The 144,179-nt window shown below is 46.9% G+C and overlaps 1 protein-coding gene across 1 annotated transcript; it reads left to right on the forward strand.

Moving 5' to 3' along the window:
• The first annotated feature begins 6,344 nt into the window (after positions 1–6,344).
• On the forward strand, positions 6,345–112,099 carry UMODL1 (uromodulin like 1). Its single transcript, XM_063956687.1, has 18 exons — positions 6,345–6,751; positions 56,745–56,987; positions 60,511–60,672; positions 61,188–61,306; positions 61,690–61,876; positions 63,041–63,148; positions 63,654–63,749; positions 68,515–68,772; positions 70,557–70,669; positions 79,541–79,742; positions 85,006–85,146; positions 88,307–88,939; positions 100,049–100,317; positions 100,570–100,715; positions 101,380–101,616; positions 102,213–102,372; positions 108,121–108,208; positions 110,163–112,099. Exons 1-18 carry the CDS (start codon positions 6,748–6,750, stop codon positions 110,348–110,350), a joined length of 3,354 nt encoding a protein of 1,117 aa, XP_063812757.1. The 5' UTR covers positions 6,345–6,747; the 3' UTR covers positions 110,351–112,099.
• Positions 112,100–144,179: the final 32,080 nt, after the last annotated feature.

Raw genomic sequence — 144,179 nt, forward strand, 5'->3', positions numbered from 1 at the left:
TTCCTCTGGTAAGTCTAACTTTGTGTGTTAGCCTCTTTCACAACGGTTGGTGACGCATTCCTTTGTGGGATGTGGTCGTTTTAACCGGTTCGATACAGTCCTTTTTTCTGTTCTGTGTAGTCAGGGGAAGGTGAAAAGGTAAGAGTTCTGCAGCCTTGTTAGGTTCGCAGAAGTGGATGTCGTGTCTGTTTCTCTAACGTCCTAGTGGATGCTGGGGACTCCGTAAGGACCATGGGGAATAGACGGGCTCCGCAGGAGACAGGGCACTCTTAGAAAGAATTAGGACTACTGGTGTGCACTGGCTCCTCCCTCTATGTACCTCCTCCAGACCTCAGAATCTGTGCCCGGACAGAGCTGGGTGCACTTTAGTGAGCTCTCCTGAGCTTGCTAATAAGAAAGTATTTTATTAGGATTTTTTATTTTCAGAGAGATCTGCTGGCAACAGACTCTCTGCTACGTGGGACTGAGGGGAGAGAAGCAAACCTACTAACTGCGGATAGGTCGTGCTTCTTAGGCTACTGGACACCATTAGCTCCAGAGGGATCGAACACAGGAACTCACCCTTGGTCGTCCGATCCCGGAGCCGCGCCGCCGTCCCCCTCGCAGAGTCAGAAAACAGAAGCCGGCGAGAGAAGCAAGAAGACTTCAAAATCGGCGGCAGAAGACTCCTGTCTTCATATGAGGTAGCGCACAGCACTGCAGCTGTGCGCCATTGCTCCCACATTAAACCCGCACACTCCGGTCACTGTAGGGTGCAGGGCGCAGGGGGGGGGGCGCCCTGGGCAGCAATTGAGTACCTCCTGGCGTAATAGAGCATATATACAGCTGGGCACTGTATATATGCATGAGCCCCCGCCATTATTTTACACAAAATCGCGGAACAGAAGCCCGCCGCTGAGGGAGCGGGGCTTCTTCCTCAGCACTCACCAGCGCCATTTTCTCTCCACAGCTCCGCTGAGAGGAAGCTCCCCAGGCTTTTCCCTGCAGAATCACGGTAGAAAGAGGGTAAAAAGAGAGGGGGGGCACATAAATTTAGCGCAAAATCACAAATACAGCAGCTACTGGGTAAACACTAAGTTACTGTGTAATTCCTGGGTTATATAGCGCTGGGGTGTGTGCTGGCATACTCTCTCTCTGTCTCTCCAAAAGGCCTTGTGGGGGTTCTGTCCTTAAATAGTGCATCCCCTGTGTGTGTGGTGTGTCGGTACGATTGTGTCGACATGTTTGACGAGGAAGGCTATGTGGAAGCAGAGCAGGTGCAGATGAATGTGGGGTCACGCCGACGGCGCCGACACCTGATTGGATGGATATGTGGAAGGTGTTAAATGATAATGTAAACTCCTTGCATAAAAGGTTGGATAAAGCTGAAGCCTTGGGACAGTCAGGGTCTCAACCCATGCCTGATCCTACAGCGCAGAGGCCGTCAGGGTCTCAGAAGCGCCCACTATCCCAGATTGTTGACACAGATATCGACACGGATTCTGACCCCAGTGTCGATGGCGATGATGCAAAGTTGCAGCCTAAAATGGCTAAAGCCATCCGCTACATGATTATAGCAATGAAGGATGTATTGCACATTTCAGAGGTAAACCCGGTCCCTGACAAGAGGGTTTATATGTTTGGGGAAAAAAGGCAAGAAGTGACTTTTCCCCCTTCACATGAGTTAAATGAGTTATGTGAAAAAGCTTGGGATTCTCCTGATAGGAAAGTGCAGATTTCCAAACGGTTACTTATGGCGTATCCTTTCCCGCCAACGGACAGGTTACGCTGGGAATCCTCCCCTAGGGTAGACAAAGCTTTGACACGCTAAGAAGGTGGCCCTGCCGTCACAGGATACGGCCTCCCTAAAAGATCCTGCGGATAGGAAGCAGGAAGGTATCCTGAAGTCCGTTTATACACATTCAGGTACCCTACTGAGGCCGGCAATTTGCGTCGGCCTGGATGTGTAGTGCTGTAGCAGCATGGACAGATACTCTGTCTGAGGAACTTGATACCTTGGACAAGGATACTATATTACTGACCCTGGGGCATATAAAAGGGGTGTAGTATGGCTGACCGGCGGTCTCCTGACCGCCGGTCAGCTTACCGATGCAGGAATCCCGGCAGCATACCGACGCCGGGATCCCGGCGGGGAGGGGCGAGTGCAGCAAGCCCCTTGCAGGCTCGCTGCGCTCGCCACGCTGCGGGCTCGGTGGCGACCTGCGGTCGCCACGGGTTCTATTCCCACTCTATGGGTGTCGTGGACACCCACGAGTGGAAATAGTCCCTGTCTGTCGGCATGCCGACCATCGGGAAAGTGAGCCTTTGGGCTCGTGGAGGAGGTCATGTGACTGTCGGTCAGCTGACCGGCGGTCACATGAATACCACCCTATAAAAGACGCTGTCCTATATATGAGGGATGCCCAGAGAGACATTTGCCTACTGGGTTCTAGAATAAATGCAATGTCAATTTCTGCCAGAAGGGTCCTGTGGACTCGGCAATGGACAGGTGATGCCGACTCAAAAAAGCACATGGAGGTTTCACCTTATAAGGGTGAGGAATTGTTTGGGAACGGTCTCTCGGACCTAGTTTGCACAGCTACGGCTGGGAAGTCAAATTTTTTGCCATATATTCCCTCACAACCTAAGAAAGCACCGTATTACCAAATGCAGTCCTTTCGATCGCACAGAGGCAAGAAAGTCCGAGGTGCGTCTTTTCTTGCCAGAGGCAGGGGTAGAGGAAGAAGCTGCACAATACAGCTAGTTCCCAGGAACAGAAGTCCTCCCCGGCTTCCACAAAACCCACCGCATGACGCTGGGGCTCCACAGGTGGAGCCAGGAGCGGTGGGGGCGCGTTTCCGAAATTTCAGCCACCAGTGGGTTCGCTCACAGGTGGATCCCTGGGCTATACAGATTGTGTCTCAGGGATACAAGCTGGAATTCGAAGTGATGCCCCCTCACCGTTACCTCAAATCGGCCCTGCCAGCTTCCCCCATAGAAAGGGAAGTAGTGTTAGCGGCAATTCACAAATTATATCTCCAGCAGGTGGTGGTACAGGTTCCCCTCCCTCAACAGGGAAGGGGTTACTATTCCACAATTTTTGTGGTTCCGAAACCGGACAGTTCGGTCAGACCCATATTGAATTTAAAATCCCTGAACATTTACCTGAAAAGGTTCAAGTTCAAGATGGAATCGCTGAGAGCGGTCATCGCAAGCCTGGAAGAGGGGGATTTTATGGTCTCTCTGGACATAATGGATGCTTATCTGCATGTCCCCATTTATCCACCTCATCAGGAGTACCTCAGATTTGTGGTACAGGACTGTCATTACCAATTCCAGACGTTGCCATTTGGTCTGTCCACGGCACCGAGAATATTTACCAAGGTAATGGCGGAAATGGTGGTGCTCCTGCGAAAGCAAGGAGTCACAATTATCCCATACTTGGACGATCTCCTCATAAAGGCGAGGTCCAGAGAGCAGTTGCTGATCAGCGTAGCACACTCTCGGGAGGTGTTACAACAGCACGGCTGGATTCTGAATATTCCAAAGTCGCAGCTGATTCCTACGACGAGACTGCCCTTCCTGGGCATGATTCTGGACACAGACCAGAAGAAGGTGTTTCTCCCGGAGGAGAAGGCCCAGGAGCTCATGACTCTGGTCAGAGACCTCTTAAAACCAAAACAGGTGTCGGTGCATCAATGCACGCGAGTCCTGGGAAAGTTGGTGGCGTCATACGAAGCCATTCCCTTCGGCAGGTTCCATGCGAGGAACTTTCAGTGGGATCTGTTGGACAAGTGGTCCGGATCGCATCTTCAGATGCATCGGCGGATCACCATATCCCCCAGGGCCAGGGTGTCTCTTCTGTGGTGGCTGCAGAGTGCTTACCTTCTCGAGGGCCGCAGGTTCGGCATACAGGACTGGGTCCTGGTGACCACGGATGCAAGCCTCCGAGGGTGGGGGGCAGTCACTCAGGGAAGAACCTTCCAAGGGCTGTGGTCAAGTCAGGAGGCTTGTCTGCACATCAATATCCTGGAACTAAGGGCCATATACAACGCCCTGAGTCAAGCAGAGCCTCTGCTTCGCAACCAACCGGTGCTGATTCAATCAGACAACATCACCGCAGTGGCTCATGTAAACCGCCAGGGCGGCACAAGAAGCAGGGTGGCGATGGCAGAAGCCACCAAGATTCTTCGTTGGGCGGAGAATCACGTGCAAGCACTGTCAGCAGTGTTCATTCCGGGAGTGGACAACTGGGAAGCAGACTTCCTCAGCAGGCACGACCTCCACCCGGTAGAGTGGGGACTTCATCAAGAAGTCTTCACACAGATTACAAATCGATGGGAACTGCCACAGGTGGACATGATGGCATCCCGCCTCAACAAAAAGCTACAAAAGTATTGCGCCAGGTCAAGAGACCCTCAGGCGATAGCTGTGGACGCACTAGTAACACCGTGGGTGTTCCAGTCGGTCTATGTGTTTCCTCCTCTTCCTCTCATACCCAAGGTGCTGAGAATCGTAAGAAAAAGAGGAGTGAGAACAATACTCATTGTTCCGGATTGGCCAAGAAGGACTTGGTACCCGACTCTGCAATAAATGCTCACAGAGGACCCATGGCCTCTGCCTCTCAGACAGGATCTGTTGCAACAGGGGCCCTGTCTGTTCCAAGACTTACCGCAGCTGCGTTTGATGGCATGGCGGTTGAACGCCGGATCCTAGCGGAAAAAGGCATTCCGGATGAAGTTATTCCTACGCTGATAAAGGCTAGGAAGGACGTGACAGCAACACATTATCACCGTATATGGCGAAAATATGTTGCTTGGTGTGAGGCCAGGAAGGCCCCTACAGAGGAATTCCAGCTGGGCCGGTTCCTTCACTTCCTACAGTCGGGAGTGACTATGGGCTTAAAATTAGGGTCCATAAAGGTCCAGATTTCGGCCCTATCCATTTTCTTTCAAAAGGAACTGGCTTCTCTTCCTGAGGTTCAGACGTTTGTAAAGGGAGTGCTGCATATTCAGCCCCCTTTTGTGCCACCAGTGGCAACTTGGGATCTTAACGTGGTGTTGAGTTTCCTGAAATCTCACTGGTTTGAGCCACTTAAGACCGTGGAGTTAAAATATCTCACGTGGAAAGTGGTCATGCTTTTGGCCTTAGCTTCGGCTAGGCGTGTGTCAGAATTGGCGGCTTTGTCATGTAAAAGCCCCTATCTGGTTTTCCATATGGACAGGGTAGAATTACGGACTCGTCCGCAATTTCTGCCGAAGGTGGTGTCATCTTTTCATTTGAACCAACCTATTGTGGTACCTGCGGCTACTCGTGACTTGGAGGATTCCAAGTTACTAGATGTAGTCAGGGCTTTGAAGATTTATGTAGCCAGAACGGCTGGAGTCAGGAAAACTGACTCGCTGTTTATCCTGTATGCATCCAACAAGCTGGGTGCTCCTGCTTCAAAGCAAACTATTGCTCGCTGGATCTGTAACACGATTCAGCAGGCTCATTCTGCGGCTGGATTGCCGCATCCAAAATCTGTAAAAGCCCATTCCACAAGGAAGATGGGCTCTTCTAGGGCGGCTGCCCGAGGGGTCTCGGCATTACAGCTTTGCCGAGCAGCTACTTGGTCGGGTTCAAACACGTTTGCAAAATTTTACAAGTTTGATACCCTGGCTGAGGAGGACCTTGTGTTTGCTCATTCGGTGCTGCAGAGTCATCCGCACTCTCCCGCCCGTTTGGGAGCTTTGGTATAATCCCCATGGTCCTTACGGAGTCCCCAGCATCCACTAGGACGTTAGAGAAAATAAGATTTTACTTACCGGTAAATCTATTTCTCGTAGTCCGTAGTGGATGCTGGGCGCCCGTCCCAAGTGCGGACTTCTTCTACAATACTTGTATATAGTTATTGCTTAACTAAGGGTTATGTTATGTTTGCGTCAGGTTGTCTGATGCTCTGTTGTTGTTCATACTGTTAACTGGGTAAGTTATCACAAGTTATACGGTGTGATTGGTGTGGCTGGTATGAGTCTTACCCTGGATTCCAAAATCCTTTCCTTGTACTGTCAGCTCTTCCGGGCACAGTTTCCTTAACTGAGGTCTGGAGGAGGGACATAGAGGGAGGAGCCAGTGCACACCAGTAGTCCTAATTCTTTCTTAGAGTGCCCTGTCTCCTGCGGAGCCCGTCTATTGCCCATGGTCCTTACGGAGTCCCCAGCATCCACTACGGACTACGAGAAATAGATTTACCGGTAAGTAAAATCTTATTTTACATATATATATATATATATATATATATATATATAAAATCAGAAATCACGGCGGCACTCAGGAGACTGTTGTACTTGCAGTAATATTTATTGCCAAATGTGCATCCAACACATGTTTATTTTAATAGAAATCGGAAACCAAGAGCAAGATTCACGGATTATGAAGGTTCCAGTACATCTCACAGTGAAACAGAACCCACCACATGTGATTCACCCCTAAGTGGACACCCTTTAGGGGTAAAGATCGCCAAAAAGCCACCAGTAGGAGGACGCGGAGAGGGAGGCAACACGAGAGGGAGACCAAGGAGAACAACACGCAAATGAAGGAACTGGTCTTTAATCTGTCTTCCAAGCCTCTCACTGATATGGAATACTCAATTTTATCAAAGGGACTATCTTTTATTCCAACGGTGAGGCATGATGCATTCCAGTGGAAGGTGGACACCTTTAAATTTAATCGCTCTTTACGACTACAGGAACATTTCGGAGTTGATCCAGGTACATCTGCGACTAAATGTGTAAGTGATGTTCCCACACAGCTAAGAAAACTTCAGCCTAAATCGGGTTTTGACCCGGTGTCAGTGAGTCCGTCTGTTAAGACGTTTTCCAGGTTAATGGAACAAGTGGGTGAGGACTGTGCATCTAAGGGTATGGTACATCATAATTTATCCTCTGATGAATTGCATGCTTTGGATATGTTACAGAAACGTACTGATATTATTATCAGAAAAGCGGATAAGGGTGGGGCAATTGTGGTTCAGGATGTTGGTGATTATGTTCAGGAATGTAATAATCAGTTAGATGATCTGACTGTCTATGAAAAATTGGTGTCTGATCCTACTACAGGTTTTAAGGGTGAGTTAGATTGTTTGCTGTCTCAGGCTGAGACCAATTTGTTGATTTCCCATTATTTGAGAAGAGCATTAAGCACTGACTATCCTGTTACACCAATTTTCTACACCATTCCTAAGTTGCATAAGAACCCGTCACACCCCCCGGGGAGACCAATCATTTCAGCAAGGGGGTCCCTTTATCATCCGGTTTCGACTTATCTAGATGCTCTATTAAACCCTTGTGTACAGCATACCCCCACTTATTTAAAAGACACGACCACATTATTACAACGTTTAAAACAGTTGGGTCCTCTCCCTGAAGGTGTATCTCTCTGCAATGCAGACGTAGCCAGCTTGTATACATGCATTCCCCATCATCTGGGTATTCAGGCTGTAAGAATTTTGTTGAGTGAAAATCCGATCTATCAGGGTCCACCTATAGAGTTTTTTTATTGATTTGTTAACATTGGTTCTCACTAGGAATTACTTTTTCTTTAATGGGAGGTTCTACTTGCAGAAGCAGGGCTGTGCGATGGGGTCCAATGTGGCCCCATCGTACGCTAATGCGTTTATGTGTTGGATTGAGAAACCATTGTTGTTACAGCAACCACAGAGTGAGTTTATCATCTTGTATCTCAGATACATAGATGATTTGCTGATTCTGTGGAAGGGTGAACAGACATCTTTGGCTACCCTGTTGGATAATCATAATGCATCTGACAGCGTGGTAAAACTTACATATAAGATCAGCCCCTCCTGTATACAGTTCCTTGATGTGAATATAGAACTGAGGAACAATGAATTGGTTACATCACTTTATTGTAAATCCACGGACAGAAACACGCTCCTTAAAAATGATAGTTTCCATCCATTTCCATTGCGCCATGGCCTACCATATTCACAGATGCTTAGAGCTAAACGTATAACAAGTGATCCCATTGTGGTTGATCAAGCTCTTGATAGCATGGTTAAGAAATTTGCTGATAGAGGTTATGATAGACGCATGCTGAATAACATCAAACAAAAGGTGAATTTGATTCCTAGAGAGAACTTGTTAAAGCCTAAAGATCTGACTGTAGTACGACCTAAGAAAATACCATGGGTAAATAGGTTTACTGATTCCAGTGATACAACTAAGAAAGAGGTCAAGAAATTGTGGCCTATTATTAGCTCTGATAAAGATCTTCCCTCCCTATATAACACACGGTTGATGCCTGCTTACACTAGGGGCAAGAATTTGAAAGATCGGTTGGTTAAATTGGATGTCACTGAGATGATGAAAATAAAACCAACACCCCATTTTATGACCAGAAAGGCGGGTTGTTATCGGTGTGTAGGGTGTACAACATGCAGATCTCTTCTAGTGGGTAACACTATCAGCCATCCTAGATCAGGAAAGAAGTTTACCATCAACTTTCCACTTACTTGTACATCAAGGTTTGTAGTCTACGTTCTGTCTTGCCCATGTGGGTTATACTACGTGGGCAAGACAGAATGTCAGTTTAAGGAGAGAATGGCTAATCATAGATCTGCTATACGAGCAGAATTAGAAACTGGTAGAAGTGATCAACCTGTAGCCCGTCATTGCATACAAGCGTCACACAGCATAGCTAGTATTCGCTGCAAAATAATTGATCAGGTGCCTGCTTCCAACAGGGGGGGCAATAGGGGTAAAAAGCTCCTCCAGCTTGAAAGCAGATGGATCTATAGGTTGGATACTCTTGCACCCAAGGGATTAAATGAGGTTCTGGGGTTGCACTGTTTCCTGTAATGTTTTTTTTTCAAATGCTTTAATTATTATTGTTTATCCATTTTTTCTTAAGCATGATCTGGTCTTTATTACTTACTAGGTTATTATGTAAAATGCAGAGATTATCTGATGATGCGCAATAGAAAAAATATATGTAAACTGTTCTAATGTAATATCTTTGGGGATATATTTATGATCCAGGTCCTTGTGCTGCTGTTTTTAACTTTTTTATTTTTCATACTTGGTGCAGCTTACGTTGCATGTTTTTTTAAACATGTTGCATGTGTTGGTTACAGTTACTATGGTGACGGGTATGCTGTCCTGTTGTGGGCTGCTGTTGATAACATCACCTGGTCCATACGGCTAATGTCAGAGGCATGGGAGCGCGTCGGCGGCCGTCTGGTGATTATGACTCTCTGTATGCGTCTTTTGGATGAGACAGGAAAAGTCACGAACGGGCGGCGGCTGATGACGTCATCCGCCGTGACACGTGCACGGTAAGGAACAAGGGTGTCTGGATCCAACAGCGGTCACACAGGTGAGCTTGGTTTGTTCATTATTATGTTGATTGGGTGTATGTCTCTGTATGTATTTAAGGCACATTTGTACCATTGCACTTTCATCCCTGACGACGGGCTGTAGCCCGAAACATGTGTTGGATGCACATTTGGCAATAAATATTACTGCAAGTACAACAGTCTCCTGAGTGCCGCCTTGATTTCTGATTATGTGCAGTCATGCTGACTGAGGGAGGGCACCGGAGTAGGTAACGGACTGATTTCTTTGGAGTGCCGGCTGTAACTGTTTGCTATATATATATATATATATATATATATATATAAAATGCTGTCTTTTATATATATATTGTAACACTGTAGGGGTGCAAGGTGCCTTTTCCTGGGGAATATGGCAGCATGCAGCAGCTGAGGAACAACACAAGTCCAGTTTCTGGTACAACTGTCCCCGGCCAGTTTTATTGAAACAGAAAATAAAACAAACCCCAAAATAAAAATACCTTGCCTGTCCGGCACTAACTAAACATAAGATGTTCCTAACTGTCACTAAACAAAACACAGAGTTCTTCAGTACATACTGTATAGCTTACTTGCATCAGAAAGCGTGTCTCTCACACACAGATCCTGCAGCCTTCCCAGGCAGTCTGCCCATACTAATCAGGTTAGAAGCACTATAACACTCTTACACAGCTGAAACCCTGATTAGCCCTCTGTGAGGCCAAAGACCCGAACTGGGCCCAATGTCTAGAACTCGCATTATCTCTCTCTCAGAGCCTTTACCCAGCTTTTACAGCAAACTGAAAAGGTTCAGACAAAACAAAAAAGCATTTTTCCTAGAAGTTAACATTTTCTAAAACATGTAAGACAAGAACCTGGGACAAATATACCTGCCCTCAAACACTATCCCAGTGTTCTTGTCACATATCCCCCTCCCCTGTTTCGACCTAGGGGCCGGAACACTTGTAGCCCCCAAACAGAAGATGCGAGACAATGCATCTGCGTTGGCCAATTGTGTTCCCGGTCTATGTTCGACCGTAAACTTAAAGTCCTGCAACGCTAGAAACCATCTAGTTACACGAGCATTCTTGCCTCTATTTACATACATCCATTTTAAAGGGGCATGGTCTGTCACTAGTCTGAATTGTCTACCCAAGAGGTAATATCTCAAGGTATCTAGTGCCCACTTAATGGCCAAAGCCTCCTTTTCCACAATGGCATACCTTTTTTCATGCTCATTGAGTTTCCTACTCAAATAAATGATAGGGTGTTCGTCCCCATCTCTGGTTTGGGACAGCACAGCACCTATCCCAACCTCTGAGGCATCTGTCTGTACCACAAATTCTTTTGAAAAATCTGGTGTTATCAACACCGGTTGTGAACACAAAGCCACTTTTAACGCTTGGAACGCCTTTTCTGCATCAGGGTTCCATTTCACCACATTTGACTGCTTCCCTTTGGTAAGGTCTGACAACGGCACCGCTGTTGTCGCAAAATTAGGAATAAACCGTCTATAGTACCCAGTAATTCCCAAAAAAGCCCTTACCTGTTTTTTATTCACTGGACGAGGCCAGTTTTGAATAGCATCAACTTTATTCAATTGGGGCCTAATCAGACCTCTGCCTATGGTGAAGCCCAAGTATTTGACCTCCTCCATTGCGAGGCAGCACTTCTTTGGGTTAGCAGTTAACCCTGCCTCTCTGATTGAGTCCAGTACTGCTTGTACTTTAACCAAATGTGACCCCCAGTCTGTACTGTGAATTACCACATCATCCAAATAGGCAGCTGCATATTTTCTATGGGGCCTCAAAATTTTATCCATCGCCCGTTGAAAGGTTGCTGGAGCCCCATGCAACCCAAAGGGTAACATCTTATACTGGTACAGCCCCTCCGGAACCGAAAAGGCTGTTTTTTCTTTGGCGCTATCAGATAAAGGTATTTGCCAGTAACCTTTGGTCAGGTCCAATGTGGTGAGAAACCTGGCTGTTCCCAGCCTTTCTACAAGCTCATCCACACGGGGCATGGGGTATGCGTCAAACTTGGACACCTCATTTAACTTACGAAAGTCATTACAGAAGCGTATGCTACCGTCGGGCTTCGGGATGAGCACTATGGGACTGGACCACTCACTGTTAGACTCCTCTATGACTCCAAGTTCTAACATGGTTTTAACTTCCTTAGAAATAGCTTCTCGCTGAGCTTCAGGAATCCTATATGGCTTTAAATGAACCCTGACCCCTGGTTCTGTGACAATGTCATGTTTTATTATGGTCGTTCGGCCAGGCAGCTCTGAAAATACCTCCCTATTTTGGATGAGAAATTCTTTAACCTGATTGTTCTGATCAGCTGATAATGTCTCTGACACCTTCACTGCGGGAAGCAACCGGGGTGAAGACACCGAAGGGCAAGGCTCCGCTGACAGAGACAACCTATCTTTCCAGGGTTTGATTAAGTTAACATGGTAGATCTGTTCGGGTTTTCTCTTTCCCGGCTGGTATACTTTGTAATTAACCTCATTCACTTTTTCCCTAATCTCAAATGGACCCTGCCATTTAGCTAGGAATTTGCTTTCCACAGTGGGTACCAAAACAAGAACTCTATCTCCAGGAGCAAATTCCCGTATCTTGGCACTCCGGTTATAGACCCTCTGTTGAGCACTTTGGGCCTGTTCCATGTGCTCTCTGACAACAGGTACCACGGCTGCAATCCTATCCTGCATTTGTGTTACATGCTCAATAACGCTTCTATAAGGAGTGGGCTGTCCTTCCCACGTCTCTTTGGCAACATCCAACAGCCCTCTGGGGTGTCTACCATACAACAAATCAAATGGAGAAAACCCCGTAGAGGACTGAGGAACTTCTCTGATGGCCATTAACAAGTAGGGCAACAAACAATCCCAGTTTTTCCCATCTCTCTCAACAACCTTTTTTAACATACTTTTTAATGTTTTATTAAACCTTTCCACCAACCCGTCAGTTTGGGGATGGTAGATGGACGTCCTGAAGTGAGTGACCTTAAATAACTTGCACAATTCTTTCATGATCCTTGACATAAATGGAGTACCTTGGTCAGTCAAAATTTCTTTTGGTATTCCCACTCTACTAAATACCTGCACCAGCTCCCTAGCTATCGCCTTGGTTGTGATAGTGCGTAAAGGGACAGCCTCAGGATATCGAGTGGCATAGTCCATAATTACCAGGATATACTGATGGCCCCGAGCAGACTTTAACAAGGGCCCCACGAGATCCATGGCTATTCTGTCAAACGGGACCTCTATAATAGGCATGGGAACTAGTGGGCTCCTGAAATGGGGTCTAGGGGCATGATACTGGCATTCAGGACAGGAAGAACAATATTCAGACACTTCTTTATAAACCCCTGGCCAAAAGAACCTTTGTAAAACTCTTTCAGTGGTTTTTTCTGCCCCTAAATGTCCTGCGGTAACGTGACTATGAGCTAAATCTAGTACCGTTCTCCGATAAGGCTGGGGAACTACCAGCTGTTCCACCACATCCTCACCCCTTTTGACAATGTGGTACAAGAGCTCATTACAGATGGCCATGTGGGGATACGTAACCCTGTCACCTGGTACCACAGGTTCCCCATTAACAATCTTAACATTCTCTCTAGCCTTTATTAAGGTAGGATCCTTTAACTGTTCAGACGCAAACAGATCCTTCTTTACCTCCAGGTCAGGCACGCTTTCAGTTCTAACTACTATGTCTCTGTTCCCGGCAAGAGGGTCCTCACTGGACTCCCCATCTGTCACTTCCCCAGCCAAACTAGCAAAAGGCAAAGGGCCAGAAAGTTCCGAAGACCCACGTACATCCATAAAATCACCGGTATTATCAACTGGCTTTTTACTTCTCACATCTGTTGATAACCGTGATTCCCACAGTTTCCAAAAATGAGGAAAATCCCTCCCTATTATGGCCTCATGCACCAAGGTAGGGACCAGTCCCACTTTAACCATTGCTGACCCACAACAAGTTTCTATATTCACCTCAGCAGTGGCATAATATTGGGTATCCCCATGTATGCAAGTTACCCCAATAGGTATTTGCTGGACCTTTAAGGGGTTCACTAACCCAGCTTTCACGAGGGTAACTAAACTTCCTGAATCTAGCAAGGCCTCTACCCGGTTACCTTCTAAGAACACATCACACATTTGTTTTTCCAGCTCAGGTGAAGGTACCACAGTACAGGCTAACCTAGCAAAGAAAGACATTCTGCGACATTCAAAGGCAGCATCACATTGCATGGGTTCTTGCGTGACTGGGCAATTGGCAATAACATGACCTGGCATACCACACCTAAAACATTTAACCACACGATTATCAACCCATTTGGGCAGCATAGACCGTTCTAGCCCCATTGGCCTGTTTCCAGGGCCAGTGTTTACAGTCTCTCCAGCCTTGCGTTCTCTTAACCGCCCAGCAACGTTTTCCCACGGAACAGTCTTACCAGTCTTTACTGAAGGGCGCTGTCGAGGATCTATGGGTTGCTGGGTGGTCATCAGTAGTTCCTCTGCTGCCAAATACCTCTCTACCATGTCCACTAATTGGTCAGTAGTACCCGGGTTTCCATGGCTCACCCACTTGCGCAGGACCATGGGCAAAGATCTCAAGTAGCGGTCCATGACGACTCTTTCCACCATCTGGGGACCAGTTAATGTCTCTGGCTGCAGCCATTTTTTTGTTAGCTGAATAAGGTCGTGCATCTGGGAGCGCGGAGGCTTCTCCATGGCGTACAGCCAACGGTGCACCCGTTGTGCTCGTACTGACAGCGTGACTCCCAGGCGGGTCAGGATCTCAGTCTTTAGTTTATCATAGTCCCGAGCCTCAGCAGGGCTTAAATCAAAGTAAGCTTTTTGGGGCTCACCTGACAGGAAAGGTGCCAGCAGACTGGCCCACTGTGCTTTCGGCCAGTTCTCACGCTCGGCAGTCCTTTCAAACGTGGTCAGATAGGCCTCCACATCATCAGCCTCTGTCATTTTCTGCAGGAAGTGACTGGCTCGTATAGAACTAGAGCTGGTTGGAGCACTGACGGCCACATCTCCAACCCGAGCTGCAAGTCTCTGCACCACTTCTGCTAAGGCCTCTCTATCCTGACGCTGTTGCCTGTAAAGTTCATCAACAACTGCCTGCTGTTGTCTCTTATTTTCCTCCATTGCCACCTGCTGCTGTCTGTTGGCCTCCTGCTGTAGTCTCCAATTTTCCTCCATTGCCACCTGCTGTTGTCTCCTATTTTCCTCCATTGCCACCTGCTGCTGTCGGTTGGCCTCCTGCTGAGCCGCTGTAGCTTGCAGCAAGGCTTTAAGCAGATCCTCCATGTCAACAGATTTTTCAGGCGGCTTTGCAGCTGCTTTCACCCAGGACATATATCAAACCCTCAGGGGTGAGTCTCAGTAACTTCACACTGGGCTGTATCTGCATAAACCACCGTTTTCTGCAGACCTCACAAAGCTGCTGCTTTCACTTATGCGCAGAACGGCCTGCTCGCATTCTCCACCAAGTTGTAACACTGTAGGGGTGCAAGGTGCCTTTTCCTGGGGAATATGGCAGCATGCAGCAGCTGAGGAACAACACAAGTCCAGTTTCTGGTACAACTGTCCCCGGCCAGTTTTATTGAAACAGAAAATAAAACAAACCCCAAAATAAAAATACCTTGCCTGTCCGGCACTAACTAAACATAAGATATTCCTAACTGTCACTAAACAAAACACAGAGTTCTTCAGTACATACTGTATAGCTTACTTGCATCAGAAAGCGTGTCTCTCACACACAGATCCTGCAGCCTTCCCAGGCAGTCTGCCCATACTAATCAGGTTAGAAGCACTATAACACTCTTACACAGCTGAAACCCTGATTAGCCCTCTGTGAGGCCAAAGACCCGAACTGGGCCCAATGTCTAGAACTCGCCTTATCTCTCTCTCAGAGCCTTTACCCAGCTTTTACAGCAAACTGAAAAGGTTCAGACAAAACAAAAAAGCATTTTTCCTAGAAGTTAACATTTTCTAAAACATGTAAGACAAGAACCTGGGACAAATATACCTGCCCTCAAACACTATCCCAGTGTTCTTGTCACAATATATATATATATATATATATATATATATATATATATATAAGACATGCCCAAAGAGACATTAGTCTACTGGGTTCTAGAGTCAACGCTATGTCGATTATCTGCTAGACGTGTCCTGTGGAACATGCAATGGACAGGTGATGCCGACTAAAAGAGGCATATGGAGGGTTTACCTTACAAGGCTGAGGAATTGTGTGGAGAAGGGCTCTCGGACCTGGTCTCCACAGCTATAGCTGGTAATTCTGATCTTTTGCCTTATATTCCCTCACAGCCTAAGAAAGCACGACATTATCAAATGCAGTCCTTTCGGTCGCAGAATAACAAGAAAGTACGAGGAGCGTCCTTTCTTACCAGAGGTAAAGGCACAGGGCACAGCTAGTTCCCAGGAACAGAAGTCCTCCCCGGCCTCTACTACATCCACCGCATGACGCTGGAGCTCCGCTAAGGGAGTCCGTTCCAGTGGGAGCACGTCTTCGACTCTTCAGCCACATCTGAGTTCACTCACAGGTGGATCCCGGGGCAATAAAAATTGTTTCTCAGGGTTACAAGCTGGAATTCGAAAGGTGCCTCCTCGCCGGTTTTTCCTTATCGGACCTACCGGCTTCTCCCCCAGAAAGGGAGATAATATTAAATACAATTCACACATTGTATCTCCAACAGGTGGTGCTCAAGGTTCCCCTTTTGCAACAAGAAAGGGGATATGACTCAACCTTGGCTGTAGTCCCAAAACCGTACGGTTCGGTCAGACCTAATTTAAAATTAAAATCTCTGAACCTATACGGGAAAAGGTTCAAATTTAAAGTGGAATCGCTCAGAGCGATCGTCGCCAGTCTGGAAGGGGGGGGGGGGGGGGGTTTGATGGTGTATCTAGACATAAAGGCTGCATACCTTCATGTTCCCATTTATCCACCCCATCAGGCGTACCTGACAATTGCGGTACAGTATTGTCATTACCAATCTCAGGGTAATTGGCGGAAATAATGGTGCTCCTACGCAAGGAGTCACAGTTATCCCATACTTGTACGATCTCCTAATAAGGGCGAGATCAAAAGAGCAGTTGTTGAACAGCGTGTCACTTCCGCTGAAGGTGTCACAGCAACTCGGCTGGATTCTCAATATCCCGAAGTCACAGTTGGTTCCTATGACTCGTCTGCCCTTCTTGGGTATGATTCTGGATACGGACCAGAAATGGGTTTACCTTCAGATAGAGAAGGCCCAGGAACTCATGACTCTAGTCAGGGACCTATTGAAACCAAGGCAGGTGTCAGTGCATCACTGCACTCGAGTCCTGGGAAAAACATTCCCTTCGGCAGGTTCCATGCGAGGACTTCAAATGGGACCTACTGGACAAGTGGTCCGGGTCACATCTACAGATTCATCAGTTGATCACCCTATCCCCCAGGGCCAGGGTATCTCTCCTGTGGTGGCTGCAGAGTGCTCAACTTCTATAGGGCCGCAGGTTCGGCATTCAGGACTGGATCCTGGTGACCACGGACGCGAGCCTCCGATGTTGGGGAGCAGTCACACAGGGAAGAAATTTCCAAGGTTTTTGGTCAAGTCAAGAGACTTGTCTTCACATCAACATCTTGAAACTAAGGGCCATATACAACGCCCTACGTCAAGCGGAGACCTTACTTCGCGACCAACCGGTTCTGATCCAGTCAGACCACGTCACCGCAGTAGCTCATGTAAACCGCCAAGGCGGCACAAGGAGCAGAGTGGCGATGGCGGAAGCCACCAGAATTCTTCGCTGGGCGGAGAATCATGTAAGAGCACTGTCAACAGTGTTCATTCCGGGAGTGGACAACTGGGAAGCAGACTTCCTCAGCAGACACGACCTCCACCCAGGAGAGTGTGGACTTCATCCAGAAGTCTTCGCACAGATTGTGAGTCGGTGGGAACTGCCACAGATAGACATGATGGCGTCCCGCCTCAACAAAAAGCTACAGAGGTATTGCGCCAGGTCAAGAGACCCTCGGGCAGTAGCGGTAGACGCCCTAGTGACACCGTGGGTGTTCCGGTCAGTCTATGTGTTTCCTCCTCTTCCTCTCAGACCAAAGGTGTTGAGGATAATAAGAAGAAAAGGAGTGAGAACAATCCTCATTGTTCCAGATTGGCCAAGACGGACCTGGTATCCAGATCTGCAGGAACTGCTCACAGAAGATCCGTGGCCTCTTCCTCTAAGACAGGACCTGTTGCAACAGGGACCCTGTCTGTTCCAAGACTTACCGCGGCTGCGTTTGACGGCATGGCGGTTGAACGCCGGATCCTAGCAGAAAAAGGCATTCCGGTTGAGGTTATCCCTACGCTGATAAAGGCTAGGAAGCAAGTAACAGCAAAACATTATCACCGTATATGGCGAAAATATGTTTCTTGGAGAGACCAAGAATGCTCCTACGGAAGAATTCCATCTGGGCCGTTTCCTTCACTTCCTACAAACTGGAGTGAATTTGGGCCTAAAATTAGGCTCCATTAAGGTTCAGATTTCGGCCGTATCCATTTTCTTTCAAAAAGAATTGGCTTCTCTCCCAGAAGTTCAGACTTTTGTGAAGGGAGTGCTGCATATTCAGCCTCCTTTTGTACCTCCGGTGGAGCCTTGGGACCTTAACGTGGTGTTAAGTTCCTTAAGTCACACTGGTTTGAACCACTTAAAACGGTGGAGTTGAAATACCTTACTTGGAAAGTGGTCATGTTATTAGCCTTGGCTTCGGCTAGGCGAGTGTCGGAATTAGCGGCTTTGTCACATAAAAGCCCCTATCTGATTTTCCATATGGATAGAGCGGAATTGCGGACCCGTCCTCAATTCCTGCCAAAAGTGGCTTCATCTTTTCATATGAACCAACCTATTGGGGTGCCTGTGGCTACGCGTGACTTGGAGGATTCCGAGTCACTTGATGTGGTCAGGGCTTTGAAAATTTATGTAGCCAGAACGGCTAGAGTCAGAAAAACAGAAGCACTGTTTATCCTGTATGCGACCAACAAGATTGGTGCCCCTGCTTCAAAGCAGACTATTGCTCGCTGGATCTGTAGCACGATCCAGCAAGCACATTCTACGGCTGGATTGCCGTTGCCTAAATCAGTCAAGGCCCATTCCACTAGGAAAGTGGGCTCTTCTTGGGCGGCTGCCCGAGGGGTCTCGGCACTACAGCTGTGCCGAGCTGCTACTTGGTCGGGTTCAAACACCTTTGCAAAGTTCTATAAGTTTGATACCCTGGCTGAGGGGGACCTCCTGTTTGCTCAATCGGTGCTGCAAAGTCATCCGCACTCTCCCGCCCGTTTGGGAGCTTTGGTATAATCCCCATGGTCCTTACGGAGTCCCCAGCATCCTCTAGGACCTTAGAGAAAATAAGATTTTAAACCTACCGGTAAATCTTTTTCTCGTAGTCCGTAGAGGATGCTGGGCGCCCGTCTCAAGTGCGGACTACTTCTGCAATACTTGTATATAGTTATTGCTTGAATAAGGGTTATGTTATAGTTGCATCGGTCTTGAACTGATGCAATGTTGTTTTCATACTGTTAACTGGGTAGTTTATCACAAGTTATACGGTGTGATTGGTGTGGCTGGTAATAATCTTGCCCTTGGATTAACAAAATCCTTTCCTCGTACTGTCCGTCTCCTCTGGGCACAGTTTCTCTAACTGAGGTCTGGAGGAGGGCCATAGAGGGAGGAGCCAGTGCACACCCAGGTCTAAAGACTTTCTTAAAGTGCCCATGTCTCCTGCGGAGCCCGTCTATCCCCATGGTCCTTACGGAGTCCCCAGCATCCTCTACGGACTACGAGAAAAAGATTTACCGGTAGGTTTAAAATCTTATTTTTTCCTTTTCTGTGCAGACAGTGGAAGGTGAAAAAGTAAGAGTTCTGCAGCCTTGTTAGGTTCGCAGTAGCGGATGTCGTTTTCTGTTTCTACCACATCAACCACATGTCGCTGAGTCTATCTGGCTGGAGCCCACTCAGGTGGGAGCTCGTCTACTACTTTTCAGTCAGTCCGAGAATAGACTAGGACTTGTGAGTTAATTATAGAGTCCAAAGGGGAACATTCTGACGTTTACTAATGTTTCCCCTCACTGTTTTTCAAATAGATCTTGCCGTTTCCCCTCTGGAAGGGGAGGTACTACCCGACGCCATACCAGAGGTGTGTCAGGTTCAGGGCATTGTCCTGCTGTCCCTGTTCAAAAAAAAACAAAACAAAAAAACTAAGGGGTTTAAATGCGTTTTTCTCCGCATTCAGCTAACCTGGGTGGATATCCAGGATTGTCTGTGCCATTTCACCGGAGTGATGGCATTAGGATGGTATTCTTTCAATAGTAAGAGCCATTGTTATTCTGTACCGGGACTCTCTCCTGATTAAGGCGAGGTCAAGACACAAGTGGTGCAAATCGTTGTTTTCACTCGGACTGTTCTTCAGCACAGGGGAGAGCTGTTATTCCCACGACGCAGGTGTCAGGGGTGGGTATCAGAAGAGATACGGAACGGTTGAAGTTCTGTGTGTTCCTGTGGAATGAGGTCTGAGAATCTGGAGTCGGATCAGATTTGCAGTGACAATCCGTCAATATGTTCCGTTGATGAAGAAGATCGGTGCGGCCTAAGAGGCCCTTTCGGTGAGCAGGCCAAATGCCTGAGTGGTTTGCACGGGGCCAGTTGGAAATGTGGTCCGGGTCTCACCTGCGCATGCGCCGGAATATAATCCTTATGGCCAGGTTTTCGCTCCTGTGGGGTCGGCTCAGTTCTCACCTCCTAGAGGGACGAAGGTTCGGAATCCAGGATGAGATCCTGGTGTCCATGCATGCAGATCTCCGAGACTGGGGAGCAGTCCTTGCAAGGGGAAGTATTTCCAGAGGAAAAGGTCAAGCTGGGAAGCTTGTCTGCCATAAGCTTTCTTGAATTAAGAGCTATTTTCAATAAACATGTGCTTAGTGATCTGCCTGTGTTAATTTCTGTCGGACGACTTGACAGCAGTGGTGTAAGTAAGCCGCTAGGGCGGAACAAGGAGCAAAGCGGCAATGGCAGATGCCGAAAAAGTTTTCTGCTGGGTGGAAAGACTGGTAAACGCTATATTAGCAGTCTTCGTTCCGGATCAGAAACGACGGAGAAATAGATTCCTCGGCAGACGCGATCTCCATCCGGAAGAAATACAGTCGTCATCGAGAAGTTTCACTGAAGCGACAAGTCTTTGATGAGTCCCTCAATTGGACATGTTGGCGTCTCGCCTCAACGAGAGATCTCAGTGATATTGTTCCAGGTCAGGGGACCCTCAAGCTATAGCAGTGGACGTCCTCGGGACACCTTGGGTGTTTTCAGTCGGTCTACGTGTCACCTCCGTTTTCACTCTTCTGAAGGTGTTAAACGTAAGAAGAACAAAGGCTCAGGTGATCCTCGTTGTTCCGGTCTAAACAAGGAGGGCTTGGTATCCAGTTCTTCAGGATTTACTCATAGGAGATCCCTGGCCTCTTCCTCTACGTGAGGAACTGTTACAACAAGTTCCGGGCGTGTATCAAAACTTACCGCGGCTGGTTTGACGACGTGGCGGTTGAACGCCATATCCTAACCAGTAAGGATATTCCCAGTGAAGTTTTTTCCACACTTCTTCGGGCTAGAAAAGAAATAAAGGCAAAGCCTTACCACCGTGTTGGGAGAAAATGTGTGTCTTGGTGTGCATCCAAGAAGGCTACTACGGAAGAGTTCAGCTGGGTCATTCTTCTCCATTCTTTGCAAGCAGGTGTGGGTGCAGGCCTAAAGTTAGGCTTCATTTTAGTGCGGTTTTGGCCTTATAAATTTTCTTTCAAGAAAGTATTGGCAACCTTTCCGGAAGTTCGGACCTTCGTGGAAGGAGTACTGCACATCCTACCTCCATTTGTGCCCCATTGGCACCGTGGGACCTTGATGTGGTGTTGCGTTTTCTTGTGTCAAAGGTTTGGAGCCTTTATGAAAGGTTGTGTTAAAATTTCTCTCTTGGAGAGTGGTCGTGCTTTTGACTTTGGTGTCCGCAAGGCAGATGTCGGACGTAGCGGCTGGGTCTCACAAGAGCCCCTGTTTGATCTTACAGGTGGATAGAGCGGAATTGAGAACTCGGATAATAGTTCTGCCAGAAGTGGTTTCGGTGTTTCGCAGAAACCAGCCTATTTGATGCCTGTGGTTACTTAAGCATTGGCTGATTCGGGGTCTTTTGATGTAGTCGGGGCTTTGAATATTTATGTCGCCAATTTGGCTCAGTTTGGGGAAACAGAGGCCCTGTTTGTCCGGTATGCCCCCAGCGTTATTGGGGCGCCTGCGTCTCTGCAGTCCGTTACACGCCAGATCTGTGATACTATTTGGCATGCTCGTTCTATGGCTGGATTGCCGTTACCGAAGTCGGTGGTGGCCCATTCTACTAGGTAGTTGGGCTCTTCTTGGGCGGATGCCCGAGGAGTTGCGCCGGTTCAGCTTTGCTGAGCGGATACTTGGTCGGGTTCAAACACTTTTGCTAAGCTCTACAGGTTTGATACCCTGGCTGATGGGGACCTCATGTTTGCTCAATCGGTGCTGCAGAGTCGTCCGCACTCTCCCGCCCGGTCTGGAGCTGTGGTATAAACCCCATGGTCCTTACTGAGTCCCCAGCATCCTCTAGAACGTATGAGAAAATAGGATTTTAATACCTACCGGTAAATCCTTTTCTCTTAGTCCATAGAGGATGCTGGGCGCCCGTCCCAGTGCGTACTGTGTCTGCAGTTATTGGTTATGGTTACACTCTTGTGGTGTTTCTTTTCTGTCAGCTGTTGCTGACGTTGTGCGTGCCATGGCATGCGGTGTCTTATTATTGGTTGTGTTGACAGACTGGTTGTGGTACATATTCTCTCAGCATGTGACTGTGTATTGTTCATGGCTGGTATTCTTTTGAATGCCACGTTCTGTGGTATGTTCGTGGTGTGAGCTGGTATGACACTCACCGTGTTTAAACAATAAATTCTTTCCTCGAAATGTCCGTCTCCTTGGGCACAGTTTTCTAACTGAGGTCTAGAGGAGGGGCATAAAGGAAGGAGCCAGTTCACACCCATTCAAAGTCTTATAGTGTGCCCATGTCTCCTGCGGATCCCGTCTATACCCCATGGTCCTTACGGAGTCCCCAGCATCCTCTACGGACTAAGAGAAAAGGATTTACCGGTAGGTATTAAAATCCTATTTTCGCTTAGTCCGTAGAGGATGCTGGGCGCCCGTCCCTGTGCGGACACTATCTGCAGTACTTGTTTTCTAGTTATTGCTTGTGTTGCACAAAGGTTGTGTTTCAGTTATGGTCAGCCTGTTGCTGGTTTTGTTCATGCCGTTGACTGGACTTTTTTGCTAATGCCATGTTGTACGGCGTGTTTGTGGTGTGAGCTGGTATGTATCTCACCCTTAGTTTAACAATAAATCCTTTTCCTCAAAATGTCCGTCTCCCTGGGCACAGTTCCTATAACTGGAGTCTGGAGGAGGGGCATAGTGGGAGGAACCAGTTCACACCCATTTAAAGTCTTAAAGTGCCCATGTCTCCTGCGGATCCCGTCTATACCCCATGGTTATTGAAGCATCCCCAGTATCCTCTACGGACTAAGAGAAAAGGATTTACCGGTAGGTATTAAAATCCTATTTTTACTAAGGAGTGGCTTCCGTCTGGCCACTCTACCATACAGGCCTGATTGATGGATTGCTGCAGAGATTGTTGTCCTTCTGGAAGGTTCTCCTCTCTCCACAGAGGAATGCTGTAGCTCTGACAGAGTGACTATAGGGTTCTTGGTCACCTCCTGGTCCTGGTGGCTCCGAACATCCATTTATGGATGATGAAGACCACTGTGCTCATTGGGACCTTCAAAGCAGCAGATATTTTTCTGTACCCTTCACCAGATTTGTGCCTCGAGACAATCCTGTTTTGGAGTTCTACGGACAATTCCGTTGACTTCATGCTTGGTTTGTGCTCAGACATTTACTGTCAAGTGTGGGACCTTATATAGACAGGTGTGTGCCTTACCAAGTCAACTGTCTAATCAACTGAATTTACCACAGGTGGACTCTAATTAAGCTGTAGGAACATCTCAAGAATGATCAGTGGAAACAGGATGCACCTGAGCTCAATTTTGAGCTTCATGGCAAAGGCTGTGAATACTTAAGTACATGTGATTTCTTAGTTTTTATTTTTAACACATTTGCAAAAATCACAAAAAAAAACTTTTTCCATGTTGTCATTATGGGGTATTGTGTGTAGAATTTTGAGGGGGAAAAATGAATTTATTCCATTTTGGAATAAGGCTGTAACATAACAAAATGTGGAAAATGTAAAGCGCTGTGAATACTTTCCGGCTGCACTGTAGGACTTATTACCACTGATTCATGGGAGCCGTGCACAGTGAGGGCTTACTTCACCAGCTTTCAAACATATAGCTGCAAATTGGCAGCTGTCTGGTAGGAGGATGCCTAAATACTAAGCGTATGGGCACTTAGCATTGCACTATCAGGAGTATGTGTATCCCAGCCAACCCGAGCACCAGTAGTACAATATATTGTGTGGCTGTACACACTGCATGATCCGGTGTAATGCCGCGCTACATACAGTCACCCGCCGCATTCACCTGCATGCTGTGCAGCACATCAGATGCAGGGCCGTCTTTTCGTATGGGCTCAATGGGCTCTTGCCCAAGGGCCCCAGGAGTATAAAGGCGCTAGGCTGATAGCTGAGGGTCCCCTCTTTCCAAGGGTACCAGAGTTTCGAAATCGGCCTTGCGGAACTAGGGATATCCGACTTGAAAGCAATGGTCCCCATCCAAGCCTGTTAATTGCTCTTCCCAGCCAAATATCTTGGGTTCTGTCTGACTTAGAGTTTTTCTGAGGCTACAGTCGAATAGCTGGGACTCTTCCCTTTCGGTGGCCACTGGCAGCTTGTCTCTACTATGCCCAGACCAAGAGCTTCCAGCAGCTGGTCCCTGCTCCAGCTCCACACGCCTGGTATACAGTTTTATATTTTCATTGGTGGATTGCCCTGGCTCCTAAATTCTGATCACCAAGTCCCCAGTACCTACTGAAAGGTGGGACTCTAGTGTTTTTTTTTTTTTATCCTATTCAAAGCTAAGAAATATATTTTCAGGAACTTGAGATATCTGCAGTCAAGCAAGCTGCCCTCCCACCAGAAAATGATGAATATTAAGCCCACTCCACTATCCACCCCTCCCCTGCGTATTAAGCACCCCTTACCACCCTGGAAGCCTTGTACCAGGGACCTTTCATTCAGCCCAATGCCCCTTCTCCAGTTTAGCCCCATCTGTGCAGTAAAGGAGTAATTAGCAGAAATTACTGCTCCAGGTCCTGCATGCTGAGCGGAAGATAGAACACCCCCTACCGCCTGTGGGACGTCAGAGCAGCCACTGATAGCACCCCCCACCCCTACCACTGGAGGATGGGTACGGGGCATTGCATTGCTGTGCCCAGGGGCCTACACTGCTGTTAAGACGGCCCTGATCAGATGGGCGACCCAGAGGGCTCAATTGCAGGTACACACGGAACTATATAGATGATCGTTCCGATCTGCTTCTAACAATATATCGCCTGATGTGTGCTTGGCTTTACACCCCATTGAGCTGGTTTGGTATGAACAGTACAGAAGGGTGAAAGCAAAGCAGCCCAATACATTAGTGGGAACTTGCAGCAGTGCTGGGAAGAACTTCCTGCACAATATTTGATTATGTATATATAGAGGGTGACTAAATTCTACTTAAAGTGTACCCATCGCTTACTCCGGGCTCAGTTTTGAGCTGGGCCCTATCTATTTGGATTGTCTTGCTCCCATAGTCCAAAAACATTGATGGGTTAATTGGCTGCTGAACAAAATTGACTCTAGTGTATGTGACTGTGCGGCAGGGCCTTTAGAGTGTAAGCTCCCATGGGGCAGTGATGTGAAGAATTATCTGTGCAGCTCTATGTAAATAAACAATAATTATAGACTGAATATTGGTTTAGCCCATTACTGGGATCTGACACAGGTCCAGCTGAATCTGCTGCAATATGCTTAAAGTTCCGATGGTCGGTACTTTGCAGGTCCTCAGTGATCTGAGGACCTGCAAAGTACCGGCCATCGGAACTTTAAGAATATTGCATACAGGAGGCGCCTGCTTATACTAGACGCCCCCTGCTTCATTACCGTATCTCACCATGGCTGCTGGTTCCGCGATGCACCCTCCGTCCACAACCGAATCAGGCCTCTGACTCTTCCATTGTATGTCATTATCAGCTGTAATTAGTAGCAAAGTAAAAGCAATGAGCATGCCAGTATATTGGCCCTCATTCCGAGTTGATCGCTCGGTAAAAATCTTCGCATCGCAGCGATTTTCCGCTTAATGCGCATGCGCAATGTTCGCACTGCGACTGCGCCAAGTAAATTTGCTATGTACTTAGGAATTTTACTCACGGCTTTTTCATCGGTCTGGCGATCGTAATGTGATTGACAGGAAATGGGTGTTACTGGGCGGAAACAGGCCGTTTTATGGGCGTGTGGGAAAAAACGCTACCGTTTCCGGAAAAAACGCAGGAGTGGCCGGAGAAACGGGGGAGTGTCTGGGCGAACGCTGGGTGTGTTTGTGACGTCAAACCAGGAACGACAAGCACTGAACTGATTGCAGATGCCGAGTAAGTCTGGAGCTACTCTGAAACTGCTACGAGGTGTGTAATCGCAATATTGCGAATACATCGTTCGCAATTTTAGGATGCTAAGATTCACTCCCAGTAGGCGGCGGCTTAGCGTGAGCAACTCTGCTAAAATCGCCTTGCGAGCGATCAACTCGGAATGAGGGCCATTGTATGAACGTATTTGTTATGTAAACATCAATGGTGTAATGGTCAGCATTACTGCCTGACAGCACTGAGGTCATAGGTTTTATTCCCACCACGGCCCTAACTGTGTGGAGTTTGTATATTCTCCCCGTACTTGTGTGGGTTTCCTCCAGGTACTCCGGTTTCATCTCACAATCCAAAAATACAACGGTAGGTTAATTGGTTCCACAAAAAAATTAACCCCAGCGTGGATGCTTGTGCGTGTACATGTGGTAGGGAATATAGTGCCTGATTCAGACCAGATCGCTGCTGTGCGTTTTTGCACAGCGAGCGATCAGGTCATAACTGCGTATGCACCGCAATGTGCACGCGCTTCGGATAACAACAACTGGCGTGGCCGGTCAGCGACAGGATGGTGCCAAAATTTCATTCGCACAGGCGTTTGCAAAGTGATTGACAGGAAGAGGCCGTTTGTGGGTGGTAACTGACCGCTCACTGGGAGTGTTCGGAAAAACGCAGGCGTGCCCAAGCGTTATCAGGGAGGGTGTGTGATGTCAGCTCCGGCCCCGATCAGCCTGTTCTCATCGGACTGGAGGAGTAAGTCCTGGGCTGCGCAGAGACTGTACATAGTGGATTTTTGCAGCTCAGCGTACACATAGCATCACACACTTGCACGGCGAATTTAGTCTCTCCAGGGCGGCAACTATCTGAACGCAGGACAGTGACGTTAGCAGCCCAGCGATCAGGTCTGAATCACACCCATAGATTGTAAGCTCCACTGGGGCAGGGACTTATGTGAATAGGCAAATGTTCTTTGTGAAGCGCTGCGGAATATGTGTACGCTATATCCACTTTCGAGTCACATTATTATGACCACCTCCTATTTTATCCGAGTTGCTTATCGGCTTTCGGGCCACGGGTGGCGGTATCTCTGACACAGAGCAGTATATGAACTGTCCGCGTGCTGCTGTGGTGAAGGTGTTTTGTGACCGGACAAATGGCACCATTGCAAATAACCGACATGGGAGCTGCAGAAGCACCACGTGCCATTGATGTGAGAGGTGAACGTCGGCTACGAAGCTGCGTGAGCAGAGGCATCACCGGGTGTGGTGACACCCGGTGCGCACTCAATAATACCGCGTGCGTGCTCCGTAGGAGAGGCTGCTCGGAAAGGGGGCGTGGTCTCGCATGGGTTAACTTCCGTGGTATGTCACTCCAGGGGGAGGTAGCAGTGTCCAGCTGGCTGCCCATGGAGACTGGGCTGTAGGCTGTGTGTAGTGCTGGGATAATATCACTGCAGCACCCGGCTCTTATCACTGCAGAACAGCCGGCACTTTGGTGTCACCCCTTCCGAGGCTGACACCCGGGTATGGGCCACGTCCTTCGCATCCGATTTGTGACACCACCAAAGGCCGCCATCAAGGGGGGACTGCGGGTACAGCAGTCCCGAGCCCAGACAGAATGGGGGTCCCGAGGCCCGCCCAACCATACCCACGGCAATGCTCTGCATACCTGCCGCTCCTGCAGGTATTCAACCTCTCAGCAGTTCAGTACTGGCTGGAGGGGTCAGCTTGCGCTAAGCAGGGTAACAGGTGGAACGAGAGAAGCAGGATTCTGTTGGCAGATCTGGTCTTCCAGCTCCCGCACGTCTGTCCCGGCTCTCCCTCCGCAGTCAGGTCCGGCGCCTTCCAGCTCCTGCACATATGTCCCGCCTCTCCCTCCGCAGTCAGTGTCAGTGCTTTCCAGCTCTCGCACGTGTGTCTCAGCCCTGCCTCCTCAGTCAGGTCCGGCGTCTCCCAGCTCTGGCATGTTTGTCCCGGCTCTCTCTCTCCACAGTCAGCCCCGGTGCCTACAAACTCCCGCATGTGTGTCTCAGCTCTGCCTCCTCAGTCAGCCCCCGGCGCATTCGAGCTCACGCATAGCTCAGACTCTCCCATATTATATATAGTAAGAACCTGCCAGAGAAAGTCAGGGCTGAGGGGGGTCGGTGGGTAGAGTTGAGGTGGATATGGACTGTTACTAGAGCTTATAAAAAAGACTAATAAAAATGATTTGTCCTGCATTTAGTTCAGGCTAAGGTGAAGGGGGGAGGGGGATATTAGGATTTAACTATTAAAGACAAATAATTAGTTGTTATGTGACATAATAGTTGAATTCTAATGTGTGTCCCCCACCACTTCCCCCCCTCTACCTAAGCCTGACCTAGCTGCAGGACAAGTGATTTTTATTATCAATGAGGTGCAAAATTTGTATAAGGTGTACTACTGACTGGCATATTGTGTAAAATGGGTACTACTGTGTGGCATACTGTGTATAAGGGGGTACTACTGTGTGGCTTACTGTGTATAAGGGGTACAACTGTGTGGCGTAACATGTGTAAGGGGTGCTACTGTGTGGCATAACATGTCTAAAGCGTACTGCTGTAGCATAATTTGAATTAGAGGTATTATCGTGTGACCATGCCCCTTCCACGAGAGACCATGCCCCTTTTGGGGGCACGCACTGTCCCTACTCAAGATATAGGGGGCACTAGTGTTTATTCTGGCAGGGCACCAAAATATCTAGTTACGGCTCTGCCAGAGGCCTCACCAGGCACACCGGGGGTTCGAGAAGGGGGGCCCTGCTAATTTTGTCAGTCCCGGGCCCCACAATTTCTGATGGCAGCCCTGGACGCCACTATGGTACAGTGGAGCAGCTCACCGTCAAAATGAACCTGGAGGCTACCAGACGTGTGTCTAAGAAGACAATTCAGCGAATGTCTAGCTGCTGCCTGTGCTGCACACGGCGGTTGCTCTGGTTATTACCTGGTGGTCATAATAATGTGACTCCACCGTGTAAATTACTGGTAATAATAATAAGGAAAGGCAGAGCTAATCTGCATAATGTAGTATCTGCACTAATTACTTGCCTGGCCACACTTGGTTATGTCGCTTTGTTACAGAAGAGTTATTGATAGAGCACTGACGGCCAGGTTAAGAGAAATTACTGATATTTTTATGGCTTAAGTAAATGTTGCTGTGACACAAGATCGTTTCCTTCCCGTCTCTTCCGCACAATAGCTGGATGGAAAATACTTTTCCTGGAATGTAAAGATTTCTTGTACCGTGTGCTCAGGGGTTGTGTGTGATAATTACACACCAGCATCGAAGAGACTTACAGTAACCTATAGGAGACAAGCCCCTGTGTGGGGTAGCTGCTATGGAGATTATTTCAGGACGGAGATGGAGAGATCGTTTTACTCATGCAGAAGGTTATATATATATATATATATATATATATATATATATATATATATATATATATATATATTTTTTTTTACCTGCTGTATGAGCGGTTCTTTTTAGGGTATTATTTTGTTGACATTTATCCATTCATCATATCGACACTGATGAAATGCCAACAAAACATTCCTGGTGGTCTAGCATTGGCATATCTGGGATGGTGGGTCCAGTGGCTCCAGCAGTGTCTTCTGGGTCCTGCGGTGACATCACGATTATTTTCAGCTCATCCTGTTGCAGTATTGGTAGTGAGCAACAATCCTAACCTCTAATCCTCCCATAGTGTTTAACTCTAACCTAACCCTCCCCCTGGTGCCTTCCCGCAGCCTAACCCTCCCCTCCCACAGTCTAACCCTCCGATCCCGCAGCTTTACCCTCCACTGCTGCAACCTAACCTTCCCACCCACTGCCCAACCATACACTGCCACAGCCTAAACCTAACTTCACCTCCCGCAGCCTAACCCTCTGCTCCTGTAACCTAACCCTCCCCTACCGCAGTCTAATTCTCTCCTCCCGCAGCCTAAACCTAACTTCCCCTCCCGCAGCCTAACCCTCTTCTCCTGTAACCTAACCCTCCCCTCCCGCAGTCTAATTCTCGCCTCCCGCAGCCTAACCCTTTGCTCCTGTAACCTAACCCTCGCCTCCCGCAGCCATACCCCCCCCCCCCCCCCTCAGTAGCGTAACTACTCCCCCCGCAGTCCTCGCGGTGGCTTGGGGCAAGGGGCTGCGGGGGCGCCACTGATTTAGCAGATTGAAATGCGGACGAGCCGTCCGCATGTCAATCTGCGGTCTCCTTCCCTCCGCTGCTGTAAGGAGGGACACGGAGGAGGGCACAGCGCGCGCCTCTCCCGTGTCCCTCCGTCCTGCGACTCCGGCGGGTCTAATAAAGGAAGTGCCGTTCGTGAGCTCTGATTGGCTCACGAACCGGCACTTCCTTTAACAGACCCGCCGGAGACGCAGGACGGAGGGACACAGGAGAGGCGCGCGCTGTGCCCTCCTCCGTGTCCCTCCAACACAAAACAGGGGGGGAGCGGGGGCACACTGGGGGAGCATGGGGGGCACTGGGGGAGCATATGCGGCACAGGGGGAGGGGGGCTTATGTGGCACTGGGGGCATATGCGGCACAGGGGGAGGGGGGGCTTATGTGGCACTGGGGGCATATGTGGCACGGGGGAGGGGGGCTTATGTGGCACTGGGGGCATATGTGGCACAGGGGGAGGGGGGCTTATGTGGCACTGGGGGGGTATATGTGTATCTGGCACATGGGGGGAAGGGGGCTGTATTTGGCACTGGGGGCATGTGAGTACCTGGCACTATGGGGGAATATCTGGCACTGGGGGCATATGTGGCACTGGGAGAGCACAGCCCTAGCAACAAGCACTACCCCCTGGCAACGACCATGACACCCAGTGCATGAAACCCCTGGCAACGAGCATGACACCCAGTGCATGAAACCTCTGGCAACGAGCAGGTAATTTAAAAGTAATTAGAAGCCTTACTGTAGGACTTAATGTGTAATGGGCATTACGGTGTGTGGCATAATGTATCACGGACATTGCGGTGTGTGTCAGAATGTGTCACAGGCATTATGGTGTGTGGTATACTATATCACGGGCATTGTGTTATGTGGTATAATGTCTCAGGCATTGCAGTGTGGCATAATGTATAACGGCATTGCAGTGTGTGGCATAGGGTATAACGGGCATTGCAGTATGTGTCACAGGCCTTACGGTGTATGGTATACTATATCACGGGCATTGTGATATGTGGTATAATGTCTCAGGGTCATTGCAGTGTGTGGCATAATGTATCACGGACATTGCGGTGTGTGTCATAATGTATCAGGCATTACGGTGTGTTGTATACTATATCACGAGCATTGTGGTATGTGGTATAATGTCTCAGGGTCATTGCGGTGTGTGTAATAATGTGTCAGGCATTACGGTGTGGTATACTATATCACGAGCATTGTGGTATGTGGCATAATGTATCACGGACATTGCGATGTGTGTAATAATGTGTCAGGCATTACGGTGTGTTGTATACTATATCACGGGCATTGTGGTATGTGGTATAATGTCTCAGGGTCATTGCGGTGTGTGTCATACTGTGTCACAGACATTGTATGTGCTATAATGTATCAGGGGCATTGCAGTGTGTAGCATAATGTATAACGGGCATTGCGATTCCTGTCATAATGTGTCACAGGCATTACGGTGTGTGGCATAATGTGTCGGGGGCATTACGGTGTGTGCATTATTGTGTGTGGCATAATGTCTAAGGGCCATTGCAGTATGTGGAATAATGTATACTGGGCATTACTATAAGGAGGAAAAATGACAAATAATGTAAGTGGCATGAATCAGGATTATTTTTCTTTCCTGTGGTGGCTAACGTCTGGGCGTGCAGGTTGCAAAACTGGGGTATGAGGTAGTCTTTTCCTGCAATGCCGCGCCCCTTTATGTGTAACCACGCCCATTTCAATGAAGCCACGCCGCCTTTTTGCGCGCGCGCGCATGTTTATCCCTTTTCTATTGCCAATTATGGGGGATTGGGGGGGGGGGGGGGCGCCGAAGAATTTTTTGGCTTGGGGGAGAAAAATTTCAAGTTACGCCACTGCCCCCCCTGCCGCAACCTAACCTTCGCATTCACAGCCCAACCCTACACTGCCACAGCCTAAACCTAACTTCCCCTCCCGCAGCCTAACCCTTTGCTCCTGTAACCTAACCCTCCCCTCCTGCAGCCTTACCCCCCGCTGCCACAGCCTAACCCTCCGCTCCTGTAACCTAACCCGCCCCTTCCACAGTTTAACACTCCCCTCCTGCAGCCTAACCCTCTGCTCCTGTAACCTAACCCTCCCCTCCCGTAGCCTTACCCTCCGCCGCTGCAACCTAACCTTCCCTCCCACAGCCTAACCCTCCGCTCCTGTAGCCTAATCCTCACCCTAAGATCCGTGCAGAATGTCGACATTTCACAGACAATGTTAACATAACTCTCAACATTTTGGTGCAGATGTTATGAATGCTGTCATTGTAAATGACATAATGACTCCATCCCCTCCCTAGACCCTCATAGATTATGGGAGGGAAGTAATAAACTCCAATTTTGTGGCAACTACTACGTGATTTTGCCCTTCAAATTGCAGGATGTAATACCCAGCGACATGCAGCAGGTGTAAAACCCTCACACCACCCTGGGACAACTTGTAGGGATACAAAACGTGCGGATCTCTTAGAAGGCCGTGCTGCTGATCATCAGGTCCAGTCCTCTGCGGAATGGGGGTGCAAACAAACGCGCAGCCCCCACTGCCTAGAGATATCTGGCTCACTGCTCACTGTGCCAAACCTGGTGTCGCTGGTCTTTGTGTAATGGAGTAATTAGAAGGGAAATGTTGGCAGCTTATAAATGTATTAATAATAGTCACAGGATCCGGCATAGGCCAGGTCTACAGTACTCGGTCCACCCTCTCCTGATCCTAGCCTGCTCCCTCTGCCCTTCACTGGCTTCCCTTCAGAATTCAATTTAAGCTTCTCACACTCACCTACAAAGCCCTCACCCACTCCTCTCCCATCTACATCTCTGACCTTATCACCCTTTACACTCCCACCCGTCCTCTTAGCTCTGCTAATGCATGCCGACTCTCCTGACGACTGATTACTCCCTCCCACTCCTACCTCCACGTGCTGCTCCCTTTCTCTGGAATTCTCTACCTCTCCCCCTCAGACTCTCCACCTCTCTACAAAACTTCAAACGGGCTCTCAATACCCATTTCTTCACCAAATCCAGCCGTCTCTCATACTGACGGGGAGATTTCCCCAGAGATGTGTGCTGAGCGGTCTAGCACAGACCGCTCAGCACACATCTCTCCCCCCGCTCAGCACAGCGTGATGTGCTGAGCGAGGGGGGTCCGGACACGGGGGGCCGCTCACTTCACCCAGCAGTGAAATGAGCTACCTGCTAGATTGTGCCTGCATGCAGGCTAGTTTAGCTCCGGCGATAGCAACGTGCGGGACCGCGCATTGCTGTCGCCAGCACCCCTACACACGGAGCGATGTTCTAGGCAATCTAGTCAGATTGCTTAGACATTACTCCGTGTGTACCCCCCTTACGCCCTCTGTGGCCTACGCTGACTTTCTACCCCATCTGTGTCACCCCTGTCTGTGTGCCCCTCCCCTTTAGAATGTAAGCTCTCACGAGCAGGGTCCTCTTCCCTCATCTGCTTTTACGTCTCTTACTTAACCTATCTTTTCAATACTCCCATTGACGGCACCAAATCTTTTTTTGCCACCTTGATACTTATGTCAGTATCATCTGATGGCGCAGCTATGTTTCTATACCCTGTACTTGTCCTATATTGTACTGAATTGTAAGTGACTGTCTTCATGTTTTCTTTATTTGTTTATGTACTCAGTAATTGGGCGCTGCAGATCCCTTGTGGCGCCATATAAATAAACAATAATAATAACTTTAAGCTGTGAAATTTACTATCTTAATGGTATAAACTAGAAAGCCAGTGTGATGCCATAGTAATAACCAATCACACATGAACCTTCTCCAATAGTACAAATGCAAGAAAAGAAAACTAGTATATACACAGGGTTGGCTGGTGGGATCCCTAAGTAAATCTTGCCAAGTATTAGGAGTTATGGGCCCTACACACTGGGCATTTTCTGACGAGGTGCCCGACGGGCGATCACTCCCTCGTCACCTGGCCCCATAGCCCTGCATACTAATATGGACGAGATTGTCCATATTGGCCTGCATGTATAAACGACCCGGCAACAAGGAATGAACCAGCGTGGGGCCGCACATTGGTGGTCATTCCGAGTTGATCGCTAGCTGCATTTGTTCGCTGTGCAGCGATGAGGCAAAAAAATGGCATTTCTGCGCATGCGTACGCGTCGCAATGCGCACGCGTCGCAATGCGCACGCGCGTCGTACTATTACAATTAACGATGTCGTTTCGCACAGGGTCTAGCGAAGGTTTTCAGTCGCACTGGTTGCCGCAGAGTGATTGACATGAAGTGGGCGTTTCTGGGTGTCAACTGACCGTTTTCAGGGAGTGTTCGAAAAACGCAAGCGTGCCAGGAAAAACGCAGGCGTGGCTGGGCGAACGCAGGGCGTCAAATCCGGAACTGGATCGCTAAGTGTGTAGGGCCCACTAGTTGGTAAAGTTTAATTTTTTAATGACAGCCGCTAACAACATATCTCCGACACAAAGTATTTATTTATTTTCTTATTTACAGTTTCTTATATAGCGCAGCATATTCCGTTGCGCTTCACAATTGGAATCAACAAAGTAGTGAGGAGTGACCCACATTTCATCTCTATAGGGTTATGACCATTTCCAAGCGTTGCCCGTCATTTAGCGTCTGAGGACTGGCATAAAAGATAGGTTTTGCTATCTGCCTGTCTACTCACACAGGGGGTCAATCAGATCTGATCGCTGGGCTGCATTTTTTGCAGCCCTGCGATCAGATAGTTGCCGCCTACAGGGGCAGTGTATTTTCGCTGTGCAAGTGTGCGATACTATGTGTTAGCAGAGCTGCTAAAAATCAGTGTGTGCAGGGTCTGCGCAGCACAGGACTTATTCTTCCTGTGAAACTGAATCCTGCTGATCGGGGCCGGAGCCGACGTCAGACACCCTCCCTCAAAACGCTTGAACACGCCTGCCTTTTTCCGGACACTCCCTGGAAACGGTCAGTTACCACCCACAAATGGCCTCTTCCTGTCAATCACCTTGCGTATGCCTATCAAATGGATCCTTCGCACCATCCCGTCGCTGACCGGCGATGCCCGTTGTAGCTGTGTGATGCGCCTGCACATTGCGGTGCACACATGCGCAGTTTGGACCTGATCGCCCGCTGTGCAAAAACGCACAGCAGCGATCAGATCTGAATTACCCACATAGTCCCACTTTGTGGATCTAAACGGTGACAGATATAGCGACTTGGAATAGTATGAGACTGAGTGGTTGGGATGTAGTGGCAGGGCCGCTGAGAGAAATGTCATTACCTGGTAGAAAGGAGTTGTGGCTGTTGTGGAATCTTTGGGGCTTATTTACGAAGCGTCGAGTTATAAAACATGGCATAACTGAGCATGGTTCTGCCCATTTATATAAAAGGGCGATGCTTTTACTACCTGTGTTTCGCTAGTTAAAGGCATTGCCCTTTTAAATATTATGCATAAACACAATAAGCAAACCCCTTTGTAGGGTTTTCCATGGAAGGGCTAGCCATCAATAGTCAGCGTGGAATATCTATGGTTGCCATTCATCGATGGACAGGCCGAATTCCAGGCTCCTTCACTACAGTGTGGTGCTGAAGGGGGACTGGTTACAGTGTGGTGCTGAATGGGGCCTGGTTACAGTGTGGTGCTGAATGGGGCCTGGTTACAGTGTGGTGCTGAATGGGGACTGGTTACAGTGTGGTGCTGAATGGGGCATGGTTACAGTGTGGTGCTGAAGGGGGCATGGTTACAGTGTGGTGCTGAATGGGGCCTGGTTACAGTGTGGTGCTGAATGGGTCCTGGTTACAGTGTGGTGCTGAATGGGGCCTGGTTACAGTGTGGTGCTGAATGGGGCCTGGTTACAGTGTGGTGCTGAATGGGGCCTGGTTACAGTGTGGTGCTGAATGGGGCCTGGTTACAGTGTGGTGCTGAATGGGGCCTGGTTACAGTGTGGTGCTGAATGGGGCCTGGTTACAGTGTGGTGCTGAATGGGGCCTGGTTACAGTGTGGTGCTGAATGGGGCCTGGTTACAGTGTGGTGCTGAATGGGGCCTGGTTACAGTGTGGTGCTGAATGGGGCCTGGTTACAGTGTGGTGCTGAAGGGGGCCTGGTTACAGTGTGGTGCTGAAGGGGGCCTGGTTACAGTGTGGTGCTGAATGGGTCCTGGTTACAGTGTGGTGCTGAATGGGGCCTGGTTACAGTGTGGTGCTGAATGGGGCCTGGTTACAGTGTGGTGCTGAATGGGGCCTGGTTACAGTGTGGTGCTGAATGGGGCCTGGTTACAGTGTGGTGCTGAATGGGGCCTGGTTACAGTGTGGTGCTGAATGGGGCCTGGTTACAGTGTGGTGCTGAATGGGGCCTGGTTACAGTGTGGTGCTGAATGGGGCCTGGTTACAGTGTGGTGCTGAAGGGGGCATGGTTACAGTGTGGTGCTGAATGGGGCATGGTTACAGTGTGGTGCTGAATGGGGCCTGGTTACAGTGTGGTGCTGAATGGGGCCTGGTTACAGTGTGGTGCTGAATGGGGCCTGGTTACAGTGTGGTGCTGAATGGGGCCTGGTTACAGTGTGGTGCTGAATGGGGCCTGGTTACAGTGTGGTGCTGAATGGGGCCTGGTTACAGTGTGGTGCTGAATGGGGCCTGGTTACAGTGTGGTGCTGAATGGGGCCTGGTTACAGTGTGGTGCTGAATGGGGCCTGGTTACAGTGTGGTGCTGAATGGGGCCTGGTTACAGTGTGGTGCTGAAGGGGGCCTGGTTACAGTGTGGTGCTGAAGGGGGCCTGGTTACAGTGTGGTGCTGAAGGGGGCCTGGTTACAGTGTGGTGCTGAAGGGGGCCTGGTTACAGTGTGGTGCTGAATGGGGCCTGGTTACAGTGTGGTGCTGAAGGGGGCCTGGTTACAGTGTGGTGCTGAATGGGGCCTGGTTACAGTGTGGTGCTGAATGGGGCCTGGTTACAGTGTGGTGCTGAAGGGGGCCTGGTTACAGTGTGGTGCTGAAGGGGGCCTGGTTACAGTGTGGTGCTGAAGGGGGCCTGGTTACAGTGTGGTGCTGAATGGGGCCTGGTTACAGTGTGGTGCTGAAGGGGGCCTGGTTACAGTGTGGTGCTGAAGGGGGCCTGGTTACAGTGTGGTGCTGAATGGGGCCTGGTTACAGTGTGGTGCTGAATGGGGCCTGGTTACAGTGTGGTGCTGAAGGGGGCCTGGTTACAGTGTGGTGCTGAAGGGGGCCTGGTTACAGTGTGGTGCTGAATGGGGCCTGGTTACAGTGTGGTGCTGAATGGGGCCTGGTTACAGTGTGGTGCTGAAGGGGGCCTGGTTACAGTGTGGTGCTGAAGGGGGCCTGGTTACAGTGTGGTGCTGAAGGGGGCCTGGTTACAGTGTGGTGCTGAATGGGGCCTGGTTACAGTGTGGTGCTGAATGGGGCCTGGTTACAGTGTGGTGCTGAAGGGGGCCTGGTTACAGTGTGGTGCTGAAGGGGGCCTGGTTACAGTATGGTGCTGAATGGGGCCTGGTTACACCTCCACATCAGGCGCCTAACTGTACCGCTAGCTTTGGACATAAGGTTGTGTATAGTTGATAATTGGTTTCAATTTATACAGAACTTATGTTTTTTAGGCAACCTGTTTTTCCTTTCTCTCACAGTAATTTATTGCTCATCACCAGACCATGTGGGTAATTCAGACTGCATCACTGCGATCGCAGTCTGAATCACTTAGTGGAGTGCGCATCTCACTGGTGCGATCGACTGATTGACAGGCAGAGGCGGTCGTGGGGCGGGAGGTGGCATGCCAATGGCATTAGAACGCCGTTGGCGTGGCGCGGTCCAGACAACACAGGTGTGTCCGGACCAATTGGGGGGTTACGTGCAGCCTCTGCGACTCGGAACGCGGCGAGTAGCAGCCTGCCAGCTCGCAGGAGCTGCGCTGGCAGGGAGCTACTCGCCAGGTACAAAATCATCTCCGCCGTGCGATGCTTTTGTACCTGTGTGTGGGGGGTGCAGGACCTGACATGCGGGGCGGACTAGCCCTTTGCTGGGCCCCCCCCCCCTTTCCCCCCCCCCGCATGTCAGAGTAAATGATCGTAGATGTGTTAAATTTAGCACATCTACGATCAACTCTGAATTACCCCCCATGCCTGTCACGTATCTATGTAGTGTGTAGCGAGCTGTCACATTGACAGAACCAGAAGGCGGAGAATGGTGATGGTCCAGGGTTGCCTACTTTTAAAAGCTCCTCTCCGGGAGAAGCCCGATGAGGTGACACAGCAGGAGACTTCAGGGGGTGGGCTGTGCCATCATTAAGCCCCACCCCCACATCGGGAAACGCTGCAATTTGCACGTCCGCGGGAAGGGTTATTCACGTAATTTTAACCCCAACCCCACCGCACGGACTTGCAAATACGGCAGTGTAGCTCTTCATCCTGCCCGCATCACTAGGGTGCGAGCAGGATGCGAGAGGCCTCCCTACTCTTCCGGGGGTGCAGGGGGCTACCCCAAAACACAGGAGCCTCCCGCAGCTTCCGGGAGAGTAGGCAAGTATGTCAAATGGCCTAAAATCTACATTATTATGGGAAGACACGAGCCGGTGACCTCCAGGACTGAGCCGAGGCACTTTACAGGCACATCATGTGTACTGTTTGTTTTACGCCTCAGTGAATCTGTTCCTGAACTTTAGCCCTTCTAGTGGTTATAGTGCGCCCGCACACGCCAGTGCTACAGTTATACAATTCACTTTGCCTTTGCATTGCCTGCTTTATCTAGACGGGGTCCAGGCTGATAGGCCGACAGTCAATATGTCAACCCCGCATAGTTGACATGCATTCGGTCGACAGGTACAAAAGATAGACATAACAATGTTTGACACACATATGGTCGACACAAGATTTTTCTCTGCAATCTTTTCATCATTAACCATCCACCCAGACCACGATTGGGAATAGAGCCCGCAGGGGTGCATGTTTCCACTAATTTGGTTTATATTTGGATAAACATACTAAATGACACCAAAAAACCCTAATAGACTTGTGTCGGCCATTTCCTTGTCGACCTTTTGTACATGTCAACCTTTTCTATGTTGACATCTGACCCTGTCAACCGTATGCATTTCGACCATATGGGGTCCACCTATTGACTACCAACCTAATGGTCAATCTAATGAACTACACCCAACTAGATGTATGTATGTAGACGGTTTGTAGAGAATCTGCCACTTACAGATGTGTCCACACGCCTATCCTACGATCGCACCACATAGCCCTGTTTAGCACACCACGGACCATGCTACTTAGCCAAATTACTAATCCTAACTACCTTACTATAAGCATAATATAAAATAATCCCCATACATCAGGAAGCCGATTCACCGAACCAACTGGCACCACCGATCCGCTGATCAGATCCACCGATTGGAGGGCATTGAAAATGGGCGCTCTTTTGGGGAATCGCGGTAATCAAACATGTTAAAAATCCCAGATTTGCCAATCTTCATTCCCTGGACTACTGCCGGGGGATTGGAACATTGCAGTAATCCGTCACTGATGTATGGGGGCCATTAGATTGAATCGCTTACCGATACAGGGAGAGGGCCTTGCGATCAGGTCCTTATGGTATAACCACCGCTAACGCACCCTGAAGTCAGTCATTTTGTGGACTGGACCAATATTCATGGAAAAGTAGCCAATTAATTTACTAAGAACTGTCATTGTGACATCATTGCGGAACAATCTGCTAATAACTAGTGATGTACACTTTGGGGCTGATTTTGTGTCGCATGCGTTGCCGATGTTCATTGTCAGCGCACATGCGCTAAAATTAGGGTGGCCAATCCCGGCATCAGGATTGGCGTTATCCCAGGATTTAGGCCTAAAATTTGCAGGGATTCAATCCCGGGATTGGAGCTTCCAATCCCGGGGATTTCGGGATTAGAAAACGCCCTTATTTTTTCAATGCCGGGCAGCGTTGAGCTTCCTCAGGAGGCTCAGATGCTGTCCAGCTCCCGGCTCCCGCTGCCCCCAGCTGTGTGCTCTGCGCAGCGTGACGTGAAGTCAGAGGTCACGCTGCGCAGTCTGACGCCAGCCGTTTACGCAGCCCGGACCGCATCTCGGCGTGCACCACCTGCAGCAAGTGAATCGGGAGGGGGGAGGGGCACTGCAGATTTTCATTTTAAAATCTTCAACCCAGTCCCGGGAATCCCTGGATTAATCATTTTTCAATCCCGATACCCGGGATTGAAAAAAAAGCCCAGGATTGACCGCCCTAGTTAAAATCACTAAAAACCTGTTTGGCGCATACGTTACACAGTGTATATGCACGAAAGCGCTGTTGTAACTGAGACGCACTGTATTAGAGATATCTGGAAAAACTACTGGCCTTTCCTGGGGGTGGGCGGTGACTGGGAGGTGGCTAAACAGATGCACGGAAATGCTTCATTTTATTTGTGTCTTATGAAAGTGTTGAGGGTGTGCGGATGTAGTGTTTGTGTGCAGAGTCGCGCAATCATTTGCTAATGGAGGCTACACTCAGGGCATGATTCAGAGATGCATGACTTTGTACGCAGAGGCTGTGCAATAATATGCTAATGGTGCAAACAGACGCCTCCTACCGGCTTCTCAGATCTGCTGCATTGGATCATTTGAAACCATCAGAGATGTACAGATGCCATCGGTTATATGTACATCTCTGAATCTGGACTTAATATGGAAAATCTGCACCTGCCGTAAGACTGGTGTGAGTTACAAAGGTGTGACTAATGGTGGCATCTAAAGACGCACCAGGCGGTGTTACAGCATCTACAGATGCTCAAAGTGAGCCTCTCAGTCCTTGCACATTTATAGGCCACGACAGGGCTGGATTAAGCCTACAGTGGGCTCAGGGCACTCAAGACAGTGAGAATCCGCCCCCAGTCCTCTGGCCCTCCCTCGCTTGCCAACACCACCCCCAGAGGTGGATCCAGGGGGAGGCGATCACTGCGATCTCCCCTTTTCACAAACACTTCTTACCTGTCCACTACTGCTGGCCACTCTATAGCAGCACAGAAGCAAATCGGGCAGGGAGAGAGTAGACTAAAAAGTGCTCCGGCCGGGATGACCCCTGAGAGAAGGGGGCTCGGGGCACTCACCCCCTGTGCCCCCGTTAATCCGACTCTGCAAGGGTTAGCAGCAGCATTTGCATAAAGTCACAAGTGGGCGACCAAGAAATGCAACCATGCCCGCGCACACCTTTAAATCAGTGTGTTGTGCACTTACAGGATACAACTCCTCCATAGTAAAAGGTCTGCATTCCCATTAGTATTGCAGCCTACAAAGTGTCAGTCTTCAATATTTTAAGAAAGATTCTTGCTGGAACCCAGTTGCTCATTGTTCCTTTTCACTTGTGCCACATTGGGTGCCAACAGACAGTACAGAGTCATGCAGTACATAGGCCCTGGCTATTCTATACTACATTGTCTTTCAGATGTCCTGTTTCCCTGGGTAACATTAACTAACAATTACGCACAAGTTATGTTTGCAGGAGGAAAAACAAGTTAATAAGGAGCTGAGGGACCTGGCGTTCAGAGTGCGTGTAAAGGCTTGTCACAGTGACAAGTGTAGAAATAACTGGCAGAGCTGGCCTGTGCTGAGGAAGTGGCAGGAGCTGCTATTTTAGTGTCTGTTAGATTTGTTTGGCAGCTTTTTCCTGAAACTTGTGAAGAGATTTATCTGGGGAAAGAAAAAAATAACAGGCAACTTTCTGTCACATAATAAAGTAGTATTCAGTATGATGGTCATTAATACCATCTATGTGGCAGGCAAATTATTACTGATATCCTTTCTTTATAAAGTATCAATCATTTTTTGGAGCCCAGTAAGGGGATCATGAAACAAATTACTGTACATACAATGACATGAAATAGGAGGCAAATGTGACCCTGCCCATATAGACAGACATAAAACACATCTATTACAAAGATTTCCCTTGTTTGCCTTCCAGACATAAAAGTGCAATAAAAGTTCCAGCAAAATATCCCTAGGCATTCCTGCTCCTTCCACTATATAACTCTCAGTCTGTGGCTTCCTGCTGCCTCCATTCCCCTCCTCACATCATGTCACTGCCCCTGTCACATGCAGCCCTGTCCTCACTGACACATCACTCATCTCCTGATATACTCTGTGCTGCTGGGGACACTGCTCCTTCCACTATATAACTCTCAGTCTGTGGCTTCCTGCTGCCTCCATTCCCTTCCTCACATCATGTCACTGCCCCTGTCACATGCAACCCTGTCCTCATGTAATCACAAAAGTAGACAAGCCACTGCCTTCCGTAAGCTCATCTCCTTAAATATGTGCAGGCCCAGTGACGGCGTTACAAGCAGAGACAGATTAAGGGGGGGATTTGTACCCCAGGCCCCCCTTTCCAAAAGGGCCCCCTGCCAGTGCCACACCACAGATCGGATCTCTCTTCCGATCTGATCTGCAGTGCTGTGCTCCCCGGCTCCCGTCCCCACTGCAGCGGCGGCCGCACAGACAGGACAGCTGAGCTGAGCGACGGCTCAGCTGTCCAATAATGTATGAATGAAGTTGCCTGCGTGCCCAGCCAATGACTGAGCGGCAGGCTGCTTCATTCATACATTATTGGACAGCTGAGCTGTCCTGTCTGTGTGGCCGCTGCTGCAGTGGGGACAGGAGTGCAGGGCAGGAGGTCCGCGTGTGCTGCTTGGGGAGGCAAGTTTTACAGTTTTACTAAGCTGCTGCATATATTGCAACAAAAGGAAGAGGCTGCACTCTGGAGACTGTGGTAATCCGGTGAAATCTGTCAAGTGAGACTTTATCAACGTTTCGGGGTACAAGCCCCCGTCTTCAGGACTGTGTGTCCTGAAGACGGGGGCTTGTACCCCGAAACGTTGATAAAGTCTCACTTGACAGATTTCACCGGTTTACCACAATCTCCAGAGTGCCGCCTCTTCCTTTTGTTGCAATAGATATACAGACTGCATAGCCTGTTTGGGAGGGCACCGGAGCAGGAGCTTTGCTCAAGCAGCCCACGGGGGAGTGCCAGACAATCTGCCCACTATATATATATATATATATATATATATATATATATATATATATCCAACAAATGGACCGGCACTCATATAATGAAACAAATCAATAGGCCCGGTGCCCTCCACGGCAAAAAAGCAAACACACATGTACAAGAGAGGCGGCACTCACGGCTGGTAGAATCAAGAATAAACGACACCACAAGGGGCTTGTTTCAACGTTTCAATTCCAATGAATTTTCGTCAGGATACAAACACATAATCAAAACAGCTAACCTTAAATCCCCTCACCAATCGTGCTCAGGTGTGTTCGCCGCCGGGACCCGGCACCCCGCCGCGTCACTCAAAGATGACGTCATTGCGCCTACGGCGCACGTCAGCGTCACCATCACCATAGAAACCTGGGACGTGAATACAACAAGAGGGAGGGGGAATGCAGCAGCTAGAAATGTTTAAAAACAAAACATTTGACAATGCACACTAACAAATATGCACTTAAATATGGGCCCTTATAACCACTTTTATCCAAAATTATTAGCAATATACATCAAATATCTCCCGAACGTATTTCTCCAGAGCACAGCAATGCAACAGTAACAGCTAAATGATAATTCTTACCAAATTACACTAATATTGCTGGTATTAATTTTACTTTTGCTTTCCATAAAAGTACATAAACAGCCATAAGCTAGCTAAAACATGATAGCGGTATCATGTCATTCAGACCCTTTGGATTCACCGTATCCAAACGGTGAATCCATCGGGATTCACAACGTAAAAGAGCCGATCCACGATCTCCACCACGTAAAAGAGGTGGGATATGATCGATCATACAGTATTTCAGGCTGACCAAGTTGTGGCGTGCCTCTAAAAAATGGCGTGCCACTGGTTGGTCACTAGCACAATTATTGATGGCTAATCGTATAGATGACCGGTGGGCTGTCATACGCTCTTTAAACTTACGGGTTGTTTTGCCCACGTAAGAGAGGCCACAGGGGCACACAATCTGGTATTCCACGTATGACGATTCACAGGTAAGATGGTGTCGAATATAATATCTTTTGCCTGTGCCTGTGCGTGGATGATGGAATACTTCTCCAGTGAGCATGAATTTACAAGTAGTACAACTACACTTGAAACAGCCATTCTTTTTTTGTTGCAAAAACCCAGAGCGGGATTCTTCCCTACCAGAAATATCGGTATATCCTTCAAGTATATCCTTCAAGTTTCTGGCTCGTCTATAGCATGGCATGAGTCTAGCCTCACCCATTCTAAATTCCTCATCCGATTGGATGAGGTTCCAATATTTCTTGGAGATGTTATTAATCTTATTAGATGATGTATTAAATACATTGACCCACGGTAATGCCAAGGAAGAATTACCATTCTGTTTCTTAGTAGCGATTTCCTGTCCATGGCTAGAACCTTTGTCTTACATTCCTGTAACATTTTAAGATTATAACCTCTAACCATGAACCTACGAATTAAATCGTCTATTTGTGATGTGGCTAACCCAATATCACTATTGATCCGCATAATGCGGATCATTTGTGAGTAGGGTGAACCACCCTTCAAATTTCTCGGATGAGAACTAGAGTTGCGTAAAAAAGTATTACGGTCAGTACCCTTGAAAAAAAACAGTAGTACTGACCTTAGAGTGATCCCGGGTTATCATAACGTCCAAAAATTCAATTTGTTGTTGACTCATTTTATGAGTCAGTTTTATGGGACTGGTAGTGACGTTGTGATTATCCAGGATATTACATAACACCTCTCTAGAGCCATTCCAGAACAGCAAAAGACCATCTGTATACCTGGTGTAAAAAAATACACTAGAGGCAATAGATGGATCCTTGAAAAATATGTCAAATTCAATATCAAACATATAGATATTTGCATATGACGGTGCGACGGCAGAACCCATTGCACCCCCCACCCCGATTCTGTAGAAAGAACTTATTATCTTACAGAAAACAATTTTTTGTGAGAATTAATTCTTTTAACACCAAAATCATATCTATATGTATAGGTGACAGATCACTCTGAGTTGACAAAAACCTCTTTACTGAGGCCAATCCTTCCTGATGAGGAATAACAGTATATAGGCTGGTTACATCCACTGTAACCAGCCATAAGTCATCAGGTAAATCTCCTAGGTTGTTCAATTTATTATGCAACATTGTGGTGTCCATTAAGAAGTATGGTTTCTGAAGTAAAGGCGGTGGATTGAAACAGGGACCCTCGTGCGGATATTATAGGGAGTCCGGGAGGGGGGTTAATACCCTTGTGAATCTTCGGTAGGGTATAAATTAATGGAACTACTGGGAATTCCGGTATTAATAAATCATAAATCTCCTCGGAAATGAAACCCACATCCTTGGCCATAATCAATGCCTCACGAAGATCTTTCAAAAACACCGGAGTTGGAATACTCACTTTTCCAGCACACCAGAAAAGGCAAAAAAGCCAGCACTCACAGTTTAGATGAAAGAAGAGAGGTGTTTAATCCTTAGCCAAACGGCATGGTCATGTGCAATCTCACAGTCACAGCCCATTCCTCTAAACTGTGAGTGCTGGCTTTTTTGCCTTTTCTGGTGTGCTGGAAAAGTGAGTGTTATATATATATATATATATATATATATATATATGTATGATGTATGATGTGTGTGTGTGTGTGTGTGTGTGTGTGTGTGTGTGTGTATGTGTGTGTGTATATATATACACTGCTCAAAAAAATAAAGGGAACACTTAAATAACACATCCTAGATAATGAATTAAATATTCTTATTAAATACTTTGTTCTTTACATAGTTGAATGTGCTGACAACAAAATCACACAAAAATTATCAATGGAAAGCAAATTTATTAACCCATGGAGGTCTGGATTTGGAGTCACACTCAAAATTAAAGTGGAAAAACACACTACAGGTTGATCCAACTTTGATGTAATGTCCTTAAAACAAGTCAAAATGAGGCTCAGTAGTGTGTGTGGCCTCCACGTTCCTTTATGACCTCCCTACAACGCCTGGGCATGCTCCTGATGAGGTGGCGGATGGTCTCCTGAGGGATCCCCTCCCAGACCTGAACTAAAGCATCCGCCAACTCCTGGACAGTCTGTGGTGCAACGTGGCGTTGGTGAATGGAGCAAGACATGATGTCCCAGATGTGCTCAATTGGATTCAGGTCTGGGGAACGGCGGGCCAGTCCATAGCATCAATGCCTTCGTTTTGCAGGAACTGCTGACACACTCCAGCCACATGAGGTCTAGCATTGTCTTCGATTAGGAGGAACCCAGGGCCAACCGCACCAGCATATGGTCTCACAAGGGGTCTGAGGATCTCCTCTCAGTACCTAATGGCAGTCAGGCTACCTCTGGCGAGCACATGGAGGGCTGGTAGGCCCCCCAAAGAAATGCCACCCCACACCATTACTGACCCACTGCCAAACCGGTCATGCTGGAGGATGTTGCAGGCAGCAGAACGTTCTCCTTGGCGTCTCCAGACACTGTCACGTCTGTCACATGTGCTCAGTGAGAACCTGCTTTTATCTGTGAAGAGCACAGGGCGCCAGTGGCGAATTTGCCAATCTTGGTGTTCTCTGGCAAATGCCAAACGTCCTGCAAGGTGTTGGGCTGTAAGCACAACCCCCACCTGTGGACGTCGGGCCCTCATACCACCCTCATGGAGTCTGTTTCTGATCGTTTGAGTAGACACATGCACATTTGTGGCTTGCTGGAGGTCATTTTGCAGGGCTCTGGCAGTGCTCCCCCTGTTCCTCCTTGCACAAAGGCGGAGGTAGCGGTCCTGCTGCTGGGTTGTTGCCCTCCTACGGCCTCCTCCACGTCTCCTGATGTACTGGCCTGTCTCCTGGTAGCGCCTCCATGCTCTGGACACTACGCTGACAGACACAGCAAACCTTCTTGCCACAGCTCGCATTGATGTGCCATCCTGGATGAGCTGCACTACCTGAGCCACTTGTGTGGGTTGTAGACTCCGTCTCATGCTACCACTAGAGTGAAAGCACCGCCAGCTTTCAAAAGTGACCAAAACATCAGCCGGAAAGCATAGGAGCTGAGAAGTGGTCTGTGGTCACCACCTGCAGAACAACTCCTTTATTGGGGGTGTCTTGCTAATTGCCTATAATTTCCACCTGTTGTCTATTCCATTTGCACAACAGCATGTGAAATTGATTGACAATCAGTGTTGCTTCCTAAGTGGACAGTTTGATTTCACAGAAGTGTGATTGACTTGGAGTTACATTGTGTTGTTTAAGTGTTCCCTTTATTTTTTTGAGCAGTGTATATATCTGCCTTCTCTTTGTTAGGGGCCCCACTGTCTTAAGTGCCCCGGGCCCCCCATGGTCTTAATCCGGCTCTGGTTACAAGGTGGACACTTCTCTGGGTCCAGTTCATGTGTCCCCCCTGCCTGTGCTGCTGCAGTATTCAACAGAGCAAAGGCAGAAGAGGGAGCCTGGCGGATGGCGCAATTATTTTTGTTTTTTATTTGCTGGCTCAACTCTTGTGATGTCATGATAGCATGCTGCTGGATCAGAGAGGAGTCATCCGCAAAGAGGAACAGCAGGCAGCAAATGGTAAGTGTGGACTGGGCTGGAGAGACACAGGAAGGGAAGGGGAAGGGGGGTTGGAGATGAAGTGACTCAGGGGAGGATGGAGCTGAAGACGGGATCCGGTCTGAAGATCGACACTGTCTTGGTCGACAATGTTTAGGTCGACCACTATAGGTCGACAGGGTTTCTAGGTCAACATGTGGTAGGTCGACAGGTCAAAAGGTCGAAATGAGTTTTCCACATTTTTTTTCTTTTTTTGAACTTTTTCATACTTAACGATCCACGTGGACTACGATTGGAACGGTAAACTGCCTGAAGCATGGCGAGCGAAGCGAGCCATGCGAGGGGACACGGTGCACTAATTGGGGTTCCCGGTCACTCTACGAAGAAAACACCACCCCCAAAAAAATAAAAAATCTCATGTCGACCTTTTGACCTGTCGACCTAGCACACGTCGACCTTTCAACCCTGTCGACCTATAGTGGTCGACCTAAACATTGTCTACCTAGACACTGTTGATCTAATGATCCACACCCGCTGAAGACACAGGGCTAGGGAGAAACAGGGCAGGGCCATCGGGAGGGGTGTTTAACTCATTTTAAAATGTGTGGAGTTAAAGATATGTTTGTTGCTCAGCTAAACTAATTTTACAAAGACAGTAGTGCCATGTAATATTGTGCTTTATTTTTTATATTGTACACATTGATCACAAAATGTCTTTGTAAACAATATTTGCAGTTTTACCTTCAGGGATTAATACAAAAATATACTTGGGGATACTAACTTGTGAGCAAGCCACGTAAAGCTGCCCATGGGAGAAGCAGCTGGTCCTGAGATCTGCACCTGCAGCCCTGAGCATTTTTTTACAGAAGTCTGGTTTTTCCTTTATTGCTCCCCTCCTCCGAGATATAACATACAGTACCTCAACTTCTTTCTAGGTCACTAAGCTATACAACAGTGGGAGAGCGCCAAATTCATCCACCAGTTTTTGCGTGATGCCGGAATGGACAGACATACAGACAAAAATACTGAATATTTTTTTTTGTCTCTCCAGAAGTCCCTAGAAGTATATTTATAAAAAAAAAAAAAGATTACTATGTACAGACACAACTCTTACAGTTTTATTATATGAACAGAATAAGCTGAAAAGATCCTCAGGATTACTGAGTGTATATTTAGACACAGCGTATGCACGCAGCTGAGACACAAGAGAGCCTGTACGATAATTGCACTGCAGTCGTGCCAGTAACTCGGCCCTGGTTGATATCTCAGCACTTCAGGTCATTATAAAGCTGCAAATCCAATGGGAAGGCCATAAAGAATAAGAGTATCTAATTAGCACCTCACGGGAGCCACGGACCGTGGTTGCTGACAGAAGCGCTGGGAACATATTTCCGTCTCATACATGTGTCCTCCAAATAACGGGAGGCAGTGTTATGTTATTTTGTACTTGACATGCTTGTGTAGCCAACCCGCAGTACAGGGGATCGTGTTATAGGCTGACCGAGATTTATATAAATTGCATCTGATCATCTGCGTAGGTTCTCACGGGCACTGAGAGCCTGATTTAGAGTTGCAATTCTGACTGCGGTCAGATCTCACAATGCGGTTCAGTCTGTATATGCAACTCAGAGCATTTACGAGCAACTCGGAGTTGTACCCATCTCAGTTGCTTCACATGTCCGGCAGAATGGGCGCTACAGGGTGGCAAAGGGGTGATGGAACGTGGAAGAAGTGCCCCATGGACATGTTGTAGGCTGATCAGAGGTTAATCTCAGCGTGTATGGAGCACCCAAAATTCATAGTTCCAAAACCAGCCGGATCGGCTCAAGTGACCGCACCTGCTGCATGACACTTATTTGGAAACAACGAGAAAGTATCGTAATGTAATGTGTCCGAATTTCCTATAGTCAGTCTCGAATTGCTGCCACTGTTATCTGACGGCGTATACGGAGACCCGATATCGCCATGACAATCTCAAGAACAGATAGCCACTGCCCTCAGTTGTGTCACTGACCTGGTTTGGGAGTGTTGTGGACTCGGGGCTTCTTCCGATGACAGGGAAGAGGAACCGCCACTGGGTCGTAGTAGAGATGGCCGGATGTAGGTCTTCCTCATGCAGGACTAAGACGGCAGGCGGGAGGCCCAGAGGAATTCTTGAAGGTCTCCTGTAAGACAAGACTTGTAGAAATACTGAAGGCTGGGGTACTGAGATATTGGAGACACTGTGGTATTGGAGGCACTGAGGTGCTGGGAGTACAGGGAGTGCAGGGAGGCCCTTGGAGGCACGGAGGTGCTTGGAGGCACGAAGGTGCTTGGGGCACGGAGGTGTTTGGAGACACCGAGGTGTTTGGAGGAATGAGGTGCTTGGAGGCACGAGGTGCTTGGAGACACGGAGGTAACTGGAGGCACGGAGGTGCTTGGAGGCACGGAGGTGCTTGGAGGCACGGAGGTGCTTAGAGGCACGGAGGTGTTTGGAGACACCGAGGTGTTTGGAGGGATGAGGTGCTTGGAGGTAACTGGAGGCACGGAGGTGCTTGGAGGCACGGAGGTGCTTGGAGGCACGGAGGTGTTTGGAGACACCGAGGTGTTTGGAGGGATGAGGCGCTTGGAGGCACGAGGTGCTTGGAGGTAACTGGAGGCACGGAGGTGCTTGGAGGCACGGAGGTGCTTGGAGACACCGAGGTGTTTGGAGACACCGAGGTGTTTGGAGGGATGAGGCGCTTGGAGGCACGAGGTGCTTGGAGGTAACTGGAGGCACGGAGGTGCTTGGAGGCACGGAGGTGCTTGGAGGCACGGAGATAATTGGAGGCACGGAGATAATTGGAGGCACGGAGGTAATTGGAGGCACAGGATGCTTGGAGGCTCAGGATGCTTGGAGGCACAGGATGCTTGGAAGCACAGGATGCTTGCAGGGACGAGGGAGCTCTGGAATCACAGCTTCCGCAGGAGAAACGAAGATACTCAGGCACCGGATCTCTGCCTGGTATCTGATTTTAAATTCCCCGCCCTAGCCTGATTGGCGGAGCAGGCAGGTGACGTCAGACCTGCTCCGCCTCCTTGCCCTCGCTTGTGATGGCGGCGTCCTTGCTTCCGGGAAGCCGCCGGAGAGCAGCGCCGACCCGCCGCTGAAGCCGGAGACCGTCAGGGGAAGAGAGGCGCCGGGCAGACCAGGCCACCCGCAGGGACAAGCGCGGTCGCCGCTGCCCGAGGTTCGTGACAAGTTGTATTAAATCAATTGCAAACTCTTTAACACATTGGGGCGATCCTGAGGTGGATACAACTACTGTAGTATCTGTGCCTTTATACCCCTCCCCGGCCTTCTGGCTGGGGCTTATTTATTTACGCACTAGCACTTATTTTTGTTTTGTAAGTCACGTTCACAGTTTTTTGTTGGGGTTTAGGTGAGACCCTTATGGGCCACACTCTCCCCTAGTTGCTGAGGCCCTCTCCTTTTGGGGAGGGCCAGACGCTATTTTCGGTCCCCAGGGGGAAGCTTCGGGACACAAGAGAGTCCCTCTGTGCCTTGGCAAGGAGGGACCCACAGACCCTTTTCCCCTCAGTAGGCCTTTCGGCTCTGAGGGGTTGGGGAGTAACGGGGCCCTTCTCCTTTTGGAGAGGGTCCAAGATCCTATGCCCCCAGCACGTTTGGCACAGACACTGGGTGATAAAGCACCGCACCTCGGGCTTCAAGAAAAAATAATAATAATCTGTGCCTTTGTGCTAATACCGCTATAAAGCCTTTCCCTGTTGTATAGCCATGCGTCAACAATGAGCGTCTGTAGACACTGAAAATACCGCAGTGCCATTTTTAGGGCCAGGACAACCGTGCAATCATACGGGGCGCTGGCCCACGGCTACTGTGTGCAGAGTTGGTGGCGGCCATTTTGGGAGGAGGGGCATTTAGATGGAGCCCAGAGGGAGGAGACAGACAACAGCACAGAAGTGCCAGGAATGTGGCTGTGGAAGCAGTAGAGGGAGCAGACCTGGCTAGTAGCAGCAGCAGCATGAAATAACCCCTGACAATGAGCTGGACCAGGTACAGTGCCCACTTTAAGGGTCATTGTGATTATTGCTAACTGAGGCATGGCGCAAGGGGCATTACTGTGTGGGGTATAACAAGGGGCATTACTGTGTGGGGCATATGGTGCAAGGGGCATTACTGTGTGGGGTACACTTTGGTGCAAGGGCACTAAGGTGTGGGGCATAACAAGGGGCATCTCTGTGTTGGTCATAATATGGTGCTAGGGGCATTACTGTGTAGGGAATAATATGATGCTAGTTGCATTACTGTTTGAGCCGTAATAAGGTTAAGGTAGTAGTCCTGCAAGACCACGCCTATTTTAGCAAGTCCACGGCCACTTCAGCAAGCCCACGCACCTTTTTCTGGGGGGGAAGACACACATATTTTTTTTTTAGTTTGCTCTGGGAGCCAGATTGTCTAGAAACAGCCCTACTTGTACGCTGTGATATCTAGAGATGTGCACTTCAGTTTTCCTGAAATATACGAACACACCCAAACTTAGGGGTTCACAGGAATGGGAGTCGCATTACGTAACATTAAGTCAAATAACGGAAATATACCGTATATACTCGAGTATAAGTCGACCCGAATATAAGCCGAGGCACCTAATTTTACCACAAAAACCTGGGAAAACTTATTGACTCGAGTATAAGCCTAGGGTGGGAAATGCAGCTCTAGCTGTACACAGCCCTCATAGTGCCAGATATGCCCTCATACTGCCAGATATGCCCCCACAGTGCCAGATATGCCCTCATGCTGCCAGATATGCCCCACAGTGCCAGATATGCCCTCATGCTGCCAGATATGCCCCACAATGCCAGATGTGCCAGATATGCCCCACAGTGCCAGATATGCCCTCATGCTGCCAGCTATGCCCCACAGTGCCAGATATGCCCTCATGCTGCCAGATATGCCCCACAGTGCCAGATGTGCCAGATATGCCCTCATGCTGCCAGATATGCCCCACAGTGCCAGATGTGCCAGATATGCCCCACAGTGCCAGTTTGGCCCAGTTACTTACCCTCCGTCGCTCCCGCGCTGTCTTCTGAAGGAGGGACAAGGAGGCCACAGCGCGGCTCTCCTGTGGCTCTCCTGTGTCTCTCCTGCGTCTCCGGCGGCAGCGGCATGTGTGTGTTAAAGGAAGTGCCGGTTCGTACAATTCCTTTAACACACACACGCCGCTGCCGCCGGAGACGCAGGAGGGACACAGGAGAGCCGTGCGCTGTGCCCTCCGTGTCCCTCCTAAATACTGATTCGAGTATAAGCCGAAGTGGCTTTTTCAGCACAAAAAAAAGTGCTGAAAAAGTCGGCTTATACTCGAGTATATACGGTAACTCAACAGCACAAACATAAAATCACATAAGACTGACACCATAAAACCGCATTTCGTCACCAGCGATTTAATCACTCATCTGCAAATCGCTGAAGCATGCTACAGTCGTATCCACTTCTATGTCCCTATCTAAGATGCTGTAGTGATTATGTTCCATGACACTCGCTCGGGCACGGCTTATAACGATGGCACCTTGCAGAGACACAGGTGTTCCATGCGGGTTGGGCTATGTAGAAGAAATTAATGAGCTACCATGGGATGCCCCGGGGGAATTTTCACTGCTGAATCCAGTCTTCTGAATCTGCAAGACAAGAAAAACAAACCTTCAATATCGCAGGGCTGTATAAGCCGAGGTCTGAGATTTCATTTATTTCATACAATTATTGTGGCAGCTCCGTAGATGAAGGGAAATGGACAGGAAAAGTCTCCTTTACACGGTCACCCTCTCTTTGGCTTTAGGACTGGGGAATGGACAGATCTTTGGTGAGTATTTATTGCATACATTGAGGCAACAGTGAGGTGATTAGTCTATGAAGACATTGAGGATATTGATCTTTCGGTATGTACTAATGATATAGAAGGACTTGTTATTACCAACTGCAGTATTACGTGGTTCTGGTCAGGTTTTGTTGTCAAGGTCTGTGTTGGACCTGCCATCAATCCCAGCAATGGCAGTGTAATGGAATAAACTTTGTATTGAGGAGAGGAACTGTATGTGTAAGGTCAGGACAGTGTACAAAGTACATGTTCTCAGTAACTGTATAACAGCATGAGAAGGAGCTCTGTTACCTCTGAAGACAAGTAGGCACCTAAACTTTGGATCATCCCTGGGTGTGCCACAGATGTCACAACCCTGGTCTTCAGCCATGGCAATGGACCATATTGTTCAGGATGTTCCTACTGGAGAACTGAAGATGGGTAAAGGGCACTTTTTGTCCCCACATAAAACTACAGCGGAGTTTTTGAAACAAATGGAAATTTGTCAGAGTGTCTTATTGTCGAAATTCTCTCCCTGAAGTATAGCAAAGCTGGATTAGTGTAATAATAACTGACGACTAGGGCTTGGCTGGCCTTAGGAGGCCCAAATTCAGATCCATGTGACAAGCAGATCTGCTGAGTACAAATACACATTCACCACTGCGATGCTAGATTCTAGGAACCCCCTTCCCTGCAGCTGTCCATTGGTCCCAGGAGCCCAGGACCTTCACCTGATACCTCCACATGACATTGACACAGTGTCTAAGGTTCCAAGGTCATTCAGTACTATTGAATCCATGTGTTACTAAGTGCACAGGTCAAAGCAGTGGACTTCCATGAAGAACCTCATGAACATCATATGGAAGGTTCAGGGGACGTTCAGAGAATGGAGGGTCCTTTTATATATAATTTTAAGTGATCTGCTATGGGCATTAGTTTTTATTGGTTTAGCCGATTTAAGAAATCTGTACTGTGAGCGCCCATGGTTTAAGATCCTCCAAGTGCTCTTGTATTGGGAGATGTGTAATATAAGTGTGGTATATTCTTCATTCGGGGGTAGTAAGCAGAGGTCTTTGCACTAGAGTGTGTGCAATGAAGCTGTATAGTCATGTGCGGATCAAGGAGATCTGAAGTAGGGCCTAACCGGTCTAGGGCCTCATTTAATTTCTAGGTGCATGAAATACCAGAAGAAAGGAGAAGAGCAGGCAGCCCCCACCCCCACCTTGCCTACTGCCCCCTCTCCTAAGAAAGATAAACTAAAATTACAAAATGGGCAATTTGATACCTTTGTGGCCAGAATGAATGTCTTGGTTTTGTTGTTGTTTTAACTGAGAATATTACTGTAACTGATTGGTGTACCCTATAAATATATATTTTTTTCGGGGGGACAGGAAAGGCTACCTTTGGCAAAATACTCATTTACTTAGTTATATATTTCTGTCATTGCTTGTGAGGTTGTTCGTTGAAATTCCATTGATAGAGACTTTGTCCTCCATTAAAGCCCACACCATCATTATACTCCAGGAGAGTTGTTCAATAAACACACATTGGTATCGGGGGACAGAAAGAGCCCCAGGGGAATGAATAATGGTCCGAAGTCCTTCCTTCTATTAATTCCAGTGCTATGGTCATCATTGGGAATACACTAAGTGAGATGAGGTCACTACCAAGTAGCAAAACCACTGCCACATGAGACAAGTTTGCCAAAGACTGCTGGAGGCTATCCAAAGACAACTGAAGAGAATTTGGTAGATGAGAATTTCTGGCATAATTGAGAAACAATTTGCTGGGAGAAAATGTGTTGCAACTCCTGGGGGCTGAGTAGACATGGGAAGTGATACTGGATGGACAGTAGGTGGCGCTGTGTTTGAAGTTATGGCTGTTGTGCAAGGGTACTCTTATTACCAACTCATTGTTAATCCTCCAGTTTATGTTATGTAATGAAGTTTTACCCAATCAGCTTACAGTGAAGTTAATCTCACATTCCACCCTCTGTGGATGCTTGAGTAGAGGAGCCTATTCAGCATTAAAGTGAGACACTGCATTGCAACAAAATATTCTGTTTCTAACATAAATGGTGGTGGGGCGTCATGGCTTTGCAACCTCATGTCAAGAAATATAGCCCCAGAAGTTATAGTTCTGTACAAAGAAAGAACTTTCAAGTTTTTCTAGACCTATGTAGGTTTGATCCATGGATACAGCAGACATTTATATGAACATCACTTCTGCTGGAGGATGTGCTACCTACCACCAGTAAACTTTTCTACCAACTACAGTATATATTAGGCCAGGGGAGAACTGGCGAGGAGAAGAGGGTTTGAGCAAATTAGGAGAGCCGTATACTTTATATCCCAGAGAGTGGGCATTTGGTCCTGTAGCCAACACATCCACCACCGTTCAGTTACTATGTATATCCCAATATGATATATCCCATTACAGTAAAGCACCTCTGTCACCCTAATTCCTGATGCTTTGTTGGATGTATCTCCACAGTTCTACAACCTCAGGGCACGGTGTTATTACCATTTGTGGACATACGGCATGAGTATCAAGAATTGCACTGTTGGTGGTAGCACTTGCAGATCTCTCCGTGCTCTGTGACCACCAGGCACTTGAATAGAATCGTTGGGAGACCGCTTGGAGCTCTAGCATTGTTACCGCCTGGTCTGTGATTGTGAGGGAGATGTACTAAGCATTGGAAAGTGATAAAGTGGAGAGAGATAAAGTACGAGCCAATCAGCTCATAACTGCCACTCCTGCATACTGTGTTTGAAAAATGACAACTAGGAGCTGATTGGTTGGTCCTTTACCTCTCTCCGCTTTATCTCTCTCCAAGGCCTAATACATCTACCCCTGTTTCTGCAGGATACTGACCTATTGTAGGGGCCCATTTATAAATGAGTGATAAAACTCGTTGTGAATGATAAATGGAGCTTCAGCCAATCAGCTCCCAACTGTCATGTGTTCAGCTCCAAACTGTCATGTGTTTGAAAAATGACAGTTGAGAGCTGATTGGCTAAAGCTCCAGTTATCATATGCAATGCGTTTTATCACTTGTTGATAAATGGGCCACGTAGAGTTTTGTACGCAGGACTCCAGGTATCAATAAACAGCTTTTATCCTCTTTTATTTTGTGCAGACAGTATGATTTCTCCTGCAAGTTACCATGTCTGCAACCAGTCAGTGACGGTAAATGTCTCAGTACTGGTTGCTTTCCAAAAGCCACGGGAAGAGAAGGTGCTGTGCATGGGATGGATCCCCTGGAAGTTGTGCACCAGAACGTTTTACCAAACCGAATACCGGACGATGTATGTACCGGAGACCACTATTGTTAAGCAGTGCTGTGAAGGGTACGAGCTTGTGGGCCATTACTGTGCCATGTGTAAGTAACATCACATTATTTTATTATTATTATTATTATTATTATTATAGTTTTTGTTGTTTTTAAAGCCTCTTTAACATTCAGTGTTTATTGTTTCACTTTGTGTCTCACTTTGCGCTTAAGACGTGAATATCCTACTGTCTCCATGTGCAGTGTCGGCCTGGAGCATGAAGGGCCCATCGGGGGAATACAGTGATAGGGGCCTATACTTAGGGGTGTGGCCAGTCTCCAGATGAGGTGTGGCCAGCCTCCACAGAGGCTTGAAATAAACCATATTTATGTTGCAGTATAATGCAACATAGCTAAAATGTGCTGTATAATACAAGTGCACAGACCGGACCCCTAGAAAGAAGAGAACCAGACCCCTAGAAGAGGAGGTGGGCCCACCTGGGGTTTCCCTTGTACCCCTGCGGGCCAGTCCGACTGTGTCCATGCGACATATTTTAGGCAGGTTGAGCATAACAACGGGCACCGAGAGGGGGCAGGTACTTTCTGGGGTCCCGAGTATGAAGGGAGGCATAAGCATGCAACCAAGATGGCACAGCCACACTCGTTTGGTATGCACCACTGGACACAGCTTCTTCAAAGGGCCCCTCAGTAACAGGCTCAGTGGATCCTTTGGCAGTCCTAAGCATAAGTTTGTGCTGGATTTACAACTAGGCACATGAGGCCTAGAGGTGCCACTAGCTGGAGGCGGCACAGAAGTCAACCTGCAGTCATTAATTCCTTTATGAGGTTCAGCTGCATTGATAGCTGTTTTTAACACAAAGGGTAGGCTCGTAGGTCCAGGGCTGGTGGTGGATTTCTGAGGAAACCCAAACATTTTCTTTTAAAAATTGTAACTATTTCTATATTTTTAAACATAATGGAGCTTGCGCAGATCATAGTGATCTGTGCAGCGCTTGTCTATTGTTTAGCTTCTTTTCCACAGTGGCTTCAATAGAATGGAACACACCACAGCGGGTTGTCATTTCAAAACTGCCGGGGATCGACGGGTGTTTGCGTTTAGACATCAAAACCGACTTTTAGGAAATGCTAGTAATTGACATTGAAACAGCCACCAATTGATGGAGGTTTCTGGGCGGTTCTAAATGACACCAACCCTGCTGCTTAGTAAATTTTGCTCAAGAACTCCACCGTATTTTTTATGTCACTAACATTCCTTAACAAAAGAAGTAGTTATAACTTTAGACAGTAGGTGGCAGTAGAGCTGTATCTAACAACACGCACATGTAATAAAAAAAAATACAATAATATAAAATATGAGTAATAGCGATAAGGTCATGTATTGTACACACACATATTGTAAGAATGAGCAGAATATTTACATTTGTACCTGTATATAAATTTTTTTGAATCATGTCAAGTTTTTACGTATCTAATTACATACCAATAATAAGGCCTATTATTCCATCTGAGAAAAGTAATCGTAATTAAGAAGTGAAATAGTTGTTATACTGAAACAGACATATTTCACATCATGAAGACCTAAATATTATATATATATATATATATATATATTTATACACACACACTGCACACATATGCTTTTATATTCTTAACACATGTATAAATAGCAAACCCCATAGTAGTCGTGTCTGATACATGCACTGATGATATGATGGGGGTATAGGGGAAACTGCCTAAGCCCCTGATGATGTGAGGTGGGTATAGGGGGAGACTGTCCGCCTAAGCCCCTGATGATGTGAGGTGGGTATAGGGGAGACTGTCTGCCTAAGCCCCTGATGATGTGAGGTGGGTATAGGGGAGACTGTCTGCCTAAGCCCCTGATGATGTGAGGTGGGTATAGGGGAGACTGTCTGCCTAAGCCCCTGATGATGTGAGGTGGGTATAGGGGAGACTGTCTGCCTAAGCCCCTGATGATGTGAGGTGGGTATAGGGGAGACTGTCTGCCTAAGCCCCTGATGATGTGAGGTGGGTATAGGGGAGACTGTCTGCCTAAGCCCCTGATGATGTGAGGTGGGTATAGGGGGAGACTGTCTGCCTAAGCCCCTGATGATGTGAGGTGGGTATAGGGGGAGACTGTCTGCCTAAGCCCCTGATGATGTGAGGTGGGTATAGGGGAGACTGTCTGCCTAAGCCCCTGATGATGTGAGGTGGGTATAGGGGAGACTGTCTGCCTAAGCCCCTGATGATGTGAGGTGGGTATAGGGGAAACTGCCTAAGCCCCTGATGATGTGAGGTGGGTATAGGGGAGACTGTCTGCCTAAGCCCCTGATGATGTGAGGTGGGTATAGGGGGAGACTGTCTGCCTAAGCCCCTGATGATGTGAGGTGGGTATAGGGGGAGACTGTCCGCCTAAGCCCCTGATGATGTGAGGTGGGTATAGGGGGAGACTGTCCGCCTAAGCCCCTGATGATGTGAGGTGGGTATAGGGGAGACTGTCCGCCTAAGCCCCTGATGATGTGAGGTGGGTATAGGGGGAGACTGTCTGCCTAAGCCCCTGATGATGTGAGGTGGGTATAGGGGGAGACTGTCTGCCTAAGCCCCTGATGATGTGAGGTGGGTATAGGGGAGACTGTCTGCCTAAGCCCCTGATGATGTGAGGTGGGTATAGGGGGAGACTGTCCGCCTAAGCCCCTGTGCCTCATAGAAATGACATTCCCTGCACTCACTATAGCTACTGCCCTATGCTATAGAATAGGCACTGTTGTCAGGATAATTTCTTAGCCCAGAATATAGTCTAATCAGTCAGATCCTGGCTCAGATATTTCAGGTGTGTACCCAGCTCTACAACTGTCCGGAACAAATTCACCAGGCTGTTGCAGGCCAAAAGAAAACAATGAAACCGATGTAGATGATAATAATGGGTGGGATGTATCAAACATCACAAATTGAATGCGATGCATACTGCCACTTACCTACTCGAGTTTATTAAAGCCATATGTATGAAGATTTAAGCAAAAGACAGCTCCTCTTTGCAATGCGTGGACTTCTGGGTTCATCACTTCACCTGCGCATACGTGGCCGTCAACCTGCACACGTGCAAGCTGCTGGGGGATGGGTGACAGAGGGTTCTTTTCAGAACTCTCTCTGGGGACGCATCATGTGAAGAAGCTCATAGGCTTCTATAGGCAACGCCATCTGTAGATGGCACTGCCCATCACATTAAAGTTCTGGAAAGTTTTGCTTTCAAGCTCCGGAAAGTTTTGCTCTTTCCTGCTCTGGAAAGTTTTGCTTTCTGGAGCTTGATGCATACTGCAGCCCCATAGCATTCTACCTCACAGTCTCCGCGATGGGCATGTTAAGGTAAAACTCGTGTAGTTTGTAAATCTGTTGTTATTTATGCTCTTTGCCCCAGATTTATCAAGCCTTGGAGAGTGATAAATTGCATGGTGATAAAGTACCAACCAATCAGCTCCTAACTGTCATTTTTCAAACAGCCTATAACATGGCAGTTAGGAGCTGATTGGCTGGTACTTTATCACCGTGCTATTTATCACTCTCCAAGGCTTGATAAATCTGGGCTTTAGTAATGAATATTGTCTTCTGTAACCTGCAGCTATGGAGAGATCTATCTCATACACCTCAAGACCTGGAAAGTGTCCCAGTGCTAATGAGAAGAATTTGGGCTTCAAGTGCACATTGGACTATGATTGTCCTGGACTCCAGAAATGCTGTATGTCTTCCAATGGGTCTTTCTGTGCTTCTCCGGGACCTCTAGGTCAGTGCCTCATTAGGTTTGCCCTATGGTTGTCTACATCAGAATTTTCCACCACCCCCCGGTCTTCAAGAGCCATGTTTCTGTCTGAGTTTTAGGTGTTTCTTCTGTATCTCTATTAACATTGCTCAGGGATCTCTAATGATGTTGCTCATCCTTCACCAATGATGTTTCTCATGTCTTACTAATGAAGTAGCTCATGCCTCATCATTGATGAAGCTTGTGCCTCCCCATTGACGCTACTCATGCCTTGCGTTCATGTTGTCCATCTCCCCATATTCACTCTTCCTGTTGGTGAAACTGTGTCACCCATCCGAGCTTTAAAATGATGTTATATCCATGTCATTCATTCAGTTTCAGTCCTATATAGTTTATAGAGCCTCAGTGACATCTCTTGGTGATGTTCCTTACTACACCATTTATCTGATCTTCACGCTCCCTGGGAGCAGAGGCTGAGACCTTAATTGTAATGATTAATTCGACACTAACCGTGAACATCTTTTCTGTGTTTCATGCAGCTCCGGGCGGGAATACAATGTACTGGTACAACGGAACAATCAGTATAAAAATGGCCTTTGATGAATTGATTCGATTAGATGCGGGCTTCGTCAATCACACAAGATTGCTACACTCAATGGTCTGTAGAAGAGCTAGATGTTCCAGCATTGTAACCCACCATGCACCAAGAATGCCATTACACCTAATCTCTTTTTAAAAAGACTATGTATTTAAAACATGATATCATAATACATAAACATTATTATTATTCTATTAACTCTTCTTGGTGTGTACTAGAAGCTCACTGTATGTCACCTATAATCCTGGACAACATATGAATTACACAGGTGACGTGGCTGGCTAACTTCAGGTCTGCATTTCATCTGGTTTTAATAAGCCACAGAATTTGTGTAAATCATAGGTGTCCGGGATTAAAGGGATATTACGGTAATCCTATTTAGAATTCTTATCTCTGGCCTAGTGCAATTTAAGGTGAGTGAATGACATGTCTACTTGTTGCAGGTAACTGGAGAGCTGTGGCCACTAGAGGCAGCGGTTTACCACATCTCTACCAGGCCTGCAGGGGCCTTCTCCGTCCTTTCCCACATCCTCATTGGACTGAACGAGTCGCATTCACTGCCGGACATTACATCGATGCTGAGCAGAATCGTGACTCGTTTACCAGAAGTGATCGACATACAGATAGCCGGTAATAGCGTAAAGGAACAGCGTACTAAAATGTTACATTTTTTTAAATCATGTGCGATATGTAACAATAAAAAAAAAAAAAAAAAACCTTTGACGCTGTTCTGATAAGTAAAACTGCTGTAAATAAATAAATTTACCTTATAATTTACTGGTGCTACCGCCGCACTGTTATATGGTAATAGGTATGAGAACTGCAGTAATTGTACAGCCGCTGTCCTTCTCAAATAGGAAAAGCAAATAGCAAGCCCAGCAAATTTCTCCGGCAGTAAGCCTTTAGAATACAGGAAAAAACAGGGGCAGATTGGCCACAGGGCTCACCAGGAAGAATCCTGGTAGGCCAACGTGTCTGTGGGGCCTGTTTTGTTGTCATGTGCCCCCACCCCCACATGACAGGCAACTCACCGCACTCAGTACACTGCATTGCCGCCATTTATTCTGCTACTCCACCTCTGCAGTACAGCGACTCTGCCATCCAGTGATGCTGCCATGGCTACACGGTATGTTATACCTCTTGTGCTGCCCATGTCGGGCCACTTCTACACAATGTTACAGGGCCACTTTTAGGTCCCAATCTGCCCCTGGTCTCAGACACTAACGTCAGCATAACATGCAAGGAAGGCTGCAATTGTGTACAATAAGGCCCTATGAGGAGGGATCCTGCCCCCCCTCTACAGACCCCACCCCCTCATCAGATCACTGCTCTGCTTCCATAAATTTCCTGGGCCGCTTTTCCATCCCAATCCGTCCCAGGGAAGAAAGATCTATCCCTGCATAAATTCATCTCAGAATCATCCCCATTACCTTCTATAAGGAGCATTCCCTCATCCACAAATGCGCAGCAGGGCTACATTGTCTTCTGGGGGTAAATAATTGCCCCAAGAGGTGTTTCCCCAGACAGTTATGACATGGCATACTCCACAATTTCCTATAATCTGCCTGAATGTTAGTGGCTTTATTCTGTAGAAATGGACATCACTGAAATCTACAGAGAATCCGTTACAATAGCGCAACTCACTGACCTAATATAGATTAGGATCTCTTGGGGGGTGTTCCGGAGAGCTGGATATAGATTGGTCATGTCTAAATAATACATTTTTGACCTTTGTTATTGCAATGTATAGTGGTATAAGAGGGAATGGGCAGTTATGAGGTTTTGTCTTGTTAGATGTGAATTCTCAAATGTACCCGGATCCAGGCGGCTGCCCACCAGGTTCCTACAACTGCAGCAGTGAGCACCAACCAAACTCTACCAAATCACCTCCAACCAGACCAGGTAACGGCTATTAGTTCTAATGTTACAAATGTAACATTTATGTACTAAATATGCTGATGACATCCACCATAAGACTCATCCATCACAAGACTCATTCATCACAAGACTCATCCATCACAAGACTCATACACCACAAGACTCATACACCACAAGACTCATACACCACAAGACTCATCCATCACAAAACTAATTCATCACAAGACTCATTCATCACAAGACTCATCCATCACAAGACTCATACACCACAAGACACATCCATCACAACTCACAAGACTCATTCATCACAAGACTCATACACCACAATACTCATACACCACAAGACTCATCCATCTCAAGACTCATCCATCACAAGACTCATCCACCACAAGACTCATACACCACAAGACTCATACACCACAAGACTCATACACCACAAGGCAATGACAAAGGAAGTATTATCTATGTCCAGTTATTAATGTAATGAGTTGTGTCATTACAGTGCTTATAACCCCTTCTTCATGTGTAGATATTGTTCCAGCTCCAAATCCACGTCACTTCCCTGGCTCTCTGAGACTGTTCCCAGCTACAACCACGAAGGGTAAAGCAGTGGCACCCTCCTGTTGTAAGTATATCTCCATTCTTATTCTATAGATAAACATTAGGCCAGAGTGACGCTGTCTTAGAAAGCAGCACCCAAAAGAGGGTGCCAGCCACCAAGATATATATGAAAGGAAAGAGAGAAGGGGGGCGAACAGCGCTACATAAAATATTAGGTCAATATAATTAGATACTACTAGCCCGATATAATAACATATCATATGCAAGTAAAATTATCTAAAACATTGTTGCACAGAGGTTTCTAGATATTAGAGATGTGCGCCTGGCCATTTTTCGAGTTTTCGTTCAGTATTTTTCATGTTTTGGTTGTGGATTGGTTTTGCCAAAACCACCCTTGTGTATTTTGGTTTTGGTCCTAATTTAAAAAAAATAAATAAATCATAAAAACAGCTAAAATCACAGAATTTGGGGGTGTTTTTGTTCCTACTGTATTATTAACCTCAATAATACCCCGTTCACATTGCCATTACTGGGTCACACCCCGGAAATTGGATATGGGTCCTTCCCGGGTGTGACCCGGCATTGGACCTGAGCAATGTGAACGAGGTGGCTTCCCGACCCGTCAATATGCCAGGTCATGTTGCCATCTAGGGGTGGGGCCAGAGGTGGTATCAGGGGCGGAGGCAGCACTGGAGATGGCATCATCTCCGCGCCGCCTCTCCCTATGCTGTGAACAGGTGCCAGGTCGCATCGACCTGGTAAACCGTTCACACTGCGCCTGCCCGGTCATTACCCTTCTTTATTCCTGGGTTGAATTACCAGGTCAGGCGACCCAGGAATTCAGCAGTGACCCGTTTACACTGCACAGTGACCCGTGTCGACCCGGCAAAATATTGATTTTTTTGTGCAGTGTGAACGGGGTATAACATTCATTTCCACTCATTTCCAGTCTATTTTGAACACCTCACAGCTTGCAATATTGTTTTTACCCAGTTTAGGCCAAAAGGTTACACCGAAGTAGCTGAGCGACAGAAGTGGGCGGCACAAACACCTGTCACATCTAGGAGTGGCACTGCAGTGGCAGACAGGATGGCAGTTTTATAAACTATGCCCAAAAAATGCTCCAAAGAGCACATAATGCAAAGAAATAAGGTTCAAGATGGAATTGTCCATGGGCCCTCCTACCCTCCCTTATGTTGTATATTAAACAGGACATGCACAGTTTAACAAACCAATCATTTCAGCAACAAGGACCGTCACTTGTGGCTGAAATGAATGGTTTGTTTGGGGCCACACAAAATTTTTTTTTGAAGGACTTCCTCCATTAAGTAATTGCTCTGAGGACATTGATGATGAGGGTGTTAATTACATTAAAATCTTGTACAATAAATTTAATGTCTTCGCCGCAAATGACGTAACATGGAGGAGGTGCCTAGATAGCTAACATTCCCACCTCTACTAAATTTGGCCTCACAAATGGAGCAGATGCTTTCATAAACATTGTCAGGATTGGGGTAAAAATAATCATACACCCAAGAGGTGACTTTTTTGGTCTTATGCCCAGGCATCGCAATGGCTTTCTTTTTATCACGGTCAAAAACTGCAGCCACCGGTGGCTGACTTACACAAACAACATCATCATCAACATTATTGCGAGCAGGGCCTTCCTACCTATGTCTGTCTGTTTTTACCCAGTTTTGTTCAATTACTGTTGTTCTAATTGTAAAGCGCAACGGAATATGCTGCGCTATATAAGAAACTGTTAATAAATAATAAATAAATAAAAATAAATAAAACATTATCATCAACATCCTCGCTGTCAGATAGTACACACATATCCCCCTCATCCTGTCCCACTTCCACAGACGAATCCTCAATTTGTATTTTGTCCTCCTCATCAGATTTATCACCATCTTTACTTGTGCTGCTCCTCACATGTGCAGATGGTTCAGAAATGGTGGAAGGAGGTGAAAGAGGCTTCTTTATTAGGACAGTGTGAGAAATGTCAGCTGACATGGACACTCCTAAACGTTCCTCAAGAATGTCTGATGGTTCTGATTCTTATTGCGTAGTTTGTCTTACTGCCTCTGCAGCTTTCCTTTTTCTTTTTTTTCTTTACCACTCTAAGTTTAAATTATTTTACATAACCTCTATGCCCCTGGGCATCTTCCCTAGCAGATGACGTTGATGGACTTGCATTGTCAATGTCATGACTAGTGGCAGCAGCTTCAGCACTAGTAGTAGCTTCCATTTCTATGAACACAAAGTGGGATTGACTTTCACCGACAGCGTCGCACAAATGAGTCAGAAATATATATAAAAAATAATTATGTACTGCGGTTGATTTCACCGACAGCGTCGCACAAATGAGTTAGAAATGTATATAATAAATAATTACACACTGCGGTTGACTTAACCGACAGCCTCGCACAAATGAGTCAGAAATGTATATAATAAATAATTAAACACTGCGGTTTACATCACCGACAGCGTCGCACAATACGTTTATGAATAGGAAATAATATACTGCGGTCTGACTGGCAGTGTCACAGTACTTGTGAAAATAAAATAAAAATTGTATAGTACACAGGGGTACAGCACAAACAAAAAAAAATATATTTTTTTAGAATTATAATTTTAGGCTTTTTTTTGTTTTTTAGCTTTTATTATTTTAATTTTACACTGCGGCAGAGCCCCTGGATGGACGAACAGGTCACCACTTTCAGATACAGCAGACAGAGCACCCCTTTTTCAGATACAGCTGACAAAGAGAGAGAGCACCCTTTTCAAATACAGCAGACAGAGAGCACCCCTTTTTCAGATAGAGCTGACAGAGAGAGCACCCCTTTCAGATACAGCTAACAGAAAGAGCACCCCTTTTTCAGATACAGCAGACAGAGAGAGCACCCCTTTTTCAGATACAGCAGTCAGAGCACCCCTTTTTCAGATACAGCAGACAGAAAAAGCAGTTCTTTTTCAGGTACCACAGAGAAAGCACCCCTTTTTCAGATATAGCAGAGAGAGCACCCCTTTTCAGATACAGCAGACAGAGAGAGAGCAGCCCTTTCAGATACAGCAGACAGAGAGCACGCCTTTCAGATACAGCAGAGAGAGCACCCCTTTCAGATACAGCAGACAGAGAGAGCACCCCTTTCAGATACAACAGACAGAGAGAGCACCCCTTTCAGATACAGCAGACAGAGAGAGCACCCCTTTCAGATACAGCAGGTGGAGAGAGCACCCCTTTCAGATACAGCAGACAGAGAGAGCTCCCCTTTCAGATACAGCAGACAGAGAGAGCTCCCCTTTCAGATACAGCAGGTGGAGAGAGCACCCCTTTCAGATACAGCAGGTGGAGAGAGCACCCCTTTCAGATACAGTAGACAGAGAGAGCACCCCTTTCAGATACAGCAGGTGGAGAGAGCACCCCTTTCAGATACAGCAGACAGAGAGAGCACCCTTTTCAGATACAGCACCTCTTTCAGATACAGCAGATACAGTTCCCCGCTCATCTCTACTAGATACGGCTTGGTATTAAAAGATTAATAATTTATTAATTAACTACAGATAAAATGTATGCATTCAACATACAATCAATAATGATGCCAGTGTCCACAGAAGTGTGTATAGGATACCTCATGGATTTAGGACCATATAATGTCAATGTTAGTCCCAGTCCACAGGATAATTTGTGGTTCCAGAGGTGGGGCTGCAGTGTAATCCAAAATTCAGATAGGGAGCACCAAATCACCAGGCCGCCATGGGGTATATCTTTAGTAAAAGTCAATTTTGGTCAATGTTGGGTCGATTGTTTTTGATCAATTGCGTGTTTCAGGGTCTAAATCACACATTTACTAACAGATGATTTTTGACATAGTTGAATTAAAAAAAAAAAAAAATCATCTGTTAGTAAATGTGGCCTTTAGACCCTGAAATACAAAATCAACCCATATCGATTTTTAATAAATATACTCCTAAATCCCACATTTAGCAGCAGATTATTTTTTTTACATATATTTTTAAAAAGGATGTCAGAAAACATCTGTTAGTAAATGTGTGATTTAGACCCTGAAACACAAAATCGATAGAAACAAAATCAACCCAACTTCGGCAAAAATGTAAAAAAACAATAAACATCAACCCAAATCGTCATTTGGCCGCCGTTTCGTGGGCGCGGTCCGGGGGGCAGGCCAAGGCGGCTGCGTGACGCTGTGCGATGCCTTTGCACTTCTACGGGGGGGAGGGGGGTGGCACTGACATGCGGGGCGGGAGAGCCCTGTGCTGGGCGTCCCCCCGCATGTCAGTGTGAATGATCGTAGCTGTGCTAAATTTAGCACAGCTACGATCATCTTGGAATGACCCCCTATGTGTGCTGACTGATTAGCATCGCACAGCCAACATGGGATCCTGTGCAGTAGTCCTGCCACTGGCAAATTAGGTGTGTTCTGTCGGGAATGGGCGTGGATTTGGCAAACTGGTGGAGCGGTTTGCAGCTCTTGAGAATGGCCTGGGCAGGTTGCACCCACCAATGAGACAAGTTGGACAAAATTAGGGTATTCCTTGATAATTGTGGATTTTTCTACGTAAAGTATTGCAAAGACCTGCAAATGTTTATCAGGCGCTGCCCTATGTACTACACAGTGATACACATAACTCCACTGGTCTGCGATTGTTTGTCATGCCCACGCTAATGTTTTATTCTTGAATGACACAATCCATATACAGTATATTTTAGGTTCCATTTATCAGTAGAGCCCCTTGTTTAAGTATTGGTTTGTACTTCTTATTGGTATGTTCATTGCTAATGTTTTTTCTCCATCTCACCATAGATTGCGCCACCTTTCGCCACCTCACTGTCACTAATGTGACTGGCAGTGGGTTTCAGATACACTGGAATACCGATTGCCCGGACAATTACATGTATAACATAGAAATTGGTTCATCAAAGGGATATCACTGGAATAATACAGTCTCTGGCACATGTCTGAACATAAGTGGGCTCAATGCAGGGGAATTATACTTTGTGCGCGTCACGTTCCGCGACTGCGACGGATTGGAGCAGACATGGCAGGAAAGAGTAAAAACAGGTAAACTATCTTTTTTTTTACTTTGAAATAAATTTTATATAAACTGTTTGACAGAAACGAGCGCAGAGGCTAAAAAGTCAACAAAAACACAGATTAATAAGACCAACGAAACATCCATAAAAAAAAAAAAACAAAGTAACAATCATACTGCCACATATAATCGATGCAGGTCATATATCATAATGGGTATGGGACTCAGGGTCGACAGTGTCTAGGTCGACACCCATTACATCGACACCTATTGGTCGACAGTGGCTATGGCAACACTAGAAATAGGTCGACACGGCCATTAGGTCGACGTGAACAAAGTCGACATGATTTGTTCATTTTTTTAATTCGTTTTCTTCGTAAAGTGACCGGGAACCCTGATTAGTGCACCGTGTCCCCTCGCGTGGCTTGCAAGCTTTGGCAAGGTGCCTCGCTCCGCTACTGATGTGATCGGCACAGGTTACCATTCCCAATTGTAGCCCATGTGGATCGTAAAGTATGAAAAACTTCAAGAAATGAATTTTTTTTGAAAAACTCACGTCGACCTTGTTCATGTTGCCTTAATGGTCGGGTTGACCTATTTCTAGTGTCGATCTATTCACTGTCGACCAATGGGTGTCGACCTAAGTGGTGTGGACCCAGAGTCCGGATACCTATTATAATAAGCATGCAATAGCCACAGATAGCAATGCTCTCTTTCTGCCACTAGAGGGCATAGTATTAAGCAAAAACTGCACCACTAACTATTTTGCTTCTTCACCTGGCTGTAGAATGCTGCACTTTTTAATGTATAAATTTGGTCTTAAATATTCTGAATGAATCCTTCCCCAACCACACTACAGGGCAAGATGAATTGGCTGTTGTTGTCCCAGGATCTCCTTGTATTTCCAATCTGCGTCCACTGGCAGTAACCACAGTTGGTAGGAGTGGGCGGGTACTCTTTTCCTGGGCCTGTGGAGGGGCCCGAGACCTGCTGACCACCTTTCCCATTGCAGACAGTGGCACTTTGAGCAGGGAGAGAGAGGGGTGACTGCTTCTGCAGCAGCCTCTTTCCACAGGCCCAGCAGACACCAGAAGCTGCTGGGTGCTGGGCTGGATACTATGTGCTGGGAAAGGGTTGGGGGGGAGGGAGGTGGAGATCGCACCCACCACTGCCCACCGGATTTGACACCGGTGCCCCGCCCTGCGGTCGCACATTAGATATTGGTTTTTAGATTTTCTAAGGAGGGGCTCTGACCACCCCTCACCGCATTGGCCAAGACCCCTCATATCTGATGCATGCGTAGAGAGAAAACATACGGCACTCACGTCCGATGGTTTGTATGCATCCACTTCTGAATCATCTCCCCACTGGCTTCCTAAGTACATAAAATTAGAAACATTTCATAAATTTACAAGAAAACTAAAAACATACGTAATAATTTACGGCCAACCGTGTGGCCAGCTGATGGATGTTTGTCATCATGCTGTCCTGATGATGGGCCTATTTGTATGGGGAGGCCTGGAGAAGTGCGAGGAGCACTGCTAAACAGTTTATAAAGGTGCAGAAAGTCACAGCCAGGGACATTTTTAAATGTATTTTATGATATCTGTTATATTAAAGATACAGGGCTTCAAATTATGGAAAATAACATTATCTGGAGGAGTCCAAGTCCCAAACCTTCCAGATAATAAATTGACTATACTGTATATTTATAAATGGCCGTGTTCCGCTTTTCACGCTCTTGTGTCCCACAAATAGTTATTCTGCATATTCCTCTCCATTGTCCATCTCAGATTTTTACTGCTCTTTACAGACGCAAAAATACTCAACGGAACCCTGAAGATCCAGAACTGGAACCTGACAGAGTCTCTGCTGAACCCTAATTCTACAGATTATACAGAATTTGTGAAGAAATTTGATTCAGCGGTAAATGATAAATATCAACAGTATAATACCAAAGTTATACATTGTGACGGTTAATACTTTGGGGAATTGCACTGATTGGAGGATTGTTCAATGTTAGGTTTCTTACTATAAACTTTATTAAATAAAGAAAATATCATTCGAAGGACAGATTTTTGTCATGCTTCTTACATATATATATATATATATATATATATATATATATATATATTATATATATACATATATATTTGACAACATACCCTTTAGTTTACATTATAAGGTTATTACGGGCACTGTTCCCTTTAACTTTAAAACCTTACAATTATAGGGTTAAACGCAGTCCCTTTGCAGAGTTTGCCTGAACAGCTGTTTCTCAATGCCGCATTTCATGAGATACCTTTTAGGTTAAGCAGTTACCTCTTTAAATCCTGGATCATACGGGACAGTCCCTAAGTCAGGGCTCCATCTTGATGTCACTATTGGGACAGAATTGCCCTGGTCACTGGGCAGTTGGAAGGTAAGTACGCTCACTGCTGTCCCACATGTCAAAACCTCAGTACATGTTTGGGGCACCGTCCTGCAACATTGATTACTTAAAACAAAGTGAGTTATATTTATCATGTTTTCAGATTTCCGTTGATCCATATCAGGAACCTTGGGTGTAACGGATGAAACATGGACATCTCAGGTAGTTCTTGCTCATAGAATACATATGTACTAGAACTGACAAGCTCAGATGTCCGTGGCAATCGCAACAACACAGAGTGGCATGTTGGAGCAGGATACAGAGCTCAAATCCTAGCCGCGAGAGCCTGGGTCCGGTCGTACCACCCCAACAGGATCTAAAGGCTGGGACCCACTACTGGGAACTCAGACAAACACAACTGGAGAAGCTCAGAGGTTCATAGTACCGAACCTGGAGTCTAGAAACTCAGAAGTCAGATCAAGAATCAGAGTCTAATGTCTCTAAGATTGTAGCTGCTGCAGCTGTCCACCTGGAACTGCTCTGATCCAGACATGGAACTGGAATGAGACCCAGAAACTGCCCCAGTGCAGAACAGGAAAGATCAGACCCCAGCACTTACCTGTGTAAATCAGCCAGAGGGAAAGACGGAGAGTCCAGATATGTACTCAATGCTGGATAATCTTCAGGAACCACTGCAGCAGATGGTACAACAGTTGCAGGTCAGGAATGCAGGATAGCAGCAGACTGCTGAGGACTACAGACACAGCATACTGGTAGATAACAGGAGTCTGCTCGGTAGAATACAGATGATAAGTGGTATATGCTGGTGCTGGAGGTAATGCTGGTAAAGCAGGAAATTCTGGAATGCCGGTAATGCAGAAAAATGCTGGAAAAGCTGGAACACAGGTAATACTCAGCAGGATACAGAAGACAGGTGGTAAATTGTAGATGGTCAGACACTGAAGCGCAATAGCAATGACAGGAATAGCACAATAATGACTGAAGCCTGGGGACCAGGAACTATGTCAGGAAGACATTGCTCTGGCAATGTGCTGTTCTCCTGAAAGGGTTTAAATAGGCAGCAGTGGAAGTCCACAGGCTGCCACGATTGTGTGAGCATGGCTGCAGCACAGGGATTGGCCTGCAGAGTCACATGGGGATATTCAACATGGCCGTGCCCATGCATCAAGCTTGTTTGTTTACACATGTGCTCAGACATATTGCAGACACCAATGGATACATGAATCACCATGCAGCAGCACTGATAAACCTGGTAAATCAAACAAAGACCCCAATCTACAGATGGCGATAGCGATATGATCCAGCAACAGCCTTTTTGGCTTCAGTGAATCTTTCCAGACATTGCCGAGTCCCTGTTGGGTGAAAGTGTCATATGTATGTGCAGACTGGTCATTGCCTATGCACATGACGCAGCTGACCATCGCTAGGAGTGATAGGCTGCCAACAATAGCGTGGAGGGCAAGGCTGAGGAGGATGACATCGCTGGAGATTTGATGGAGGGGTCAGTAATTATAAATACCAACAGCATAAAGTAGTCAGTATCACTGCTATACTAAACAAAATATGTCGCTGGTAATAAGTCTTGTTATTAAATGGGGCCCACACGGGTTCATACAGGTTGTTGAAGTCAGTTTTTGTGTTCCTCAAAGATGCTGTTTTGGCTGCTGTTGTTTGTTAAAGCAATTAAAGATTAAACCAAAATTTGGTTACATTGTTTATACTTTGTTAAATTGCTAAACTGATGTTTTTGCATAAAGAAAAACAGCAAAAAGTTATTTTTCAACCCAAAAAGTCTATCTTGTAGCAGCATTTTATGTCTGTTGTTTGTCTCTTCCACATTTTCTCATTTGCTCGGGATTTGTGTTGCTCACCTGGAGATAATTAATTTTAGCAGAACAAAGAGTCTGTTTTACAAAATTTGTATTTGTGTGCTATTTTTGCAATCCCACTCGTTGATTCTCCTGGCCTAGGAGGTCATTCCGAGTTGATCGCTCGCTAGCTGTTTTTAGCAGTCGTGCAAACGCTAAACCGCTGCCCTCTGGGAGTGTATTTTAGCTTAGTAGAAGTGCGAACTAAAGGATCGCAGAGCGGCTACAAAAAAAAAATTGTGCAGTTTTAGCTCCAGACCTACTCAGCACTTGCGATCAGTTCAGACTGCATTTTTCCTGGCACGCCTGCGTTGTTTCGAACACTCCCTGAAAACGGTCAGTTGACACCCAGAAGCGCCCCCTTTATGTCAATCACTCTGTGGCAGCCATTGCGACTGAAAAGCTTCGCTAGACCTTGTGTAAAAATACATCGGCTGTTGTGAAAGTACATCGCGCGTGCGCACTGCGCAACATACGCATGCGCAGATGTGCTGGTTTTTTACTTAATCGCAGCGCAGCGAACATTTTTGGCTAGCGATCAACTCGGAATGACCACCCTAGTTAGCATCCTAGTCTCCTACCAACTATCCTAATGTTCATTCAGGTGGTACACAGTCCATAGGATTTCATGTTTATACCAGAACCCAACCACTATCCCCCTCCCACCCCCCCATCCCCATTTAATAAATACCATTTGGTAACCAAGCCATGTAGGAGGATGTAGGAGATTTATCAAACCTTCTAAAGAGGATAAATGAAGCTGTAGCCCATAGCAACCAATCAAATTTTAGCTGTCATTTATCTATTACATTTCTCTAACGTCCTAGTGGATGCTGGGGACTCCGTAAGGACCATGGGGAATAGACGGACTCCGCAGGAGACATGGGCACTTAAAGAAAGAATTTAGATTCTGGTGTGCTCTGGCTCCTCCCTCTATGTCCCTCCTCCAGACCTCAGTTTGAATCTGTGCCCGGACGAGCTGGGTGCTGTTTAGTGAGCTCTCCTGAGCTTGCTATAAGAAAGTATTTTGTTAGGTTTTTTTATTTTCAGGGAGCTCTGCTGGCAACAGACTCCCTGCATCGTGGGACTGAGGGGAGAGAAGCAGCCCTACTCTCTGAAGATAGGTTCTGCTTCTTAGGCTACTGGACACCATTAGCTCCAGAGGGATCGTACACAGGATCTCACCCTCGTTGTCCGACCTCCCGGAGCCACGCCGCCGCCCCCCTCGTAGAGCCGGAAGACAGAAGCCGGGTGAAAGAAGCAAGAAGACTTCGAAATTGGCGGCAGAAGACTCCAGTCTTCACTGAGGTAGCGCACAGCACTGCATCTGTGCGCCATTGTTCCCACACTACACCCACATACTCCAATCACTGTAAGGGTGCAGGGCCCAGGGGGGGGCACCCTGGGCAGCAATTAGAGACCTCTTTGGCAAAAGTTTGCATATATACAGTTGGGCACTGTATATATGTATGAGCCCCCGCCAAAAATTGTACATGAAAGCGGGACAGAAGCCCGCCGTCGAGGGGGCGGGGCTTCTTCCTCAGCACTCACCAGCGCCATGTTTTTTCTCCACAGCACCGCTGAGAGGAAGCTCCCCAGCCTCTCCCCTGCAGTTACACGGTAGAAGAGGGTAAAAAGAGAGGGGGGGCACATAATTAGGCGCAAAAATCAATATAAACAGCAGCTACTGGGTTAACATTAAGTTACTGTGTTATTCCTGGGTTAATAGCGCTGGGGTGTGTGCTGGCATACTCTCTCTCTGTCTCTCCAAAGGGCCTTATGGGGGAATTGTCTTCAGATGAGCATTCCCTGAGTGTGTGGTGCGTCGGTACGTGTGTTTCGACATGTCTGAGGTAAAAGGCTCCCCTAAGGAGGAGATGGAGCAAATATGTGTGTGAGAGGGTGTCTCCGTCGACAACGCCGACACCTGTTTGGATATGTGTAATTAAGTGCTAAGGTGAATTTATTGCACAAAAGATTAGAGAACAGACAGGGAATCTACCCATATCTGTCCCTATGTCGCAGAGACCTTCAGAGTCTCTCAATGCTCACTATCCAAAATAATAGACACTGATATCGACACGGAGTCTGACTCCAGTGTCTACTACGATAATGCAAAGTTACAGCCAAAATGGCAGAAAAGTATTCAATATATGATTATTGTAATAAAAGATGATTTGCATATCACTGATGACTCATCTGTCCCTGACACGAGGGTACACATGTTTAAGGGGAAGAAAGCTGAGGTAAATTTCCCTCCTCTCATGATGAAAAAGAGCGGGAATCTCCAGACAAGAGACTGCAGTTTTCCACAAAGAATTCTCAGGTATCCTTTCCCTACTAGGGCCAGGATACGATGGGAATCTTCCCCTAGGGTGTCACGTTTGCCCAAAAGGTAGCCCTGACGTAACAGCTATCCTCAGGGATCCTGCAGATAGCGTGCACATTCTGGTACACTACTCAGAGCGGCGATTGTGTCGGCATGGGTTTATAGCGCTGTGGCAGCGTGGACAGGTACCTTATCAGCAGAGATTGAGACCCTAGTATGTATATATATATATATATATATATATGTATGTATGTATATATAGAGATATATATATTAAAGATGCTGTCTTAAGAGATATATATATATAAAACATGCCCAGAGAGACATGAGTCTACTGGGTCCTAGAGTCAAAGCTATGTCGATTTCTGCTTGACGTGTCCTGTAGAATATGCAATGGACAGATGATGCCGACTTAAGAGGCATATGGAAGGCTGAGGATTGTGTGGAGAAGGGTTCTCGGACCTGGTCTCCACAGCTATAGCTGGTAATTCTGATATTTTGCCTTATATTCCTGCACAGCCTAGGAAAGCACGACATTATCAAATGCAGCCTTTCGAACAAAGAAACAAGAAAGTCCGAGGTGCGTCCTTTCTTGCCAGAGGCAGGGGCAGAGGAAAGAAGCTGCACAACACAGCTAGTTCCCAGGAACAGAAGTCCTCCCCGGCCTCTACAAAATCCACTGCATGTCGCTGGGGCTCCACAGGCGGAGCTAGGCCCGGTGGGGGGCACGCCTTCGTAAGTTCAGCCACAAGTGGGTTCACTCCCTGTTAGATCCCTGGGCAATAGATATTGTGTCTCAGGGATACAAGCTGGACTTTGAGGAGATGCCCCCTCACCGACGGCCCTGCCGGCTTCCCCCCACGAGAGGGAAACAGTGTTAACTGCAATTCACAAATTGTATCTTCAACTGGTGGTGGTCAAGGTTCCCCTCCTTCAACAAGGAGGGGGTTATTATTCGACCATGTTGTAGTCCCGAAACCGGACGGTTCGGTCAGACCCATATTGAATTTAAAATCCCTGAACATATAGCTGAAAAGGTTCAAGTTCAAGATGGAATCGCTAAGAGCGGTCATTGCAAGCCTGAAAGGGGGAGATTTTATGGTGACTCTGGACATAAAGGATGCATACCTTCATGTCCCCATTTATCCACCTCATAAGGCGTACCTCAGAATTGCGGTATGGGATTGTCATTACCAATTTCAGACGTTGCCGTTTGGTCTCTCCACGGCCCCGAGAATATTCACCAAGGTAATGGCGGAAATGATGGTGCTCCTGCGGAAGCAAGGTGTCACTATTGTTCCGTACTTGGACGATCTCCTCATAAAAGCGAGATCAAGAGAGCAGTTGCTGAACAGCGTATCACTTTCTCTGGAAGTGTAACGGCAACACGGCTGAATTCTATATATTCCAAAGTCGCAGTTGGTTCCTACAGCTCATCTGCCTCTCCTAGGCATGATCCTAGACACAGACCAGAAAAGGGTTTATCTCCCGATAGAGAGAGCTCAGGAGCTCATGACACTGGTCAGGAATCTATTAAAACCAAAACAGGTGTCAGTGCATCACTGCACTCGAGTCCTGGGAAGGATGGTGGCATCATACGAGGCCATTCCCTTCGGCAGGTTCCATGCGAGGACCTTCCAATGGGACTTACTGGACAAGTGGTCCGGATCACATCTTCCGATGCATCGGTTAATCACCCTATCCCCCAGGGCCAGGGTGTCTCTCCTGTGGTGGCTGCAGAGTGCTCACCTTCTCGAAGGTCGCAGATTCGGCATTCAGGACTGGGTCCTGGTGACCACGGATGCAAGCCTCCGAGGGTGGGGGGCAGTCACTCGGGGAATAAATTTCCAAGGGCTGTGGTCAAGTCAGGAGACTTGCCTTCACATCAACATCCTGGAACTAAGGGCCATATACAACGCCCTACGTCAAGCGGAGTCCCTGCTTCGCGACCAACCGGTTCTGATTCAGTCAGACAACATCACCGCAGTGGCTCATGTAAACCGCCAAGGCGGCACAAGGAGCAGGGTGGCGATGGTAGAAGCCACCAGAATTCTTTGCTGGGCGGAGAATCACGTAAGCGCACTGTCAGCAGTGTTCATTCCGGGAGTGGACAACTGGGAAGCAGACTTCCTCAGCAGGCACGACCTCCACCCGGGAGAGTGGGGACTTCATCAAGAAGTCTTCACGCAGATTGCAAGTCGGTAGGAGCTGCCACAGGTGGACATGATGGCATCCCGCCTCAACAAAAAGCTACAGAGATATTGCGCCAGGTCAAGAGACCCTCAGGCGATAGCTGTGGACGCACTGGTGACACCGTGGGTGTTCCAGTTGGTCTATGTATTTCCTCCTCTTCCTCTCATACCCAAGGTGCTGAGAATCATAAGAAAAAGAGGAGTGAGAACAATACTCATTGTTCCGGATTGGCCAAGAAGGACTTGGTATCCAGATCTGCAAGAAATGCTCACAGAGGACCCGTGGCCTCTGCCTCTAAGACAGGACTTGTTACAACAGGGGCCCTGTCTGTTCCAAGACTTACCGCAACTGCGTTTGACGGCATGGCGGTTGAACGCCGGATCCTAGCAGAAAAAGGCATTCCGGATACGCTGATAAAGGCTAGAAAGGATGTGACGGCTCAACATTATCACCGTATATGGCGAAAATATGTGACTTGGTGTGAGGCCAGGAATGCCCCTACGGAGGAATTCCAGCTGGGCCGTTTCCTTCACTTCCTACAGTCGGGAGTGACTGGGCCTTAAATTGGGTTCCATTGAGGTTCAGATTTCGGCCTTATCCATTTTCTTTCAAAAAGAACTGGCTTCTCTGCCTGAAGTTCAGACGTTTGTAAAGGTAGTGCTGCATATTCAGCCCCCTTTTGTGCCTCCAGTGGCACCTGGTTTGAACCACTCAAAATGGTGGAATTGAAATATCTCACGTGGAAGGTGGTCATGCTTTTAGCCTTGGCTTCGGCTAGGCGTGTGTCAGAATTGGCGGCTTTGTCATATAAAAGCCCTTATCTGGTTTTCCATGCGGATAGAGCAGAATTGCGGACCCGCCCACAATTTCTGCTGAAAGTGGTTTCATCCTTTCATGTAAGCCAATCTATTGTGGTGCCTGTGGCTACTACTGACTTGGAGGATTCCGAGTCATTGGATGTGGTCAGGGCTTTGAAGGTTTATGTAGCCAGAACGGCTAAGGTCAGGAAAACAGAATCGTTGTTTATCCTGTATGCTTCCAACAAGCTTGGGGCGCCTGCTTCAAAGCAAACTATTGCTCGCTGGATCTGTAACATGATTCAGCAGGCTCATTCTGCAGCTGGGTTGCCGCTGCCTAAATCAGTTAAGGCCCATTCCACAAGGAAGGTGGGCTCTTCTTGGGCGGCTGCCTGAGGGGTATCGGCATTACAGCTTTGCTGAGCGGCTACTTGGTCAGGTTCAAACACCTTTGCAAAGTTCTACAAGTTTGATACCCTGGCTGAGGAGGACCTTGTGTCTGCTCATTCGGTGCTGCAGAGTCATCCGCACTCTCCCGCCCGTTTGGGAGCTTTGGTATAATCCCCATGGTCCTTACGGAGTCCCCAGCATCCACTAGGACGTTAGAGAAAATAAGATTTTACTTACCGGTAAATCTATTTCTCGTAGTCCGTAGTGGATGCTGGGCGCCCGTCCCAAGTGCGGACTTCTTCTGCAATGCTTGTATATAGTTATTGCTTAAATAAGGGTTATGTTATTGTTGCATCAGGGTTTATCTGATGCTCTGTTATTGTTCATACTGTTAACTGGGTAAAGTTATCACAAGTTATACGGTGTGATTGGTGTGGCTGGTATGAGTCTTACCCTGGATTCCCAAAATCCTTTCCTTGTACTGTCAGCTCTTCCGGGCACAGTTTCTCTCACTGAGGTCTGGAGGAGGGACATAGAGGGAGGAGCCAGAGCACACCAGAATCTAAATTCTTTCTTAAAGTGCCCATGTCTCCTGCGGAGCCCGTCTATTCCCCATGGTCCTTACGGAGTCCCCAGCATCCACTACGGACTACGAGAAATAGATTTACCGGTAAGTAAAATCTTATTTTTATAATATGCTAGCTAAAATCTGGTTGGCTGCTACAGGCGACGCCTCCACTTGTCTTCTTACGACCCACCGACCTATTCTCACATTGACGCTATACTAGGCAAAATCATTTTCTGATGTTTTTCTATATTTCTTTTAAGGTGAAACAGTCGTTAGCTAACGATATCCCCCCGGAGAGGTTGACAGTCGAGGTTCAGTCATTGAGACCTGGGAGCATTATTGTCAATTTCCAAATAATTGTCAACGACTCCGGTAATCCGGTCAACCTCACAGCATCATCACTGTCGGACTTCAACCAGAGTGGGGACTTTACAGTGGATCTGAAATCTATTACTGTCACAGGTAATTATAAATAGTGTAGACAGGATACAAAGTGATACAGCTTCCACCAATACCAGCACACATTAACACGCCAATGTAATAAGCAGCAGGGACAGCAGCAGATATTTCCTATAACTATTGCAGTTGTCCATATCGTTGTCCATATCTGGCAGCAGCCGCAGCTCTATAGGTTTGTACAGGGACCATGAAGCTCTGGAATGTGAAGCACTGGAAGATGGCATCAGGCGCTGTAGCCTATAGGCTGCATCCTACAAAACTGTCCTCCAATACCGTTTCAGGCAATGCCCGCCGCATGTAACTGGTCAGCAGACGGCACATGCGCAGAACTGCCCGGATTGGGTCTAAAATCGGATAATTACTAAATATGCCCCATAGAGATACTACACAGAGGCCGCTGCAGAGATGACTGCAAGACGGCCAGACTTACACACGCAATGCAAGCACAGAGATAAATGTGTGTCTAGATAGATAGATAGATAGATAGATACTGTAGATGGCTACTGTAGATAGACAGACAGACAGACAGACAGACAGACAGACAGACAGACAGACAGATAGATAGATAGATAGATAGATAGATAGATAGATAGATAGATACCATACTACAAAAAGGATATCCTGGAACTAGAAAAGGTTCAGAGGCGGGCGACCAATGGAGACGCTAGAATATGAGGAATGGCTTGCTAGGCTAGGCATGTTTACACTGGAAAAAAGGAGATTAGGAGGGGACATGATTAACATTTACAAATATATAAGGGGTCAATACTCAGAGCTACTGGGGGATTTGTTTTTGGTAAGATCATCAAAAAGGTCACGTGACCACCTGCTTAGGTTAGAGGAGAGGAGATTTCGCACACAGGAACGGAAAGGTTTCTTCACATTAAGGACAATACAGTATTTGGAATTCCCTCTCTGAGAGAGTAGTAATGGCGGATTCAGTCTTTACTTTTAAGAATGGGCTAGATAAAGTCCTAATGGATAAGGATATAGAGGGTTATGGTGGGTAAATCATGTACTATAGAAATAAAAAAAAGTAGTATTTTAGTTTACGCCTAAACATTCACCACAGTTAAAATTAGGGTGCATACACACGGTGAGATTCGGACTTATCCGATTCTCACCGTGCGACAGGGGGCCGGGTCGGCACTTAGCCAGTATCGCAAGCACATAATGAGTGTGCTTGCGATGCTGGCTATGTGCGATGTCAATCCTGACTATCTCTTCTATAGAGATAGCCAGGATTGACTTGCCTGCACAGCCTATTTTTTCTGCCGATGCCGACCGCGCGGGGCCGCGCATCGGCATCGGATCGGGATCGCAAGGTGACTGTCACCTTGCGATCTGCACTATCTTTTCTTCCGATTCTGACTATATAGTCAGAATCGGAAGAAAATATCTTACCGTGTGTACACACCTTTAGTCTTAAAAATATCTCAGTGTAGGAGATCACTAACAGATTGAACACGATGGACAAATTATCTATTTTCAACCTCAGAAACTATGTTACTATGTTACTATACTGTAGATGGCTACTGTAGATAGATAGATAGATAGATAGATAGATAGATACTGTAGATGGCTACTATAGATAGATAGATAGATACTGTAGATACTGTAGATGGCTACGATAGATAGATAGATAGATAGATACATACTGTAGATGGCTACTGTAGATGGATAGATAGATAGATAGATAGATAGATACTGTAGATGGCTACTGCAGATAGATAGATAGATAGATAGATAGATACTGTAGATGGCTACTGCAGATAGATAGATAGATAGATACTGTAGATGGCTACTGTAGATAGAAAGATAGATAGATACTGTAGATGGCTACTGTAGATAGATAGATAGATAGATAGATACTGTAGATGGCTACTAGAGATAGATAGATAGATAGATAGATAGATAGATAGATACTGTAGATTGCTACTGCAGATAGATAGATAGATAGATACTGTAGATGGCTACTGCAGATAGATAGATAGATAGATAGATAGATAGATAGATAGATACTGTAGATGGCTACTGCAGATAGATAGATAGATACTGTAGATGGCTACTGTAGATAGATAGATAGATAGATAGATACTGTAGATGGCTACTGCAGATAGATAGATAGATAGATAGATAGATACTGTAGATGGCTACTGCAGATAGATAGATAGATAGATAGATAGATACTGTAGATGGCTACTGTAGATAGATAGATAGATAGATAGATAGATAGATACTGTAGATGGCTACTGCAGATAGATAGATAGATAGATAGATAGATAGATACTGTAGATGGCTACTGTAGATAGATAGATAGATAGATAGATAGATAGATAGATAGATAGATATTGTAGATGGCTACTGCAGATAGATAGATAGATACATACTGTAGATGGCTACTGCAGATAGATAGATAGATAGATAGATACTGTAGATGGCTACGATAGATAGATAGATAGATAGATAGATAGATAGATAGATAGATACATACTGTAGATGGCTACTGTAGATGGATAGATAGATAGATAGATAGATAGATACTGTAGATTGCTACTGCAGATAGATAGATAGATAGATAGATACTGTAGATGGCTACTGCAGATAGATAGATAGATAGATAGATACTGTAGATGGCTACTGCAGATAGATAGATAGATAGATAGATAGATAGATACTGTAGATGGCTACTGTAGATAGATAGATAGATAGATAGATAGATAGATAGATAGATAGATACTGTAGATGGCTACTGCAGATAGATAGATAGATAGATAGATAGATACTGTAGATGGCTACTGTAGATAGATAGATAGATAGATAGATAGATACTGTAGATGGCTACTGCAGATAGATAGATAGATAGATAGATACTGTAGATGGCTACTGCAGATAGATATATAGATAGATAGATAGATAGATAGATAGATACTGTAGATGGCTACTGTAGATAGATAGATAGATAGATACTGTAGATGGCTACTGCAGATAGATAGATAGATAGATAGATAGATAGATAGATACTGTAGATGGCTACTGTAGATAGATAGATAGATAGATATTGTAGATGGCTACTGCAGATAGATAGATAGATAGATACATACTGTAGATGGCTACTGCAGATAGATAGATAGATAGATAGATACTGTAGATGGCTACTGTAGATAGATAGATAGATAGATAGATAGATAGATAGATACTGTAGATGGCTACTGCAGATAGATAGATAGATAGATAGATAGATAGATAGATACTGTAGATGGCTACTGCAGATAGATAGATAGATAGATAGATAGATAGATACTGTAGATGGCTACTGTAGATAGATAGATAGATAGATAGATAGATAGATAGATACTGTAGATGGCTACTGCAGATAGATAGATAGATAGATAGATACTGTAGATGGCTACTGTAGATAGATAGATAGATAGATATTGTAGATGGCTACTGCAGATAGATAGATAGATACATACTGTAGATGGCTACTGCAGATAGATAGATAGATAGATAGATACTGTAGATGGCTACGATAGATAGATAGATAGATAGATAGATACATACTGTAGATGGCTACTGTAGATGGATGGATAGATAGATAGATAGATAGATAGATACTGTAGATTGCTACTGCAGATAGATAGATAGATAGATAGATAGATAGATAGATAGATAGATACTGTAGATGGCTACTGCAGATAGATAGATAGATAGATAGATAGATAGATAGATAGATAGATAGATACTGTAGATGGCTACTGCAGATAGATAGATAGATAGATAGATAGATAGATAGATAGAAAGATAGATAGATACTGTAGATGGCTACTGTAGATAGATAGATAGATAGATACTGTAGATGGCTACTGCAGATAGATAGATAGATAGATACTGTAGATGGCTACTGTAGATAGATAGATAGATAGATAGATAGATACTGTAGATGGCTACTGCAGATAGATAGATAGATAGATAGATAGATACTGTAGATGGCTACTGTAGATAGATAGATAGATAGATAGATACTGTAGATGGCTACTGCAGATAGATAGATAGATAGATAGATAGATAGATAGATAGATAGATACTGTAGATGGCTACTGTAGATAGATAGATAGATAGATAGATATTGTAGATGGCTACTGCAGATAGATAGATAGATATTGTAGATGGCTACTGCAGATAGATAGATAGATAGATAGATAGATACATACTGTAGATGGCTACTGCAGATAGATAGATAGATAGATAGATACTGTAGATACTGTAGATGGCTACGATAGATAGATAGATAGATACATACTGTAGATGGCTACTGTAGATGGATAGATAGATAGATAGATAGATAGATAGATACTGTAGATTGCTACTGCAGATAGATAGATAGATAGATAGATAGATACTGTAGATGGCTACTGCAGATAGATAGATAGATAGATACTGTAGATGGCTACTGCAGATAGATAGATAGATACTGTAGATGGCTACTGTAGATAGATAGATAGATAGATACTGTAGATGGCTACTGCAGATAGATAGATAGATAGATAGATACTGTAGATGGCTACTGCAGATAGATAGATAGATAGATACTGTAGATGGCTACTGTAGATAGATAGATACTGTAGATGGCTACTGCAGATAGATAGATAGATAGATAGATAGATAGATACTGTAGATGGCTACTGTAGATAGATAGATAGATAGATAGATAGATATTGTAGATGGCTACTGCAGATAGATAGATAGATACATACTGTAGATGGCTACTGCAGATAGATAGATAGATAGATAGATAGATAGATAGATACTGGTGATGGCTACTGTAGATAGAGAGAGAGATAGATAGATAGATAGATAGATATATACTGTAGATGGCTACTGTAGATGGATAGATAGATAGATAGATAGACAGACAGACAGACAGACAGACAGATAGATAGATAGATAGATAGACAGATAGATAGATAGATAGATAGATAGATAGATAGATAGATAGATAGATAGATAGCGAGATAGACAGAAAGAACCATCCTTCTGCACTTGTTAGATTTGTCTCATGTGTCACTTGTCAGTGACACATGAGACAAATGTATACACCTTTACCTTTGCAGTGATGTATACTGTACAGTTTCAACAAACCTTCAATTATTTTTAGAAACGTATCTGAACCGCAGAAGACGCCTCCCTAGCATGACCAGAGTATTTTATTAGGAATTACATTGTTACGCTGCACTAGGCTTATTGATGTGTTCATTTGTTGCAGATTTCAACGAGTGCCTGTCACCGTCAGATAACGACTGTCACCTGCACGCAGACTGCAAGAACCTGGATGGGTCATACACCTGCGAATGTCACACATCATATGTGGATGGGGACCCCAGCAGACCTGGGAGGACTTGTGAGGGTGAGGGGGCTCTTCTCTAAGATAAGCACAGAGAGAACTGAATTTGGAAATACAGTATTAGATACCTGACAAAGTATTTCCATACAGTATAATATATATTGGCATTTTCCACAAAGCCCTCTCTCAGGTCACAGCTTTTACCATCCTGCTTCCAGCCTGGATATGTGGAAAGGCAGCATAGGCTGGAGCCGCAGGCGTAGGGATTCCTGGGGCCATTCTCTGCTCACTTTCAATGACATCTTTCAATATTTGGAATATTACTAATTTGTAATTTATATAATATAAACACTTAATTATTGGACCAATTAGTGATTAATTACATGTATTTATCTTCTAGAGGGATTACATTAGAGATTGGAATTGTGAAGCGTTAAAGCAGAAGGGAGGTATAGGGGGTCAGCGCAGGAAGTTGCAGAAATCACAAGGCGCGTGCAAGTCACATGGTCATACTCGCAGTGGGCGGGGCTGATGCAGACATCCAGTTAGTTCTTAGCGACAGAAACTTGATGTAGGCTGTTATTTGGGGACAGGAGCCTACTAGGTTAAAAGTGGCAATATCACTCTCCCTGACTTCTATAAATATATTTTGGAATTTATACAGTTTCCACCACTACAGCCGGCCACTTTCATCTTCCAAATAGACCCAGGCTGATTGTAGCAATCCTACATACAGATATGACACCATCAATTCACATATATGGAACCCTGTAGCTTGGAAATGTCTCCTATTTTCTAATGTGGATTAGGACAAGTCTGCTATTTGCATTACAATATCTTCTCTTTGTTACTTCCCTTGTATAAGATGCTCATTATAATGTTGGCCCTGCAAGACATACATCCTATATGATAATAGTAATGCAGAGATCTCAGTTACATAAATTTGCAAACATACGGAAGTAATGAAGTACGAGTTGGCCCAAGGTGCGGGTTCCCTGCCGAACTTGGACCATGCCTTGTAAATGATTGCCGCTTTAAAACAACTTCCGAGTTCGGCTGGTAACCCGCACCTCCGGTCAACTCAGACTTCCTCACATCCGGCCCATGGTAAGCCGCCAGCCACAGCAAGGCATCTCCGCTTCGGTGGTCCTATGCTTCCTGATAATATCACCTACTTTGTGTCATGCATGTATGTATTTCTAAATTGAGAGCCAACTCACCTGGAAGCACCCCAAATCACCCTGTATGGTACTACAAGGAACAGCATACCATCCAGCTACTGATTATATTCATGCCTAACAGAACAGTGATACACAGAATGGAAGTTGCTCAAATCAGTATATTGGTCCATCATAGATGCATGCAAGGGAGGGATAATTTAGACATGAAAAAACAAATTTCCCCAGCACACTGCAATAGGCCAACAAGAGACTTAGGGGCTGATTCAGCATAGAACGTTGAAGTGCAGAAATCGCTATTTGGTGATTTCCGCACTTCTGCGCACACGCCGTTGCACGCATTACAATCTAAGTCCTGGCGGGGGCTGCGACGGGGCATGTTCGCTGCATTTTATGGGCATCGACGCGACATTGGGGAGACGCGGTCACTGAAAAGACTACTGTACATTTATGCCATCTTCCATACCTAAAACTTTTCATTTCAAGAATAGTTCAAATAGTTCAAAGTTTGTTTTGCAAATGCGAGGCTGCAACTTCTCCTGCCATTAATTAACTTGTTGAACAAATTGCTCAAACACCCCCTTCACCACCACCACCCTTGCCCTGTACCTGCTGACCCCGCTTTCCCTACAGAAGTGAATTATTTGAAAGCCTGCATCCAGGCTGGCCTGCCATATTAACGCCTGCATCTTGAGCATGTCATCTGAAGCTGAAAGTTAGAACCGGAGCTTGAACAGGATTTGGACTTTCACCTTTCTTACATTATGTGGTGTTACTAGTTATTTTTTTTTCTTATGCCACCTCGATTATTAATCTGTTGTTACCATGTACTTCCGAGACTGGGTCTGGGGGCAGTCTTGTGCTGTGGCCCGTGACTGGGCCACAGCACAACAAACTGCTGGATGTTGTATAATACTGAGATATTGCATTGGATCACCATCATAATCATCGATGGTCACAGTCAATAATGCTGCAGCTAATGGGGGGGACTAAGAGCGATCACGCAGGACCCGTACTGCACATGTGCAGTTTCCCCACCATTAGATTGTATATAAACCATCATGTTTGTGTATAAATCTGAATTTGGCCCATTGTACACATAGGTTCGCTGACTGTGCGTGCTGTTAGATGCCCACTTTTAGTATCCATACGCACTGTAATACCAGTTGGAACATCTTTATACACAACCAGTAGCTGCACCAGTGAAACCTGCACCAGCTTTATGGCCTGCTATGCCTACAGCTGTATGTCCGGGAACTAAGCCGCTTGCATTAGCACGCCTGCAACGTTCCCATAACACGCCCACTGAATGGACCACGTTACGTGCATTTCTACACACCTCATAGTCACTGCCCAGGGGCGCCCATCACTTTTCCACAACATTCCTTACCAATGGCAGCAGCACTTTTGTGTGTAACCTATGGGAAACGCTGCGCAGTAGATTTCAGAAATTTTCACGCATGCGCAGTGGCAAATAATCACTCACGTGAACATTGGCATTATATGCGGACTGCGTGTAGCTCACAATCAGGCCTTTAATATGGCAGTGGCCGGGCATTCTGCTTAGGTGTATTTATGCAGTGTAATGTCAGCCGGAGGTGAATTTGATAGAGGAAGAAAGGAATGAAGTAAACAAACTGTAGGACTTGTTCAAACATAATAATTGGACAACCATGAAGTAAAATTACCTATATCTCTCTCTGGCGTGCATAGAGTATGTTCTAAAATGAAATACTGGTTTCATTTTTCTTCTACCTTACATTTGAAAAGTATTAAAACAAATCAGTTTCTTCATTTTGCAGAGTGCAACTATTGGCTGCACTTTCCCACTCACAAGTAGGTAGATTGACAGTTACTTATTTTACCACCAGAGGGCAGCAAAAACTAAAACAATGATATACAAATCGACGAATTATTTATTGATTTAAAAGAAAAAATAAGTAATTTTTTTTCTCCGCACAGTCATGAAATATTTTACTAAGATTCTCTTATACCTTCTCAATCAATTATTTTATTCTTACTGGGAGTTCATATGTTCTCCACAGGTCTAATGAGCCCATCAAGCCCACCTTGGACAAGCGCAGGTCCCGGGAATGACGTATATACTACAAGCCCTATAGATACATCACCCCCGACAATCTCTGCAACCACAACTCTAACAGCAGTCGCCACAGAAACACCTCTGATACTTTCTGCAACCACAACTGTAGCAACAGCTGCCACAGAAACATCTCTGATACTTTCTGCAACCACAACTACAACAGCTGCGGCCACAGAAACAAGCACGATCTTCCAGGGAGCAACAACTCTAGCAAATCATGTTACAACCACTGCGCTTGTATCCGCAGGTCTCAGTACAAGCCATTCTGTATCCAGTACAGCTGTAACATTATCAGCAGCTCCTTCCACTCCAGAGAACTCAACAGAACATATTCCCATACACCCAACTACCCACAAGACTGTGTTAAGTGCAAACGACTCTATAGATCGCAGTACAGCTGTGCAAAAACCTTCAGTTGCGATCAGCAGCACTGTCCACTCTGTTACCGAGCACGGAACAATTCACTCATCCACTAAGGATAAGGGCATCAGCCCAGTGGTCTCTGTGACAACAGCACATACAGCAACCAGCAACATTTCATGTTCTTTTCCAGGAATGTCTACAGTTTCCAATGTCGGTATGTATTTTGCTGTTGGTATGATACGTTCATAGTTTTCACAGGTCGTTCCCCTATTTCTGCATTACAAGGCAGCTGGGTATTTGAACTTGAGAGGCAAAGCAAAGGGCGTTCCTGGGGCAGTGCTGGGAGGTGGCCTGAAGGGAACAAGATAAAGTCTGTTTTGTGGGTGTGTAATGGGAGTATTGTGGGCATGTCAGTGAAAGCAGCTGTGATCCCAGGTTCAGAGCCGCATCCACAGTGGCCATGTTGTGACGGAGAAGTGTGATGGTGCACCAATGGTGGACTGTATAGTACTGCTGGTTGTACTACTGTGTACAGGGGTGTAGAAAATGGGTGTCTCGGGGCTTGCACATTTAGTCACACGCTAGTGCATAAGGAGAAGGCGGAAACTGGCATATGCATATTATTGCACCCACAACTCCACCAACAGGTGCTAGAGTGGATGCAGCTGCGCCGATCTCTGAATCAGGCCCTGTATGGCCAGATATGTGGGAAGGTGACATAATAGGGATATTCAATTGTTTGAAAAGTCGGTTGGGTGTCTGTTTTTTCCTGTCTATTAGATAGGAAAAAACGGACGTCCAACTGACTTTTCAAACAATTGAATACCCCACAATGGGGGTAATTCCAAGTTGATCACAGCAGGATTTTTTTTAGCAGTTAGGCAAAACCATGTGCACTACAGGGGGGGCAGATATAACATGTGCAGAGAGAGTTAGATTTGGGTGTGGTGTGTTCAATCTGCAATCTAAATTGCAGTGTAAAAATAAAGCAGCCAGTATTTACCCTGCACAGAAACAAAATAACCCACACAAATCTAACTCTCTCTGCACATGTTACATCTGCCTCCCCTGCAGTGCACATGGTTTTGCCCAACTGCTAACAAGGGCCCTCATTCCGAGTTGTTCGCTCGCAAGCTGCTTTTAGCAGCTTTGCACACGCTAAGCCGCCGCCTACTGGGAGTGAATCTTAGCTTATCAAAATTGCGAACGAAAGATTAGCAGAATTGCGAATAGACACTTCTTAGCAGTTTCTGAGTAGCTCCAGACTTACTCGGCATCTGCGATCAGTTCAGTGCTTGTCGTTCCTGGTTTGACGTCACAAACACACCCAGCGTTCGCCCAGACACTCCTCCGTTTCTCTAGCCACTCCCGCGTTTTTCCCAGAAACTGTAGCGTTTTTTCGCACACACCCATAAAACGGCCAGTTTCCGCCCAGAAACACCCACTTCCTGTCAATCACATTACTATCACCAGAACGAAGAAAAAACCTCGTAATGCCGTGAGTAAAATACCTAACTGCATAGCAAATTTACTTGGCGCAGTCGCACTGCGGACATTGCGCATGCGCATTTGCGACTAATCGCTCCGTTGCCAGAAAAATATAACGAACGAACAACTCGGAATGACCCCCAAAGTTCCTGCTGCGATCAACTCAGAATTACCCCCAAAGTGTCTTAGCAGTCAGTCAGCTGGGCAGACATCACAATATACCTTTGTAAGTATATTTTACTGATGTTTCTCCACAGCCAGCTTTAGACATAGTGGCCCATTTATCAAGAAGTGATAAAACTTGTTATGAAAGATAAATGTAGCTCCAGTCAATCATCTCCCAACTGTCATGTGTCCAGCTCCCAATTGTCATGTGCTCAGCTCTCAACTGTCATGTGCTCGGCTCCCAACTGTCATGTGCTCAGCTCCCAACTGTCATGTGTCCAGCTCTCAACTGTCATGTGCTCAGCTCCCAACTGTCATGTGCTCGGCTCCCAACTGTCATGTGCTCGGCTCCCAACTGTCATGTGCTCGGCTCCCAACTGTCATGTGCTCGGCTCCCAACTGTCATGTGCTCAGCTCCCAACTGTCATGTGTCCAGCTCTCAACTGTCATGTGTCCAGCTCCCAACTGTCATGTGCTCAGCTCCCAACTGTCATGTGCTCAGCTTCCAACTGTCACGTGTCCAGCTCCCAACTGTCACGTGTCCAGCTCCCAACTGTCATGTGTTCAGCTCCCAACTGTCATGTGCTCAGCTCCCAACTGTCATGTGCTCAGCTCCCAACTGTCATGTGTCCAGCTCCCAACTGTCATGTGCTCAGCTCCCAAATGTCATGTGCTCAGCTCCCAGCTGTCACGTGCTCAGCTCCCAACTGTCACGTGCTCAGCTCCCAACTGTCACGTGCTCAGCTCCCAGCTGTCACGTGCTCAGCTCCCAGCTGTCACGTGCTCAGCTCCCAACTGTCACGTGCTCAGCTCCCAACTGTCACGTGCTCAGCTCCCAACTGTCACGTGCTCAGCTCCCAACTGTCACGTGCTGAGCTCCCAACTGTCAGGTGCTCAGCTACCAAATGTCACGTGCTCAGCTCCCATCTGTTACATGCTCAGCTCCCAAATGTCACGTGCTCAGCTCCCAACTGTCAGGTGCTCAGCTCCCATCTGTTACATGCTCAGCTCCCAAATGTCACGTGCTCAGCTCCCAACTGTCATGTGCTCAGCTCCCAACTGTTATGTGCTCAGCTCCCAACCGTCACGCGCTCAGCTCCCAACTGTCACGTACTCAGCTCTCAACTATCATGTGCTCAGCTCCCAACTGTCAGGTGCTCAGCTCCCATCTGTTACATGCTCAGCCCCCAACTGTAACGTTTTCACCTCCCAACTGTCATGTGCTCAGCTTCCAACTGTCACGTGCTCAGCTCCCAACTGTCACGTGCTCAGCTCCCAACTGTCACGTGTCCAGCTCCCAACTGTCACGTGCTCAGTTCCCAACTGTCACATGCTCAGCTCCCAACTATCACGTGCTCAACTCCCAACTGTCACGTGCTCAGCTCCCAACTGTCATGTGTCCAGCTCCCAACTGTCATGTGCTCAGCTCCCAACTGTCATATGTCCAGCTCCCAACTGTCATGTGTCTAGCTCCCAACTGTCATGTGCCCGGTCCCAACTGTCATGTGCTCAGCTCCCAACTGTCAGGTGCTCAGCTCCCATCTGTTACATGCTCAGCTCACAACTGTCAGGTGCTCAGCTCCCATCTGTTACATGCTCAGCTCCCAACTGTCACGTGCTCAGCTCCCAACTGTCATGTGCTCAGCTCCCAACTGTCATGTGTCCAGCTCCCAACTGTCATGTGCTCAGCTCCCAACTGTCACGTGCTCAGCTCCCAACTGTCAGGTGCTCAGCTAACTGTCACGTGCTCAGCTCCCACCTGTCACGTGTCCAGCTCCCAACTGTAACGTGCTCAGCTCCCAACTGTCACGTGCTCACCTCCCAACTGTCAGGTGCTCAGCTTCCAACTGTCACGTGCTCAGCTCCCAATTGTCAGGTGCTTAGCTCCCATATGTTACATGTTCAGCCCCCAACTGTCATGTGCTCAGCTCCCAACTGTCACGTGCTCAGCTCCCAACTGTCACGTGCTCAGCTCCCAACTGTCAGGTGCTCAGCTCCCATCTGTTACGTGCTCAGCACCCAACTGTCACGTGCTCAGCTCCCAACTGTCACATGCTCAGCTCCCAACTATCATGTGCTCAACTCCCAACTGTCACGTGCTCAGCTCCCAACTGTCATGTGTCCAGCTCCCAACTGTCATGTGCTCAGTTCCCAACTGTCACATGCTCAGCTCCCAACTATCACGTGCTCAACTCCCAACTGTCATGTGCTCAGCTCCCAACTGTCACATGCTCAGCTCCCAACTGTCACGTGCTCAGCTCCCAACTGTCATGTGTCCAGCTCCCAACTGTCATGTGCTCAGCTCCCAACTGTCATATGTCCAGCTCCCAACTGTCATGTGTCCAGCTCCCAACTGTCATGTGTCCAGCTCCCAACTGTCATGTGCTCAGCTTCCAACTGTCACGTGCTCAGCTCCCAACTGTCACGTGCTCAGCTCCCAACTGTCACGTGTCCAGCTCCCAACTGTCACGTGCTCAGTTCCCAACTGTCACATGCTCAGCTCCCAACTATCACGTGCTCAACTCCCAACTGTCACGTGCTCAGCTCCCAACTGTCATGTGTCCAGCTCCCAACTGTCATGTGCTCAGCTCCCAACTGTCATATGTCCAGCTCCCAACTGTCATGTGTCTAGCTCCCAACTGTCATGTGCCCGGTCCCAACTGTCATGTGCTCAGCTCCCAACTGTCAGGTGCTCAGCTCCCATCTGTTACATGCTCAGCTCCCAACTGTCATGTGCTCAGCTCCCAACTGTCAGGTGCTCAGCTCCCATCTGTTACATGCTCAGCTCACAACTGTCAGGTGCTCAGCTCCCATCTGTTACATGCTCAGCTCCCAACTGTCACGTGCTCAGCTCCCAACTGTCACGTGCTCAGCTCCCAACTGTCATGTGTCCAGCTCCCAACTGTCATGTGTCCAGCTCCCAACTGTCATGTGCTCAGCTCCCAACTGTCACGTGCTCAGCTCCCAACTGTCAGGTGCTCAGCTAACTGTCACGTGCTCAGCTCCCAACTGTCACGTGTCCAGCTCCCAACTGTAACGTGCTCAGCTCCCAACTGTCACGTGCTCACCTCCCAACTGTCAGGTGCTCAGCTTCCAACTGTCACGTGCTCAGCTCCCAATTGTCAGGTGCTTAGCTCCCATATGTTACATGTTCAGCCCCCAACTGTCATGTGCTCAGCTCCCAACTGTCACGTGCTCAGCTCCCAACTGTCACGTGCTCAGCTCCCAACTGTCATGTGCTCAGCTCCCAACTGTCAGGTGCTCAGCTCCCATCTGTTACATGCTCAGCACCCAACTGTCACGTGCTCAGCTCCCAACTGTCACATGCTCAGCTCCCAACTATCATGTGCTCAACTCCCAACTGTCACGTGCTCAGCTCCCAACTGTCATGTGTCCAGCTCCCAACTGTCATGTGCTCAGTTCCCAACTGTCACGTGCTCAGCTCCCAACTATCACGTGCTCAACTCCCAACTGTCAGGTGCTCAGCTCCCAACTGTCACATGCTCAGCTCCCAACTGTCACGTGCTCAGCTCCCAACTGTCACGTGTCCAGCTCCCAACTGTCATGTGCTCAGCTCCCAACTGTCATATGTCCAGCTCCCAACTGTCATGTGTCCAGCTCCCAACTGTCATGTGTCCAGCTCCCAACTGTCATGTGTCCAGCTCCCAACTGTCATGTGTCCAGCTCCCAACTGTCATGTGCCCGGTCCCAACTGTCATGTGCTCAGCTCCCAACTGTCAGGTGCTCAGCTCCCATCTGTTACATGCTCAGCTCCCAACTGTCACGTGCTCAGCTCCCAACTGTCACGTGCTCAGCTCCCAGCTGTCACGTGCTCAGCTCCCAGCTGTCACGTGCTCAGCTCCCAACTGTCACGTGCTCAGCTCCCAACTGTCACGTGCTCAGCTCCCAACTGTCACGTGCTCAGCTCCCAACTGTCACGTGCTGAGCTCCCAACTGTCAGGTGCTCAGCTACCAAATGTCACGTGCTCAGCTCCCATCTGTTACATGCTCAGCTCCCAAATGTCACGTGCTCAGCTCCCAACTGTCAGGTGCTCAGCTCCCATCTGTTACATGCTCAGCTCCCAAATGTCACGTGCTCAGCTCCCAACTGTCATGTGCTCAGCTCCCAACTGTTATGTGCTCAGCTCCCAACCGTCACGCGCTCAGCTCCCAACTGTCACGTACTCAGCTCTCAACTATCATGTGCTCAGCTCCCAACTGTCAGGTGCTCAGCTCCCATCTGTTACATGCTCAGCCCCCAACTGTAACGTTTTCACCTCCCAACTGTCATGTGCTCAGCTCCCAACTGTCACGTGCTCAGCTCCCAACTGTCACGTGCTCAGCTCCCAACTGTCACGTGCTCAGCTCCCAACTGTCACGTGTCCAGCTCCCAACTGTCACGTGCTCAGTTCCCAACTGTCACATGCTCAGCTCCCAACTATCACGTGCTCAACTCCCAACTGTCACGTGCTCAGCTCCCAACTGTCATGTGTCCAGCTCCCAACTGTCATGTGCTCAGCTCCCAACTGTCATATGTCCAGCTCCCAACTGTCATGTGTCTAGCTCCCAACTGTCATGTGCCCGGTCCCAACTGTCATGTGCTCAGCTCCCAACTGTCAGGTGCTCAGCTCCCATCTGTTACATGCTCAGCTCCCAACTGTCATGTGCTCAGCTCCCAACTGTCAGGTGCTCAGCTCCCATCTGTTACATGCTCAGCTCACAACTGTCAGGTGCTCAGCTCCCATCTGTTACATGCTCAGCTCCCAACTGTCACGTGCTCAGCTCCCAACTGTCATGTGCTCAGCTCCCAACTGTCATGTGTCCAGCTCCCAACTGTCATGTGCTCAGCTCCCAACTGTCACGTGCTCAGCTCCCAACTGTCAGGTGCTCAGCTAACTGTCAGGTGCTCAGCTCCCAACTGTCACGTGTCCAGCTCCCAACTGTAACGTGCTCAGCTCCCAACTGTCACGTGCTCACCTCCCAACTGTCAGGTGCTCAGCTTCCAACTGTCACGTGCTCAGCTCCCAATTGTCAGGTGCTTAGCTCCCATATGTTACATGTTCAGCCCCCAACTGTCACGTGCTCAGCTCCCAACTGTCACGTGCTCAGCTCCCAACTGTCACGTGCTCAGCTCCCAACTGTCATGTGCTCAGCTCCCAACTGTCAGGTGCTCAGCTCCCATCTGTTACATGCTCAGCACCCAACTGTCACGTGCTCAGCTCCCAACTGTCACATGCTCAGCTCCCAACTATCATGTGCTCAACTCCCAACTGTCACGTGCTCAGCTCCCAACTGTCATGTGTCCAGCTCCCAACTGTCATGTGCTCAGTTCCCAACTGTCACATGCTCAGCTCCCAACTATCACGTGCTCAACTCCCAACTGTCATGTGCTCAGCTCCCAACTGTCACATGCTCAGCTCCCAACTGTCACGTGCTCAGCTCCCAACTGTCATGTGTCCAGCTCCCAACTGTCATGTGCTCAGCTCCCAACTGTCATATGTCCAGCTCCCAACTGTCATGTGTCCAGCTCCCAACTGTCATGTGTCCAGCTCCCAACTGTCATGTGTCCAGCTCCCAACTGTCATGTGTCCAGCTCCCAACTGTCATGTGCCCGGTCCCAACTGTCATGTGCTCAGCTCCCAACTGTCAGGTGCTCAGCTCCCATCTGTTACATGCTCAGCTCCCAACTGTCATGTGCTCAGCTCCCAACTGTCAGGTGCTCAGCTCCCATCTGTTACATGCTCATCTCCCAACTGTCAGGTGCTCAGCTCCCACCTGTTACATGCTCAGCTCCCAACTGTCACGTGCTCAGCTCCCAACTGTCATGTGCTCAGCTCCCAACTGTCATGTGCTCAGCTCCCAACTGTCATGTGTCCAGCTCCCAACTGTCATGTGCTTAGCTCCCAACTGTCAGGTGCTCAGCTCCCAACTGTCAGGTGCTCAGCTCCCAACTGTCACATGCTCAGCTCCCAACTGTCACGTGTCCAGCTCCCAACTGTAACGTGCTCAGCTCCCAACTGTCACGTGCTCAGCTCCCAACTGTCATGTGTCCAGCTCCCAACTGTCATGTGCTCAGTTCCCAACTGTCACATGCTCAGCTCCCAACTATCACGTGCTCAACTCCCAACTGTCATGTGCTCAGCTCCCAACTGTCACATGCTCAGCTCCCAACTGTCACGTGCTCAGCTCCCAACTGTCATGTGTCCAGCTCCCAACTGTCATGTGCTCAGCTCCCAACTGTCATATGTCCAGCTCCCAACTGTCATGTGTCCAGCTCCCAACTGTCATGTGTCCAGCTCCCAACTGTCATGTGTCCAGCTCCCAACTGTCATGTGTCCAGCTCCCAACTGTCATGTGCCCGGTCCCAACTGTCATGTGCTCAGCTCCCAACTGTCAGGTGCTCAGCTCCCATCTGTTACATGCTCAGCTCCCAACTGTCATGTGCTCAGCTCCCAACTGTCAGGTGCTCAGCTCCCATCTGTTACATGCTCATCTCCCAACTGTCAGGTGCTCAGCTCCCACCTGTTACATGCTCAGCTCCCAACTGTCACGTGCTCAGCTCCCAACTGTCATGTGCTCAGCTCCCAACTGTCATGTGCTCAGCTCCCAACTGTCATGTGTCCAGCTCCCAACTGTCATGTGCTTAGCTCCCAACTGTCAGGTGCTCAGCTCCCAACTGTCAGGTGCTCAGCTCCCAACTGTCACATGCTCAGCTCCCAACTGTCACGTGTCCAGCTCCCAACTGTAACGTGCTCAGCTCCCAACTGTCACGTGCTCAGCTCCCAACTGTCAGGTGCTCAGCTCCCAATTGTCAGGTGCTCAGCTCCCATATGTTACATGTTCAGCTCCCATATGTTACATGTTCAGCCCCCAACTGTCACGTGCTCAGCTCCCAACTGTCACGTGCTCAGCTCCCAACTGTGACGTGCTCAGCTCCCAACTGTCATGTGTCCAGCTCCCAACTGTCATGTGTCCAGCTCCCAACTGTCATGTGCTCAGCTCCCATCTGTTACATGCTCAGCACCCAACTGTCACGTGCTCAGCTCCCAACTGTCACATGCTCAGCTCCCAACTATCATGTGCTCAACTCCCAACTGTCACGTGCTCAGCTCCCAACTGTCATGTGTCCAGCTCCCAACTGTCATGTGTCCAGCTCCCAACTGTCATGTGTCCAGCTCCCAACTGTCATGTGCTCAGCTCCCAACTGTCATGTGTCCAGCTCCCAACTGTCATGTGTCCAGCTCCCAACTGTCATGTGCCCGGTCCCAACTGTCATGTGCTCAGCTCCCAACTGTCAGGTGCTCAGCTCCCATCTGTTACATGCTCAGCTCCCAACTGTCATGTGCTCAGCTCCCAACTGTCAGGTGCTCAGCTCCCATCTGTTACATGCTCAGCTCCCATCTGTTACATGCTCAGCTCCCAACTGTCAGGTGCTCAGCTCCCAACTGTCACATGCTCAGCTCCCAACTATCATGTGCTCAGCTCCCAACTGTCAGGTGCTCAGCTCCCATCTGTTACATGCTCAGCTCCCTACTGTCAGGTGCTCAGCTCCCAACTGTCACATGCTCAGCTCCCAACTGTCACGTGCTCAGTTCCCAACTGTCATGTGTCCAGCTCCCAACTATCAGGTGCTCAGCTCCCAACTGTCAGGTGCTCAGCTCCCAACTGTCAGGTGCTCAGCTCCCAACTGTCAGGTGCTCAGCTCCCAACTGTCACGTGCTCAGCTCCCAACTGTCACGTGTCCAGCTCCCAACTGTCACGTGTCCAGCTCCCAACTGTCACGTGCTCAGCTCCCAACTGTCATGTGCTCAGCTCCCAACTGTCATGTGCTCAGCTCCCAACTGTCATGTGCTCAGCTCCCAACTGTCAGGTGCTCAGCTCCCATCTGTTACATGCTCAGCCCCCAACTGTCACGTGCTCAGCTCCCAACTGTCACGTGCTCAGCTCCCAACTGTCACATGCACAGCTCCCAACTGTCAGGTGCTCAGCTCCCATCTGTTACATGCTCAGCACCCAACTGTCACGTGCTCAGCTCCCAACTGTCACGTGCTCAGCTCCCAACTGTCACGTGCTCAGTTCCCAACTGTCACGTGTCCAGCTCCCAACTGTCATGTGTTCAGCTACTGTCATGTGTTTGAAAAATTACAGTTGTAAGTTGATTGGTTGGGACACCATTTATCATATGCCAAGTTTTATCACTCGTTGATAAATGGGTACTATAGTGTTCAAAATATTTTAAGAGAGAACAAATAAAAAGAAGTTGCAATACCACTTAACGTATTGAACAGTGTTGTTTATTGTCTATTGTAGTGCAGGATTCACATCAGCCATACTTATGTGTATATTGAGCTTAATTCATGTTTGGACACAAATGCAATTGCGATTTTCTAGGCTGCGGAACTGCTAATGTCAGTAAGTGAAGCTGCCACCCAGGAATGGAAAGAGATGCCCACCGGAGCCATCGCAAACTCATTCACAATTGCATACACATTTGGAGCCTATATGCAAAGACGAGTAACATCGGAGCTAAGAGCCGGCCAATGGCTACGCAGACTGGCACCATGTTTTTGTATGTACAAGCTAACAACTGATGCCACATACACGCCCTGAAAACAGCCATGACATGCTTGCGTTATACCAACCACTCCCTGTTAATACCTCCAAACAGTCACTTCCTGTCCGTTACTTTTCCATGAAATCATTGTGAGCGGGACAGCAGCGGCACCTTGCCACATGCGCATTGTGATCGCAGCACATGCGCAGTTTGCCAGTAATCGCTCTGTTGCATGATAACCGCCATTGCGTACAAACATGAATTAGACCAATTGTGTGTACGTGTAACATATGTAGAGAAAATGTCAGAACAAAGCCATGTAGACATCTCAAGAAAACCATCTGCGATGAGTAAACTTTGCAAACTCAACAATGATGGCAAAAACATTGACCAAGTATGAATGTTTCCAATGTTTCATTATTCCTACCTCATCCAGTGACGGCAGGGGAAATGTATCAAATGGTGAAAAGAGAGGCGAAGTGGACCAGTGGAGAAGTTGCCATAGCAACCAATCGGTTTTACAGAATTCTCTTCATAAATGCTACCTCAAAGATGTTTAGTTGACTCTTTATTCTGTTTGATGTACCTCCCCCATGAGGAGTTAGGGCAGTGGTTTCCAAACTCTTTTGAATCAAGGCGCCCTAGAATATCAGAATTTTTTTCACGGCACCCCTAGGCCAAAAATTTCTTTTTGAGAAATTTAGAAAGAAATATTACATTAAGTAGATAGCGTTTATATGTCATCCTTAGGGTCAATTGTGTGGTGAGGGACAAGATTTGCTTCTGTTTGGCCACATATTTTATGACTGGCAGCCACCAGCACTGGTTTTGCCTATTACGTTGACCATGAATAATTTGAATTGGTCCTGGACCACCAACCCAGGGCACTCCTGCAAGTGTCCCGAGGCACCCCAGGGAGCCACGGCACACAGTTTTGGAACCTCTGAGTTAGGGTGATTGTTAGTAAAGGTTGGATTATACCAAGAGCTCAGTCATAGAAAAAATTGGGGGCTGGATCACGGAGAAGTCCGCTGAGAGACATCTAGTGGAGATACCACAGAGACTCAGGATGCGATTATTATATAATTAATAGTTAATGATTTATGTTTCACATAGAAGCCACCAGTGCCCCCTTTCTGTTACCCATAAGCACTAAGATGACGACCCACCAGATGTCCCCCAGCCTGACGCTGAAAGATGCCAGCAAGGTGGTGTGTGAGATGGGGAAGATCGGAATCGCCATAGACAAGGACTTTCTGAAGGTGATGTCCATCACCAGCCAGTCTCTGTTCCTGGGGAGCCCCAAGTGCTCTGTGAACTGCAGCACGGACATCTTCATCCTAATACAGGCCGGCTGGAAGGAGTGCAACACCGATGTCTACAGTGTGAGTGCGCTCAGGCTTTACTTCCCATTCGCCAGATTAGATTGTCAGCTTGTGACCCAAGTGGCAAAGACGGAAGACACAGCTGGACCTCAATACAGGGGCTCAGATGTTTCCAGCCACTTCATCTCTTACTATAGGCTATTATACTTAGCCCATAGTGTGTGTGGTCACACAGCCTCTGGTAGCTCGGGTCACTTGTCTTGGCCTCTGTATTCTTATTTCCTTTCTAATTATATGGCATTTGTATTTCAGAACACAACTCATACGGTGGTAAACTCCACACTGTTCATCGACCTGTCATCAACATTCCAACACATGACTCCAAAGCCTATCAGTACCATCCGTTGTGTGTTCAAGAACGACATCCTGTGGTCAAGCGGATACAACCCTGCTGGAGGGTAATGTACATTGCTGTTGCTTTTGACGGAGTGTGGTGTTTCCAGGCTTAGGATTGGTTGGGGCAGGGGTACTCTGTGCATTGGACAAATATACAGATGGGTCCATGTTTATCTTGACCTTTAATAGGATTAAGTGAGACTGGGCAGTCGGACTTAATCCCCTGCTGTAATGACTTAATCCCCTGCTGTTTTGTTCTCTGTATTGTATTGCAGCTGAGAACAATAGATGGTTTTTGTTAATAAACCATGTTGTGCCTAGGCGCAGCAAACTAGCCAAGATAACCGTGGACCCATCTGTATACGTTTTCCAACATATTCATATGTGAAGTTGTAAGGGCCATTTACTGTACATCGCCACTACATGTATGACCTGTGCACACATACAGACGTGGACAAATTTGTGGTACCCTTCCATTGAGAGAACTTGGTATATCATTCCAGCCTCCCTTAGGTTTGGTTATCGTGCTGGGTGCATTATAATGTATGTTCTAGCATAGAAAATGGACAGATACTCGGATAGGTGGGCAGATACTCTCATTAGCATTAATTAGTACGGAAAAGCAGCTGTATGAATCCAACGCAGACTCAGGCCAATGTTACTACCCCCCTCCTGACTGATACAGAAATCTTTGACTTCACATTTCTTATTTAAACTTTTCGCTAGATTGTACACCATCATTGAGAAACTAGAAGGTGGCGGATCATTTTGGCCAGAATTTCAGCTGTTTATTGGGGACCAGCCCATCCCTGCCAACTTCACCCTCTCAGCCACTGACGACATCACCGTTCAGATCAGGATAAAGACGGAGGAGAGTCAGTATAAAGTGGTCATCAATGAGTGCTGGGCAACCCCCACCGATAACTCCAATGACCCAGTGTCTTTTCCCTTTATCAAGAACAGGTAATCTATTGGTCCTTGTGGTTCTCATTTCCCATTGTTACTTTTGCCTATTCATTATGTTTGTTCATTATGCTTAAAAAAAATCCAGTGCATTGATTTAATTCGTACGATTTTTATGCGTTTTTGGTGTGAATTTCTGCACATTTGCAAAGCCAATTCTTAGTAAATGTGCGATTTCCACTGATTCCAATGTTATTTAGACGATATGTGTAGCTACTGATGGTAATTTGTTGCGATTTGGAGTGCATTTGGCAAGCGACTTCCATGCAAATGAATCCTTAGTAAATTTGCGATTCGTAAAATTGCAGCTTTTACTGCAAAAAACGGCAAAAACAAAATAACCCCAAAACATTTCTGTTTGTGTCTTGTGAACACGCGTCTATACATGCTGCAATCGTGCCAAGATATTGTCTAATTGTCCACGAGCTGCAGCAATAGAGGCTCAGAAAGATCCTGATCCAGTGCTGAATGGTTGGATCTCTCTGATTGCCCTGTGTATGGGAACCGGCACATGTTTTACAGTCAGTCTGCTCAGGTTTGTGTATAAAAATTTCCGTACTGTCCCCTCTGTGATTGGTTTGTGCTCTGTGTTTCAGCTGTGCTTTGACAAACACCTTCACCACCATCCACACAAATGGCATCTCCAGCAATGCGACATTTCAAACAAAGATCTTTTCCTTTGTCAACAACCCCATAGTTTATCTGCACTGCCGGCTTCATGTGTGCAAGGAGGAGCCACCCACAACCTGCAAACCGGTATGCACCGTCTTTATGTAATGCAGTGGTACCGTAGCCATTGTGCAGTTATCATTGGCCCTCATTCCGAGTTGCTCGCTCGCTAGCTGCTTTTAGCAGCTTTGCACACACTAAGCCGTCGCCTACTGGGAGTGAATCTTAGCTTTGCAGAATAGCGAACGAAAGATTCGCAAAATTGCGAAAAGAATAGTGATCAGAAATTTCTTTGCAGTTTCCGAGTAGCTCGATACTTACTCTGCCACTGCGATCAGTTCAGTCCTTTTCGTTCCTGGTTTGACGTCACAAACACGCCCAGCGTTCGCCCAGACACTCCCCCGTTTCTCCAGCCACTCCCGTGTTTTTCCCAGAAACGGCAGCGTTTTTTCGCACACACCCATAAAACGGCCAGTTTCCGCCCAGAAACACCCACTTCCTGTCAATCACACTCCGATCACCAGAACGAAGAAATTTCTTCGTTAAGCCGTGAGTAAAATACCAAACTTCTTAGCAAATTTACTTGGTGCAGCCGCGGTGCGAACATTGCGCATGCGCAGTTTGAGGAAAATCGTTGCGATGCGAAGAAAAATAACGAGCGAACAACTCGGAATGAGGGCCAGTGTGCAGTGATCAGTGTGGAGTTCCCAGTCTACAGTTAGCAGTGTGCAGTTATCAGTGTGTGGTGTGCAGTTATCAGTATGCAGTTACCAGTCTACAGTTATCAGTGTGCAGTTATCAGTGTGCAGTTCTCAGTCTACAGTTACCAGTGTGCAGTTATCAGTGTGCAGTGTGCAGTTGTCAGTATGCAGTTACCAGTGTACAGTTATCAGTGTGCAGTATGCAGTTACCAGTGTACAGTTTTCAGTGTGCTGTTCCCAGTGTGCAGCTTATTAGTGTGCAGTTCCCAGTCTACAGTTACCAGTGCGCAGTTATCAGTGTGCAGTGTGCAGTTTTCAGTATGCAGTTACCAGTGTACAGTTATCAGTGTGCAGCTTATTAGTGTGCAGTTCCCAGTCTACAGTTACCAGTGTGCAGTTGTCAGTGTGCAGTTATCAGTGTACAGTTAACAGTGCGCAATTACCAGTGTACGGTTGTCAGTGTGCCGTTACCAGTGCACAGCTCTCAGTGTACAGTTATCAGTGTGCAGTTACCAGTGTACAGTTATCAGTGTGCAGCTCTCAGTGGCCCTCATTCCGAGTTGATCGCTAGCTGTCGTTGTTCACTGCGTAGTGATCAGTTAAAAAAACTGCAAAACTGCGCATGTGTATGCACTGCAATGCGCACGCGCGGCTTACGGGTACAAAGAGCATTGTGCTTTTGCACAGGTTCTAGTGACGCTTTCAGTCGCACAGCCGATCGCAAGGAGATTGACAGAAAGTGGGAGTTTCTGGGTGTCAACTGACCGTTTTCTGGGAGTGGTTGGAAAAACGCAGGTTTGCTGGGCGGGTATCTGACGTCATTACCGTGTCATTCGTCGCAGTAATCATCGCACAGGATAAGTAACTACAGGGCTGGTCTTGTTTTGCACAAAATGTGTTTGCAGCCGCTCTGCTGCACAGGCGTTCACACTCCTGCAAAGTGAAAATACACTCCCCCGTGGGCGGTGACTATGCGTTTGCACAGCTGCTAAAAGTAGCTAGCGAGTGATCAACTCGGAATGAGGGCCAATGTGCGGTTCCCAGTGTATGGTTATTAGTGTGCAGCTCTCAGCGTACAGTTATCAGTGTGCAGTTTCCAGTGTGCAGTGTATAGTTATCAGTGTGCAGTTACCAATGTACGGTTATCAGTGTGCAGCTCTCAGTGTACAGTTATCAGTGTGCACTGTATAGTTATCAGTGTGTAGTTACCAGTGTACAGTTAACAATATGCAATTACCAGTGTACAGTTATCAGTGTGCAGTTACCAGTGTACAGTTATCAGTGTGCAGTTATCAGTATATATATATATATATATATGGTTTATACAGTATATGGTTATCAGTATATGGTTACCAGTGTATGGTTATCAGTGCGCAGTTACCAGTGTGCAGTTACCAGTATTTGGTAATCACTATGCAGTTACCAGTGTGCAGCTCTCCGTGTGCAGTTCCCAGTGTATGGTTACCGGTGTGCAGTTACCAGTGTGCAGCTCTCAGTGTGCAGTTCCCAGTGTATGGTTACCGGTGTGCAGTTACCAGTGTGCAGTTACCAGTATTTGGTTACCAGTGTATGGTTATCAGTGTGCAGTTATCAGTATATATATATATATATGGTTTATACAGTATATGGTTATCAGTATATGGTTACCAGTGTATGGTTATCAGTGCGCAGTTACCAGTGTGCAGTTACCAGTATTTGGTAATCACTATGCAGTTACCAGTGTGCAGCTCTCCGTGTGCAGTTCCCAGTGTATGGTTACCGGTGTGCAGTTACCAGTGTGCAGCTCTCAGTGTGCAGTTCCCAGTGTATGGTTACCGGTGTGCAGTTACCAGTGTGCAGTTACCAGTATTTGGTTACCAGTGTATGGTTATCAGTGTGCAGTTACCAGTATTTGGTTACCAGTGTATGGTTATCAGTGTGCAGTTACCAGTATTTGGTTACCAGTGTATGCTTATCAGTGTGCAGTTACCAGTATTTGGTTACCAGTGTATGGTTATCAGTGTGCAGTTACCAGTGTATGGTTATCAGTGTGCAGTTACCAGTATTTGGTTACCAGTGTATGGTTATCAGTGTGCAGTTCCCAGTGTATGGTTACCGGTGTGCAGTTAACAGTGTATGGTTACCAGTGTGTAGTTATCAGTATATGATTATCAGTGTATGGTTATCAGTGTGCAGTTACACAGTGTGCAGTTACCAGTGTATGGTTATCAGTGTGCAGTTACACAGTGTGCAGTTACCAGTGTATGCAGAGCCGGCCCTAGGCATAGGCAAACTAGGCAATTGCCTAGGGCATCTGGTATGCCAAGGGGCACAAGCAGCTTCTGCTGATTAAAATGATGGCCCTCATTCCGAGTTGATCGGTCGCAAGGCGAATTTAGCAGAGTTACACACGCTAAGCCTACGCCTACTGGGAGTGAATCTTAGCTTCTTAAAATTGCGACCGATGTATTCGCAATATTGCGATTACAAACTACTTAGCAGTTCCTGAGTAACTTCAACCTTACTCTGCCTGTGCGATCAGTTCAGTGCTTGTCGTTCCTGGTTTGACGTCACAAACACACCCAGCGTTCGCTCAGACACTCCCCCGTTTCTTCAGCCACTCCTGCGTTTTTTCCGGAAACGGTAGCGTTTTCATCCACACGCCCATAAAACGCCGTGTTTCCGCCCAGTAACACCCATTTCCTGTCAATTACATTACGATCGCCGGAGCGATGAAAAAGCCGTGAGTAAAAATACTATCTTCATTGTTAAATTACTTGGCGCAGTCGCAGTGCGAATATTGCGCATGCGTACTAAGCGGATTTTCATTGCGATGCGATGAAAAATACCGACCGATCAACTCGGAATGAGGGCCGATATACGGCATGCCTATATTCTGTGTGTAGCATTTCGTATGAAGGTACAACCACAGTCGCACACAGTATATAGGAATGCTGCATATCATTTTAATCAGCAGAAGCTGCTTGTGCATCCTAGCCACATAGCAATGCAAATAAGATGCATTTTCATAAAAAATAGGCACCCGACGTTAGCAGAGCTGCCAGTTGACTCACGCCAGGAACTAAATGTGTCTTTATGTGTATAAGGACATTAATAATGTGTAACATATGTGTAAGGGGCACTATGTGTGTCATTATGTGTATAAGGGCACTAATAATGTGCGGCATATGTGTTAGGGAAATTACGTGTATAAGGGCATTAATTAGGGTTGGCATAATGTGTAAGGCGCATTATGTTTATAAGGACATTAATATTGTGTGTCATATGTATAAGGGGCATTACTGTGTGGTATTATGTGTATAAATGCATTACCAATGTGTGGCATTATGTGTATAAGGTGCTCTACTGTGTGGCGTAATGTATAGAAAGGGCACTACTGTGTGGTCTAATGTGAATAAAGAGCAATATGGTGTGGTGTAATGTGAATAAGGAGCAATATGGTGTGGTGTAATGAGAATAAAGAGCAATATGGTTTGGTGTAATGTGAATAAGGAGCAATTCAGTATGATGTTATGTGAATGAGGGGCACTAATGTGAGGAGTAAAGTATATAAGGTAAAGTGGTACTACTGTGTGATGTAATGTGAATAAGGGACACTATCGCATGATAAATTGTGAATAAAGTTGCACTACTGTGAGGCATAATTTGAATTGGGGGTACTATTGTGTGGCCATGCCCCTTGCCAACAAAAACACATACCATTTTGGGCTGCACCGAATGTGCACACTGTTCTTATTTAAATTACAGGGGAAAGGGAAAAAAAAGGACTGCTATGTGTGGGGGGTGATGGTCCTGGTATAGGGGTGCAGGGTCAGAGGCGGAACTAGCAGTGGTGCTAGGGGGCACCAGACAAAATCTTGCCTAGGGCATCATATTGGTTAGGGCCGGCTCTGAGTGTATGGTTATCAGTGTGCAGTTACACAGTGTGCAGTTACCAGTGTATGGTTATCAGTGTGCAGTTACCAGTGTGCAGTTACCAGTGTATGGTTATCAGTGTGCAGTTACCAGTGTGCAGCTCTCAGTCTACAGTTACCATTAATTCTAAAGCCCTTTGTGATCTTTTTTTTGCAATGATATTCTGAAAGAAACTGTCCGTATAAGGTTAAATCACTTTCCCGTTTTCTGAGTCTAAACAAATGGTGATATAGATCAGTGGGTGATTCAGAGGGTAATGTATCAAAATCAATTTGGTCAAAGAGAACCTTATCCGCATCGTCATCTGTAGAGAGACTATGCCCTGTGCAGCCTGAACATCAAGAAAACCAATCTGGCTATATGCCAAACCTGCTGTCAGTTATGTACCTTCATTTATAACACAATACAGATAACACACGTGTGTTATGTATCTCAATTCAATTCCTGAATCCTCCCCCTAATATAATGTGTGTAAGGAGGTGGTGGGTGTCAAGGAAGGTATAATACACTTAAATACAGTGTACAACCTGACACAAACAACAAGTCCTGCACTCTCACCAGCAGACAACCGCTGGGGTGCCATACAAATTAATATAAAAATATCCAATTAGTATAAAGATCGACAGCCCCCCAAGGGGGATGAGATGGCACTTACCAGACTTCACCAAATAATGATGTCCAAGATTTTTATTCAGCAAATTGCCAGCCAATGTTTGGTCTGTACAAGGACCTTTTTCAAGGCTTTTGTAAAGCAAATAGGTCAACACACGAGGGGAACAGGAATATAAGGTCATGCCTCCCAGGCCCCTGTTTATATACCAGAATACGGCGCCAGTTTGCTTTTTTTGGCGCCATTTTCTGGACGTCACGCAGCCGCTGCGGCCCGCCACCCCCGTTCGGTCCGGCCACGCCTGCGTTGGCCGGACCGCTCCCACGAAACGGCGGCCAAACGCCGCCGTTCTGCCCCCTCCCGCCCAGCGATCATCTCTGCCTGTCAATCAGGCAGAGGCGATCGCAGCCCTGCTACGGCCTTCGGCCGTCTGGCATGCGCCGGCGCACTACGGCACCGGCGCATGCACAGTAGGGACCCGTTCAGAATGACCCCTTTTGTCCAGCTTTTTACCGTCCAGTCAAAACCGGTATGTGTGAAATAGCCCTATTTAATTGAGAATTGTACAGTCATAATGGATAACTTTTTTTAATGTTCTGGTTGTTTCAGTCGTGTAGCAGTTTCCGCACTGTACCGAGTGGTGAAAATGTCTTTACTGGTGTTACCAGAATGGGACCCCTGCGCCGCGCCGGCCAGCGTAAGTGTTTGCATTTATTTCTGCATTTTTAATTATTTAATATTTAAAGGAAGAACTGGTGAGGTAAAAAAATCTATGGTGTCCCCGATGGGAGAGGTTAAATAAATGCGGAGCCTCAGTCTAACTATATGTAGACTGAGGATCCACATTTTTTTGTACCTCTCCCTTTGGACCTCTGTTGTTGATGTGCGCCATTGTACCTTCTCCATCAACTGTAGAACCATTGGCCACAGACTATCGATGGTTACTAGCCATCAATGGTCAATAGCCATCCTCAGTAAAAAGTTATTGTACAGATCAGAGTTGGAAGTTTATATTCCCAGAACGTCAAACCCCATGAAATGGGATTTTTCTGCTGTTAAACTCGATTCCTGCATTTTTTTGCAACAGCTTTGCTCATTTCTTGGCTAGGGCCATATGGACAGTTTTGACTTGTAATAAATATCCTGTGAGTGGGGGTACAAAACACATGCTTTCTGGAGGGAAAACGTGCCACCACTAGTGCCCTATACACTCTGCCAAGTTGGTTGAGAACGTATTAAACATACAGCTCATGTATAATAGTTCTTTAGATGTCTGTCTGTACTGCTCCTTATATACCGGGAGGACAACGACACATTTTTAACACGCGAAATTGGGTCAAATAATCTCCCACCCTTATATGCTTAAACCCCACCTGATCCACCTATCCTTGCCTCCTATTTCATCAGAAACACCCACTTTGGGCAAAATTCCACCCTTTTTCTCTCCCACAAGTAGCGACTGTTCCGATTTGCAAAAGGGGTGGAACTCTGGCCAAAGTGGGAAGTATGCAGCTTTAATTAAAACATCACTTGGTAATTTTACAAAGGAGGAACAAGTTATGGCTGAGACAGTAGATGGCAGTAGAACTACATCCACAAACATAAAGACTAAAATTCTAAATAAATGTTGAATATTATGAAAATCTACGTGTGAAGTATTACAGCAGTCTGTGTTTTATCTCTTTTCTTGACAGCATGGAAATAAATTAATATTTAGGACCATTTCATAAAAAATAATACAAGTTATAGCCAATCACAGAATAATAAGTATTAAGTAAATTAACATTCTTTGGTCAATGTCTCCTAGAGGTGTTATGGGTCTGATTCTAAGTCAGACAATGCAGTATCCATATGTAAGTCTTTTGTCGGCCGTGTGTCAGTGGCTTTTGTAGATACAGCTCCAGGTCCCTCCTGGTGAACAGCTGTGCATCTCAGACTTTAGATGCTCAAATACTGCTCAGTGCATCTTTAGACTCCACCATCGAAACTTGCACCAATTCTAGGTGCATATTGTCTGTCAGAATACGACCTTCAATGTGAGCGTTTAAGCGTCTGAGTCCACAACCACTTCAGCGGCATGTCCTGCACCATGCTTATAAGATGGCTATCTCCATGCTTTCACGTCGCCACCTCTCTGTCACCGTCTAGGAACACCCAATATATTCTCAAGGTATTTCTGAGACCATGCATCTGAATTGGTACTGCGACTCTGTGCGGACGTAGTCTGGACGCATGCGCAGTGCGACCGAGATGCATAGCACAGTAGAAAAATATCTGCAGCCAAAATTAGCATTGCGATTAACTCAGAGTCAGGCCATATAGATTTCTATCAGAATAAACCAGCGTTTCAGATGCGCGTTACATATCCTTTAAAAGGAGGTGACAGGTGCCCATTAATGAAGAAAATAATGTAAATAAAAATTAACGGAAAATAAAAAAATCCTGAATCAATTAGACAAAATAAAAATAAAGAAAAGTTTGATATACTGTACATTGAATTGAAAATAAAATAAAAATTATTTTGCTATTAATAGAAAAGTGTTAATCGCCGACTACGCCGGTCCATAAATTGAACTGATCCTTCATCTTCGACTAAAAAATGTATTTAAATGAAATATTCACATTGGTTTTTCCTTTGATGTATTTCCCAGCGAATGTTTTAGACTCACCATCGCCAGCCGCTCTGGGCCCGGGATACATCGCTCTCATTATCATCGGTGTGTTTGCGCTGGTCGCCATCACGGCGGCCATTTTGATCTGCTGGCATAAAAGAAGAACTGGAAACTACAACTTCAAACTTAAGTGTAAAGATGTTGGGTATGAAGTGTTCTCCAACTAGACACGGCAGCATCATTAAATCTCATGTAATACACACAATACAGATTTATTCTGTGCTTCTCAGCCATGTTATTCATCAGTCAAAGTTGTATACTGACATTACCTTGGGAAGGTGGCACACCAGACCTGTGACCTGCATTGGACACAACTGAGGACAATTGTGTGTCATATCTCAGGGCAACAAAATAAAATGACTCTGACTGATGTTATTAAGGCATGGCTGGAAAGCACAGAAGGAAACCTGAATGGAAAAAGCTAGGAATTTACTGGAAGACTCAGAAGGACGCTTGTTGCCTGAACAAATCTGTTTATGTGTAACGGGAGAAGGATGTTTTCATGCTTGTGAAGGTGATGTCATACGTATTCATTTACATGTACAGTAGCAGCTTCTGTAATCTGTGCGTCACCATTAGAACATATCTCACAGTAAGTGACTACGCTATATAATGAGAGCAAGAGGGAAATGTATTATTGGCTGTGTTATTTCATCGCTATGGCATCTCCTGTATAACCGCTAATCGCAGTGATACATAATTTGATATTGCTGGAATGTATCAGAGGTCATGCAATAACTGGCCTCTCTCTAGACCTGTGCCCACCATGCTGAGACAATACATAGGGCGGTATCCAATTACCCGCGGTCATTGACTGCAGGTAATTGGTTCACCGGGGGTTATCCAATTAGCTCCGATACGGCGGCGCGATACGCGGCTTATCAGAGATTTTGTTTCAACTGTCTCAGGCAAGCGAAACGAAATCTCCGAAAACAGCAAAACGAGGCTGTTTCTAATGAAAACCTATACAGTCGGTTTCGCTGACTTTCTTCGGTTGCAGCACTCAGATCTGCAGTGCAGACAGAAGACGTCTTTTTGTTCTTCAGAACCATCGCAGCTGCTACTTCTAAAGCTGGGTACACAGTGTTACGGCGGATCGGACCGACATATCGCTCGCAGCGGCGCATATCCAGCAGTGTGTATGCCCGATATGTGGGTGTGCGCAGTTGCTAGCGACATCGCCAGGTTTGATGGGCTATGTCTTGTAGTATGCTGATGAAGGACGGAACATAATTGTTCCATCCTTCATTAACATCGCTCAATGTGTACCCAGGTCCCGACATGTCGGCGAGTCGGGCTGACATATCGGCTGGGTACTCATCGCTCGAGTGTGTAACCAGCTTTACTGTACAACAAGGAATCAGGGCCATTATGCCAGCTGTGGTATATCGTCCTGCAATAGGGCACTCTATATACTGTATTGATATGAATGAGGGCAATAGGGGTTGGGCAGTGTTGTCAGACTGGTGACATCTTTTACTCTCTGCGGGGTGGGGAATGGTGCGATGGGCAGTGACATCTTATTCTGCCAGCCTATCACTGCAGTCAACAGATTATTACAGACAACACTTAAACAGATTGTTACCAATGGTATTTTTATTGTGAACCAATGGCTAGCATTCGGCTAATTACTAAGCAGTGTGGGGAAAGGCTATTCAGTGAAATGACATACTGAAAAGAACATATAGGATCACTGTAAGTAATGCACCTCAACCAAAAGCTGCCCATACACCAATCTGGCTGGTTGGAATTAAAATCTGGTACAGGATGAGAGCATTTGAAAAGGTCAACTGTCATTTGCTCCCATTCATGTCATTTGCTCCCATCCATTACCAGATTTTCGTTCCAACCGGCCAGATTGGAAGATAGATCTTTTGGTGTATGGGCAGCTTAACAGTTGCTTTTCTCATAAGCCAGGCAACAGACTTGAAAATATTAAAACATACAGTATCTCCCTGCATCATCGCTACATGTGTTAGTATAAGCAGGAAATATTAAAAGTATTAAAAACAATGGCTAGGGCCGGATGTAATGAAGTCCGAGTTGACCAGAGGTGCGGGCCCCCGGCCTAACCTGGGCATTTTTTTTTAAAGGGGCAACCATTTACAAGACAAAACCATGGCTTGTAAATGATTGCCCCTTTAAAGAAATGTGTGAGTTCAGGGAACCTGCACCTCCGGTCAACTCGGACTTCATTACATCTGTCTCCAGCTCTACATTCCAGATCCAGTTGAGCATGCAATAAGTAGCAGCCCGAATAATAAGTCCACAGCATTAATGTGTAGATTTGGTACGTAGGAAAGGACCCGACAGGTCCGTATTCAATGGGGCGGCCAAATCCAACTGTTGGATTTGGACGCTCCCGACAACTGTCAGTACCTGGGGAGACTGGGGAGGCAGAGACGCCACTCAAACCCCGTGCTGTGTCGTCCGGCGGCCAGGTCTGCTGGGCGGCGGTGTCCATCCCTGCTGCTGCTGCCACTGCCGTGTTGCTGGGAGGCTGCCACTACTCACCCATCCCCGCTCCCCCATCTCATCTCCCCGGTTCCGACAATGTCTATCCGACTTTAAAAAAAAGTCAGATTGACATTGTCGGAACAGGGGCCAAAACCTGTCGGATTTGGCCGTGGAAAACGTGGATCTGCGGCTAATCCGACAATCCACGTGTTCTCCAACAAGTCGGGGATTCTCGATATGTCGGAAAAAATGGCCCGGCATTGAATAGGTCGGAACCCCTTCCGACCTAAATCTGTCGGAAGCTGCCGTCTTTCCGGCAAGACGGCAGCTTCCGACACTTATTGAATACACCCCTTAGTGTACAAATGTTAGTAAAGTACACAGCTTCAACCAGCCCTGCCCGACTGCCCGCTTAAGGAAGCTGTGTGTGGTGGGATGTAGGTCACACTGCGCAGCTACCCGCACTCCCGCTTAAGGACTGCGACACAGCAGTGCCCAGTTTGGTTTGTCAATCCTGGGAATCTCGGGATTGAGACTTTTTCAATGGTGTAACCAGGGATTGATAAAACGGCCTGGGATTGGCCTCCCTAGTTGGGACACTGTCTGGTGAGCATTTGGGGAAATCTCCATTCATAATGGACATGAGGATTTGTTGATATTATACCCACGGTGTGAGAGGTATATACTGTATAACTGGATCCAGTATAAAGCTGCTCGACAAGTACTAACATGGATACTAATCATACTAATCTGCACGGTAATGCTGTGTGACTCATTATTTGGGCTGCTACTTAGTGCACGCTTGATTGGATCTGGAAATAACATTGCAAAAGACTTTGTTTGTTTTTAATACGTTTCATATATTTGTTTCCTGCTTATTCCAACACATGTAGCGATGATGATGAAGGGATATATATTTTAATACTTTTAAGTCTGCTGCCTGGCTTATGGGAAAAGCTGCTATTAGTTTGAATGACATTATTTGGCCAATATGTTTTATGTGGATTGATTGATATTTTATGCAAATATACTAATAATTGTGAATATAAACACCCATATGCTTATGGACAGAGCTCCTATGTGTTCCTTTCAGATTGTACTGTTTTGAGGGTCGGGCCCGTGGAGCTGCAGTCCATTCAGAAGGGTTTATATTACTGCGGATACGCACAGGAGTAAGCACGCCACCAACTGGCACCTTCCTATTCAATTAAATAGCCTTTTCCCAGCCATGAAAGTCATGGACTAATGTGTGGAAACTCATTGATTCCGTGTAAACTGCTGAACCAATGGGATTTCCTCATGCGTTAACCCCGTGGCTAACTGAAAACTGTGGCTTGCATAGATTCCAACCACCGCAGACCAGTACTTGGCAGAGCCACCTTTTGCTGCAGTAACAGCTAATAGCCTGGTGGGGGCAGTCTCTAGCAGGCTTGCACACTGTTTGGGAGGGGCTGTTGCACTTCCTTGCAGATTTGCTCCAGGCTGCTCAGATTGGTTGGGTGACGCTTGTGGGCTGCAGTTTGCAAATAGTTGATATCCTCATGGTAATTGCATTGAGATCTGGGCTTTGACGTGTCCATTGTACAACATTCACCTTTATGTTGTAGAACCATGCCAGTGTTGCGTTGGCCTTGTGCTTGGGTCTCTTTCATAGCGGTACAGTAATGCTGCCGCAGATGTGCGAATATATACTAATGTAACAGCTAATGTATAGAGACATCCAGTGGAGCCTTCGCAGCTTCCCGCAACTGTGGGGGTCTTTCCAACCTTATCGCACGCTAGCCATTTTTGGCTGCGCTGCGATCAGGTCAAAACTCGGCAAAACTGCACATGCGTATGCACCGCAATGCGCAGGCACGTCGTACGGGTACAAAGCGGATCGTTGCTGGGCGATGGATTTAACGAAGAATACATTCGCACAGCCGATCGCAAGAAGTTTGACAGGAAGAGGGCGCTTGTGGGTGTCAACTGACCGTTTTCTGGGAGTGTTTGGAAAAACGCAGGCGTGTCCAAGCGTTTGCAGGGCGGGTGTCTGACGTCAAATCCGGGACCGGACAGACTGAAGTGATCGCAGTGGCTGAGTAAGTTCTGAGCTACTCAGAAACTGCACAAAACTTTTTTGTACCGCTCGGCTACACAGGCGTTCACACACTTGCAAAGCGAATATACACTCCCCCATATGTAGCGACTATCTGATCGCAGCGCTGCAAAACATAGCTAGCGGGCGATCAACTCGGAATGACCCCCTGTGAACACACTTGCAGCATCAACACAGATCTATGAAACATCGACTGTCATCGCAACTGAGACCCCAGAGGCACATTTCCTGCATGCCCTGAAAACGGTCCCAAAGTGCCACTCCCCGCTACCTCCCACAAAACGGCCGCTCCCTGTCAATTAGTTGTGAATTAATTTTTAACTGCAACCGTAACCACCGTGCGTGCACATTATGTCAGTGATACACGAGCAGACAACCAATAATCGCTGAACTGCGTGAACCGGGGAATAACGCAGATCAGTGTCCTGCTGATAGGTGACCTTTCTCCCAAGCTGTAGTTTGTCAGGCAGACTGAAGAAGGATATTTTGCAGCATCCCCCTGTAGTTTGCACCATCCGTCGTCCCTGTCGGGGAAATGTATCCCCACAACTTGATGCTGCCACCCGCACACTTCGCTGCTGGGGCAGTGTCGGCTGAGGAATGGGCAGTGTCGGCTGAGGAATGGGCAGTGTTGGGTTTGCGTAACACATAATGTTTTGATTTCAGACCAAAAATCTCAGTGTTTGTCCCATCTGACCGCAGAACCGTATCCTACATTTGATCTGGGTCACCCCGATGTTTTCTGGCAAACTCCAGACGTGCTTCTCAGTAATGACTTCATTCTAGCTGCCCTCCCATACAGGTTGTATGCAGAGCTTCTGGTATAGGTGACTGGGGCACCCTCACTCCAGTCTCAGCTCCTGCACAGTGACAGGGGCCTCTCTGTGGCTTTCTCACACATCTCCTTCTTGCTAGGGATGGCCATCGATCATCGATGATTCCTAATCAGCGACTGTTTTTGGTCGATGTAGAATACTTTTGCCATCAATGGGAGAGAACCAGATGGTTTCCCTCCACCGATGGCATGGCTTAATTAAATATTATTTTTTTTGACTAGGTGCCGGGACACTGAGCATAGTTCCGCCCCCCGACACCCACTAAGTGATGCCCCCAGGCCCTGATTGGCCCACAGCTCACTCAGGACTGAAGTAGGGGGTGACCATCGATGGGTGAAACCATCAATGACTTCCTTACAGATAGTTTTCCACCATTGAGGTTATCCATTAATGGTACAATCGATGGTAACCATCGATGGATAACCCCACCAATGTACATGCCTACTTCTTGCTCTGATGCTGAGTTTTAATGGATGGCATTGCCAGTGTCTGGGTGTATAATGCATCTTCCATTGAGTACTAGGATGGCTGAGCACTTCTATATTATCTTGTAGCCTTTTCCTTGTGCATATAACTTTCTTGTTCTCATTGTCACAGCTTTCCTTCCCAGTCACAGTATGAGCAATGTTATTTTTTAATTATGGATTTTTTTTATCCATAAAAGCTGAATATTTGTAATGATTTACAAGTAGAAACTAATTTAAAACCAGTTGTTAGTGTAGTAGCTTTCATCTGCATAAACTTGGTGCTTCCACAGCACAATTGTTGAATACTTATGCAAACAGAATTTTTCAGTTTTAGTTTTAGGTTGTGTTTTTTTTTTATATCTTCAGACCAATAATAAATTATGAGTTTTAAAATTGACTTAGTGGCCAACTGGTTCACAATAAAAATACTGTCTGGGACAATGTGTGTGTCATTTGTAGTACAAACAAATCTGTTGACTAAAGTAAAACCGAATCCGCTCATCACTACTTTTTAGGTGGCTGAATACTTTTGCAAGCTACCGTTTAACATTTTAAATGTCTTTATTCCTTTCAAAGTAGGAAAGATTACTTCAAGCTCAGCGTTCCAGTTTTCGGTTAAGTTAGAAAATGAAAAATAATAGAGACATTTAGAACAGGTTAGCTTCAATATATTTATCAGGGTCAATAGGGGGAATGGTTTCGAAAAACCACTTTGTCATCAATGAGCGCACCTTTAGTAAAGAGCGCCCTCCTCTAATCCATAACGAAATATATAAAGTTTTCCTACTCATTGAACACCGATATGATTTACAATATATTTTACTCCCATCCCATTCAAATGTTATTTACTTATTTTACTTTCACCTCCCTGCTCGAGGCTCCCCCCCTCCTCCATCACACCTTCTCCTCTGCTGTCAGACAGACTAGACTGCAGGCAATGCATGTATATATCAGTAGCGCTCATACTCTGCCAGGATGGCGCTGTTACACTGGAAAGATGCAACGGTGAAGACTATAATAATATATATAATTGGCATAAATTATCTTTATGCACAAACATATGAAAGATACAGATGAATGCTTAGAATTATCAGTTGTATGGATACTTATTAAGTAGAGGAAAATCAATTACTTACACCTGCCTAAATCTATCACAAAGTTATTATTTCACTGGAATATTATATAGTGCAGAGAATAAACTCGGCCGCAGCAGCTGTCAATCAATAATATAAGGGAATACTCGATTATCCTGGCCAGACCTATCACCTAGGTTGTTACGGCAGACCAACATACATCATAGCTGCCTATTCTTCTGAGATGTCTGGGAGTATCCCGAATTGTGGGTGAGACATCCCGGACCTAGGGGGTGATTCCGAGTTGTTTGCTCGCTAGCTGCTTTTAGCAGCATTGCACACGCTAGGCCGCCGCCCTCTGGAGTGAATCTTGGTTTAGCAGAATAGCGAACGAAAGAGTAGCAGAATTGCGAATAGAAATTTCTTAGCAGTTTCTGAGTAGCTCCAGACCTACTCACAAATAGCGATCAGTTCAGGCCGTTTCGTTCCTGGTTTGACGTCACAAACACGCCCTGCGTTCGACCAGCCACTCCCCCGTTTCTCCAGACACTCCCGTGTTTTTTCCTGACACGCCTGCGTTTTTTCGCACACTCCCAGAAAACGGCCAGTTTCCGCCCAGAAACACCAACTTCCTGTCAATCACACTCCGATCACTTCAACGATGAAAATTCTTCGTTCAGACGTGAGTAAATCTCCTATATTTTGTGCTAAAATACTTACCGCATGCGCACTGCGTACCATGCGCATGCGCATTTTTGCCTCAATCGCTCCGTTGCGAAAATCGGCAACGAGCGAACAACTCGGAATGACCCCCTTAGAGAAGATCAGACATATATTACTCGCAGTGGGTAAGTAGGGTGTTGTCGTGGTGATGCACATCGTGTTATCAGTGACTGTAGATTGGACGGGGGCTAGATGACAAATCAGCGTCGTCATGCACATAGCTCCGCCCACTTGATTTCTCCATGTACTGGCCTACATAAAAAAGGGGTCAATTCATAAAGCAGTGAAAAGAATGGAGAAGTGAACCAGTGCAGAAGTTGCCCACGGCACCCAATCAGTGTTGAGGTAACATTTATAGGGGGGTATTAAATGAAGTGCCATTTTTTTTTCGGCTAGACTAAAAATAGCACTAATTCGGCCACTAATTTGCGCCCATTTTGAATCCCTTTTTGCCCACACCTTTTCATTATTTTTGGGGGGAAATTGGCATGGGCAAAAACGGACCCAAAAATGGGCGAAAAAGGCCCGCAAACTCGCCAAAACACGTGGATCGGCGGCAAATTCGCTGATCCACTTGGTTTTCGCCTGTGCAGGATTTTTGGTCCAGTCGAAAAATCGGCACAGGCATTGCATAGGGCGTTGCCCTAAAAATGGCCAATAATTGCAGTTTTTTCAACTGGTTGAAAAAACTGCAATAATTGAACCCCCCCCCATAAAGTGCATTCTATAAAATTATACGTAGCAGCTGATTGGTTGGTGGGCAACTTCTCCATCGGTTTACTTCTCCACACTTTTCACTGCTAAATGAATAGGGCCCTAAGTGTACAGTAGGCAAATAGGTTCAGAAAGGGTTGTAACTACCAGTTGGCCAGGATGGCATTCGCCAGGAGTACCAGTTGAGGAAGGCGGGTACTGCTCGGCTCAGGCACCTACATATGTAACCCCTGGAGGGCCATTGGCCTCCCAATGCTATGGAAGTCTTTCCGCAAATCACCCAAGACTTTCCTTTTCATGCGAGCTCCTGGCTTCGTCACCGAGCCTCCATGATGCCGTGGTCCAGAAGTGCAATACATATGACATCATGATGCAGCTGTGTGGAAACTTTAGTTAGTCAAGTTCATTACTTTGCCAGGAACCCTAGAGACACAGGAACCCTAGAGAGACATAAACCCTAGAGAGACAGGAACCCTAGAGTCACAGGAACCCTGAAGACACAGGAACCCTAGAGACACAGGAACCCTAGAGACACAGGAACCCTAAAGACACAGGAACCCTAGAGACACAGTTGCAGATACTCACAGGGCTCCTGGTCTGCAAGTTCTTTTATTTTAGAGGCTGAAACTATACTTTGTGCTGTGTAAAAAATGTGTGTGGATCTCGGTGGGAATATAATGACCTGTTCTGTACTTGCTACACTCAGGGGGAGATGTACCAAACCTTGGCGCACGATAAAGTGGAGAGAGAGAGAAAGTACCTGACAATCTGTCACTAACTGCCATGTTACAGGCTGTGTTTGAAAAAAATGTCAGGAGCTGATTGGTTGGGACTTTTCTTTCTCCACTTTATATCTCTCCAAGGCTTGATACATTTCCCCCCGAGGGAGCAATATTTAATGTAAATTTATGAATGGTGGGAAGAGATACAAATATATAACAGAGTGTACACAGTTCTATTTTTACTAGATCTACAAATTGACTTATACTTAATGTGTGTGGTGCACTTCATTTACTATCTCCATTTGTCTTATGTGTGTTAATAAATACAGTAGAAACGTGTTTGGGAGTTTTTATTGATCACATGGCTCCATTGGCACATCTACAATGTGTGCGGTGCACACGTGCCCCCATCCAGGGGGGACCACACTGCACTCCCTGCACCCATGTTTAATTACTTACCTCTCTGGGGTCCCACGTCAGTGCTACAGAAGAAATCACCCGGTAAATTGCGCGGCGGTTATCTACTTGGTGATTTGCGCATGCGCAGTAGAGATCAGTCACTGGGAACATTGCCAGAGTCTACTGCAGTAGGGGGCCCTCATGGGGTCTGCATCTGGGCCCCTTCCTCCCAACCTACTCCTACGTGGATCCCTTGACTATGAACGCACACAAGTTCAACAGAGCCAAGATGGCTTCCAGTTGTATTCCCCATCTTTATGGACCACCTGACACCCGTACCAGCTCAGCCCGTTCACTCTAATTGTCTGTGCTGTAAAAGTCTCCCTTTAAGATCAAACAGCAGAAGGTGTGGCTGGTATTCTTTTAATGAGCAACAATTTAATTGTGACAGTAGACTTCCTCATAAATGTCTCTGCTCATCGCAGATAATAGTGTGGAAGGTGCGGCTCAGATTCTTTAAATACACTTCTTTCTAATTGTGACAATTCATTGGCTGCCTCTACAGGGCCTCTCTTATCCTCAAATAGAGATTGCACATGTTGTGGTTAGAACTACTGCTATAAAAGAAATCAATATAATTACATTTGACTTCATTAAATATGTAATGCCAATCATGGAATTTATTGTGTTTAACTTTGCAAATTGCTTACAAATTGAATTCTGAGTGATCCAATCAACACTATTGTCACTCAATGTAATAAGTAGAGATGAGCGGGTTCGGTTTCTCTGAAACCGAACCCGCACGAACTTCATGTTTTTTTTACGGGTCCGAGCAGACTCGGATCCTCCCGCCTTGCTCGGTTAACCCGAGCGCGCCCGAACGTCATCATGACGCTGTCGGATTCTCGCGAGACTCGGATTCTATATAAGGAGCCGCGCGTCGCCGCCATTTTCACACGTGCATTGAGATTGATAGGGAGAGGACGTGGCTGGCGTCCTCTCCATTAGAAATTAGATTAGAAGAGAGAGAGAGATTGTGCAGAGTCAGACAGAGTTTACCACAGTGACCAGTGCAGTTGTTGTTAGTTAACTTTTATTTATTTTAATATAATATATCCGTTCTCTGCTATATCCGTTCTCTGCCTGAAAAAAAACGATACACAGCAGCAGCCAGTCACACAGTGTGACTCAGTCTGTGTGCACTCAGCTCAGCCCAGTGTGCTGCACATCAATGTATAAAAGGCAAAGCTTATAATAATTGTGGGGGAGACTGGGGAGCACTGCAGGTTGTTATAGCAGGAGCCCCCAGGAGTACATAATATTATATTAATTTAAAATTAAACAGTGCACACTTTTGCTGCAGGAGTGCCACTGCCAGTGTGACTAGTGGTGACCAGTGCCTGACCACCAGTATAGTAGTATATTGTTGTATGTATTGTATACTATCTCTTTATCAACCAGTCTATATTAGCAGCAGACACAGTACAGTGCGGTAGTTCACGGCTGTGGCTACCTCTGTGTCGGCAGTCGGAACTCGGCAGGCAGTCCGTCCATCCATAATTGTATTACAATATATACCACCTAACCGTGGTATTTTTTTTTCTTTCTTTATACCGTCGTCATAGTGTCATACTAGTTGTTACGAGTATACTACTATCTCTTTATCAACCAGTGTACAGTGCGGTAGTTCACGGCTGTGGCTACCTCTGTGTCGGCAGTCGGCAGGCAGTCCGTCCATCCATAATTGTATTATTATTATAATATATACCACCTAACCGTGGTTTTTTTTTCATTCTTTATACCGTCATAGTGTCATACTAGTTGTTACGAGTATACTACTATCTCTTTATCAACCAGTGTACAGTGCGGTAGTTCACGGCTGTGGCTACCTCTGTGTCGGCAGTCGGCAGGCAGTCCGTCCATCCATAATTGTATTATTATTATAATATATACCACCTAACCGTGGTTTTTTTTTCATTCTTTATACCGTCGTCATAGTGTCATACTAGTTGTTACGAGTATACTACTATCTCTTTATCAACCAGTGTACAGTGCGGTAGTTCACGGCTGTGGCTACCTCTGTGTCGGCAGTCGGCAGGCAGTCCGTCCATCCATAATTGTATTATTATTATAATATATACCACCTAACCGTGGTTTTTTTTTCATTCTTTATACCGTCGTCATAGTGTCATACTAGTTGTTACGAGTATACTACTATCTCTTTATCAACCAGTGTACAGTGCGGTAGTTCACGGCTGTGGCTACCTCTGTGTCGGCAGTCGGCAGGCAGTCCGTCCATCCATAATTGTATTATTATTATAATATATACCACCTAACTGTGGTATTTTTTTTTCTTTCTTTATACCGTCGTCATAGTGTCATACTAGTTGTTACGAGTATACTACTATCTCTTTATCAACCAGTGTACAGTGCGGTAGTTCACGGCTGTGGCTACCTCTGTGTCGGCAGTCGGCAGGCAGTCCGTCCATCCATAATTGTATTATTATTATAATATATACCACCTAACTGTGGTATTTTTTTTTCTTTCTTTATACCGTCGTCATAGTGTCATACTAGTTGTTACGAGTATACTACTATCTCTTTATCAACCAGTGTACAGTGCGGTAGTTCACGGCTGTGGCTACCTCTGTGTCGGCAGTCGGCAGGCAGTCCGTCCATCCATAATTGTATTATTATTATAATATATACCACCTAACCGTGGTTTTTTTTTCATTCTTTATACCGTCGTCATAGTGTCATACTAGTTGTTACGAGTATACTACTATCTCTTTATCAACCAGTGTACAGTGCGGTAGTTCACGGCTGTGGCTACCTCTGTGTCGGCAGTCGGCAGGCAGTCCGTCCATCCATAATTGTATTATTATTATAATATATACCACCTAACCGTGGTTTTTTTATACCACCTAACCGTGGCAGTCCGTCCATAATTGTATACTAGTATCCAATCCATCCATCTCCATTGTTTACCTGAGGTGCCTTTTAGTTCTGCCTATAAAATATGGAGAACAAAAAAGTTGAGGTTCCAAAATTAGGGAAAGATCAAGATCCACTTCCACCTCGTGCTGAAGCTGCTGCCACTAGTCATGGCCGAGACGATGAAATGCCAGCAACGTCGTCTGCCAAGGCCGATGCCCAATGTCATAGTACAGAGCATGTCAAATCCAAAACACCAAATATCAGAAAAAAAAGGACTCCAAAACCTAAAATAAAATTGTCGGAGGAGAAGCGTAAACTTGCCAATATGCCATTTACCACACGGAGTGGCAAGGAACGGCTGAGGCCCTGGCCTATGTTCATGGCTAGTGGTTCAGCTTCACATGAGGATGGAAGCACTCAGCCTCTCGCTAGAAAACTGAAAAGACTCAAGCTGGCAAAAGCACCGCAAAGAACTGTGCGTTCTTTGAAATCCCAAATCCACAAGGAGAGTCCAATTGTGTCGTTTGCGATGCCTGACCTTCCCAACACTGGACGTGAAGAGCATGCGCCTTCCACTATTTGCATGCCCCCTGCAAGTGCTGGAAGGAGCACCCGCAGTCCAGTTCCTGATAGTCAGATTGAAGATGTCAGTGTTGAAGTACACCAGGATGAGGAGGATATGGGTGTTGCTGGCGCTGGGGAGGAAATTGACCAGGAGGATTCTGATGGTGAGGTGGTTTGTTTAAGTCAGGCACCCGGGGAGACACCTGTTGTCCGTGGGAGGAATATGGCCGTTGACATGCCAGGTGAAAATACCAAAAAAATCAGCTCTTCGGTGTGGAGGTATTTCACCAGAAATGCGGACAACAGGTGTCAAGCCGTGTGTTCCCTTTGTCAAGCTGTAATAAGTAGGGGTAAGGACGTTAACCACCTCGGAACATCCTCCCTTATACGTCACCTGCAGCGCATTCATAATAAGTCAGTGACAAGTTCAAAAACTTTGGGTGACAGCGGAAGCAGTCCACTGACCAGTAAATCCCTTCCTCTTGTAACCAAGCTCACGCAAACCACCCCACCAACTCCCTCAGTGTCAATTTCCTCCTTCCCCAGGAATGCCAATAGTCCTGCAGGCCATGTCACTGGCAAGTCTGACGAGTCCTCTCCTGCCTGTGATTCCTCCGATGCATCCTTGCGTGTAACGCCTACTGCTGCTGGCGCTGCTGTTGTTGCCGCTGGGAGTCGATGGTCATCCCAGAGGGGAAGTCGTAAGCCCACTTGTACTACTTCCAGTAAGCAATTGACTGTTCAACAGTCCTTTGCGAGGAAGATGAAATATCACAGCAGTCATCCTACTGCAAAGCGGATAACTGAGTCCTTGACAACTATGTTGGTGTTAGACGTGCGTCCGGTATCCGCCGTTAGTTCACAGGGAACTAGACAATTTATTGAGGCAGTGTGCCCCCGTTACCAAATACCATCTAGGTTCCACTTCTCTAGGCAGGCGATACCGAGAATGTACACGGACGTCAGAAAAAGACTCACCAGTGTCCTAAAAAATGCAGTTGTACCCAATGTCCACTTAACCACGGACATGTGGACAAGTGGAGCAGGGCAGGGTCAGGACTATATGACTGTGACAGCCCACTGGGTAGATGTATGGACTCCCGCCGCAAGAACAGCAGCGGCGGCACCAGTAGCAGCATCTCGCAAACGCCAACTCTTTCCTAGGCAGGCTACGCTTTGTATCACCGCTTTCCAGAATACGCACACAGCTGAAAACCTCTTACGGCAACTGAGGAAGATCATCGCGGAATGGCTTACCCCAATTGGACTCTCCTGTGGATTTGTGGCATCGGACAACGCCAGCAATATTGTGTGTGCATTAAATATGGGCAAATTCCAGCACGTCCCATGTTTTGCACATACCTTGAATTTGGTGGTGCAGAATTTTTAAAAAAACGACAGGGGCGTGCAAGAGATGCTGTCGGTGGCCAGAAAAATTGCGGGACACTTTCGGCGTACAGGCACCACGTACAGAAGACTGGAGCACCACCAAAAACTACTGAACCTGCCCTGCCATCATCTGAAGCAAGAAGTGGTAACGAGGTGGAATTCAACCCTCTATATGCTTCAGAGGTTGGAGGAGCAGCAAAAGGCCATTCAAGCCTATACAATTGAGCACGATATAGGAGATGGAATGCACCTGTCTCAAGTGCAGTGGAGAATGATTTCAACGTTGTGCAAGGTTCTGATGCCCTTTGAACTTGCCACACGTGAAGTCAGTTCAGACACTGCCAGCCTGAGTCAGGTCATTCCCCTCATCAGGCTTTTGCAGAAGAAGCTGGAGGCATTGAAGAAGGAGCTAACACGGAGCGATTCCGCTAGGCATGTGGGACTTGTGGATGCAGCCCTTAATTCGCTTAACAAGGATTCACGGGTGGTCAATCTGTTGAAATCAGAGCACTACATTTTGGCCACCGTGCTCGATCCTAGATTTAAAGCCTACCTTGGATCTCTCTTTCCGGCAGACACAGGTCTGCTGGGGTTGAAAGACCTGCTGGTGACAAAATTGTCAAGTCAAGCGGAACGCGACCTGTCAACATCTCCTCCTTCACATTCTCCCGCAACTGGGGGTGCGAGGAAAAGGCTCAGAATTCCGAGCCCACCCGCTGGCGGTGATGCAGGGCAGTCTGGAGCGACTGCTGATGCTGACATCTGGTCCGGACTGAAGGACCTGACAACGATTACGGACATGTCGTCTACTGTCACTGCATATGATTCTCTCAACATTGATAGAATGGTGGAGGATTATATGAGTGACCGCATCCAAGTAGGCACGTCACACAGTCCGTACTTATACTGGCAGGAAAAAGAGGCAATTTGGAGGCCCTTGCACAAACTGGCTTTATTCTACCTAAGTTGCCCTCCCACAAGTGTGTACTCCGAAAGAGTGTTTAGTGCCGCCGCTCACCTTGTCAGCAATCGGCGTACGAGGTTACATCCAGAAAATGTGGAGAAGATGATGTTCATTAAAATGAATTATAATCAATTCCTCCGCGGAGACATTGACCAGCAGCAATTGCCTCCACAAAGTACACAGGGAGCTGAGATGGTGGATTCCAGTGGGGACGAATTGATAATCTGTGAGGAGGGGGATGTACACGGTGATATATCGGAGGGTGAAGATGAGGTGGACATCTTGCCTCTGTAGAGCCAGTTTGTGCAAGGAGAGATTAATTGCTTCTTTTTTGGGGGGGGTCCAAACCAACCCGTCATATCAGTCACAGTCGTGTGGCAGACCCTGTCACTGAAATGATGGGTTGGTTAAAGTGTGCATGTCCTGTTTTGTTTATACAACATAAGGGTGGGTGGGAGGGCCCAAGGATAATTCCATCTTGCACCTCTTTTTTCTTTTCTTTTTCTTTGCATCATGTGCTGATTGGGGAGGGTTTTTTGGAAGGGACATCCTGCGTGACACTGCAGTGCCACTCCTAGATGGGCCCGGTGTTTGTGTCGGCCACTAGGGTCGCTTATCTTTCTCACACAGTCAGCTACCTCATTGCGCCTCTTTTTTTCTTTGCGTCATGTGCTGTTTGGGGAGGGTTTTTTGGAAGGGACATCCTGCGTGACACTGCAGTGCCACTCCTAGATGGGCCCGGTGTTTGTGTCGGCCACTAGGGTCGCTTATCTTACTCACACAGCGACCTCGGTGCAAATTTTAGGACTAAAAATAATATTGTGAGGTGTGATGTGTTCAGAATAGGCTGAAAATGAGTGTAAATTATGTTTTTTGAGGTTAATAATACTTTGGGATCAAAATTACCCCCAAATTCTATGATTTAAGCTGTTTTTTAGGGTTTTTTGAAAAAAACACCCGAATCCAAAACACACCCGAATCCGACAAAAAAAATTCGGTGAGGTTTTGCCAAAACGCGGTCGAACCCAAAACACGGCCGCGGAACCGAACCCAAAACCAAAACACAAAACCCGAAAAATTTCAGGCGCTCATCTCTAGTAATAAGTCACATGTGAGTCTATGTACTGAGCCTTGGATGAAGATATAGGTGGACAGAGATAAGTACCAGCCAATCAGCTCCCAACTGCCACAATACAGGCTGTGTTTGACAAATGACAGTTAGGAGCTGGTTGGTTGGTACTTTACCTCTCTCCAGGACTAAGTACATAGATCCCGTAGTCACTGGCATATTATATATGTGTTTTATTGGCTTTATTGGAATCAGAATCTGGGGATTTTAATATCTAGGATTTTGGTGACCCCCCCCCCCCCCCCCCCAACAAATTGCTGATCATCAGAAGTCAGCCAATGGCGGGATCGGATCGCCGGTCATCGGAGCGGCATTGGATGAACGGGGGATCACTGCTTCGATGTATGGCCTGCATTACAGATGTCTGTACAGAGAGGTTATCACAACAATAATAGTTTGATAACCAGTAAAGCAACACTATCACCACAAACACAAAACAATAAAAAACCAAACAAAGAAACAGTGCATATGAGCCCATTGCAGTGCTGGTATAGAAAGGTCAGATATTGGCTGCAGTTATGTTCTTAAACACTAGGGGGTATATTACTAAAGGTTGATTTAAATAGATTTTTTTAGCAATTTTAAATCGACAAAAATTGATGAAAATCACCTTTAGTAAATATATCTCTAGGGTGCACTCTGAGGTTGAAGCAAAGCAAAAAACACTAACAAAAAAACGTTTAATTTGGAACAATCCGTGTTGCATATTATAATGGTCAAATGGATGCAAATAAATGTATTATTTTTGCATGCAGGGTAAATACCATATGCTTTTGCATGTAGTCCACAAAATTGGATAGCTTTATTTTTACACTGCAATTTAGATGTGTTTGGACACGCCCCTCCCAAACCTAACTCTCTCTGCATGTTACATCTGCCCCCCCTCCCTCCACTGCAGTGCAGCATGGTATTGCCAAGGCGCAATGTTATTTGCTCTTTTTTCATCCCCTAGTTGTCGGACTCTCATTAATATTTTTTCTTCCACTTGGTGAATACCTGACTATGCAAGTGAGTCATAGAAGTTAAAGTTATATTACATGCAACAAGTGGGAAACGTGCTCCTAAGTACCTACTGATAAAACAAAATACCATAAGAGTTGATAAGCTATAATGATGCTGCACTATATATACTAGTACTGGCACGTGTAAGCTCTGGGGGGAAGGACACCAGTAGCCACCAGCAGCTGGCCGAAGGGGTCTGTGCATGGGCTGTGATGGGTGTGGGAGGGGCAGTGGTCCTAGAGAGGTGGTGGAACTCACCCCCCATCCCCACGGCGCCTAAGTAATAAAGGTATTGCCTCAAAAAGGGGCGTGGTCTCAAAAAGAAAGGGGCGTGGACACACAATAGTAATAATGCCCACAGTAGTAGCACCCCGTAATACACATAATGCCCACCACAGTAGCGCCCCTTACACAATGCCCACAGTAGTAGTGCTCCTTATGCAATGTCCACTGTACTGGTAGTGTCCAGAGTGGTAGTGTCCCTTATATAGAGCCCATAGTAGTGGTGCCCCTTATGCAATGCCCGCAATAGTAGTGCCCGTTATGTCCACAGGAGTGATGCCCCTTATGAAGTGCCACCTTTACAATGCCTTATTAGCAGGGCCCCCAGTAGTAATATGGTAATGCCCCAAGTAGTTTAAACCCAGTAGTTTGCCCGCTTGTAGTTTGCCTCTTTGTAGTTTAGCCGCCAGTAGTAATGCCCCCCTGTAGTTTGCCCCCTTGTAGTTTAGCCCCTGTAGTTATGCCCCCTTGTAGTTTAGCCCCCAGTAGTTTAGCCCCTGTACTGGGAGGGCATCTACTGGGGGCAAACTACTGGGGGGCATTACTACTGGGGTCAAACTACTGGGGGGAGGTATGGGGGGTGCAGTGTGTATGTAGGGGCAGTATATGGTAGGGGTGCAGTGTAGATAGGGAACGTGTTTGTGACACAAAAGGAGCTCTGTCAGGCGCCCTCCAATGGATGCTTGTGGCACCACAGAGGTGAGGATCAGCAGTAGCATATATATATGTTTTTGTTGCATGATTATGTAATATTTTATACTTTATTAGTTGGAGGTACGGAGAAAGGAACCCTACAGCCAAGGGTGTAGCTACCATAGGTGCAGGCAGTGCAGCTGCTATGGTGCCCAGAGCTGAGAAAGGCCACCTTCCCTGTCACAGTTACATGTGTTATATACAAGGGTGTAGCTACCATAGGTGCAGGGAGTGCAGCTGCTATGGGGCCAGAGCTGAGAGGGGCCACCTTCCCTGTCACAGTTACATGTGTTATATACAGGGGTGTAGCTACCATTGGTGCAGGCAGTGCAGCTGCTATGGTGCCCAGAGCTGAGAGGGGCCACCTTCCCTGTCACAGTTACATGTGTTATATACAGGGTGTAGCTACCATTGGTGCAGGCAGTGCAGCTGCTATGGGGCCCAGAGCTGAGAGGGGCCACCTTCCCTGTCACAGTTACATGTGTTATATACAAGGGTGTAACTACCATAGGCGCAGGGAGTGCAGCTGCTATGGGGCCCAGAGCTGAGAGGGGCCACCTTCCCTGTCACAGTTACATGTGTTATATACAGGGTGTAGCTACCATAGGTGCAGGGAGTGCAGCTGCTATGGGGCCCAGAGCTGAGAGGGGCCACCTTCCCTGTCACAGTTACATGTGTTATATACAGGGTGTAGCTACCATAGGTGCAGGGAGTGCAGCTGCTATGGGGTCCAGAGCTGAGAGGGGCCACCTTCCCTGTCACAGTTACATGTGTTATATACAAGGGTGTAGCTACCATAGGTGCAGGGAGTGCAGCTGTTATGGGGCCCAGAGCTGAGAGGGGCCCACCTTCCCTGTCACAGTTACATGTGTTATATACAGGGGTGTAGCTACCATTGGTGCAGGCAGTGCAGCTGCTATGGTGCCCAGAGCTGAGAGGGGCCACCTTCCCTGTCACAGTTACATGTGTTATATACAAGGGTGTAGCTACCATAGGTGCAGGGAGTGCAGCTGCTATGGGGCCAGAGCTGAGAGGAGCCACCTTCCCTGTCACAGTTACATGTGTTATATACAGGGGTGTAGCTACCATTGGTGCAGGCAGTGCAGCTGCTATGGTGCCCAGAGCTGAGAGGGGCCACCTTCCCTGTCACAGTTACATGTGTTATATACAGGGTGTAGCTACCATTGGTGCAGGCAGTGCAGCTGCTATGGGGCCCAGAGCTGAGAGGGGCCCACCTTCCCTGTCACAGTTACATGTGTTATATACAGGGGTGTAGCTACCATTGGTGCAGGCAGTGCAGCTGCTATGGGGCCCAGAGCTGAGATGGGCCACCTTCCCTGTCACAGTTACATGTGTTATATACAGGGGTGTAGCTACCATTGGTGCAGGCAGTGCAGCTGCTATGGGGCCCAGAGCTGAGAGGGGCCCACCTTCCCTGCCAACGTTACATGTGTTATATATTTTTTTTGCCATTGGGTGGTACGTAGTGGTCCTTACAACCTTTTTCCTTGGGGCCTGCAATATATCTAGGTATACCCTTGGACCTGCTCATTGAAGTGTTATATAAAATGAACTGGAGGGATTTTAATAGAGATGAGCGCCTGAAATTTTTCGGGTTTTGTGTTTTGGTTTTGGGTTCGGTTCCGCGGCCGTGTTTTGGGTTCGAACGCGTTTTGGCAAAACCTCACCGAATTATTTTTGTCGGATTCGGGTGTGTTTTGGATTCGGGTGTTTTTTTCAAAAAACCCTAAAAAACAGCTTAAATCATAGAATTTGGGGGTAATTTTGATCCCAAAGTATTATTAACCTCAAAAAACATAATTTACACTCATTTTCAGCCTATTCTGAACACATCACACCTCACAATATTATTTTTAGTCCTAAAATTTGCACCGAGGTCGCTGTGTGAGTAAGATAAGCGACCCTAGTGGCCGACACAAACACCGGGCCCATCTAGGAGTGGCACTGCAGTGTCACGCAGGATGTCCCTTCCAAAAAACCCTCCCCAAACAGCACATGACGCAAAGAAAAAAAGAGGCGCAATGAGGTAGCTGTGTGAGTAAGATTAGCGACCCTAGTGGCCGACACAAACACCGGGCCCATCTAGGAGTGGCACTGCAGTGTCACGCAGGATGTCCCTTCCAAAAAACCCTCCCCAAACAGCACATGACGCAAAGAAAAAAAGAGGCGCAATGAGGTAGCTGACTGTGTGAGAAAGATAAGCGACCCTAGTGGCCGACACAAACACCGGGCCCATCTAGGAGTGGCACTGCAGTGTCACGCAGGATGGCCCTTCCAAAAAACCCTCCCCAAACAGCACATGACGCAAAGAAAAAAAGAGGCGCAATGAGGTAGCTGACTGTGTGAGTAAGATTAGCGACCCTAGTGGCCGACACAAACACCGGGCACATCTAGGAGTGGCACTGCAGTGTCACGCAGGATGTCCCTTCCAAAAAACCCTCCCCAAACAGCACATGACGCAAAGAAAAAAAGAGGCGCAATGAGGTAGCTGTGTGAGTAAGATTAGCGACCCTAGTGGCCGACACAAACACCGGGCCCATCTAGGAGTGGCACTGCAGTGTCACGCAGGATGTCCCTTCCAAAAAACCCTCCCCAATCAGCACATGATGCAAAGAAAAAGAAAAGAAAAAAGAGGTGCAAGATGGAATTATCCTTGGGCCCTCCCACCCACCCTTATGTTGTATAAACAAAACAGGACATGCACACTTTAACCAACCCATCATTTCAGTGACAGGGTCTGCCACACGACTGTGACTGATATGACGGGTTGGTTTGGACCCCCCCCAAAAAAGAAGCAATTAATCTCTCCTTGCACAAACTGGCTCTACAGAGGCAAGATGTCCACCTCATCTTCACCCTCCGATATATCACCGTGTACATCCCCCTCCTCACAGATTATCAATTCGTCCCCACTGGAATCCACCATCTCAGCTCCCTGTGTACTTTGTGGAGGCAATTGCTGCTGGTCAATGTCTCCGCGGAGGAATTGATTATAATTCATTTTAATGAACATCATCTTCTCCACATTTTCTGGATGTAACCTCCTACGCCGATTGCTGACAAGGTGAGCGGCGGCACTAAACACTCTTTCGGAGTACACACTTGTGGGAGGGCAACTTAGGTAGAATAAAGCCAGTTTGTGCAAGGGCCTCCAAATTGCCTCTTTTTCCTGCCAGTATAAGTACGGACTGTGTGACGTGCCTACTTGGATGCGGTCACTCATATAATCCTCCACCATTCTATCAATGTTGAGAGAATCATATGCAGTGACAGTAGACGACATGTCCGTAATCGTTGTCAGGTCCTTCAGTCCGGACCAGATGTCAGCATCAGCAGTCGCTCCAGACTGCCCTGCATCACCGCCAGCGGGTGGGCTCGGAATTCTGAGCCTTTTCCTCGCACCCCCAGTTGCGGGAGAATGTGAAGGAGGAGATGTTGACAGGTCGCGTTCCGCTTGACTTGACAATTTTGTCACCAGCAGGTCTTTCAACCCCAGCAGACCTGTGTCTGCCGGAAAGAGAGATCCAAGGTAGGCTTTAAATCTAGGATCGAGCACGGTGGCCAAAATGTAGTGCTCTGATTTCAACAGATTGACCACCCGTGAATCCTTGTTAAGCGAATTAAGGGCTGCATCCACAAGTCCCACATGCCTAGCGGAATCGCTCCGTGTTAGCTCCTTCTTCAATGCCTCCAGCTTCTTCTGCAAAAGCCTGATGAGGGGAATGACCTGACTCAGGCTGGCAGTGTCTGAACTGACTTCACGTGTGGCAAGTTCAAAGGGCATCAGAACCTTGCACAACGTTGAAATCATTCTCCACTGCACTTGAGACAGGTGCATTCCACCTACTATATCGTGCTCAATTGTATAGGCTTGAATGGCCTTTTGCTGCTCCTCCAACCTCTGAAGCATATAGAGGGTTGAATTCCACCTCGTTACCACTTCTTGCTTCAGATGATGGCAGGGCAGGTTCAGTAGTTTTTGGTGGTGCTCCAGTTTTCTGTACGTGGTGCCTGTACGCCGAAAGTGTCCCGCAATTCTTCTGGCCACCGACAGCATCTCTTGCACGCCCCTGTCGTTTTTTAAAAAATTCTGCACCACCAAATTCAAGGTATGTGCAAAACATGGGACGTGCTGGAATTGGCCCAGATTTAATGCACACACAATATTGCTGGCGTTGTCCGATGCCACAAATCCACAGGAGAGTCCAATTGGGGTAAGCCATTCCGCGATGATCTTCCTCAGTTGCCGTAAGAGGTTTTCAGCTGTGTGCGTATTCTGGAAAGCGGTGATACAAAGCGTAGCCTGCCTAGGAAAGAGTTGGCGTTTGCGAGATGCTGCTACTGGTGCCGCCGCTGCTGTTCTTGCGGCGGGAGTCCATACATCTACCCAGTGGGCTGTCACAGTCATATAGTCCTGACCCTGCCCTGCTCCACTTGTCCACATGTCCGTGGTTAAGTGGACATTGGGTACAGCTGCATTTTTTAGGACACTGGTGACTCTTTTTCTGACGTCTGTGTACATTTTCGGTATCGCCTGCCTAGAGAAATGGAACCTAGATGGTATTTGGTACCGGGGACACAGTACCTCCAACAAGTCTCTAGTTGGCTCTGCAGTAATGATGGATACCGGAACCACGTTTCTCACCACCCAGGATGCCAAGGCCTCAGTTATCCGCTTTGCAGTAGGATGACTGCTGTGATATTTCATCTTCCTCGCAAAGGACTGTTGAACAGTCAATTGCTTACTGGAAGTAGTACAAGTGGGCTTACGACTTCCCCTCTGGGATGACCATCGACTCCCAGCGGCAACAACAGCAGCGCCAGCAGCAGTAGGCGTTACACGCAAGGATGCATCGGAGGAATCCCAGGCAGGAGAGGACTCGTCAGACTTGCCAGTGACATGGCCTGCAGGACTATTGGCATTCCTGGGGAAGGAGGAAATTGACACTGAGGGAGTTGGTGGGGTGGTTTGCGTGAGCTTGGTTACAAGAGGAAGGGATTTACTGGTCAGTGGACTGCTTCCGCTGTCACCCAAAGTTTTTGAACTTGTCACTGACTTATTATGAATGCGCTGCAGGTGACGTATAAGGGAGGATGTTCCGAGGTGGTTAACGTCCTTACCCCTACTTATTACAGCTTGACAAAGGGAACACACGGCTTGACACCTGTTGTCCGCATTTCTGGTGAAATACCTCCACACCGAAGAGCTGATTTTTTTGGTATTTTCACCTGGCATGTCAACGGCCATATTCCTCCCACGGACAACAGGTGTCTCCCCGGGTGCCTGACTTAAACAAACCACCTCACCATCAGAATCCTCCTGGTCAATTTCCTCCCCAGCGCCAGCAACACCCATATCCTCCTCATCCTGGTGTACTTCAACACTGACATCTTCAATCTGACTATCAGGAACTGGACTGCGGGTGCTCCTTCCAGCACTTGCAGGGGGCGTGCAAATGGTGGAAGGCGCATGCTCTTCACCTCCAGTGTTGGGAAGGTCAGGCATCGCAACCGACACAATTGGACTCTCCTTGTGGATTTGGGATTTCGAAGAACGCACAGTTCTTTGCGGTGCTTTTGCCAGCTTGAGTCTTTTCAGTTTTCTAGCGAGAGGCTGAGTGCTTCCATCCTCATGTGAAGCTGAACCACTAGCCATGAACATAGGCCAGGGCCTCAGCCGTTCCTTGCCACTCCGTGTGGTAAATGGCATATTGGCAAGTTTACGCTTCTCCTCCGACAATTTTATTTTAGGTTTTGGAGTCCTTTTTTTTCTGATATTTGGTGTTTTGGATTTGACATGCTCTGTACTATGACATTGGGCATCGGCCTTGGCAGACGACGTTGCTGGCATTTCATCGTCTCGGCCATGACTAGTGGCAGCAGCTTCAGCACGAGGTGGAAGTGGATCTTGATCTTTCCCTAATTTTGGAACCTCAACTTTTTTGTTCTCCATATTTTATAGGCAGAACTAAAAGGCACCTCAGGTAAACAATGGAGATGGATGGATTGGATACTAGTATTGGATACCTGCCGACTGCCGACACAGAGGTAGCCACAGCCGTGAACTACCGCACTGTACACTGGTTGATAAAGAGATAGTAGTATACTCGTAACAACTAGTATGACACTATGACGACGGTATAAAGAATGAAAAAAAAAACCACGGTTAGGTGGTATATATTATAATAATAATACAATTATGGATGGACGGACTGCCTGCCGACTGCCGACACAGAGGTAGCCACAGCCGTGAACTACCGCACTGTACACTGGTTGATAAAGAGATAGTAGTATACTCGTAACAACTAGTATGACACTATGACGGTATAAAGAATGAAAAAAAAAACCACGGTTAGGTGGTATATATTATAATAATAATACAATTATGGATGGACGGACTGCCTGCCGACTGCCGACACAGAGGTAGCCACAGCCGTGAACTACCGCACTGTACACTGGTTGATAAAGAGATAGTAGTATACTCGTAACAACTAGTATGACACTATGACGACGGTATAAAGAATGAAAAAAAAACCACGGTTAGGTGGTATATATTATAATAATAATACAATTATGGATGGACGGACTGCCTGCCGACTGCCGACACAGAGGTAGCCACAGCCGTGAACTACCGCACTGTACACTGGTTGATAAAGAGATAGTAGTATACTCGTAACAACTAGTATGACACTATGACGACGGTATAAAGAATGAAAAAAAAACCACGGTTAGGTGGTATATATTATAATAATAATACAATTATGGATGGACGGACTGCCTGCCGACTGCCGACACAGAGGTAGCCACAGCCGTGAACTACCGCACTGTACACTGGTTGATAAAGAGATAGTAGTATACTCGTAACAACTAGTATGACACTATGACGACGGTATAAAGAATGAAAAAAAAACCACGGTTAGGTGGTATATATTATAATAATAATACAATTATGGATGGACGGACTGCCTGCCGACTGCCGACACAGAGGTAGCCACAGCCGTGAACTACCGCACTGTACACTGGTTGATAAAGAGATAGTAGTATACTCGTAACAACTAGTATGACACTATGACGACGGTATAAAGAATGAAAAAAAAACCACGGTTAGGTGGTATATATTATAATAATAATACAATTATGGATGGACGGACTGCCTGCCGACTGCCGACACAGAGGTAGCCACAGCCGTGAACTACCGCACTGTACACTGGTTGATAAAGAGATAGTAGTATACTCGTAACAACTAGTATGACACTATGACGACGGTATAAAGAATGAAAAAAAAACCACGGTTAGGTGGTATATATTATAATAATAATACAATTATGGATGGACGGACTGCCTGCCGACTGCCGACACAGAGGTAGCCACAGCCGTGAACTACCGCACTGTACACTGGTTGATAAAGAGATAGTAGTATACTCGTAACAACTAGTATGACACTATGACGGTATAAAGAATGAAAAAAAAACCACGGTTAGGTGGTATATATTATAATAATAATACAATTATGGATGGACGGACTGCCTGCCGACTGCCGACACAGAGGTAGCCACAGCCGTGAACTACCGCACTGTACACTGGTTGATAAAGAGATAGTAGTATACTCGTAACAACTAGTATGACACTATGACGGTATAAAGAATGAAAAAAAAACCACGGTTAGGTGGTATATATTATAATAATAATACAATTATGGATGGACGGACTGCCTGCCGACTGCCGACACAGAGGTAGCCACAGCCGTGAACTACCGCACTGTACACTGGTTGATAAAGAGATAGTAGTATACTCGTAACAACTAGTATGACACTATGACGGTATAAAGAATGAAAAAAAAACCACGGTTAGGTGGTATATATTATAATAATAATACAATTATGGATGGACGGACTGCCTGCCGACTGCCGACACAGAGGTAGCCACAGCCGTGAACTACCGCACTGTACACTGGTTGATAAAGAGATAGTAGTATACTCGTAACAACTAGTATGACACTATGACGACGGTATAAAGAAAGAAAAAAAAATACCACGGTTAGGTGGTATATATTGTAATACAATTATGGATGGACGGACTGCCTGCCGAGTTCCGACTGCCGACACAGAGGTAGCCACAGCCGTGAACTACCGCACTGTACTGTGTCTGCTGCTAATATAGACTGGTTGATAAAGAGATAGTATACAATACATACAACAATATACTACTATACTGGTGGTCAGGCACTGGTCACCACTAGTCACACTGGCAGTGGCACTCCTGCAGCAAAAGTGTGCACTGTTTAATTTTAAATTAATATAATATTATGTACTCCTGGGGGCTCCTGCTATAACAACCTGCAGTGCTCCCCAGTCTCCCCCACAATTATTATAAGCTTTGCCTTTTATACATTGATGTGCAGCACACTGGGCTGAGCTGAGTGCACACAGACTGAGTCACACTGTGTGACTGGCTGCTGCTGTGTATCGTTTTTTTTCAGGCAGAGAACGGATATAGCAGAGAACGGATATATTAAAATAAATAAAAGTTAACTAACAACAACTGCACTGGTCACTGTGGTAAACTCTGTCTGACTCTGCACAATCTCTCTCTCTCTTCTAATCTAATTTCTAATGGAGAGGACGCCAGCCACGTCCTCTCCCTATCAATCTCAATGCACGTGTGAAAATGGCGGCGACGCGCGGCTCCTTATATAGAATCCGAGTCTCGCGAGAATCCGACAGCGTCATGATGACGTTCGGGCGCGCTCGGGTTAACCGAGCAAGGCGGGAGGATCCGAGTCTGCTCGGACCCGTGAAAAAAACATGAAGTTCGTGCGGGTTCGGTTTCAGAGAAACCGAACCCGCTCATCTCTAGATTTTAATGCTATATAATATGAACCGGGCCACTGTAATGAGGCACAATATGAACGGGGAGCACTATATATCATAATGTGAATTGGGGGTACTGTGCGGCATAATGTGTACTGGCAGCTCTGTAATGTGACATAGGGTGAACTTAAGCACTACTGCTATTCATAAAAGAAACTAGGGCACTACATAACATTAAATAAGGCTCTACTATGGTTCTGAAAATGAACTAGGGCACTATTATAGGACATAAACTGAACAACTGCTGCAGAGAAGTGTCTCTCTAGAAGCATTGGGACAGGGGCCCCTTTAAAATGTTGCTATGAGGTCCACAAAGTTCTGGCTACGCCCCTGCCTACAACACAAGATGATGAGGCGGTACACAGTGCGGAGGTTGCTTGCAGCTGTGGCTACCAAACAGAAGAGTGCATTAAGTTTCTCAATATAATATTTTAGATATATGTTGGTACCTATTAGGATGCGGGGTGTTTCTTACAAATTTAGGGTCATATTTACTAATTATCAGGTTTCAGCCATATAAAATGTTAATGTTATATTGCTGCTATTCACTGCACTAATACATTAACTGTCCCCTAAATGTACTAAAATGCACAAGCAGGGACAGGGGCTCCAAAACCCTTTCCCAGACATTTTTGAGAAATAGTAGCTCGTAGGCTACTATAGGGTAACACCACCGTCGCATTCTGCAGCTTGGTAAATCTGACAGCTTTGCAGCCCCCAGAGAAACTGAAGGCTGATGATAGAAATGGAGGGCCGCAGCCCCTCCTTCATACATTCGGGGGATCCTTAATATTTGTAGATATCCTCCAAAAACTGGTGTTTTTGGCTAATATTTCACAAATGTTATTTGATGAATAGGCCCCCTAGGGAGAAAGACTTGTATTTCCTTTAGTTAGTTACTTTCTTAGAAAGCTCTATACTGCAGTTAAAAAGTTCAGGTGTAGACTCAAATGCGTTACCTGGGGATATTTGAGAATTACAGTGAAGTTTCCATATGCCAACATATTGAAAGTGGAGATTCTCAGAAGTGTTCTTTCCATCCTAGGGTAGCATGGATTTCAGGCAGAAACTGATTCCCGTTTCCTCCTATCCAGGCTCAGTTACTAGTTATATTATGGTGGGCCCCGTGCTGGTAGGGGTGGTCTTCAGTATGCCGACTGTCGGGATCCCGGCGCACAGTATACCAGTGCCGGAATCCCGACACTTTTTCTCCCTCGTGGGGTCCACGACCCCCCTGGAGGGAGAATAAAATAGCGTGGCACGCGTAGCGCGCCACCGTGACCGCAGAGTGGCTAGCACAGTGAGCCCGCAAGGAGCCCGGCCGCCGGCATACCATACTACACCCGCTAGTAGACTTAGGGCAAATGGCCTTTATTAAAATGGCCCTGCACATAGATGACCTGTTTCATTTCTTCTCACACTTCCTCGTCTGTGTTCTTGCGCTTTGCATACTAAACAGCCTGATTAACATGACAAGGGTCATGTAAGGACCAGAGCCATCTCCAGCCAATGTGAGACAGGGATTTGTTCACCCTTAAGCGGAGATCCACTAAGCCATGGAGAGAGATAAAGTACCAGCCAATCCGCTCCTAACTGTCCTATTACAGGCTGTGTCTGAAAAATGACAGGAGCTGGTTGGATGGTAATTTATCTCTTTTCACTTAATCTATCTCCAAAGCTTAGTACATCCACCCCCTAGCCTTTATCTTTGGTCTTCCATACTCCTATACTGTCCTGGTGGGTGAGTGTATTCGGGTGTAGCTGTCACCCATGTCTCTAATTTTGCCGTCATCCTTTCCTTTCTCTGTACAGGTTCTCTGAATGGCTCAACTCATACTTGTCATCTCCTAGTTGAAAGGTCACACTTGATTGAAAGGTCACACTTGATGAACCCAAGACTTTGTTTTCCACCTTACTAGTAACTATGTACAGTACATACAGTCTTAGCCACGTGACCTCTGTAATAATCAGTCACAGCAATCACAATAGAAGTTTGTTTACAGAAACACATTTTACTAACATGACCCCCTCCTCCAGCTCTTCTCAGGCCCAACAGCAGTTTCAGCTGAGAGAGAAAGGGACGGATGTACTAAGCCTTGAAGAGTGATAAAGCGGAGAGAGTAAAACTACCAACCAATCAACTCCAAACTGTAATTTCTCTTCCGTCCTAGAGGATGCTGGGGTTCATATTAGTACCATGGGGTATAGACGGATCCACCAGGAGCCATTGGCACTTTAAGAGTTTAACAGTGTGGGCTGGCTCCTTCCTCTATGCCCCTCCTACCAGACTCAGTTTCGAAAATGTGCCTGGAGGAGCCGGTCACAGCTAGGGGAGCTCTACAGAGCTTTCTTAGTAAAAGTTTATTTTAGAGTTTTTATTTTAAGGGAGGCTGCTGGCAACAGCCTCCCTGCATTGAGGGACTGAGGGGGGGAGCAGTGTCTGCCCTGCGGGGTCTGAGCCACTGTCTCCGCTGACAGAACACTGAGCTCCAGTGGGGATAGATCGCTCCCCGCCGCAGGGGAACGCTCACCCCAGCAGCATGCCGCCACCCCCTTGCAGAGCTGAAGTTTGTGGTGAGTGAGTCACCGCCCCCCCTAGCAAGCGGAGTGGGGGGGGCGGGGGGGCGGTGTGAAGATGGCGGCTACAGGGTAGGAGCCGGGGGCTCAGCGATACTTAGGTGCGGCGCTGTGAGGGGCGCCCTGAGCAGGCGCCTTAACCCTACACTGTGCAGAAAGCCTGTCGGGGTCTGAGGATCTCAGCCAGCAAAAAATCCTCAGGCCAGTATAATCTTGGAAGAGCGGGAAGACAGTGCCATTAGGGGGTGGAGCTTCTCCTCAGAGCGAACCCAGCAGCGTTCAACGCCATTTTCCTGCCTGCAGACACGCTGCCAGTGGAAGAGCAGTCCCTCCAGAGCACCTCCAACTATCTGTACGGTACCAGGGGGTTGTAGAAGGGAGGGGAGGCTGTGTAAGACTGTGTCACCTATTAAGGGACACAGTCAGCGCTGGTTACGGGTCTCCCTATAACTATATAGCGCTGTGTGTGGGTTGGCTCCAATCTCTGTATCTCTCTGCCGTTCTTGGCGGGGTAACTCTGTCTGCCCTGTACCCTGTGTGTATGTGGGGTGCACAAGCAAACATGTCTAGAGACTCTGTTTCATATGCAGCACAGGATATATCTTCTCAGGAAGATCCCATCCCATGTAATCAGGATTGCACTGTTGTAGCGCAGATCCCAGCTAGAGAACCGGAGTGGTTAGCCTCTCTTAGGGGGGACTATTTCTCAGATTTCTGAAAGGGTTGCAGGGACTGAGCATGCAACTCAGGTATTGCAATCCTCTATGGCACTATGGTCTGATACAGTCCCCTCAGGGTCCCCTGCGGTACATTCTCACAAACGTGCTCTTGCCCAGATTATGCAGGATGACACGGATACCGATTCTGATACAGCAGACGGTGATGGGGATGTGTCGAGGGGGACGGCATGACTTGCTAAGGGGTGCAGTTGATGATTGAGTCCATGCAGGATGTGTTACATATTTCTGACACACCCCCTGAGCAGGTTGAGGAGGCCTTTTTCACGGACAGTAAGAAAGCCCCTCTCACCTTCCCGGCATCTAAGGAATTAATGCTATATTTGAAAAAGCCTGGGAAAACCCGGAGAAAAAATTCTAGATCCCTAAAAGGGTCTTGGTTGCTTTTCCCTTCCCGGAAGACGATAGAAAAAAATGGGAGTCCCCGCCTATAGTTGACATCTCTGTCTCCAGGCTGTCAAAACAGGTGGTCTTACCAGTCCCGGGATCTACCGTGTTGAAGGACCCGGCAGATCGCAAAGTGGATGCTACGCTCAAATCCATAGACACAGCTTCAGGGATTATACTGCAGCCTACTTTTGCCTGTGCATGGATTTCTAAAGCTATAGCCAAGTGGCCAATCACTCTGCAGGAGGACTTGACTACGATGGATAAAGGTGATGTTGATTTGTTTTTACGTAACATACAGGATTCTGCAGGGTTCCTGGTAGAATCCATGAAGGATCAGGGTTCCATGGCTGCAGGGATCTCCTCCATGTCCGTCTCGACTCGCAGGGGTCTCTGGCTGCGCCAATGGTCTGTGGACGTTGAATCCAGGAAAAGTGTGGAGAGCCTACCCTATACAGGTCAGGCTCTGTTTGGGGAGGCACTGGATGCGTGGATTACCACGGCTACTGCGGATAAGTCTTCTTTTCTCCCCTCAGCTGCACCGGCTATGAAGAAGCCTTTTACTCCCAACACTTCACAGTCCTTTCGGCCCGCGAGGCCTAGAAAGAACAAGTCTCCTCACACCTTCTTTATAGGTGGTCGTGCCAAAGCCAAAAAGCATGCTCCCACAGGTTCCCAGGACCAGAAGCCTGCTTCTGGTACCTCAAAGTCCTCAGCATGACGGTGGACCTCACAGCCTGGAGGTAGGTCAGGTGGGAGCAAGTCTGGGTGTCTTCTGGCCTGGACCCCTGGATAAAGGATATTGTGTCCAGGGGGTACAGGCTGGAGTTTCAAACTCTCCCGCCTCACCGTTTCTTCAAATCAGGCTTGCCAGCTTTGCCGGCAGACAGAGCTATTCTTCTGGACGCTATCCGAAAATTGGTAGTGTCCGAGGTCATTGTTCCAGTTCCACCTCATCAGTTGAACAGAGGTTACTATTCAAACCTTTTTGTGGTACCGAAGCCGGATGGTTCGGTAAGGCCAATTCTGAACTTGAAATCTTTGAACCCTTATCTCAGGGACTTAAATTCAAAATGGAGTCTCTGAGAGCAGTTATCTCAGGACTGATGGAGGGGGAGTTCCTGGTGTCCCTGGACATCAAGGATGCGTACCTCCACATTCCCATTTGGTCCCCGCATCAGGCCCATCTCAGATTTGCACTGTTAGACGATCACTATCAGTTTCAGCCACTGCCGTTCGGTCTCTCCGCGGCACCGTGGGTCTTCACCAAGGTGATGGCAGAAATGATGGTTCTCCTCCGCAAGCAGGGGGTGAACATAATTCCGTATCTGGACGATCTGCTGATCAAGGCATCGTCCAGAGAGAAGTTAAGATCCATTGCTCTCACGAGTCATCTGCTCAAGGAGCACGGTTGGATCCTGAACCTTCCAAAGTCTCATCTGGAGCCGACAAGGAGGCTGTCTTACCTGGGGATGATCCTCGACACGGAGGTGCAGAGGGTGTTTCTACCAGTGGAGAAAGCGTTGGTGATTCAAACAATGGTCCGGGACGTCTTGAAGCCTGCCCGGGTATCGATTCATCAGTGCATCCGCCTTTTGGGGAAGATGGTTGCCTCCTACGATGCTCTGCAGTACGACTGGTTTCATGCTTTATCCTTTCAGCTTGGACCAGTGGTCGGGATCTCACCTACATATGCACCAGAGGATATGTCTGTCACCAAAAGCCAGGATTTCACTCCTCTGGTGGCTACAACTACCACACCTTCTGGAGGGCCGAAGGTTCGGAGTTCAGGACTGGATCCTTCTAACCACGGATGCAAGTCTAAGAGGGGGAAACCTTCCAAGGAAGGTGGTCTAGTCAAGAATCCCTTCTCCCGATAAACATCCTGGAGCTAAGAGCCGTATACAACGGCCTTCTTCAAGCAGCACACCTTCTGCAGGATCGGGCTGTTCAGGTGCAGTCGGACAACGTGACCACAGTGGCCTACATAAACCGACAAGGCGGAATGAAGAGCAATGTGAGAGGTGACAAGAATCCTCCTCTGGGCAAAAAGGCATGCGGTAGCGATGTCAGCAATCTTCATTCCGGGAGTAGACAACTGGGAAGCGGACTTCCTCAGCAGACACGATCTCCACCCAGGAGAGTGGGGCCTCCACCCGGAGGTGTTCGAGGAGGTAACCGGTTGGTGGGGGGTTCCTCACATACACATGATGGCCTCCCGCCTCAACAAGAAGCTGCGGAGGTACTGTTGCAGGTCGGGAGACCCACAGGCAGTGGCGGTGGAAGCACTAGTAACATTGTGGGTGTTCATAGTACATAGTAACATAGTAACATAGTATCTGAGGTTGAAAAAAGACAATTGTCCATCGAGTTCAACTTATTTGTGGTCTCCTATGCATGATGATTTGACTAAAATTTCTGACTGATGCTGCTGTCAGCCGTTACATTTTATCCCTATTTATAGTAACTATAATGCATGACTATGCACCATACCCCTGGATATCCTTATCCATTAGGAATTTATCTAACCCATTCTTAAAGGTGTTGACAGATTCCACCATTACAACTCCCTCGGGCAGGGAATTCCAAACATGTATTGTCCTTACCGTGAAAAAGCCTTTACGCCGTATTGTGCGGAATCTCCTCTCCTCTAACCTGAGCGAGTGTCCACGAGTCCTCTGTGTTGATCTAACCAAAAACAGGTCCCGCGCAAGCTCTGTGTATTGTCCCCTTATATATTTGTAGATTTGTTCACGTCAGTGTATGTGTTCTCTCCACTTCCTCTAATTCCAAAAGTTCTACTACTTATAAAAAGAACAAAGGTTCTGGCAATCCTCATTGCTACGGACTGGCCAAGGAGGGCTTGTTACGCGGATCTGCTGGATCTACTGCTGGAAGAGCCAAGGCCCATACCTCTTCGAGAGGATCTTCTACTGCAGGGGCCATTCGCTTATC

The sequence above is a fragment of the Pseudophryne corroboree genome, chromosome 2 (genome assembly GCF_028390025.1).
Source record: "Pseudophryne corroboree isolate aPseCor3 chromosome 2, aPseCor3.hap2, whole genome shotgun sequence".
Lineage (NCBI taxonomy): Eukaryota > Metazoa > Chordata > Amphibia > Anura > Myobatrachidae > Pseudophryne > Pseudophryne corroboree.

What these genes read in the sequence shown, in the direction of transcription:
- UMODL1 (XM_063956687.1), top strand. An exon ending in TGCTTCTCCGGGACCTCTAG is followed by an intron (nt 60,673 to 61,187) that starts GTCAGTGCCTCA and finishes TGTTTCATGCAG; the next exon opens with CTCCGGGCGGGAATACAATG. An exon ending in CAAGATTGCTACACTCAATG is followed by an intron (nt 61,307 to 61,689) that starts GTCTGTAGAAGA and finishes TACTTGTTGCAG; the next exon opens with GTAACTGGAGAGCTGTGGCC.